Source organism: Henckelia pumila, chromosome 3 (genome assembly GCF_033568475.1).
Source record: "Henckelia pumila isolate YLH828 chromosome 3, ASM3356847v2, whole genome shotgun sequence".
Lineage (NCBI taxonomy): Eukaryota > Viridiplantae > Streptophyta > Magnoliopsida > Lamiales > Gesneriaceae > Henckelia > Henckelia pumila.
The window spans coordinates 41,832,736-41,962,432 of record NC_133122.1 but is presented as its reverse complement, the minus strand read 5'-3'; the positions used below and the strand labels follow the sequence as shown (position 1 = coordinate 41,962,432).

The 129,697-nt window shown below is 36.8% G+C and overlaps 9 protein-coding genes across 9 annotated transcripts; 4 read left to right on the top strand and 5 right to left on the bottom strand.

The window, feature by feature from the left end:
* Positions 1-6,232: 6,232 nt before the first annotated feature.
* On the bottom strand, positions 6,233-7,481 carry LOC140892654 (probable carboxylesterase 7). The gene has a single exon (XM_073301601.1). The coding sequence runs from the start codon at positions 7,299-7,301 to the stop codon at positions 6,387-6,389; it is 915 nt and encodes a 304-aa protein (XP_073157702.1). The 5' UTR covers positions 7,302-7,481; the 3' UTR covers positions 6,233-6,386.
* Positions 7,482-17,410: 9,929 nt separating this feature from the next.
* Positions 17,411-19,802, top strand: LOC140891175 (protein ALP1-like). Its single transcript, XM_073299522.1, has one exon. It carries the CDS (start codon positions 17,656-17,658, stop codon positions 18,997-18,999), a length of 1,344 nt encoding a protein of 447 aa, XP_073155623.1. The 5' UTR covers positions 17,411-17,655; the 3' UTR covers positions 19,000-19,802.
* A 1,160-nt stretch (positions 19,803-20,962) lies between these two features.
* On the bottom strand, positions 20,963-21,995 carry LOC140893579 (uncharacterized). The gene is made up of 2 exons (XM_073302659.1): positions 21,677-21,995; positions 20,963-21,300 (listed from the first exon to the last, which is right to left on the bottom strand). The coding sequence occupies exons 1-2, from the start codon at positions 21,975-21,977 to the stop codon at positions 21,041-21,043; spliced, it is 561 nt and encodes a 186-aa protein (XP_073158760.1). The 5' UTR covers positions 21,978-21,995; the 3' UTR covers positions 20,963-21,040.
* Positions 21,996-25,773: 3,778 nt separating this feature from the next.
* Positions 25,774-28,362, top strand: LOC140888560 (uncharacterized). The gene has a single exon (XM_073296252.1). It carries the CDS (start codon positions 25,774-25,776, stop codon positions 28,360-28,362), a length of 2,589 nt encoding a protein of 862 aa, XP_073152353.1.
* Positions 28,363-28,515: 153 nt separating this feature from the next.
* LOC140888559 (uncharacterized) lies at positions 28,516-29,390 on the top strand. Its single transcript, XM_073296251.1, has 2 exons — positions 28,516-28,607; positions 28,784-29,390. The coding sequence occupies exons 1-2, from the start codon at positions 28,516-28,518 to the stop codon at positions 29,388-29,390; spliced, it is 699 nt and encodes a 232-aa protein (XP_073152352.1).
* Positions 29,391-39,177: 9,787 nt separating this feature from the next.
* LOC140888557 (uncharacterized) lies at positions 39,178-40,287 on the top strand. Its single transcript, XM_073296249.1, has 2 exons — positions 39,178-39,501; positions 39,772-40,287. The coding sequence occupies exons 1-2, from the start codon at positions 39,178-39,180 to the stop codon at positions 40,285-40,287; spliced, it is 840 nt and encodes a 279-aa protein (XP_073152350.1).
* Positions 40,288-56,975: 16,688 nt separating this feature from the next.
* Positions 56,976-59,339, bottom strand: LOC140891123 (transcription factor HHO6-like). The gene is made up of 5 exons (XM_073299434.1): positions 58,958-59,339; positions 58,588-58,817; positions 57,917-58,244; positions 57,559-57,635; positions 56,976-57,474 (listed from the first exon to the last, which is right to left on the bottom strand). Exons 1-5 carry the CDS (start codon positions 59,181-59,183, stop codon positions 57,220-57,222), a joined length of 1,116 nt encoding a protein of 371 aa, XP_073155535.1. The 5' UTR covers positions 59,184-59,339; the 3' UTR covers positions 56,976-57,219.
* A 6,376-nt stretch (positions 59,340-65,715) lies between these two features.
* On the bottom strand, positions 65,716-66,748 carry LOC140888556 (kinesin-like protein KIN-12D; the record flags this gene model as incomplete). Its single annotated transcript, XM_073296248.1, has 4 exons — positions 65,716-66,051; positions 66,153-66,269; positions 66,429-66,494; positions 66,578-66,748. Coding segments are annotated over 4 exons (492 nt in total), but the record flags the coding sequence as incomplete, so codon positions are not given.
* On the bottom strand, positions 66,694-80,259 carry LOC140893563 (kinesin-like protein KIN-12D). Its single transcript, XM_073302646.1, has 34 exons — positions 80,029-80,259; positions 79,244-79,916; positions 78,973-79,128; positions 78,820-78,903; positions 78,053-78,172; positions 77,858-77,971; positions 77,681-77,773; positions 77,396-77,556; positions 77,229-77,303; positions 77,025-77,112; positions 76,883-76,941; positions 76,722-76,785; positions 76,560-76,625; positions 76,288-76,470; positions 75,708-75,812; positions 75,347-75,582; positions 75,187-75,256; positions 75,064-75,105; positions 74,910-74,954; positions 74,742-74,821; positions 74,564-74,645; positions 72,663-74,348; positions 72,118-72,573; positions 69,060-71,819; positions 68,862-68,969; positions 68,669-68,790; positions 68,482-68,569; positions 68,287-68,361; positions 67,952-68,194; positions 67,771-67,869; positions 67,480-67,554; positions 67,333-67,391; positions 67,148-67,259; positions 66,694-67,015 (listed from the first exon to the last, which is right to left on the bottom strand). The coding sequence occupies exons 2-34, from the start codon at positions 79,913-79,915 to the stop codon at positions 66,890-66,892; spliced, it is 8,604 nt and encodes a 2,867-aa protein (XP_073158747.1). The 5' UTR covers position 79,916; positions 80,029-80,259; the 3' UTR covers positions 66,694-66,889.
* Positions 80,260-129,697: the final 49,438 nt, after the last annotated feature.

Here is a 129,697-nt window from a genome sequence, read left to right as displayed (position 1 = left end):
ACAAATACTAGTGCATATGTTCCATTGATTTGAAAACAAATAAATATCACGAGCTTTAACAAATTGATGAAAAAATGTACATAATAAATCTTTATATTCAAAAGAGGATAATAACAATTTATATGTTGAATTTCAATAAGTTGGAAAATCTCGTGCAAATCGCTAAGGCTTCATACCATTTACTCTACAAAATTTTCCCCATTGCTTCATAACTTGAGGATGCGTCCATAAATAATGAATAGCGTTTCTAATTGGTTGAATATGTATGCCTAAACTTTTTAGTCCATCTTGAACACACAAATTTAAAATATGACATGTGCATCTAATATGAAAAAATTTGCCACCTAGTGATGGTTTACATATTTCAATAAGCTCACTAATACTAGAAGTATTTGCACTAGCATTATCAAAATACATTGAAAAAACTTTGGTAGTTAGACCATATTCTTCTAAAATAACAAATATAAGTTGCGAAATATTTTGTGTCGTGTGTGATTCGTTGAAACGTCTATATGCAAGCAACCTTTTTTGAATGTTACAATTATTATCAATCCAATGACATGTAATACTCATATATGAACAACTTTGCCAATGATCACTCCAAATATCGGAACACAAAAAAACTTTATTATTCAAACTATAAAATTCCTTAATTAATTCTTTCTTTTGATCAACGACTAACTTTTTCATTGTGCGTTTGAGACTATTTCTTGGAATACGTCTAATAGAAGGATTTGCACTTGTAGAAAGCCAATTTTCAAAAGATAATTTATCGCTAAAACTAAAAGAAAGTTGTTCAACCGCACAAAATTTAGCCGTTTCTTCTCTAAATCTAGCTTCGTTATATTTAAATAGTTGAGATTCATTACCCGATTGAGAAGAGAATGCCGGAATTTGAGTTTGACCACGATCAATACCAATTTCCACCGGATGATTTTTCTCGATATACCGCGTCAAAGTTCCATAACTACCTCCTTGTTTAAATTTGTAACATTTTGAACAATATTTGCATTTGACTTGCAAATCACCGGAGGGAAGCGTCACCTTATCGAAGTGTTTGGTGAAAATATCGGATGTCGGGCGAGGCACCGCTCGAGTTTGTCTTTGAGAGGCCGCCGGATCGTTCATACTTTCTTGACTTGCATGATGACGTGATGGTGGTGGTGGTTGTTCAACTTGTTGTCTTTGTTGCGCCTCTTGTCGAATTTCTTGAATTTCATCATCGGAATATTCAAGATCAAATCCACCGACATTGAATTGAGGATACTCGACCTAGGGTGGTATGATGCTCTTTTCCTTTCCTTTTCCTTTGTCACCCCTACGACATGATCCCTCTCCGGACATTTGTAATTGTATAAATATAAAAATAAATCAACAATTGACAATAAACCAATAATCGAAACTTGATATTTTTGATAATTCAAGAAATTAAAAGGAATTGATAATAGAGAGAATGCAAAGAGAATAGTGTAAACAAAATAAAAGGAGGTTGGGGGTATTTATTGAAACGCCTAATACTAATAAAATGCGGAAAAACTTTTTTTTTATTTAAATAATACTATACATATACGCCCATACATATATGTATATAAAAATAACATATATTTCTTAAATAACCTGAAAAATATTAAATAAATAAATAAATCCTTAAAATGTTTCTTGCATCAATTTAAAATGATAAACAATGCTGCTGAAAAATCTCATATGCGGAACAATAATAAAATAAAACATGTTTCAGAATTTCATCATAATAGACTAAATAACTGCGACGGTCACGGGGCCACTGCCATGCTCGCTCATACGTCCTCGCCACCGGTAGGAGCTACATCATACTCACCTGCACCATATAAGCGTAGTGAGCCTAGAGGCTCAACATGTCTAATCCTTTATAACAAGGGTTAAAATAATGCATCACGTAAATACTAATACATATACATGTATATGAGCATGCATGGAAACATTTTTCATAACATAAATGCTGAATCATAAATCTTATACATAACATAACTTTCTTCATCATACATAACATAATTGAGCATGTCATAAACATAAAAACTGTGTATGGTCATATCCATGAATGTGACTAATAACTGTGCCGACTGATCAGTCTAAAGAACCATCGTACGTGGCGGTAGATAAATCCACCTCTATGCTGGTAGTAAACTACCTCTGTGCCAGTGGTAAAACCACTTCTATGCCGGTAGTAGAACTACCTCTGTGTCAGTGGTAAAACCACTTCTATGCCGGTAGTAGAACTACCTCTGTGTCAGTGGTAAAACCACTTCTATGCTGTCACATCACTTCAATTTCCATAAAATATTTTTCATGCTCAAATCTTAATCATAAACACATCATAAAATATTTCATGTATGCATGCACTTAAAATGTGTCCGTAATATATATTTAATTAATTTTAATAATAAATATACTTTTACTTAAAATAGACTTCATGCATAAAAATAATTAAATATATATTCCGGACTTAGTTTATTTTTATGGGTTGGTCCAGACTGCTGGTCACTCACTCTAAGCCCATTAAACTTAAATAAAATCCAATAATCATATTTTAGCTCAAATAACTTAATTAAACTTAACTTGACCTAAATAAAATATTTAAGCCTAATTACTTAACTTAAGCCCAATAAAACTCTAGACTGGCCCAAAATCCACTGACTGGCCCAAAAATTCCTGTGGGCCTACGAGCCCATAAAAATCATTGGGCTAACTTAAAAATAATTTTGAAAGCCCAAATAAAATTATTTGGAAGCCCAAATAAAATTATTTGGAAGCCCAAATAATTTTATTTCTAATTAAATGGCCCAAAAACCCATTAAAACATTAAACATTTTAAAATTAAAATACTCGAGCCCGGCCCACCTAGCCCGGACCCGGACCTACCTGACCCGAACCTAGACCCTACTGACCCGACCCACTACCCTGACCCGACCCGGAACCACCCAGAACCCCCAACCCGATCCCCCCTCCTCTCCTTACCTTCGGCCGTGCGAGCAGCAGCTTTCCGGGGCTGCTGCCGCCGTGCTCCGGCCGTCCCCTGGCCGGAACACCACCACCTACCCCTAGCCCTCTTCAAGACGTTTCCAACAAGCTAAAAACCAGCCCAAACCGATCCCTAACGAAGGAGAACGAAGCAAAACCATCTATCCCTTAATCTGCTCGCGTCCTGCGCGCGACGCCGGACTTCCGACCGTTCGGCCGCCCAGCTCCGGCCACCACTGGCCAGAGCACAACTTGGATTACCTTCCCCTATGTCTTGTGGTTCTAACCCAACTGGAATCAGTCTAAAAAACGCCTTATGGACCGAGAACGACCCAATCTCCCAACATCGCTCAACCTGCGCACCCTAGGACCTGTTCTGAACCAGCTCCTCTCCTGGCCATGCATGGCTCGAACCACTGGACCCAGCTCGACCCTAGGCACCCTAGGACACCCCCTTGACCGAGCCACAACCTCTGGACCGAACCATGCAACAGAAACGTGAACCATGACATGAAACAATCAACAAACATGCATTAAAATCATACCTTCTTGCATAAATCAAAAAGCTCCTGATTAAAATCCGAAATAAAACAATCATTCATGATTAATAGCTTATATGGTGTTCAAACGAAAGAATAGACATGCCTTTGATTTTTAAAACGAAGCTAGACCGCGTGAACGACTCCGGGACGACGGACCTACGAAGAACTCGAATTTTTTCTTGAATAAATCGGCTATGGAGGCTGAAATCTGCTGTGGGGCGTGAAGAAGATGATGGAGAAAGGTTGGAGGCAGCTAAGGGAGTTGTCGGCTGATAAGGATTTGTGTAGGGTAGAAATTGATTTGTTTTGGTTTAAATAGAATAGATAATGATTTAAATAAATAATAAAAATCAACATAAAGATAATATACCAACAAAACTTTATTTAAAAGTCCTAATAATAATAATAATCTGATGTAAAAGCATAAATCCCGAAATTAAAATTAAGGGAATTTTTAAAAGTGATTAAAAGTCATTATCTTGGCTAATTTTGGATAAAAAGGACTCCTAAAATTATATAAAATCAAATACTAAAAATTTTGAGATAATAAGACTCAAAATAATATTTTAGGGCTCTAAAAAGGCTCATAAAATCATTTGGGTGGAAAGTTGTCATCTCGTCCGTCCACGGTTCCGTCTACGCGATCAAATATTTAAAATACTAAAAATCATAAAAATCACTAATTATGGGTTAAATGCTTAAAAAAATAAATTAAATCATGCATATAAATCACATAATAACACATAAATTCATTTAACCCTTATTTTAAAAATTAATTTCTCCTAATTATGCATGCGAATTTACGTATTAAAATTCCGGGTGTTACATTTATAGATAAAATCATAAAAAGTAGGTTTTTTTTTTTTTTTTTTATTAAAAAAATTAGCCGGTTGGCCCGGCGGGTCGACAACGGCCACAAGATCGTGGCCGTTGAATGATCCAACGACCACTTGCTAGTGGCCGTTGGATCTGGGCGCCGTGATGGGCGCCACGTGTCCAACCCGCCGGGTTGGACGGTTTCAACCCGGCGGGTCGGACCCGTTCAACTCGGCGGGTTGGACCCGCCGGGTTGCCGATTTTCCTAAGGGAAAATCGGGATCGGACCGCCTAGTGGCCGGTTCGGTCCCGGTTCCGGGTCAGGCCCATTGACCCGGTTAACCGGCCCGTTGACCACGGGCTGATTCCAGGCCCAACCCGGCCCTTGGCCAGGTCTACCCGGGACCCATACAAATTATCAAGGTTCGGCCCAATGAATGGCCAAGATTCTACTGGATGAAGTTCACTCGGTGGAGCATAGTGCTTGCCCGATCGAATCCTCTCCCAAAATTTTTTTTAAAACGAATATTTGGTTTTAATGTTATCAGTGAGGAATTATTCAATGTTTTAACTTTTATTGCATAATTATATAAAATAATAAAATATAAGCAGGTTTCTCTAAAGTTTTATTTAATTCTAATCCTTGATCCAATTTCTCATTTGGTTTTTTTTTTCGTGCGGGTTGCAAGACTTTTGTTTCAAAATTTACAATCAATAAATAAGTGATATATTTAACTCTTGGTTTTATTTTATGAACTTTAAGTTATATTTATGATATTTTAATATAGTGTTAAAATTTTGGTCTTCCGGAGAAAATTTTTAATTAATTGTGGCATTTGACTAGTGTAATATTTATTTAAATTAATGTCGCCCATATAAATAAATAAAACTCTTAAATATTATTTTCTGTCATGTCTACGTAATTATTTTTTATTTTTTCAATTTTCTATTTTTTAGGACATCACCATTTAAGATTAATGAAAAAATTATTCTTATTATAAAAACGGCGTAATAAAAAAAAGAAAAAAAGAAAAAGTCAACAATTAGCATCTCTATGCTATCTTTTTTAATTCTAAAGTTTTATACCGCTATTTATTTTCAATTAGTAAAGTTTTAATATTTGTTGTTTTTTTTTTTCAGAATTGATTGTTATATAATTAGTTATGGATGAAGTAAAGGAAACTTTTATCATTCTAGTTACTTCTATTTGTTTTTATATTACGTAATTTATTTTTAATGAATATTTTTAATTTTTATAAAAAAAAAATTGTGTTCAATTAAGATATGTCCTAGAATCATTATATATTTTAAAAATAAATATCAAATATATTGGTATTATTTTTTTAGTAAATATTGACATGCATCTAGCAGAAATTGGTGTTGCCAATTGAACGAGAAATTTATTTACATGTCGACAATGATAGTGATTGCTAAGTATTTTATTATATTTTATTTTGTATTTTGACATCATTATGGAGAAAAATAGATATTTTCAGGAATTTAATATTAAATAATTATCGGAAGCATGAATTTGGCAGTGTATTTTTCTATACCAAAAAATCTAGCATCCATTAGATTTGAGTGACAAATGTATTTTATTTCTAATGATGATGAAAATCTGCCCCTACTATCATTCTATATGCAACGGACAAACATATATGCGAATAGTCTGCAAATTATTTTAATTATATTAGTCGCATTGAGCAAATCTCAATGCAACAGACTTTGTGTTGAAATTTATCGATGATATAAGTTGTGTTTGAAAATTTTTTTAGAAAACACTTTTCAGATTTTTTTTCAAAAACGCTATCATAATCGGATTTGGTTATAATCGGATTCAAGATATCGAAATATAGGATAACCCATCCCATAATTCATGATGAAGTCGTTTGATTTAAGGGATAACATTATAGAACATAGAAAGGATATCTGCAAAACCCGTTTTTGCATATCCCCAAATGCGACTACTCTTGATAAAAATACATAACGTAAAATAACAGCAAACAAGAGGCGTGGATCCATTGAATTCTACTACTCCTTGTTCACGAACTCAACCACTCGTTTCATCAACAATGGAGCCTTCTCAGAATTCGGCTCCCGCAAATGGAACACATGCCCCTCTCCCTCTGTCTCGAAAAACTCGGCCACGCCATTCCACTCGCTGTTCTTCAACGCCTCGTGATACTTTACGCCCCTTTCCTTCAAGAAATCCTTCCCCGCAACGCAAACCAGCACCCTCTCGCACCGCAGATTCGACAGCAGCTTCTTATGGGCAGCCGGGTTCAGCCGTGAATCGTTTGCGCCAATCGTTTCCGGGCAGATGAAATTCCACAGGTGTTCCGTATTCCCGATCCCGAAATACGGGTGGACCAGAATCAGACCAGTGAATTCGATGCCCAATTCGGACTCTCCGCCCGCACGGACCACGATTTCGTGAGCTATGTTGGCACCGGCGCTGTCGCCCGCCAAGAAAACCCGTTTGAAATCGACGTAATCAGTGATCCAAGGGTCATCCCCTTGCCCGACGCGGGAGTGAGAATCGACCCATTTCGTAGCATCCCAACAATCGTCGTAGCAAGCCGGGATCGGGTGCTCCGGTGCCAGCCTGTATTCAACCGACACGACGACGGAACCAGACTCCGCAGCCAGGGAATTGACGTAGTTATGGTACTGCGAAGAGAAGGCGGACTCGATGGAGAAAGCGCCGCCGTGGACGTATATGATGAGGGGCAGTTTCTTGCCCGGAACTCCCGTCGGAGGGAGGTAAACCCGGGCTTTAACCCCGTTTCGCGGCGAAACAACGACGTCTTTGGACACGACGCCGGTGACCGGATGCTTGGACGGGGGAAGGAAATCGTGGTGCAAGAATCTTTCGATTCGGCCGGTGTTGTGAACACGGAAAAAGGGCGAGAAATCGTGGGCTATGAGGCCGGATTGGGGATCCATTGTGAGATGAAGCTGGTTCAGAGTTTACGAGTAAAGTGGAAAGAAAGATTTTATTTATATACTATATATATATTTTTGAAAGAAGTCATTCATGTAGTTTAAAATATTCAGTCAAGAGAAGCTATTACAGAATATATATTATATTTTTTTTTGAAATTATAATATATATTTACACTATGTATAAAGGAAGAGCATTTTAGTGGTTTTTTGGTATAGTTTTTCTCATAATTTAACCATTGGATTTGGATAGTTATGTAATTACGAAAATATAATTTTTACTATATTTTTTTGCTTTTTATAAATATTTATTGACAAACATTCCATTTTTTTATTTCATTATTATTATAATTATAATTATTATTTATATTTAATTAAAAATAGACAATAAATTAAAAAGTACGCACGATATTAATATATATTAAAAAAAACAGTGGTTGCCAAATTCCACCATTTTCATATTGTACTGTCACGTATACAAACAACAGTTAATTTTGATGGAGGCAAGCGGCAGGTGCATGCTTGTTATCTTAAAATACAAGGAAGGTGGTTGGGTCAGGAATTGCCACGTGTTATTTTCCATTCGTTCCTTTTTCTTTTTTTCTTTTTTCCAAAAAATGGGATTGGATTTATTACATCGAATAAGAATTTTGTTATATGACTAATCTCATATGGAGTTAGTGATGAATACAGAAAATAAAATTTTGTCTGAGGTGGAACCGAGAGTTATAGATCACATACGTCAAGCGGTTACGATTGAGTGAACATCACATGTTTAAATCAATTTTGGATCATTGGATTTAACATCAAGATACGATATCATGAAATATATTCTCGTTATTTTAATATTCATTTTTATTCGATTAATTGATGAAAACTTCTGCTGGAATACCGACAATTGCACCGATTGAGTGAACTCACATGTTCAAATCAATTTTGAATCATTGAATTTAACATCAAAATCGATATCATAAAATATATTATCAGTTATTCTAATATTCATTTTAATTCGATTAATTGATGAAAATTTTTTCTTGAATACCGACAAAGTGCAACAAATAGTAATTTATTATTAATAACAAAGAAGAAAGATGGAGATGTTTGTAGAATATATCATCATTATATATAGGTCATCCATGTCTCCTTTTGTTTTTAAATAAATGGATTCATATTTGTATATTATAAGAATAAAGAATTATATTATGGGCAAATTATTTTAAACTTCTCACTATCAAATTTTTCTTTAACTTAACTCTCTATCCAACTTTTTTTTATTTTCACTCTTTAGTGGTCCCCATGTTTGAATTAAAATATAATTAAAACTAATCCTTTGTACGTGGCTTTGTTATACCTATCGAACCAGTCCCGGCCATGCAAGACTATTAGTTACGCAAGGTTTTCAGCCGATATACTCCAGATTAGGGTTCAACATGCTTCCGTAAGATGAATTAAATTTAAATATCTCTTTGACCATAATGTCGTCGGGTCATACCTGCCGAATTTTACGAAGTGCTCCTCACACTCCAACCACGCAGTCACAACAGATGGTTTCTGCACAAGCTCCTTCAACGACACCCAACACAACCTTAATTCGTTTTCTACCTTAAGGCGTATGGTATATAAATTTAATTATAAAATATGAGCATGAAGAACGAGAGATTTAGGAAATTTATTCAGACATAATATTATTACATAAATCAACTTCTTTGAAGAGGAGAAGACAACTTGTTTAGCTACTCATAGTAGCCTTGTTCTTGAAATACATAAAAGAAAACTTAATACAATAGAAAGAAAAATATTACAACAATTTATTTGTAAGAAAACTGAAGGGAATGATCGATATCTTCAGCTTCCTCAAATGCCTATATTTATAGTTGTAGTTCCACTCGTTTCACCGAGAAACTTCAGGGAATCTCACAGCTGTCTTGTATTTCTTTATGCTATTATTGGTGGCATCTTTTACTAGTGGAGGAGGCAGCTGTCTGGAATTTTTTATGCCATTATTGATGGCATCTTTTACTAGTGGAGGAATCACATGCCTGCCACTTTCTTTTGGCTTTATTCTCCTCACATTCCTGCTTTATTGTTGTCGGGGCATCTTTTGCTTTTGAAGTAGGCCCCTGTGAAAAAGCATCTTCGGTGGTCCTTGTCCACCTTTGCTTGTCTCGAAAAAATCCTTTCGATCCGTTTGGGGTCTAAAGGTTTTTCCAAATTCTGGCTCCTTTTGATTTGGGCATTCTGGGCAGATATTCTCTGACCATCGTCCAATATGAGCCATGTTACAAAATTTTCGGCGAGTTTCTTTACTCCCCGGCAGCTTGCTGTTTCACAAAAGATTTCTCTTCTTTTCGAAGAGTTCTTCCGCAAATGCTGTAGTTTTTCCTGTCATTGTGTTCAACAGGAACGATCCATTCATATAATTCTGATAAAATTTGAATGGAAACTTGACTTTGTCCATCTCAGTAAGACAGACCCAAATACCCCATGCCCTTCTGGTTGAGATCTCATTTTCCCCGAAAGTGGACACCAAGGGTATTTATTCAGTTTTAGGATCCTTGATAAATTTATGACTGTTTATATCAGGTCTCCTCAGCTTAATGAAATGAAAGGGTTCGTGTGATCCTTTCACTGTTGGTTCTGGAGCTGCACTAAAAAAGTATAACTCAAGCACATCTCCTCTGGACAAATGATCATTATTTGTCCATGTTTCTTGGACTGCTTCCTGGATCCATTTTGGTAACCGTGATATCTCCGGGAAGCTTGGTGACGTTGTATAAACTGAGGCCAAAGCCCCAAATTCATACCAGAGTTTTACATCTTTAGGATTGACATTATTTTTTAGCCAACCCTTGGATATATTCCTGCAACATCAACCCTGCAAGTGTTCGGGTTGATTTCACTCCTTGTATTCAATTTCTCCCACCTTTGTTGATAAACCTGGAATGGAGAAATAATAGATGGATTAGTATCAATCTTAGATTTGCCCTTGTCAGTGTTGGGCCTAAGATTGATCTCTTCCTCTTTTACCCCAGAGGCGGAGGGTTGACTTGATGATTTATCCTCATCAATTGTTGCTTCATCCAGATCATCAAAGGCTGATGATAGATTAGCACTTGTTTTTTGAGTTTTGGATTCCTCAACATCTTGTTTCACAACCGGTGGTTGTATTTCTTGTTCTTGTAAAACCAATGGTTTTAGCATATCTTGTTTATGAGAAACCAATGGTTTTTCTACTTCACAATTGGCCCTTGAATAGCAGCCCATAGTTGTGTTTGAGCTTGCATACATCCTGTAATTCGATTAGATACTTTGATCCGATCAGCTTGTTGTAACCTGCCGGCCATTTCAGCATTAATGGCTAACTGGTTGAACTCGTTTTGAAGCAACCCAAGGTGTTCCCTGAGATGCCTCTGCATTATCATTATGGAATCCACGTCACTGCCTTCCATCTTTTGTTAAGAAATCTGCAAGAATATTTTCATGAGATTTAATAATAACAATATCAAAAATATAATTTTGACATAATGCTTGCCATCTTAATAACCTAGCTTTCTCAGGTTTAGATTCAATCTTATTTTTTAGGAAAGTTTTTACCTGGGTGTTATCAACCTTCAGAGTGAATTTTTTAGCAAGTAAAAATAATGGCCATTTTTCAAAAGCCCTTTTAACTACATAAAATTCCTTCTCGTTGATATGCCATCTAACGACCTCAGATTCTGAAAAAAGACCGCTACAGTATCTGCATGGTATTTCCCCATCTGGAGTGATTTTGTTAAGGACAGCTGCCCACAAATCGTCGCTGACATCCGTAAATAATACCAGATCATCTTCATCTACGGGTATAGCCATTTTTTGGAGATTCTTACATATCTCTTTTAATTGGTTTACCCATTTAGTATGGTCATCGGTCCATATAAACCTAGCATCCTTTTTTAACAAAGAACTGAACACCTTTCTGTACATTGCTAGATTGTTAATGAACATCCCTGCAAAATTAACTACTCTAAGAAAACTCTGGAGTTGTTTTATATCTTTGAGTTTATCTGGAAAATTCTTTACCTTTTCCACAATATGGGGTTGTAGAATTATTCCAGTTTCATCAATCTCAATACTGAGGAATTCAATTTTCCTCGTTGCTATGACTGCTTTCTTTTCAGATAAAACCAGTCCTTCTTGTTTACAAATTTTAGAGAAAATATCTAAATGTTTAACGTGTTCGTCTATATTTTTTTGATGCTATAAGAATATCATCAATATAAACAAACATAAAGTTGAAATAATATTTAAAAAGGTTATCCATCTTTTTTTGAAATATCTGAGGTGCATTAGCTAATCCCATAGGCATAACTTCCCAAATATAGTGTCCTTGTGGAGTAGAGAAGGCTGTGAATTTTTTACTTCTTCTTCCATTCGAATCTGGTAAAATCCAGACTTACAATCAAATTTTGAGAACACTCTAGCATTTCGTACACAGCTAATTAGGTGTTCTCTACTCGGTATGAAGTACCCATCAAACTCCAGGATTTTATTAATACCTTGGTAGTTAATAACTAGCATGGATTTTCCTCTTTTTATTTCACCATGATTTCTAACCAGAAAACCTGGGCTGCTATATGGTGAAACTCCTTCTTTGATTAAACCAAGGTCCAAATGTTCCTTGATAATCATTCTCATATCCCTTTGATCTGTTATGTTCATCGGAATAGGCTTATATCTGACGAATTCATACTTTTTGCCTTCCTTTAGAGTAAGACTGACTTTGAGTTGATTTCTATCCCACCATGCCAATGGATGCTCGTTGTAACTTTCTTTGAGCCTCTTTTTGACATCTTCAAGGGATACTTTATTCTCTAACTCTATATCTCTGTGATTTAGAGTTACCTTGAGAAGCTACATATCCTCTGTTTGGAGTTCTTGTTCTGTTGTTATTTTCAACATGGTTTCTTCAAACCTTCTTGGATCTTTCATTTTTGGGTGAAAAATTTGTCCTTTATCACCACGCTGGCTGCGAAATATTATCGGCAATTGTCGATAAAAAGCAACCTTGAGTCTTTGAACGATAATTTTATGCTCACAAATTGTAGTGAACATAAGTCTTCTTGACTCATTGTCTTGTGTGTACTTATTAAACATTTGTAAGAAGTTATTTCCTAACAGGATATCAGCTCCTGTATCATGGAAATAGATTGGTGGTGTTTTTACCTTGTACCAAGGTGTTTGACCTGCACCTCCCATAAGGATCTCTGCTTGTTTTATTCCTTTGCAAAGAATTAAAATTCTTCGAGAGAAATCTCGTCCAGCAATTTTTGGCAATTTATCTTCACATTCTTCAGGGAAGACTCCTTTTTTTGCTGTACAAATTCCTGCTCTCGAGTCAATATAAGCTGCAAAATACTCAGCCTTATATTGTTCATATAACATCCATATCAGAATGTATATAGAGAAAGGACTTGTTGTCATTTTTTAAAAGGATTACTAAATGGCCCTGCCATTTTTAACAGACTCTGTTGTAACTCAGTAATCCGATTAAGACTATTTACCTTTAGTTTCCCTAAGGCCTCAGAAGGTAGAGTATGGTTACTCCTTTCTACTTCTTTAATGCGTTCTAGTAAATCATGTTCATGACTTACTAATTTCAACTGTTGCTTCTTCCTCTGTCTATGAACAGAGTTTTCGAATCTGATTAAGGGATTGTCCCTTATCCAATTCTCTTGGTTTTCCATTTCGTAGAATTCTTATTGAATTCTCCAAGTCTTTTCTTTTGCCATGAACTCTATTCCTTTTTCAAGGCGTTTCCATGGTTTATGGTCCTCCAGAAATTCTAGACCAAAAATGAGTTGATCTATTTCTTTTCCTGGAATTCCCCAGATTTGAACTTCCAATTCTCCAATATTTATCACTCCTTGGTAAGTTCCTTTTTCCTGTTGTTCCAAATAGTAAATCGAGTTACAAGGGAACAAGTTCCGATGACTTGTAATTTCAAATACTATTTTCACTTCTTTTCATCCTTCTGGAGATCTAAGTTTTCCTATTATAGAAAACTCTTTTTCTTCTGGTGAAATTTCTTGAATAGGAGATTTGTCCCATCTCCTGCTTGTCATTCTGTCTCCTTGGAAAGATAACCTTCGGGGTTCTATTTTAAGGTCTCTGTATAGAACCGGTCTGTCTTGAATTTGAATGTCTGTTTCCTGAATTAAAGGAAACTCGATTCTTTCCGGATATATTGCTTGAGCAACTTTCCCAAATATCTCTGGAATTTCAATGAATTCATTTCTAATAAATAATTCAGAATGGCGAGTATTAGAAAGAGCATATGAAATTTGATACGTAATAGAATATGGCCTATTACCTTCCTTCATTAGTCTTTTTTCCTTGAAGTTTTGATGCAAAGTCAAGGCTCGACTAAAATCTCTATCAGCTAAATTGTAGGCTATTCTTGGATAAATAACTCCCACAATTTTTCCTGCATATAAATTTCCCGAGATAGTTTCTAGAACCGCATCTTGTATATTTCCCATTCTTTTATCGCATACTACGATATCTATGGGTGAATATATTCCCTCTTTAAAAGTAGCCTTGATCATAATCTGGATTGCTCCAATATGAATCCAAGACATTGTCTTTGCTACTTCTGCTTTTAATTTCTGTAATTCTTCTCGAATTTCTTCAAAGGAAATTAACTGCATTTCAATTTGATTACTGGTTAGTTCCATAGGGATCGCCATTTCCCTTCTGGATACTTTATAAATCAAATTATGTCTTCTTTGTCTTAGCCCTAGGTTTCCTAAGACTCTTTCAACTTGTCCTGCCGAAAATCCTTGGTACTTCTGTAATGTTGGATTTTCTCTCATAATCCTTTGGACCATATTATGAGATATCGTGGTTTGACTAAAGAACTCAGCCAAACTTTCATGTGTTTCATGGCGAAACACTTCCTCTTTAATCTGATTCTGATTCTGATTCATTTTCAGAAACTTCTCGACTAAACAATATCTCTTCTTCGTATATGCTTTCATCTGAGGGGATATCCTCATATTGATATACTTGGACTAGATCTTGAAAGAAGACCGCATCATCCATATCTGGTGTTGCTTCAAAGAGTTTAACTCTTTTTTTCTCGTTTTCTGGACAATTTGTAGATATATGTCCTCTTGCTCCACATGTCCAACAGTTGCAATCCTTGAAACTTTCACTTGCTCTTGTATGAGTTCTTCTGAAAGTTTTTCTTGATGGTGTTCTTCCCCTGCTTTGTGATGAGCCTGTTGCTGGGGATGTTCTTGTAGGTCCACTTCTTCTACCTGATCTATAAGATCTGGCCTTTTGTTTGGACCAAAATGTTCTTGGTTTCCAAGAACTTTTCATTCTTTTATTATAGGAATTATTTCTGAATTTCTTCCTTTTAAATCCCTGTGATCTGTTTCCAATGATCGTTGGAAGATCATTTTCTTTACAACACAAAGGTGTACGCTTATCTATACCCCTTATTTTCTTGTAGTTCTTCTGTAATGCTGCCATATGGCATCATTCTGCTAATTTTCCTTTCAAAAAGGAGGCACGTCTTGCCAATGTATCAAGATTGCCTGGAACATATTCTTTAATCAACATTTCTCTCCAGGGACATGACATTTTTGCAAAAAATAGCTGAATAGCTATATTTTCCTCGACTCCCGAATTCCATCTATATTTAACATAATGTATTCATCAACTAAGCAGATATCATGTAACTCGAGGCTATAAAGAGCTTGAGTATATCTTCTCTTTTTCTCTGTATCTTGATTATTGAAATAGTCTACCTCTATGAATTGTGCTTTAAATAGGGTGGCCATTCTTTCTCCAATCTCGCTGAGGGATTCTCGTGCTAAGATTGATTCCTTAGTTTCTGGCATAGTCATCTCCCATGCGATCTTAACAGATCCCATTAGACTCATTTGTAGAAGTTTAATGAATCCTTCTTTATTGAGATCTAATGTCCCTGCTGCTATTCTCATAGCTGACGTCCAATCATCTATAAGATCTTCTCTGTTTTTGAAGTCCAAAACATCAAGGTTTAACATAACCCCGTAAGGATGTATTGGATCTAAAACAGTTTTTCCGTAAGGAGTTTGATGGAGTGGGATTTTACTCCTTCTTGATCTGGTTCCTGCTGGATGTGAATTTTCTCCAACCTTGAACTCACTATGTGGTTCTTCTGTTTTAACCACATATCTTGGGGGATTCCCTATGGGTTGTTCACCCTCAGGGGAATTCATTTTTAGATCTACTACTTTGAGATTCGCAAAAGAATCCGCAAGATCTTGTAGATTCTCGAGATTTAATCTTTCTAAAGTAGTCATCAGATAGTGTTTTTCTCTGATACTGCTTTTATAAGATTAATCATCATTTCGTCATTGGTTAAAGGTTTTTGGACCATTTTGGTTTTACCTTTCTAATGTAACAAAGGTTCGGTACCAAATGAGAGTGGCAACCTTTCTTATGTATTTCCTTTTCTAGAACCCGAAGTGTGTTCTAGATTTATGATTTTATTTTGAAGATCTTTTAGGTTTCCAAGAATTTCTTCTTGTTTCTTAAGGATTTCTTCAATTTGCCGAGGTATTTCATACAGCTGATTGCTGTAATATTGTACCGTCTTTTGAATTTCTCTAAGATCTCCGGAGAGTTTAGAGGAATCTGGGGTAATCTCTAAAAATTGAGAGTTAGAAATCATTTTTCTTTATCTCTTCAAAATTAAGAGCATTAATCACAACCTGTTGTAAGTAATCTATTGTGAATAGATTAACTTGTTTATAGGATTTCATATGAATAAAATCCTCTTGATTCAAACTTTCGTTTGAAGTCATCTTTTTTTAAAAAAATCTTCTCCTCAACAAAGAAAAACATGAATTATCGAATAATATTATGTCTGAATAATTAACCTAAGGCTCTGATACCATTTTTACGGATAATTCTTTTGTACCATGAATAAGCACAAAATCTTCAGATTTTAGCATAAAGTCTTTAGATTTTAAGCATAAAAAAGCATAAATCCAGTACAAGAATTAAACAATTAAATATTCAAGTTTTGTGGTCCTAGAGAGCTATTGCAAAGAATCTTATGGTATGGAGTTAGGGCAAAGTCAAGTTTAGATTTGGGGATTTATCACCAATTTGCTCTTATATTATTGCCATAGATACTTCAACTTTGGAGGTCCGTTTAAATTAAACTTATTAAGAAACAGTTGCACTAATATAATGCCGATGGTCTTAGCTTGTTTCTACATTAATGTTTGTTTATTATTTCTTTTCAACAAGTGGGTAAACGGATCCTTGTTCCTCCAAAGTCCAAACTGTCTTCGGTGTTTTCCTAACGAACCCAACAAACGCACCAAAAAATAAAAATAAAAATAAAATAAAATAAAATAAAATAAATCAAGTTGGAATGTGATAAATATAAAAATAAATTTAATAAATTTGACATTTTAAATATGTTTCCTTAAAACAAATTATTTATTTATTCGGATGCAAGATTTGTCTTTTTCTTTAGTGTTTTTAATATTTTTAAAACAGGCAAAAAAAAAAGTCGTGGAAAATGGAAATCATATTTTTGGATTCTAGATAGTTTTTTTTAAACATTTCGTAAGATTGATTGATTATCAAGTTATCAAGAGTCGGGAAGTATTTTGCTTTTTTAAGTTGAATTTTTATAATCGTTTTGTTAAAATAAAAGTTGAGATGATTTTATGTCTGGATAAACAAACCAAAAAATAAAAAAAACATTTTCTGAACTTTATTTTGGTGTTTATGATTTTTTTTATTAATAAAGAAACACTCGAAAAACTTAAAAAATTTGGCTTCTAAAACAGCACTTTTTATCTTCCAGATTTGTAAACGGATTATAACTCAGAATTTTTAAATTATACAACAATTTGTGCACTATATTTTAATTGTTCTCGAGATAATTACTGCCACTCTATGACATTTAAAAAAATAAATGAATTTATGATGGCCTTAATTTTTATTTATTTATTTATTTTAAAAAAAACAAACATGATGGGCTTAATGTTTTTAATGGAAACTTATTCATTAAATTATGAGTATGGGTCTGAAATGGACATGAATCCTTGACAAGTGATGGGCTTAATGTCTCAGCTCCGACCCAAACTTGACCCACAGGCTCGTCTCGTTCATCGATAAACGCATCCCGCACCGACATTCTAACGTCGTCGTTTCATTGCCTTCCACGCGCCGCCGCCACGATATCTCCGCCTTGTGTTATCAGCGGCGAAGCATTCCCTAGGTTCATCCCCTCAATCATCTCTCTCTAGGGTTTACTAGTTTGTTTTTTTTCAATCCCCCAGAAATTAAATTAAGAGCTTCAGAAATGGATCAATCTTTCATGCTTATGCTATCAAATCTCCTCCACCTCCACAACTACCTGGACCCCTCCACGTCCCCTCTCTTCTCCGACACCGCCTTCTCCGCCGATGCTTCGTCTCCTTCCAGTCTCCTCTCCTCCACCTCCGCTGCCCCGCTCCTCTTCTTCACACTCGCCTCCGTCCTTTCCTACCTCGCTTCTCAAGCCCCTAAAAAATCCACATCCGTCGCCGCCGGTGCTAAAACCTCCTCTCCGTCTTCCTCGAAAGGCCCTTCAGAATTCTCCGTTGCGGCCTTCCGGGCTCTGTCCACCGAGCGTATTTGGGCTATGGAAGCCCCTCTTCGCGATGCCCAATGGCGGTCTCTGTACGGCCTTTCGTATCCCGTCTTCACCACCGTCGTGGATAAGCTCAAACCTTTCATCACCCAGTCGCAGCTCTCCCTCCCCTCCGATTACGCCGTTGCGATGGTACTCTCCCGCCTCTCCCATGGCTTAACTCTCAAAACCCTAGCTTCTCGTTATGGCCTTGAACCCTACCTGATTTCCAAAATCACCAATATGGTTACCCGCCTTTTAGCCACAAAGCTTTACCCTGAATTCATCAAGATCCCTGTTTCACGTCGCCGTTTAGTGGACACCATTCAAGGGTTTCAGGAGCTTACGTCTCTGCCCAACGTCTGTGGTGCCGTTGATTCAACTCCAATCAAGCTTCACAAGCTCAGTCCCGATGTCATTAATGGTTCTATGTACTTTTGCAAACATGGGTTTCCATCAGTTCTGCTGCAAGTCGTCTCAGACCATAAAAAAATATTTTGGGACGTTTGTGTGAAAGCACCCGGTGGGTATGATGATGCCACCCATTTTCGTGACAGTTTATTGTACAATAGGTTAATTTCCGAGGATGTTGTTTGGGACAAGGTAATTAATGTTAGGGGACAGCATGTAAGGCCGTATATTGTTGGGGACTGGTGTTTCCCTTTGCTGCCATTTTTGCTCACGCCATTTAGTTACAATAGAACGGGAACACCTGCACAGAATACATTTGATGAAGCTTTGATGAAAGGGAGAAAGGCAGTGGAAGAGGCAATTGGGTTGCTGAAAGGGAGGTGGAAGATTCTACAAGATTTGAATGTGGGATTAAATCATGCGCCTCAAACAATAGTTGCATGTTGCGTGTTGCACAATTTATGCCAGATTGCTAGGGAACCAGAACCTGAAGTGTGGCAGGATCCGGAAGAAAATGGGCAGGCTCCTCGAGTGTTGGAGAATGAAAAATCCTTGTACTACTATGGGGAGAGCTTGAGGCAGGCTTTGGCTGATGATCTGTATCAACGACTTCCATCGAGATGAGGAAATTAGACCAGAGGTGTATTGGCACTATTTAGTAAAAACGAGGCATGATTCACCTGATTATTGCCCCTTTCCTTTTGTTGGTAAGTGTATGTAGCTTGTGGTGATTGCGGCAATCTAAATTGATTTTAGAGTTGGAAATTGATATGAGAAGATTTGGAATTGAGAAGCTAACGCACATTACTTCTAGAGTTTGATCACTTTGATTGCTCAACTTAGTATTGTCATTCGACAGTTATGTCGTATGTGTAGCATAGGATAGTGACAATGTATGACCTTTTCGGTTGAAGTATCCTTTTCAATCTAATGAATTATGATAGATCTTCCTATTCTCAAGTTACCGAGTTTCTTGATCTTTATTCTTTAAGCTGGTCCATGCTCATGTCTCTAGTCGTTGAATCTTGTCTTGTATTTTCGAGTTAGAAGGATGAATTGTAATTTGTATGATATGTTTCTCGATCTAGTTGAGGAATTAGCTTTATACGTTACACCCATCGGTTTCTCCGGAAAACCTTGAGGTTGAATATCATATCCAGGCATCTAGGGCTCTGATGTTTGTACGAGTCCTTGATGAAACTTCGAGTTGAAGTGTAAACCCCTAATGATGGGTGTGACATCAGTTGTTACTTTTGAGTTGTTATCCAAAGACTGGAGTCTGTACTAGATATATTACTCCATTTGTAATTGTATGGCCTGTGTATATCTATCTTCTCCAGCATGCCCTTTGCCTCTCATAGTCATTGCGTCTCTGCTGTTAGTGGCTAAATTGGCAGGATTTCGGGTTTACAAATGCTATTGGGAATGTCGGTTTCTCAAGAATTGAGATTTGAGTGTAATTATTGGGAGAGTGATAATAAACATTTTTAGTGGCTCAGCGCAACAATCAAAATATTGTGCAAGGAATACTCCATGGTTTATATGGAGTTACATGTTATCACAAATTATAGTTTTTGAACATGGCATGCAATTTTGTTAGGAGCTTTTTCCAAAATATTCAAGAAACCGTATCTGGATGCATGGAGCGTAGAAGAAGCGTAGTTTTCGAAAACTTTTATCAAGTATTAAATGATAAATGATAATTATTATACTAATAAAAAGTAATAGCTTTTAAGTTTATCTCATTTTAAATCAATTCACTCGGATCAAATATGAATAAAAAGTATTACAAGCAAGTTGAAATTTTTAATTAATATAAAATACTTTAATGATATTAAATAATTCGTTTGGACAATTATTTATAAAATGTTTTAAAAGATATTTTCAGAATAAATATGAGTTTGATTATCTATAAAAGTGTTTTTACAATAGTAAAAATATTATGTTTTTTTTTTTGTTTTCTATTATTGTTTTCAATTCTAAAATATTAAAAACACATATCACTCTTTCTCTAACCGCTATAATTAAAGAATATTTTTTTAAAAAAAAATTCAAAAAAATTTTACAAAAAACTTTTCCAAACATATGCTACAAGTTTTTTTCATTTATAAAATATTATAAATATTTTTAAAGTAATTGTCCAAACGATCATAAATTATTGCCATATTATATTTATATATATATATAAATAAGATATAATTTAAAATGAAATAATAACAGTAAGAATTAGTTTTATTAGTGAAACTACCCGTACTTGTTCTTTTTTAATTTGAAAGGACCCAAGTTGCTCTAGGAAGTATAGGTTTTTCTGCACTTCACAGATCTTATAATTAAACATTTTTATAATAAAACATGTCGAGAAAATATGTTTTGAAATCAAGTAACGATAAAGTAAATATAAATTTCATTCTAAAAAAAAGAAGATAAATTTCAACCTCTTATCACTGTCAAGCAAATGGTAATAGTAATACAAGTTATACAACAAACTACCATTTTCTTTATAACAAAAATAAATCAAACATAATCATTTATTCAATTCAATAACATAAAAATACGAATAAGAAACAAACATTCAAACATAGGCAAACAAAAACGAACAATCAGTCAATCCAAGCAAATAATTCAATACATCAACATATATAAATTATTCTCAACAATCTTTGGTTCAATAATTCCGACGGATCGTAGGCCAGACCACGAACTTCATCATCCCGACGTTGCAATGGAACCCGTCACGTTCCCCGCACGTAAAATAGTATGGTTGCCACCTCTTGAGCACGAACTCGAACCCGTCCCCATCTCCCTGAGCCACATCTCCTATCTTCTTCGCCCTCCGGAGGTCACATTTCTGAAAACTCCAGAAGTTGGGTAACAAAGAGACGCTGTGAGGCAATGTGGTGCCATTTGGTGCATCATACTTGAACACTACGAACACAAACCAAATCATATGATCAGTTTTTTAACCATCAACAAGTACTTAATAGAAATGCAAAGCTAAATCATGGATATGTAAAATGATTTTTTTAGTTTTTTAGTTTTGGTCCATTAACTTTTCAAAGTTTAGTTTTGATATACTAATTTTTAATTTTCAGCTATTTTGGTTCAATTGCTGACGTGACAGCATGACATTCATTATTTTACGATGTCACATCATCATTTTTCGGTTTCATGTCAGCAATTAGTCCAAAATAACTTAAAACTAAAAGTTAGTGTATCAAAAGCAAACTTTGAAAGTTAATAAACAAAAAAAAAAAACAAGTTAATGGATTAAAAAAACTATTTTATCATAATGTATATATACCCAGTATGTCATTCAAGTAGAAAGGTCCATTCTTGATCGCCCATTCCGTGTAATTATACCCAAAATGCCAACTTTCAGAACCCCCAACCACTATTCTTCGGGAGGGAGGAGTGTTCATCGGTGGGCTCGGTTCGGAACCCTGACTAGTACTAGAATTCTTGTGCCAGTATCCCCAGTAGCCTTGATCAGTGCGGTTCCAATTCCATGCAGTGTCTGTCCAGTTCTTGTTAGCCACAGCAATCTCAAACATGGAAAGAGCCACAACAAGAACAATAAAGAACTCTCCACTTTTCAAAGCCATAGCTATAATCTTCCAATATATTTATATTATTGATATTTGGAGACGAGAGATTTTGTGTTTAAATCAACATTTGATTGAGGTATTTATAGTAGCAACAACGCTTGATAATACATGCATGGGAACATATTTTCGGGTGATGGGTTGGTAAAAAAGAATTTAGAATTAGAAACTAATGTGTGAAAATCGAAAAGTTTTTTTTTCTTGTTAATCTTGTTGCTAGACACGTTTTTTTTATTATTCTCTTAAAATCAGTCAAACATTATTTTTCATGACCATATATATCACCAAAAGTTTCTGTCAATAATTATTTAATTATCGTGTTGTTAAATTTCAATTTATCTCATACAATTAAACCGATTTAACATATAGGATAAAAAAAAAATTCTTTTTAAGACAATAACCTACGTCTTAATTCTTCACTACAATACCCGGAACTCATTTCCACCTCTAAAATTCACAATTTGAAAATGAATATTAATGATCATATGCTCATTCACTTTTTATTATTTGCCATTTCATGTTGTCGTCCGAACCTAAACATTGTTTAATGGAAACTAAGAGAAATAGGTCGATCGCTTCTGGTCTGGTGAGTCGGAGGCAAAAGATTAAACCAACTCAAAAAATATTTGATCCGTGATCGAAATTATTAAATTCAAACCAAACTCCAATATTATCGATCTCTAAATTAATTTTTTTCGATACTTTTCACATTGCTCTTCTAGCTTTTATACTAATTTAATATAATTATATATTAAATAAATATATTTCGAATAGCTCCCGAATATATTCGAATATTTCCAGGGCCGATCCTAAAGATTTTTAGGCATGAGTCGATCTTTTTTAAAAAGGGTCCTTAAATGACTTAATTAAGCATAACATGTGTTAACATTTTTTTAGTTCCATGTTAATCTTTTCAATATATATCCTTGAATTTTATGAACTCTTTAATTTATCTTTATTTTATGTAGGGGTATTTTCGTTATTTTTAGCTGAAAAGGGTGTGTATGCTACAAATCTAGAATCACAGAGGGTTATTAGCTTAAAAAAATTTCATAGGGGGTTATCAACAAACCCGAGATTTCACAAGGGTGATATATGCAATTTCCCAGTTTTTTTCTTTTTTGAAACCCCGACATGTACTTAGGAGGCATCTTAAACCTAACAATTTAACAATTCAATGAAAATTTTAATAAATAAATCACACAAAGAAATTATATACACTTCTTTTTCATTGAAAATTTAAAAAAAATAAATCATAATTTTCAACTCACATTAGATTTTCTAACCATCATTTATATCATGTGATTAGATAATTAATCAGAAGTTGAACTAAAATACCACATCTATTCTTCAATTTCCTTTGTGACAGTGTATTACCGAGAAAGAAAGAAAAGAAATTTTGTAATACCAAATCTTGCCAATGACTTCTTTTGGAATCTGAGTGACTATATAGTATATATGGACAATCAAATTCACAGTTTTCAATTATCATATAATTTTTTTTATGAAAAATATAATCATTGTTACCATAAAACTAATTCAAACATTTCATCAAGCAATTTACGTACAATAATTCAAACGTTTCATTCAAATAATTATACATTAATCCATTAAAATATCTCTATCTATAAATCTAGTTATGAAATAATCAAATAAACAAAAAAATTAGAAAAATATAAAGCACTAGAGAATTGAGAAAAAAAACCTTCGAAAGAAATCTAATCCCTCTCGTGAAATTTGAACATTTAATTTTTTTACCGAATCGCCGACTTCCGTTTAACTTTGGAAAAGGCTGGATAAATAAATTTTAATTGGGTTATAATAGTTCTCTTTATACTACTAGATTTTTTAAAAAAATTATGGGCCCCCAAATTTATTGGACCTGAGTCAATGGACTCTTTTGACTCACTAAAGGAACGGCCCTGAATATTTCGAGCCGAACTTGAACCTTGATTAACCAAATCCAAACCGTAAATATTAAAAACTTCAATCTCAAATATATGTTATCCGTCAACCGCTGAATTTAACTCGATCATGTTCGGATTGATTCGATTCATTTATACCACCAGTAGTAAGCATAAATTAAATTTGAAAATGCCCCTAAGGGGAGGTCAGGAGTTCGATTCTCCCTGTCTATATCTTTTTGGACTAGCCTGTTACACAAGATTTGCCTAGTGCGGTTTACCTGACTAACCTAGTTTGGAGACTATGCGTTAGTCCGGAGATTTACCCGGTGCACATCGAAAGTAGCGGCTGCAGGTTTCCACGTCACCAAAAAAAAAAAAAAATTTGAAAATACTCTTCACGCTTTTGAATTTTTCATTGGTGAATTTCATTGGTTATGATAATATAATTGCATTTATTATTGCTATTATACTGTCAATTTTATTATTGTATTCAAATTTGCTAAATTTTGTTTACAAAATGCAATAAATATACCCAATCACTAATTTTAAATATATGGTTTTGTGGAAAACATCAAAATTTGTTGATGGCTGGTGAATTCCTTAGTCTTCCACTAAGATCTTGGTGGTTTGATGCTTGTATATATTTGAAACTACAAATTCAGATGAAAACGCAAATCTTACAAATTTCTTCCCCCACACCGAACCTAGTTAGTTGTAAGTCCAAGTCCAACATATTATATTTAAATTGATTTATTTGGTGAATGAGTCAGACTTATGTTACATTATATTCTCTTGATAAAAAAAAATAAATAAATTCCAATTTAGCGGAAAGTTAATTAGTGGGGTTTTAAGGACATTTTGGCTAAGTCTCCCTGACCGACTTCAATTAACCTTAAAATCTTCAAACGCCGTTATTTATATAATATATATAAAATAATATAAAAAGAAATTATCTATTATTTAATATAATATAATATAAAATAAGATAAAAAGAAATTCTTCTATTGACTGTTGTGTTATTTGTATATCATTCACAAATTACACGATAGGATAGATTTATAGGGTATTTGGAAGAAGAATTCGAAATGATTTGATATGAGTTCATCTTAATGGCTCAATAAATTTATTATCGAGTAGATTTTGTCGAACAAACCAATGAATTTTGATGCTTTTAAAAAATATATGGGTCTAACCCGACCCGAGCCTAATGATCCATATTTTTGGAAATATACTTTGAGGCCCATCTAGTTTATTTTACGAAAAACCCAGTCTGAAATGACCCTGTTAGAAAATGAGATCATAAACAGAAATTCATAGGCCTGAGCCCTAACTGATACGGGCGGAACCCGACCCGAGCCCAGGAAGGGCCCAATATCTAGAACCTTCCACTACTATCGGGTACATGAAGATCCTTAACAGATAAGGAGAATATTTTATGAATTCAAGATTTGATACTATCTTTAAAATTGATGTTAGAGTTTTGCTTGGTTAGGACTCCTACCCGAGTAGAGTTCTACTATAACACATGTTCTACCTTGACAAGGTAATCTACCCCTCCAAGCCCCTATAAATACAGGTATGGTTCATGGTTTATTAATTCATCTCTCCTATTCACTTCCTGTTCACACACTCACGCACTCATATTCTTTTGTTCTTACTTTTTGTCAAGCTCTTTCACTTTCGAGCACTGACTTAGGCATCGGAGGGGTCACGTCGAAATCACCTTCGACGCCCCCTAACTCAGCTTTTGTCTGTGCAGTGCATGTGAGGCCCGACCTGACACACTTTGTGGAGGATTTAGAGATTCGCTCTATCATACCGAACCCGAAGGAAAAAATCGACATCATCAATTGGCGCCGTCTGTGGAAAATTGAAGAAACAGAGTTAAGATGGTTGACACGAATGGAGTAGATGCGCAGATGGAGCACCTGATTGCGGTCGCTGTTGAAAAGGCTATGGCTGCAAGGGCGGCCAATATCCCTCCTCCACCACCAGATCAGACCGCGCAATTAGAGGAGATCAAGAAGCTGAAAGAAGAGATGGAGCTCTTGAAGAAGAAACAGTCCGGATATCTAGCCACGCTAGTCCGGAATATTCCTTTATCTGCTGAGATACTTGAATCCGAAATCCCCAAAAACTTTAAATTTCCACATGTTGGGGAATATAATGGAAAAGGGGATCTGGAAGAACATCTATCTCGTTTTGAGAATGCTGCACTGCTGCACAAATATTCAGATCCAATCAAGTGCCGAGTTTTCCTCAATACTTTAGTAGGACCAACACAACAATGGTTCTACCTATTGCGTCCAGGGGATATCACGGAATTTAAAGATTTCAGCAAAGCCTTTCTACACCATTTTGCTAGTAGCAAAAAGCACCCCACAACTACTCTCAGTCTTTTTGCCATCAAACAGCAAGGTCAAGAAGATTTGCGAGTATATATTCGTCGATTTAGTGCCTTGGCCCTTGAAGTACCTACTGCCACCAATGATCTGCTCATCAGTGCTTTTACCCAAGGACTTACAACCGGGAATTTTCTTAAATCCCTGATCAAAAAACCACCGTCTACCTATGATAAATTGCTTGCTCGGGCCGAGAAATATGTGAATCTAGAGGAAGTACAAGTTTCCCGTTTGAATAGTGGGATGGACAGGCCACCGAGTCCGAAGAATACCCGGATCCCTAACACACCACGGAGGATGGGACCATCTCCCCGAACCGAACTGCTTGGGCAATTCACCTCTTTCACCCCTCTAAGGATGGGTAAAACTCAGGCCATGCGAATATGTGAAGAAAGGAGACTTCTACAGAGACCTCCATGGAGTGAGCAGGGGCCCCGTAGGCCAAAATCTGATAAGTACTGTGACTTTCATAATGAGTATGGGCACAATACTAATGATTGTCGTCAGCTAGAGCAAGAAATTGAGAGAATAATTCAACAGGAGCCAGGGATGAAGGATAGGTTGGCACGACAAAAAGAAGGATATTCCTCGAATAAGAGGAGTCACGAAGGTCCCGACCATTATGCTCCCAGACCCCGACCTGGGCCTCCGCAGGGAAATTTCCAGCGTTCGAACCAAAATCAGCCTGGGAATAACCAAGGACCACCCCATCCCACGAAAGGTGTCATCAACATGATATTTGGGGGACCGACCGATGGAGATTCCAATAGGGCAAGGAAGACAATTAGTCGGAAACTGAGCAACATGGAGATAGTCGACCAGTTGGTGAGGACAGGCCCGACCCTTTCCTTTGGCCCGGGTGATCTTAAGGGCTTGTCAGATACTACTCATAATGACGCACTGGTTATTCGAGCTCTAGTCACCAATTATGAGGTGGCTCGGATTTTTGTGAACTCCGGGAGCTCGGTCAATGTATTATTCCAGGAGACAATAAACCAGATGGATTTGGGAGAATATAAGGTAGAACCAGTGGTGACGTCATTGTTCAGGTTCACAGGTCATGCCATCCGACCTACTGGATTAATCAATTTGCCACTCACTTTGGGCAAAGACCATACTAGTAAAACACGGATTGTCAGCTTTATTATCGTAGATGCACCATCAGCATACAACGTTATCTTGGGAAGACCAGCCATGACTACATTCATGGCCGTGGCTTCAGCACTATATCAAAAGATCAAATTTCCTGTGGGTAATGAAGTTGGCGAGGTTCAAGGAGATCAAAAGATTTCTCGAAAGTGTTATGTAGAAGAAGTACAAATAAAACAAAAAGCAACCAAAGTTAATTATGATGATCGACCCGGGCCTAGAGATCGGGAACAAGTAAATTTATTGGAAGAAAACGCCCCTGTTACGGCTGAGAAAGAGTGTGAAGAGATCATGATCTGCCCCCCAACTGGGTCGGTTAGGGTCGCTCGGACGCTAGAACCTATTCTTAAAGAACAGTTAATACAGTGTCTGATGAAGAACAAATATGCCTTAGCATGGTCCGTATCCGACCTCTTGGGAGTACGAAGAGAGGTAATGGAGCATAAGCTAAATGTTATACGGGACTATTGCCCTATTATTCAGAAGAAACGACACTTCGGGCCTGAAAAAGATGCTATGATTCAGGAACATGTGGAGGAACGTTTGAAGGCTGGACACATTCAAGAGGTATACTTCCCAACCTGGTTGTCAAATGTGGTCCTGGTACCCAAGTCCTCGGGTAAGTGGCGCATGTGCGTAGACTTTCGTGATCTGAACAAGGCCTGCCCAAAGGATTGCTACTCTTTGCCCCGGATAGATCAGTTGGTGGATTCTACCTCGGGGCATGAGTTATTGTGTTTTTTGGACGCTTATCAAGGGTATCATCAAATTCCCCTAGCCAAGCAAGATCAGGATAAGGTGAGTTTTGTCACCTCTACAGGAACTTATTGTTACGTGGTCATGCCCTTTGGGCTCAAAAATGCTGGAGCCACTTATCAAAGATTAATGGACAAAGTTTTCAAACAACAGATAGGCAAAAACATCTAAGTATATATGGATGATATTCTAGTCAAAACCCGAACATCTACGCAATTAATTCCCGACCTGACCCAGACATTCCAAACGCTACGTGATTATCGATTAAAGTTAAATCCGAGCAAGTGTACATTTGGGGTTCAGACCGGGAAATTTCTAGGGTACATGGTTACCAGGAGAGGAATTGAAGCTAACCCGGAGAAAATTCAAGCTATTATCTCTATGGAATTGCCCAAAAACGTTCAGGAGGTGCAAAGGTTGTCGGGAATAATTGCTACCCTAGCTCGTTTCATATCAAGATCGGCAGACAGGAGTTTTTTGTTTTTCAAAGCACTCAGAAAAAATAAAAACTTCGAGTGGGATGAACAGAGTGAAAAATATTTTCAAGAACTGAAAACATATCTAAAAGAGCTACCGGTACTAAACAAACCAGTACAGGGGGAAGAGCTTTTGTGTATCTAGCTGTCACACCCCGAGCTGCTAGCTCGGTCTTAGTCAGGAAGGATGGGGTAAATCATCTACCTGTTTATTTTGTCAGTCATGCCTTGAAAGGAGCAGAACTTAACTACATGACACAGGAAAAGTTAGCTCTGGCTCTCGTTATTACAGCTCGAAAACTAAGGCCCTATTTCCTCTCTCACCCGATCACAGTTCTTACCAATAGCGCACTGGGAAAAATTGCGGCCAATCCAGATGTATCGGGAAGATTGATCAAGTGGATTACAGAATTAAGTGAATATGAAATAAAGTTTGAGCCCCGTACTGCCATTAAAGCTCAAGCCTTAGCTGATTTTTTGGCAGAGACTGTCCAGTTAGAACAAGAATACCATTGGAAGATATTTGTAGATGGATCATCTTGTCAAACAGGGAGCGGGGTCGGGATTGTGATATTATCGCCCTGGGGTGAGGAAACAAACATCTCAATAAGGTTGGACTTTCGAGCATCCAATAATGAAGCGGAATACGAGGCACTTCTACTCGGACTAAAGGCTGCTCGGAACCTTGGTGTCTCCCGAGCTACGGTTGTTGGAGAACGGTGATCAGATCAATCAGAATTGATACCCGGTGCAGCGGAAGTTTAAAATTTTATATGAAACGATTCCATAATGGGTATCAAAACTTTACGATTAAATTGTGTGTGTAAAAATTAAATAACAATTATAAATTTTTACCTCCAATCTCGAATCGAGATTATGGACACCAACAGATTACTCTGCTCTTGTTGTATATCCCAGGAACTGATGGACGAACTGTTCTTCAATCAGGTCCACGAACAGAGATTTAATCCCTCTGATAGACTGCACTAGAAAATCTATCAGAAGTTTCTACGAAGAGAATTAACGAATTTGATCCGTTAAACCAGACTGCAATTCAAAATTCACAGGCTGGATTTTCCCGAGCAGAGGGGAGGGGGGCGGCCACTTTTAGAGAGAAAACTAGGGTTTTCGAAAATTGTGAGCCTCTGTTGTGTAATTTCTGTACTGCAATAACTTATTTATAATGTGGGCTGCTAACAGCTTAGGGCCCATTAGTCATAAGTTCAAGTCTGGCAAGCAAAGCCCGCATGTTCAGAAATTAATATAAAATTCATCGTGACTCAGATTGATAAACCAATTTCACCAATGTTCGCAGAAACCATTTCTGCATCTTTTAGAGTCAAGATAAATTTTCTGAATCCGAATTCAGTGATTTCCAAAAATGCCCATCCCTATGTCATTTTAGGAAATCTTACTCCCTCTACTCTTAAATAAGAAGTCCCACTTCTTTGTTCATTAAATTTAACTCTTTAAATTTAACTATCTCAACGAGAATTAAAAATCCATTACTCTGTGTGACCCTCAATGGTTCAGGGATACAGCTAGCCGTGGGCTCACAACTCCTTGTGACTCGGAACAACAATTTCCGACTTGCCCATCGAATCATGGTAAGAGCGCCTAGCAACATCGCCCCATGATTTCCTAGGTATCACTGATAGTGCCTGCAAGAACCAATAGATTTTGGTTAGCGTACAGTACGGTCCCTTCATCAAAATATCCCGATCGAATCAACAACCATTGGTAAATCGAGAGTCGTTCGAGATTTGATAACTATGCAATGCATCTTGAAGATCAAATAGTGACATCGCATGTGCTACTAAGAAACCATTTCTTAAAACACATCATGTACTCTGGCCAGAGATTCGTCACACTAATATCTCCTCAGATTGCATAGGATATCCACACTCGCAAGTATGTGGTGAATCCTTGAAAACAAAGCATCGACTCCTATATGTGTCGTAACTGTACCCAATCCCGATACCTGATGACCCCAATAGAGTCGGTAAACGAGTCAAAGTACAGTACTAGCATATAGAGTCTCAATGATGTTTCAAGTAGTAAGGACTAATGATGTACAACCAAAACCGCGGACTTTATCCACTCGATAAGTGATAACCACTTGGAAAGTTCGGATAGGGTAGTTCGATCATTCATCGTATGAATATCCATTTGCATGCTTTGAACATCTCTATGTTCCATACCAATGAAACGTGGTACTTGGCATCGCAAATGCTAGTCTCAATCTCGAGCGATCCTTATCCTTATTAACGGACGGCTCAATCGACTAGGAACTGTTTAGAATATACAGTGACTATAAGATGTGTTTCATGATAGCCATCCCCATGTACTACCACATCTTACATACACTATAGTATATTCAAGGTCTTTATCAAAACAACAATAGTATATCACAATATAACAATATGAAGAAAGATAAAGTCATTGCCATTAATAAAAGTGTAAATTATATTAAACAAAAGATTGTTTATACAAAGAGTCATCAAAGCCCTTAGCCACAAGTTGGCTCACCGGGCACCCACTCTTTCAATCTCCCACTTGCCCTAAAGCCAACTAGTCATACTACGTAGACCCATTGCTTCGCGATGTTTGTCAAATAATGGTCCTGGCAAGGGCTTAGTATGTGGATCAGCGATATTGTCTGCAGAGGCCACTCTTTCGACAGTGATGTCTCCTCTTTCCACGATCTCCCGGATGATGTGGTATTTCCTCAGTACGTGTTTGGATCTTTGATGAGACCTTGGTTCCTTTGCCTGAGCAACGGCACCCGTGTTGTCACAGTACACCGGGACTGGACCAACAACTTCAGGAATGACGCCCAACTCTTGGACGAAATTCCTCATCCAAACGGCCTCTTTAGCAGCAGCTGATGCTGCAATGTATTCTGCCTCAGTGGTGAAATCCGCTGTGGTGTCCTGCTTGGAACTCTTCCAAGAGACAGCACCACCATTGAGCATGAACACAAATCCAGAGGTTGACTTCGAGTCATCCACGTCACTTTGGAAGCTAGAGTCGGTATAGCCTTCCAATTTTAGTTCTCTTCCTCCATATACCATGAACATATTCTTAGTCCTTCGTAAGTACTTAAGAATGTCCTTCACGGCTTTCCAATGCATTTGACCGGGATTAGCTTGATATCTGCTCGTGACACTCAGAGCAAATGCTACATCCGGTCTGGTAGATATCATCCCATACATGATACTACCTATGGCTGATGCATATGGTACATGTGTCATTTTCTCTATCTCTTCATCAGTCTTGGGACACATAAACTTGGATAGAGAAACTCCATGACACATAGGTAGATGTCCTCTTTTGGACCCATCCATTGAAAACCGTTTCAATATGGTGTCGATGTAGGTTGATTGAGTGAGTCCTATCATTCTCTTAGATCTATCTCTATAGATCTGTATCCCTAGAATATAGGATGCCTCACCCAAATCCTTCATCGAGAATCTACCTGATAACCATATCTTTGTTGACTGCAACATCCCTACGTCATTCCCAATGATTAGGATGTCATCAACATAAAGTACTAAGAATGTCACAGCATCCTTAACTACTTTCTTGTACACGCACGGTTCCTCAGGGTTCTTGATGAAACCAAAATCTTTTATTGTTTCATCAAATTTCTGGTTCCAACTTCTTGATGCTTGTTTGAGACCATAGATTGATCTCTGAAGCTTGCATACCTTATGCTCGCTTCTCATGGATGTGTATCCCTCAGGCTGCGTCATATAGATCTCTTCCTTAATGTTTCCATTAAGGAATGCAGTCTTCACATCCATTTGCCATATCTCATAGTCATACCAAGCAGCTATGGCAATAAGGATTCTTATGGACTTGAACATTGCAACTGGTGAAAAGGTTTCATCATAGTCAACTCCTTGTCTTTGAGTATAACCTTTCGCCACCAATCGCGCCTTGTAGGTCAATACCTTACCATCAGGCCCAAGCTTTCTCTTGTAGATCCATTTACACCCTATTGGAACAATTCCATCGGGAGGATCTACTAAAGACCAAACTTGGTTTGTATGCATCGAATCTATTTTCGACTGCATAGCTTCAAGCCATAAATTTGAATCCGCATCAGAAATTGCTTCCTTGAAGTTTTTTGGATCACATCCAACATCGGGTTCATCTTGATCCCCTTCAAGAAGAAGACCATATCGAATAGGAGGTCTAGAAGTCCTCTCGGATCTTCTAGGTATAGGCGTGTCCATCATTGGTTCCTGAGGTGTAGGATCATTATTTTGTATTTCGGATTCTTCTCGAATTTCTTCGAGTTCCATCATCTCGCCTTTCTTATCCAATAAGAACTCCTTCTCCAAGAAGGTGGCATTCCTTGAAATAAACACCTTTGTTTCAGCAGGATGATAGAAATAATATCCGATTGAATTCTTCGGATACCCTACAAAATAACATAAGGTGGATCGACTATCCAACTTATCTCCCACTGTCTGCTTCACGTAAGCAGGACATTCCCAAATCCTCAAGTACGAATACTTAGGAGCTTTGCCATTCCATAACTCGTATGGTGTTTTGTCCACTGCTTTGGTGTGGACGTTGTTCAACAACAACACTGCCGTTTCAAGCGCGTAGCCCCAAAACGAAGGTGGAAGCTCAGTGAAGCTCATCATGGATCGAACCATGTCCAACAAAGTTCGATTACGACGCTCCGATACACCATTCAGCTGTGGTGTCATAGGAGGAGTCCACTGAGAGAAAATCCCATTCTCTTTCAGATAGTCCAAAAACTCGGTACTTAAGTATTCTCCACCTCGATCCGATCGAAGTGCTTTAATACTTTTACCTAGCTTGTTTTCTACTTCAGCCTTGAATTCTTTGAACTTTTCAAATGCTTCAGACTTATATTTCATTAAATATAAATACCCATACCTAGAATAATCATCAGTAAAGATAATGAAGTAGGTGTGGCCATATTGAGTACCAATTCTAAATGGACCACAAACATCTGTATGGATCAAATCCAACAGATTTTGACTACGCTCAGGTTTCCCCTTAAAAAGAGATTTAGTCATTTTTCCTTTCAGGCAGGATTCACAAGTAGATAGAGAGTTAATATCAGACATATCAAACATGCCCTCTCCCACTAGCTTGTTCATCCTCCTTGAGGAAATATGACCTAGCCTAGCATGCCAAAGGTTTGTCGGGTTTTGACTATCGATTTTCCTTTTGTTCATTGTTACCGGTTTATCAACATAATTTATTGGAACGTCTTTTAATTTTAAGTTATATAGATCGTTTTCAAGTTGTCCATTTCCAATCAAACATTCATTCTTGTAAATATTGCAAATCTCATTCACAAAATTGCAAGAAAAACCATCTCTATCAAGCATAGAAACAAAAATAATGTTTTTAATCAAATCTGGAACAAATAAAACATCTCTCAAAAGTAACTTAAAATCGTTCTGCAAAATTAAATAAACATCTCCCACAGCTTTAGCTTCAACTTTGGAACCATTTCCGAGCCTCAGCTGGGTCTCACCCATTCTAAGCTTGCGACTTCTTGTCATCACCTGCAAATCATTGCAAATGTGAGATCCACATCCGGTATCCAATACCCAAGAAGTAGTATTAAGTGAAACATTTATTTCAATATAGAACATACCCTTCGCAGTTCGCAACTGCTCTAGATATTTCTTGCAGTTACGTTTCCAATGACCGGGTTTCTTGCAGTAATGGCAAACATCCTTGGAATTTTCCATGTTTGAAGTCGTTGTCTTGTTCTTCTTCTCGGGTCCGGTTTTCTTGGGTGGGGCAGAACGTTTCTTACCCTTTGTACTTGGCCCCTTCTTAGCAGAAGAAGAGGAGCCCACCAAGAAAGCCGGTTTATCCTTCTTTAAAGTGGATTCATATGTTACAAGCATATTGACCATCTTTTCAAGGGAGACCTCTATCTTGTTCATATTGAAATTCACCACAAATCCGTCAAACGAAGAAGGAAGAGATAGAAGTAATAAGTCCACGTTGAGTTCATGCTCCAACACCAAATCAAGCGTTACCAACTTCTGTATGAGCCAAATCACTCGTACCCCATGATCACGGACCGAAGTCCCTTCACGCATGCGACACGTCATTAGCTCTTTTACAGTAGCGAACCTTTCAGCTCTCGATTGAGCCCAAAAAAGTTCCTTGAGTTGTACGTGAATGTCAGCAGCATTCACGGTATCCTCAAATCGCCTCTGGAGTTCATCAGACATCGAGGCTTGCATATAGCATTTGGCCTTGATATCATGGTCCCACCATGTATCAAGTTTGGCCAACTCTTCCGGACTTACATCAGCTGGTGCTTCCTTCGGAGGAGATTTTTCTAACACGTAGAACATCTTCTCCGAGGTCAAGACAATCTTCAACTTACGGAACCATTCCGTATAGTTTGCGCCAGTCAATTTATTTTGTTCGAGGATAGAGAATAGTGGATTGCACGAATTCATTTTTATGAAATACTGAAAATAAACAGACAATTATCAGTGATTGTTTAATTAATTTACTAAGACATAAAATAGGTAAAATTTATTTTATGAATCTCACTCCCACTATTTTAACGATTTCACTACCCTCTAGTGAAAACGGGAAACTATTTTTCTTAGTGGGAACATGGAGTCCAATTGACAAACTATGGTCCCGAATAATATCAGCCAACCATAATTTTCAAAAGGTAGAGCCCAATTGCTTCCAAAGCAACCTCCACGTTTTTACCTCATGTCCAATAAGGGCCCAATAATATGACGCCGATTATTGTGACATGTCAAGATGACCCATCAATATTAAGTTGTGATGGACGGTCGCCATGTGGATCCCCCAATAATATGAGCCGATCCCATGGGAGTTCCACCCAACTTACAACATGTGTCGATCCAATGTACAGCTTTCCGACGAACGGGCCCCCTCCAATAATATGAGCCGGACCGTATCCGCGGGTAGCATCTCATACATTGATCGTTGATGGAAGGTAGGAACATTTAAACAATATTTAAATTTCCTTTATTTATCTTGATATCAATTTTAAATCATATTTAAAATGAGGGATTTTAATTTTGAAAATTTGTCTCATCATTTTAAAATTTGTATGCTTGCGGGATTCATACAATTTTGTCTAAAACATGCATACAACTATAATATCATATATTATATAGGATGATCGATTCCATTTCTAATCGACCCGTGGTTGCCAATCACGAGTCTAAGTCCAATCCTAGGTAATATGCAGGTATGCAATGCAATCCTATTACATTGAGCTTCCAATTTACATTTCTTCAGTCTTTATTGTCTGCTGGGCCCACCTCCGTCTTCAAATCTTCATCTCCCACTAAGTCTAATGTATTTACAATAAATAACCATGACAAGTAGGGGATACATTTCAAGGGGTGGGAACGGGCCATAAACCAGACCCACTTTTATTACATATGACAATTCATATTGGGCCATAAACCAGACCCATTAATAAATCCAACAACAATAAAAACAAATGTAAATTCCTAACATACACCTACAAAATTGGTCATGACAATCGATCATCCTTATCCAATAACATTTAATTCCAAATTAATTTATTGGATAACATGCAATGGCAATTTAAATTAAAAGGATAAAATCATATTCCATATATAAAATCTTATTTTACATACAAAATCATATTTTATCTTTTTATCAAATAAAATCATATTTTACATATAAAATCCAATTTTATACATAAAATCATATTTTACTCAATATTTCCACAAGATCATATCTTATCATCAATTGTACCAAAAATAATTAATTTCATAAAATCTGATTTAACGGATAAAATCTATAAATTTTCAAAAAATTCAAATTTATCCAAAAATCAATTTTAAAATTTTCGGACTCGAACAATTCGATCCGACGCCTCGTGGACCAATCAAAAACAATTTTCGATCGGACCAAAAATAGAATTTTAACATATTAAAATTTTAATTTTAAAATTAAAAATTAATTTTCGCGGGCCGCTTGGGACGCTCCCGGGCTGCCCGCGCCCCAAAAGGGGCTCGGGCCGGGCAGCGATCACGTCGCCGCCCATGGGCAGCGCCGTGCGCTGCCCGGGGCAGCGACCCTCGCTGCCCCCCGGGCACCAATCGCTGCCCCCCGGGCACCAATCGCTGCCCGTGTTTTGCCCGAAAAAAAAAAATTTTATTTTAAAAATTTATTTTGTTTCAAAAACCGAGGCTTAAAAATTTTTTGTACAATCGATTAATTTAATCGCTTGATCTGAGCAACCTGGCTCTGATACCACTGTTGGAGAACGGTGATCAGATCAATCAGAATTGATACCCGGTGCAGCGGAAGTTTAAAATTTTATATGGAACAATTCCATAATGGGTATCAAAACTTTACGATTAAATTGTGTGTGTAAAAATTAAATAACAATTATAAATTTTTACCTCCAATCTCGAATCGAGATTATGGACACCAACAGATTACTCTGCTCTTGTTGTATATCCCAGGAACTGATGGACGAACTGTTCTTCAATCAGGTCCACGAACAGAGATTTAATCCCTCTGATAGATTGCACTAGAAAATCTATCAGAAGTTTCTACGAAGAGAATTAACGAATTTGATCCGTTAAACCAGACTGCAATTCAAAATTCACAGGCTGGATTTTCCCGAGCAGAGGGGAGGGGGGCGGCCACTTTTAGAGAGAAAACTAGGGTTTTCGAAAATTGTGAGCCTCTGTTGTGTAATTTCTGTACTGCAATAACTTATTTATAATGTGGGCTGCTAACAGCTTAGGGCCCATTAGTCATAAGTTCAAGTCTGGCAAGCAAAGCCCGCATGTTCAGAAATTAATATAAAATTCATCGTGACTCAGATTGATAAACCAATTTCACCAATGTTCGCAGAAACCATTTCTGCATCTTTTAGAGTCAAGATAAATTTTTTGAATCAGAATTCAGTGATTTCCAAAAATGCCCATCCCTATGTCATTTTAGGAAATCTTACTCCCTCTACTCTTAAATAAGAAGTCTCACTTCTTTGTTCATTAAATTTAACTCTTTAAATTTAACCATCTCAATGGGGATTAAAAATCCATTACTCTGTGTTACCCTCAATGGTTCAGGGATACAGCTAGCCGTGGGCTCACAACTCCTTGTGACTCGGAACAACAATTTCCGACTTGCCCATCGAATCATGGTAAGAGCGCCTAGCAACATCGCCCCATGATTCCCTAGGTATCACTGATAGTGGCTGCAAGAACCAATAGATTTTGGTTAGCGTACAGTACGGTCCCTTCATCCAAATATCCCGATCGAATCAACAACCATTGGTAAATCGAGAGTCGTTCGAGATTCGATAACTATGCAATGCATCTTGAAGATCAAATAGTGACATCGCATGTGCTACTAAGAAACCATTTCTTAAAACACATCATGTACTCTGGCCAGAGATTCGTCACACTAATATCTCCTCATATTGCATAGGATATCCACACTCGCAAGTATGTGGTGAATCCTTGACAACAAAGCATCGACTCCTATATGTGTCGTAACTGTACCCAATCCCGACACCTGATGACCCCAATAGAGTCGGTAAACGAGTCAAAGTACAGTACTAGCATATAGAGTCTCAATGATGTTTCAAGTAGTAAGGACTAATGGTGTACAACCAAAACCGCGGACTTTATCCACTCGATAAGTGATAACCACTTGGAAAGTCCGGATAGGATAGTTCGATCATTCATCGTATGAATATCCATTTGCATGCTTTGAACATCTCTATGTTCCATACCAATGAAACGTGGTACTCGGCATCGCAAATGCTAGTCTCAATCTCGAGCGATCCTTATCCTTATTAACGGACGGCTCAATCGACTAGGAACTGTTTAGAATATACAGTGACTATAAGATGTGTTTCATGATAGTCATCCCCATGTACTACCACATCTTACATACACTATAGTATATTCAAGGTCTTTATCAAAACAACAATAGTATATCACAATATAACAATATGAAGAAAGATAAAGTCATTGCCATTAATAAAAGTGTAAATTATATTAAACAAAAGATTGTTTATACAAAGAGTCATCAAAGCCCTTAGCCACAAGTTGGCTCACCGGGCACCCACTCTTTCAACGGTATACTCCGACTCACAGTTAGCCATACAACAGAGCAAGGGAAAGTTTGAAACTAAGAATGAAAACATGATAAAATATGCTCAAGCATTGGATAAAGCCAAGGAAGATTTTACCGAACTCACCATGGAATTGATACCGAGGACTGAAAACACAAAATCCGATCACTTGGCTGGTCTCGCAAGTTCCATGGGTGAGCCACCCGAGCCCGGACTAAAGGGGAAAGAGCTGGTATCCCAACTTGAAAGTTTGGACGACATAATAGCAGACGTACTTGAAGGAGATTAGAGGTATGACATCCACAAATATCTGACTAAGGATGAGTTCCCGAATAGAAGGCTCGGAAAATTAAAAGAAGAGCCTTACGTTTTGCGATGGTTGACAAAATACTTTTCAAAAGGTCATTCTCTCAACCTCTTCTCAAGTGTCTTGGCTCGGATGAAGCTAATTATGTTTTGCAAGAGATTCATGAAGGCTGTTGTGGGAATCACTTGGGTAGCATAGCCCTAGCTCGGAAAGCTATTCTGGCCAGTTTTTTCTGGCCCTCTATGAAGAAGGATGCTTCCGTCCTGGTCAACACATGCTACAATTGCCAGAGGCATGCCAATTTACAGTGGAGGCCTGCAGAATTTATGAAGGCGGTAGTAGCCGCCTGTCCTTTCGATCAATGGGAAATGGATATTGTTGGACCGTTCCCAGTCAGTACGGGTTAGAGCAAATTTTTGTTGGTAGCAGTAGATTATTTTTCAAAATGGGTCGAGGCTGAGCCCTTGGCAAAAATCACGGAAAAGTAAGTGCTAAATTTCTTATGGAAAAATATAGTTTGCCGGTTCGGAATACCGCGCAGGCTCATATCAAACAATGAAAGAAAATTCTGTGGTTCTAAGGTCCAAGCCTGGTGCAAGCAGATGAAGATTGAACAAATTTACACATCTGTTGCCTATCCCCAAGGGAATGGGCAAGTGTAGGTTACTAACAGAACTATCGTGCAAACACTCAAGACCAGGCTAGATTCAGCTAAGGAAAAATGGGTGGATGAACTTCCGTCCGTGTTATGGTCTTATCGAACCACCACAAGGACCGGGACGAATGATACACCATACAATATGGTGTATGGGACTAAGGCAGTCCTTCCTGCCAAGATTGGACAGGAAAGCGCCCGAATAATAGCCTACGGTCCTGACAACAATAAATTAAGGGCCATGGATTTGGACCTGATTGAAGAAAACCGAGCTAGAGCAGCAGTTCGGTTAGCAGCATATCGCAAGAGAATGACCCGAGCCTATAATAAAAAAGTTCACCCCCGAGCCTTTCAAGAGGGAGACCTGGTCATGAGGAAAATCCAGCACCACGGGGAGAGAGGGAAACTGGATGCAAAATATGAAGGACCTTTCAAGGTGGTGGGGAAAGCAGGAATAGCTGCCTATTATCTGGAAGATGCACAAGGAAAACAAGGAAAACGACCGTGGAATGCTCAACACTAGAAGAAATATTATTCTTAGAGGCCCGGTCAGACTTGCTGCCCAATGGTAGTGAAGGGTTGTGAGTTATTTCATTACTTTTGTTTTTTTTTTTCAGTTGGGTAGTAGTAGTAGTTCATTTCTTTTTGTTATTTCCTTTACATATTTTGTTTTTTTGAAATAATTAATGAAATAATGACATATTTTGGTCGAACATTACAAAATCAAAGCCCAACCAGCTCGGCATATACCACGCCATTCGTGGTCAAATCAAAGCCCGACCAGTTCGGCACACACCACGCCATTCGTGGTCAAATCAAAGCCCGACCAGTTCGGCACCCACCACGCCATTCACGGTCAAATCAAAGCCCGAACAGCTCGGCATATACCACTAATTCGTGGTCAGAATCCAAGCCCGACCAGCTTGGCATATACCACGCCATTCGTGGTCAGAATCCAAGCCCAACCAGCTCGGCATATACCACACCATTCGTGGTCAGAATCCAAGCCCGACCAGCTCGGCATATACCACGCCATTCGTGGTCAGAATCCAAGCCCGACCAGCTCGGCATATACCATGCTATTCGTGGTCAGAATCCAAGCCCGACCAGCTCGGCATATATCACGCCATTCGTGGTCAAATTAAAGCCCGACCAGCTCGGCACTTACCACGCCATTCGTGGTCAAAATCAAAACCTGGTCAGTTCGGTACTCACCATGTATTATGTGATCAGATTTGATCTCACATTAATGGGGTGTCCTAAAAGATTCCAGCTCGGGCATTACTTTTATACTTAGCAAAAAATTGTTATAATTCCAGCTCGGGAATTTATGCAACACTTAACAAAATTTTGTCATAATTCCAGCTCGGGAATTTATTCAATACTTAGCAAAATTTTTAGAATTACAGCTCGGGAAGTTATTTAATACTTTGCAAAATTTTGTTAACATTTCAGCTCGAGAATTTATTCGGTATTTTGAAAAGTTTGCTCGGGAATCACTATTGTACTCGGCAAAATTTTGAACAATTAATACACCCAACACGGGTCATCCATTCATAATTAATGATACGAAACAGATTAAATATCAAAAAGAAGACCGCACAAGGTCTTAAAACGGAACTTGTTCGGGACATTGTTTTCGACATTAAAAGAAAAAAGGACTAAGGGGCGGCATCTTCCTTCTGCCCGGATTTTTCTCCCTCCGGCCCGGGCTCCTCTTGTTCAGTCTTCTCTTCCTCATCAGGTAGCTCATCCAAGGCCTTGGCAGAATCGAGGGAGGAGAACGGATGTTTGGCTTCAGAATAGCCCTCAGCCCGGATCTGAGCTAAACATCCCTTGAAGCCATCCTTGAAGAAGGCCACATTCTCTCAGCACAAAGGTCAGCAAAATCGGAGGAATTGATAAAATCTTCCCTCCTCTTTGACCATCCGACCTCGAACTCTTGGTCCTTGGCAGCCAGAGCAGCCTCGAGCTCAGTGATACGCTTCTTGGCCTCATGCCAACCGTCCTGTGCTGTTTCGATGTCCGACCTCATGTCATGTACTTCCTGATCGTGAGCGTCTTTTAGATCACGAATCTGCTTGGTCAATACGGTTATCCGCTTTACTAGAGCATCTTGGTTCAGAGAGTGGTCGGATCGGGCCTTGTAACATCTAGCAGTGACCTCTCCCGCCCAGACCATGGTCTACAAATGAAAATTCAAAATATTATCCAAAGGTAGGAGAATAAGAAAAAGTGCTAAAAGAAAATTACAAGAAATTACCTGCATGAAAGACAAGGCCAAGGCTTCCTCCGCCTCCATGTCCTGGACCGCCCGGACTATATCTAGGTCTTCAGTAGAGACCATATGTTGCAGAATATTCAAACTCCCGGTCTTGTCTGGACGGGCGAAGAAAGAAATGCCCGGGCTGTACGGATGATCAGGATCACCCCGCTCCATGTGCTCGTGAAGGGACCCGAGATCAATAAAAACTTTCTCCTTCCCCTTTCCATGAGGACATGTGCTGGCTTGGAAGTTGGGCTCTCGTTTACTCGGGGTTTCATCTTCCCGAACCTTCTTAGAAGACTTCTTGGACTGCTTATCAGGAATAAGCTGATCGGATTCCGTAGCGGATTCCGAGGAGGCCTCGGGTTTCTTACGTTTCAACCTCTTGGCTGCAGCTCGGAAATCGGCAGTCATTTCTGCTTGTCTTATTCTTTCGTCTAAAAAAAACAATAAATATGTCTGCTCAGGAAGGTAAAAGAATAATTTCTTAAAAAGATAAAGTATTCCTACCTAAATCACCCTGGACTTCTACTCCTTTTCTACAGAAGCCATATGTGCATAAGAGATCATCCTTGATCAAGCTCTCAATATTAAAGATTTTAACAGAAAGGGTGGCCAAGAAGTTGGTAAAATTGTGGCTGGGCTGAGCAGGGAGATGAGGAGAAATAAAATTCATAGCCCAGTTTGAACGGCATAGCCAGGGCTGCTCGAGCTCGGGTCGGACAAAGAAATATCTATTATTCCAACTTTTGTGGGAGCTTGGTTTCCCTTTTAGAAATTGGTATTCAGATCGGAGGGAAATGCAAAACCTACCCGGGGCGGTTTTCTTAATTTGAAGAAATTTGGTGAAGTTTCCTATGTCTAAGGGGACTCGGAAAAAACAGAATAAAACTTCTAAGGATAATATCGAGCTAAAGGAGTTAGGAGTAAGTTGGCTCGGACATATACAAAAATATTGACACAGGGCCAAAATGATGGTCGGGATGGGGAACCTCAGGCCCATTTTTACTTGATCTAGGCTAAAGCTCAAGTATCCTTCAGGAGGCTTATGAGCCCGGTCCCTGCGACGCGGGAGCAATAAATCATAAGTATCAGGCATGTCTGACTTGTCCCTAATGTTTGGGCCTATATCTGGACTAAGGTGGGAGGCTAGGATTTGGAACCAATGTTTGCCTTCCGATCTCAGTCGGGCCTCATCAGTCCTAAGGGTGTGAAGCCTTCGCATCTTGGCATCCCGAGTCTCGGCAGGACTCGGGTCGGCATCTGACCCCGAAGAGGTAGAATGCTCGGATGCTTCGTGAGGAAGAGGAGATTCGATAAAAGCAACTATTTCCCGGACAATATTTTTGTCCGGGAAAGACATCTTAATTTAATATTCAAAACAAAGAAACTTACAGAAGAATTTGGTTGGTCGGAAAGTATGAAAGAGAAGCTCGATAATTGACTGATCAGAAATGAAACGGGAATAGTAGCTCGGGTCGGGGTAGCTCACGGAATTTTGACAGAGTAACGCCCACGCTGTAAAAGTGAAAAATAAAGTTTTTTACCGCCCTATTTATAAGAGGATTGAATTGATCTTGATCGTCCGATGATAGCCTTGATCAGCGGTGCGGGGCGGGCCACGTCACCTAAGGAATCTCTTGGGAATCGTACAGTCGCGAGCTTAATTGAGATAATCAGAGTTTTCAGTATTTGAGGATCATTTTGATATTTCGCAGGGGGCTACTTTGCATCTTCGAAGAAATAAAGGACTGAAATGCAAAAGTTGGATTTATATATTATTATTAGATGCAAGTGGCCAATCCCATCATTTCATCCCCTCTCCTTCCTCTCCATTCAACGTACCAAACCCAGAAGCCATAGCCAAATCGATTTCTCAAGCTTTCTCTCCGCTCGATTCGCTCGATCCGACCGTTAGATTTCATTTCCGAGTTGAGATTCACGATCCCCACAATGAGGGCTCCGTTTAGACGTAAGTTTTTCGATCTCTTGAACTTCGATTTTGTTGAGTTGTCAGAATTTGATAATATTGGAGTATGTCGTTCTTGAGCTAGTATAGATCGTGTATTCGAAGTCGGTTTGGAAAAAGAGCGAAGTTTGGATTTTATATGATTTTAGAGGCATATTTTCGAAAATGGTGATTTTTGATTGAGGTTGGATTTGAGTTGTTTTGATGGATTGTTATGATGATTGAGTTATTGTGATGTTGTTGGATGATTTGAGTTTTTACGGATAGTCGATTTATAACCGTTATGCCGTCGAAATCGAGTTTGAGTTATCGATTTTGGTTCAGTTTGATTTGTATATCGAATTTGTTTAAGTTTGAACTCCGAGTTGATATCGAATCTGTGTCTCGATGTTTTGACAGTTGGTTAGAGATTGGATTTGGAGGACTTGGAGATCGGTTACCAATCGAAGAGTTGGAAGACGGTATAGATTGTTTGATTTATCGACTTTGAGTTTCGAATTGCTTAGAGTTTGAATCGAGTTGTCTCTTGTTTGACAGGATTGATTGAAGCTTCGAGAAAAAGGTAAAAAGTTGACATTGAAATGAATGGGAAAGAATACTCGAGATCGACTTATTCTCGAGTTCACGAAAATCACATACCGCTTGTTTATTTGCTTGCGTGAACTTGATTTAGTTATTAATGCACTTGCATTCATATTGAGCTGACTTTCGATTCGTTTTGAAATGAGACGTTTTAGAGAGCTATATTGAAGTGGCTTTGGATTTCGAGTTTTTCCAATTGCTAGAATACTTCTTATAGTTGCTCTGAAGTCTAGGGGATCGAGTTGATCGACTTCCACCCCGAAAGGGTGCGTCGGTGAGTTGTCGTGAAGACTTGACCCTGGGATCCCAACCGAGTACCGATCGATTTTATGATTATCTGACTTGATAATATTGACTTTTAAATCCATGCATTCATTCAACATCATTTTGATGTTATGATTTATGTTGACACATTTCGATTGAGGTGTTTATTTGATATTGAGTGCATGTCTCTTTTACTTAGAAATTATATTTTTAACCGGATTATTCCGGCTGTTGTCTTTGTTTTGTATGTGTAACTTGGCAACAGGAGGATCAGGAGCTGGACCGAGTCGTCCTGGTTAGCTTGGGGGTGAGATTGATAGAAGTGAGACTCCGGGTCGTAGGGTCGAGTCTATTTGGAATTGTATTAGTTTTGTTGAGTCGGTGGAACTCATTTATGAAACTCGACTGGTTATTGTATTTTGGGCAGAACCTAGATTTGGTATGTTCTAAATATTGATTTGTATTATGTTTGAACTTGGAATGTTTAGAATTGCCTTGTTGGTTGTTCGCAGGCTCCTCGACCCCTCTGCCCATTTTGCCTGCGCGCGGGCGAGGCAACACCTCGCGCGCGCGCAGGGAGTTTGAGAGGCTCGGGAGATTTTGCCCGCGCGCGCGCGAGCTCCATTCTCGTGCGGGCGCGAGTATCTCCGCGAGTCTCAGTTCGCGTAGCCTGCGCGCGCGCGAGGTGATGACCTCGCACGGGCGCGAGGCTTTTAAAAAAAAAAAACTTTTGATTCGTTTTCCGTGGCTTATTGTGTTCGATTATGATTAATTATTCGAGTTTAGAAGATTAGAAACGGGGTCTCACATTAAGTGGTATCAGAGAGATAAGATTCTTGAATTTGAACTAGAGTGAGCGGGGTAGATCGAGTCCGCATGAATTGAACTCTCGCATGTGATTGATTTATTTAAATGATTATTTTTAAATACGTGCGAGCATGCTTTATTGATTCTTGAGTTAATTGAAATACATGAGTTGTGATTTAATTTATAAAGCATGAATTATGTGATATATATATATCTGTCATTGTATATCGTTGAGATTAATGAGTACTCAGAGGAGAGTTTTGGACACCGAGGTTATGAGATTGAGAATAAGTCTGAGATATTGTGTCCTAACTCTTGGTATCAGATGGCACCGCGACGATCTTTGAGAAGGAATCAACCACCTTTGACTCCTCCTTCTACTGAGAATCCGCTGCCAGTTATTACTCCTCTGATTGATCAGGATAGTACAGGAGTGGATAAGTTTGATGCAACCGCGACCCCGATGGAGACTCTTCTGAAGAGATTCCGATCTTTTCGACCGCCTACTTTAACGGGTACCGAGAACTCCGTTGCTTGTGAAAGTTGGCTAGATGAAATGGATGAGCTCTTCGATTCCCTCGACTACACCGATGACCGCAGAATCAGGTTAGTCAGTCATCAGTTGCAGGGTGTTGCCAAGAATTGGTGGACCACGACCAAGAGAGCGAATGAGAACCGAGGCACCGCCATCACTTGGAGCTTGTTCAAGATTGAGTTCTTCAAGCGTTTCTTTCCTGTCCATTATCGAAAGGAAAAGGGTGCCGAATTTGCGAACCTGAAACAAGTGAACTTGAGCATTGAGGACTATGTGAGCAAATTTGACAGTCTCTTGAGGTTTGCACCTCACGTTGCAGATAACGAGGAAGCCAAGGCCGACCATTTCATCAATGGATTGAACCCTGAGATATTTACCTTGTTCAATACCGGAAGACCCAACAACTTCGCTGATGCTATGGATCAAGCAAAGGGAGCCGAAGCCGGATTCTTGATGCAGCGAGGTAATCAGGTAGCTCCTCAGCAGCAGCAGAGATCTTTTCAGGACCAGCCTGTTCAGTTTCAGTCTCAACAGGCTCAGTATCAGTACCAACCGTCTCAACAGTCGAATCAACCTCAGAGGTTTGAGGGAGGCAACAGTGGCAGAAACAGGCGAGATCAGTATCGGCCGAAGGGGAAGAATTTTAAGAAGTCTGGTAACAGTTCATCGAGTTCCAGTGGCTCTAGACAATTCAGTTCTGGACAGAAGTCTGTGTTTTCTGGAGCTTCATGCAGCAAGTGTGGAGGATGTCACCCGAGTGATCAGTGTCGAGGCGTGTTTGGTAGTTGCAACATCTGCCAGCAGCCGGGTCATTTTGCTAGAATCTGTCCTCAGCGAGGATCCGATAGAGCTCAGAGCGGCAGTTCTTCACGACCGCCAGCTCAGCCCGAGAGATCAACTTCTGCAGTCCATTCTTTTCCGCCTCAGCAACAGAATCGTCAGGGAGGTAATCAGAACCAGAACCAACTTCCACGACAGCAGGCGAGGGTGTTTGCCTTGATAGAGGATCAAGCCAATGCAGCTCCGAATGACGTGATAGCAGGTAACTGTTCGATTTTTGGTTATCCTGCGCTTGTTTTGATTGATACGGGTGCTTCCCACTGTTTCATCTCTGAAAGATTTGTTGTGATGCATGATTTAATTATTGAGCCTTTATCTGATGTTGTTTCTATTACTTCACATTTGGGTGGAGAGACTGTTTCGGTGAGATTGGTCCGTAACTGTGTGTTAGAATCCGAAGGGAATTCGATTGAGATTGACTGCATTGTTCTTGGATTATCTGATTTTAACTGTATCGTCGGGATTGATGCTTTGACCAAGTATAGGGCGACAGTAGATTGCTTTCAGAAAGTTGTTCGCTTCAGGCCTGAGATGGCAGATGATTGGAAGTTTTTCGATAAGGGTTCTCGATCCAAAATTCCTTTGATTTCGGTGTTAACCATGTCTCGTTTACTTCAGAAAGGAGCAGAGGGATTCTTGATTTATGCTTTGGATATTCAGAAGTTTAGCCTTGAGTTGTCCGAGATACCGGTGGTTAGCGAGTTTCCTGATGTTTTTCCAAACGAGATTCCTGGTTTACCGCCTATTCGAGACATCGAATTTAGCATTGAACTTGCGCCAGGTACTCAGCCCATTTCGAAAGCACCTTACCGTATGACTCCATTAGAATTGAAGGAATTGAAGGAACAATTATAAGATTTGATTGCCAAAGGATACATCCGACCTAGCGTATCGCCTTGGGGTGCACCAGTGCTTTTTGTGAGGAAGAAGGACGGTTCTATGCGACTTTGCATCGACTACCGCCAGTTGAACCAAGCGACGGTCAAGAACAAGTATCCTCTACCAAGAATCGACGATCTTTTTGATCAACTGCAAGGTTCTTCAGTGTATTCGAAGATAGATCTGAGATCAGGGTACCATCAGCTGAGAGTTCGTGACGAGGATGTGCCTAAGACAGCTTTTAGAACTAGATATGGGCATTTCGAATTTATAGTCATGCCTTTTGGTTTGACCAATGCTCCAGCAGTTTTTATGGACCCGATGAATCGCATCTTTCAGCGGTATCTAGATGAGTTCGTCATCATCTTCATCGACGACATTCTGATCTATTCTAAGAACCGTTCTGATCATGCCGAGCATTTGAGGATTGTGTTGCAGACTTTGCGAGCCGAACAGTTGTATGCTAAGCTATCGAAGTGCGAGTTTTGGTTGGACCGAGTGGTTTTCCTAGGTCACATTGTATCAGGAGATGGAATATCTGTGGACCCCAGTAATATCAAAGCAGTTATGAATTGGCAGAGACCGACATCAGTGCCAGAAATCCGAAGCTTCATGGGTTTAACGGGGTATTATCGCCGATTTATCGAGGAATTCTCTTCCATTGCAAAGCCGATTACTCAGTTGATCCAGAAGAATGCACCGTTTGTTTGGTCCGAACAGTGTGAGGCTAGTTTCATTGAGCTGAAGAAGAGATTGACCAGCGCTCCGATCTTGTCTATTCCATCAGGTACTGGAGGTTTCTCTGTGTACTGCGATGCTTCTCACCGTGGTCTTGGATGCATTCTCATGCAGAGGAATCACGTCATAGCTTATGCTTCGAGGCAGCTGAAGCCTCACGAGACTCGTTATCCGATCCATGATCTCGAGCTAGCTTCAATCGTGTTTGCTTTGAAGACTTGTCGCCATTACCTGTATGGCGAGTCGTTTGAGATATTTTCTGACCACAAGAGCCTGAAATACTTGTTTTCCCAGTCCGAGTTGAATATGAGACATAGGAGATGGATGGATTTGCTTAAGGACTTCGACTGCAAAATCAAGTATTATCCTGGAAAGTCGAATGCAGCTGCAGACGCTCTTAGTCGGAAGCTTTGTTCTTTGTCTCTTTCTACGATTGGTGTCTCTCGATTGATTGAAGATTGTTGTTCTTCTGGTTTGGAGTTTGAGACCGATGGGAGATCCATCAGAGTTTTTGCGATTCAAGCCGAGCCAGAGTTGTTTCAGTCGATTAGAGAGGCTCAGAGATCAGATCCGAGTATTCAGAGTTCGATAGAGAGAGTCCGATCAGGTCACCAGTCAGAGTTTCAGATCAGGGATGACATTTTGTTTGTGAATAGCCGTATTGTTGTGCCCGATGTTTCTGAGTTGAGACAGCGTATTCTACGAGAGGCGCATTGCAGTCGGTTCAGTGTTCATCCTGGAGGCCGGAAGATGTATAATGACTTGAAGACTCAGTTCTGGTGGAAACAGTTGAAAGGAGATGTCACGAGGTTTGTATCCCGTTGCCTGAATTGTCAATAGGTGAAAGCGGAGAGGAAGAAGCCCGGAGGATTATTGCACAGTTTGCCTGTCCCGGAATGGAAATGGGATCATATCTCAATGGATTTTGTCACGAAGCTACCATTTTCAGTCAGAGGTTGTGATGCGATTTGGGTTGTGATTGACCGGTTGACAAAATCTGCTTGCTTCATTCCTTACCGTATGACATACCGTCACGATCAGATGGCCGAGTTGTATGTCAAAGAGGTTGTGAGATTGCACGGCGTGCCGAAGTCGATAGTATCAGACAGAGATCCGAGATTCACTTCTCACTTTTGGCACAGTCTTCAGGAGGCTTTGGGTACTCGTTTGCACTTGAGCACAGCGTATCACCCTCAGACCGACGGTCACTCCGAGCGTACGATCCAGACTTTGGAGGATATGCTTCGAGCTGTAGTGCTGGATTTTGGATCAGGTTGGTAGGAGTCCTTGCCTCTAGTGGAGTTTTCGTACAATAACAGCTTCCAGGCGAGCATTGGAATGGCACCTTTTGAAGCTTTGTACGGGAAGAAGTGCACATCTCCGTTATTTTGGGATGAGATTCCAGAATCACCTGAGTTGGGTCCAGATATGATTCGTGATATGGCAGAGCAGGTGAAGTTGATCCGAGTCAGAATGAAGACAGCCCAAGATCGACAGGCCAAGTATGCGAATGTCAAACGTAGACCACTGTGTTTCGAGCAGGGAGACCGTGTGTTTCTGAAGATTTCTCCTTTCCGAGGCATTGTTATATTTGGGAAGAGAGGAAAATTGTCTCCGAGGTTCATTGGTCCGTATGAAATTCTGAAGAAGATAGGCGATATTGCCTATAGGATTGCTCTTCCTCCGTCTCTTTCAGGCATCCACGATGTGTTTCACGTTTCGATGCTTCGTAAGTACCATCCGGATCCGTCTCACGTTCTTCAGCCGGACGAGGCCGAACTTGATGAGACTCTGAGTTACTTCGAGCGACCGATTCAGATTCTTGACAGAAAAGAGAAGCAGCTCAGAAACAAGTCGATTCCGTTGGTGAAGATTCAGTGGAGTCGTCACGGAGTTGAAGAAGCGACTTGGGAGACCGAATCCGATATGAGGCAGCAATTTCCAGAGTTGTTCGATTGAGGTGAGTTCGTCTTCAGTATGGTTCTTTCTTGTTTTCAACCTGTGATCCATTAGATTTCGAGGACGAAATCGAATCTTAGAGGGGGAGAATTGTAATGCCCCGATTTTATTAAAATTGAGTTTAATTGAGATAATCAGAGTTTTCAGTATTTGAGGATCATTTTGATATTTCGCAGGGGGCTACTTTGCATCTTCGAAGAAATAAAGGACTAAAATGCAAAAGTTGGATTTATATATTATTATTAGATGCAAGTGGCCAATCCCATCATTTCATCCCCTCTCCTTCCTCTCCATTCAACGTACCAAACCCAGAGGCCATAACCAAATCGATTTCTCAAGCTTTCTCTCCGCTCGATTCGCTCGATCCGACCGTTAGATTTCATTTCCGAGTTGAGATTCACGATCCCCACAACGAGGGCTCCGTTTAGACGTAAGTTTTGCTTCGATCTCTTGAACTTTGATTTTGTTGAGTTGTCAGAATTTGATAATATTGGAGTATGTCGTTCTTGAGCTAGTATAGATCGTGTATTCGAAGTCGGTTTGGAAAAAGAGCGAAGTTTGGATTTTATATGATTTTAGAGACATATTTTTGAAAATGGTGATTTTTGATTGAGGTTGGATTTGAGTTGTTTTGATGGATTGTGATGATGATTGAGTTATTGTGATGTTGTTGGATGATTTGAGTTTTTTCGGATAGTCGATTTATAGCCGTTATGCCGTCGAAATCGAGTTTGAGTTATCGATTTTGGTTCAGTTTGATTTGTATATCGAATTTGTTTAAGTTTGAACTCCGAGTTGATATCGAATCCGTGTCTCGATGTTTTGACAGTTGGTTAGAGATTGGAATTGGAGGACTTGGAGATCGGTTACCAATCGAAGAGTTGGAAGACGGTATAGATTGTTTGATTTATCGACTTTGAGTTTCGAATTGTTTAGAGTTTGAATCGAGTTGTCTCTTGTTTGACGGGATTGATTGAAGCTTCGAGAAAAAGGTAAAAAATCGACATTGAAATGAATGAGAAAGAATACTCGAGATCGACTTATTCTCATGTTCCCGAAAATCACATACCGCTTATTTATTTGCTTGCGTGAACTTGATTTAGTTATTAATGCACTTGCATTCATATTGAGCCGACTTTCGATTCGTTTTGAAATGAGACGTTTTAGAGAGCTATATTAAAGTGGCTTTGGATTTCGAGTTTTTCCAATTGCCATAATACTTCTTATAGTTGCTCTGAAGTCTAGGGGATCGAGTTGATCGACTTCCACCCCGAAAGGATGCGTCGGTGAGTTGTCGTGAAGACTTGACCCTGGGATCCCAACCGAGTACCGATCGATTTTATGATTATCTGACTTGATAATCTTGACTTTTAAATCCATGCATTCATTCAATATTATTTCGATGTTATGATTTATGTTGACACATTTCGATTGAGGTGTTTATTTGATATTGAGTGCATGTCTCTTTTACTTAGAAATTATATTTCTAACCGGATTATTCCGGCTGTTGTCTTTGTTTTGTATGTGTAACTTGGCAATAGGAGGATCAGGAGCTGGACCGAGTCGTCCTGGTTAGCTTGGGGGTGAGATTGATAGAAGTGAGACTCCGGGTCGTAGGGTCGAGTCTATTTGGAATTGTATTAGTTTTGTTGAGTCGGTGAAACTCATTTATGAAACTCGACTGGTTATTGTATTTTGGGCAGAACCTAGATTTGGTATGTTCTAAATATTGATTTGTATTATGTTTGAACTTGGAATGTTTAAAATTGCCTTGTTGGTTGTTCGCAGGCTCCTCGACCCCTCTGCCCATTTTGCCTGCGCGCAGGCGAGGCAACACCTCGCGCGCTCAGGGAGTTTGAGAGGCTCGGGAGATTTTGCCCGCGCGCGCGCGAGCTCCCTTCTCGCGCGCGCGCGAGTATCTCCGCGAGTCTCTGTTCGCGTAGCCTGCGCGCGCGAGGCTTCTAAAAAAAAAAAAAAACTTTTGATTCGTTTTTCGCGGCTTATTGTGTTCGATTATGATTAATTATTCGAGTTTAGAAGATTAAAAACGGGATCTCACAGGACTCCTACCCGAGTAGAGTCCTACTCTAACACATGTTCTACCTTGACAAGATAACCTACCCCTCCAAGCCCCTATAAATACAGGTATGGTTCATGGTTTATTAATTCATCTCTCCTATTCACTTCCTGTTCACACACTCACGCACTCATATTATCTTGTTCTTACTTTTTGTCAAGCTCTTTCACTTTCGAGCACTGACTTAGGCATCGAAGAGGTCACGCCGAAATCACCTTCGGCGCCCCCTAACTCAGCTTTTGTCTGTGCAGTGCACGTGAGGCCCGACCCGACCCGCTTTGTGGAGGATTTGGAGATTCGCTCTATCAGATCGAATCCGAAGGAAAAAATCGACATCATCAAATTTGAAATCTCTAACTTCAAATTTATCCATTCAAATACAACTTGAGTGATGTAAAAAAAATGCTAATCACGTCCGTAAACCGGTTTGATAACTACTCGACAAATTATGCATCGTCGTATCGGTTATTTGCACATGGAATTAAAAAACATTCTGTTTGCCACACTTGATAAGGGTTGAGTACTTAAATTTCGTAAACTTTTAGCTACATATTTGCATTATCATTTGGAATCGCTCACTTGAAAATCGCACATTTGTGACAGTATTGATTCTTGAATCGTGTACTATATAATAGTACAATCCTTGACTATATGTGCAGTATAAATTTCTTGGACCATACTTTTGGGCTTTCACTTTTACTTTGAATGTATCAAAAGCCTGTGTACGTTTAGGCAGGCTCATATACCCATATTATATGAGAAGAAGTGAGAACAAACTTATCCAAAAAAAAAAAATGGTAAGGCGAAATGAATTGATTTTTTTTAAAAAAAAATTATTTATTTAAATTTTTTTTAGAAAAAACAATTCACCGATTTTTGTGCGGTCACCTCGAGAACAGCTTCTTTATTTTTTTTGGGGGAGCAAAATTTTTTTTATTCATGAATCCATTCTGTTATTAATTTAATTAGGATCATAATAAGCCGACCTGAATTATCATATATCTTCCAAAAAAACTATATATTTTTTTGGAATTTTTTTTTGGTACTATATGTTTGACTCTTTGCGATTTTACTCTTCTATATTAGCAACTTCATTTTAGTCCGCTATCTCTTTTTTTTGTTTTTTTGTAATTTTAGTTATTTTGCGACTTGACGCTGACACCAATACAATGCTGATGTGACGCTAATATATATAGTATCACATCAACATTATCGTGAAAAAAGATTAACATTGTCAAAAATAATTTTTTTTATAGGATTAAAACTGAATAGAATATCAAAATTTCAAAGTGAAAGAATTATGAGACCAAAAAATATAGTTTCATTATTATTTTTCTTTTTTCTTTTTAATTTTTTAATAAACAATCATTCTAAGATTTATAACATTAACAACAAATATGAAAGTGAACGTATTTTCCTTAACTATAAATATTCAATAACATATTTGGTATGTACATAAATAGCCTTTTTCCAACTAAAGAACTCTTCCAAGTTAAGAATCATATGTCGACTTCATAAATTTTAAAAAATTCCAAAGGACATTGAATAAGATCGAAAATTAAGTCTAATTGTGCATAATTTTTATTTCGTTCCATTAAAAATATAAGGTTTTCATTCTCCATTGTGAAAGCAGCCAAGGTTCAAATTTCCCGTCTCATATTGAAATTAAAAATACACACACACATATATGTGTATATGGATTGTTCCTTACATTGCTATATTAAGATACAAAACATGGAAATGATCAAGCTTATCTTAGGTATTTTTTAAACAAAGAATACATATAAATTAAAATTCTTTTCTATTGAATATAAGAATGCTCCAGCCAAGAGATCATAAGAACAATGAAAGAGCCTTTAAGCATAATGAAAAGCTAAAAATTTGTTGGTTTCCTCCTTTTTCACTCACTCTTTCACCTAACATTGTTTTGAAATCTTGGACATTATGGTGGGCTCAATCTCATCATATCTTTTGTCTTCAAGATTCTTTCTCCATTATTTTGTTTGTGAAAGGGATTGATTGTCAAGAATTTTGGATAGACTTTGCAACGATTGGAATTCTTTAAGTGCCGTATAATTTGGATAGTGCTACTTTTGCATATAAATATAAAAGTTTAAGTTTAAAATTTTAAAATATTTTTGACCTCTCAAGGTTCAACAAAGGTGCCCATTTTCTTATATAGAAAGGTCTCATGGTTGGTTGGGGAACATTATTAATGGAGAAGTCACTCGATTTGAAATAGATATATTAAATTTGTTCTTATTTTAGTAAAGGAGCGATTGGTTCCAAACTTGTAGAAGACTTAGAATAATTTTACGAAACTTATATTATCCAAATTTAAAATCTTGATGTCAAATAAAGTTTAAGTTATCGACACTAAATATTAATATTAAAAAATTAATGAGGTCGTAAAAAAAATTATCACGGAAAGGTTAAGTACTTAAATTTCCCGAAACTAATGAAAACATATTTTGTTTATCATACATATTGCGTAGAAAAGTTTATGTATTATCTTTTCCGGTTTTACATTTAATTCTTTAGTTCATTGAATGTTTTCAATTTCTTCAAGGCTCGAGGAATTTTATTCCAAAAAATGTTTTAATGTTAATTTACTTTAAAACTATTATGCAATTGATATAGAAAATTAATTAAATAATTATGGATTTATCCATATTGAATAAAGTTAATGACTTTAAACATTTGTGGGACATGGCTTTCTTTGTTTGAACTAGGAACAAATCAAGATTCTTTTTCTTTATCTCTACAAAAATTTTCATGTAGATTCCCTTAATCAATGGTGAATATATTTTTTTATCATTATTAATGTTTGATTCCCAAAACACTGCCTTTAGTCGCAAGATAAAAGATAGAGACAACATAGGTTAGTATTCATGATTCTCTTCAAAATATTGTCAATTGTTCCTATTAGCTAATAAATCGACTATTTAATGTTCTTTAGATGAATAAGTATTGTCAACTGTCGAAACCATTCTCACTCATTGATTAGTTAAATGTTTGATGAAGAGGTGAGTCAGGTGACAGTAATTGATTAAAAAATGATTAGCTTGGAGAGGATATATAGCAAATCTTGTCTCGTCTCACATAATTAATAATGCCAATTATTTTGGTGAAAAATTAAGGTTAATTAATGATTCTCCGTTTAAACAATCCATCACACTAAGTCCAACTCTTGAAAGTTTGGGTTTGGCAAGTTTATAATGGAGCTGAGCTCGAAGTTTATTTAACGAATATATTCATGACTCATGGACTTATTCGAATTTTTATCAAGCCTAAAAAACTTAATAAATATAAATTATAAATTTAAATATTCATTAAATTTATTAAAAACTACGTATATATTTTATATTTAGAGAAAAATATAATATTTTTTATTAAAATTTTTAATTTTATTCTAAGAATAGATTTTTATATATTTGTCATAAATAAAATATAAAATATATAAATAAAATATCAAAACTATTATTTTTTATCCATGAGCTGACTCATGAGCCTACTAACCATCATGTTCACGAGCTAACGAGCCGAATATCGTAAAACTCGAAATTAGTTCATTTATCTTAACAAACCTTATGAAATGAGCTCACAATTTCAAATCATCATAATTACTATTGAAAATGTTTAATTTGATATATAAAATTGATTTAAATTCATTTGAAAGTCCATTCACAAATCAAATATGCAGAAATTATCGAATTTGAAATCTCATCAATATTTGGTCTTGCCCTATCTTAGAAGGCACGCTAGGAATATAGGAGACGTACATGTTTTACTTTATTTCAAGTAATATATGTAATCATGTAAGGCACAAGAATTAAGCATCATCCAAAGAATCAAGTTCGAAAACAAATTTGAGTATAGAATGGGATTCTTCAGAAAACTTTAGCTTAGACCAAGTCTAGGTCTAATTGTGGTGTTTGGTAAAAGTAACTTTAGAAACATATATGTTTAAAAATATGATGTATGTTTGATTTATATTTTGTTATACAATACTTTACTATAACCTTAGATCATATATAATCACAATTTCATCTGAAACTATCAAATATATTTGAAATCCATAATTAAGTTGACATAACACACACTTATTATTAATATCATGGGGGAATACAATAAAACTTTGGCATGAACACTTCTAAAAATCATTATCATATTATCCTATAAAATCAACTTCTACATAATTAGAGATAAAATTCGAATTAAATTCTTTTTTCTTTTAGGAAAAAAAAAATGTACCAAGCACATGACATCGGACAAAAATGTAGCATATTTAGAGAGACAAAATGGAACCTTACGTCTTCATTCACACACAAGGCAACCCACCCAGACAAGTGATCGCTAAAGCAAGAGATACATCCTCGGTCCAAGAATTCACATTGGTCACGTAAACTTTTTTCCACTTCACAGGAGAAATGGGTCATCTTGCTCCAAAACATAACTAATCCCGCAAAAATTTCACCTAAGTCGGCCTCAAGATCGTCCTCTATATGTTTCGTATATTCAAGTTATTTATCACCATTTTTACATCATCACTCCTAAAGATAATTGGATCTCATTCTTCCAACTGCGACTTGACGATTTTCCATCGTCTTCTTCTTCCATGCTCTCACCTCCCGTCAAAGAAGTATGGCACTGAGGCGATCCGGATCGTGAGTTTCCATGTTTCGAAGATTCAAAGCATTGTTGATCTTGAGACAACATCCAAGAAGCTCCCAGAACGATAGGACGATTAGCGTTTGTCGAAGGTCCAAGTCTACTGGTGTGGATGCGATATTTCTATATATATCAAGATCAAATCAAGAAACATATTGGTTTTTCTTCCCATGAAGATAAAAGAAGAGTACACAAGATGAAACCTACTTGTAGATGACTCTTAACTTCATCATTGGAGAGACCGTCAACTCGCATAAGTTCCCTGATTTGTTTAGGAGTTGCAGCTGCAAAGCATAGAACAAAATCAGATGAGACACGTGCAAGAATCACTATCTTTTTCAAGTATATATGAACAAATTCAGAACATGGCTTCAATCACTCATCAATCTAGAGATGCAAGCATAACTCTAAAGAAGCAGAAATATAAACACAAACTACAAAAAGAGAAAGATCCAACCACAATTTTCATGAACGTCAAACACAAGACCTGAATGAGTGATAAAAACTAGAAACATATAAAGGGCATAACTTTGTTCAAAGAAATGAATAGGCATTCAATTTCGACCTTGAGCACCTCCAAGCTGCTTAAGGGCGTCGATAAAACGTCTGTGCAGCTCAGGTGACCAGCATCTCCTTCGCTTCCTAGTACTTTGCTGCGATTGCTGTCCACCCTCTGCGTAGACATTCGAACCTGATCTCTTGCGACTGGATTTTGAGCTAAAAGCACTCGAATTCATCTCTTCCAGGCGATTATTGGCCTCAGGTGTACCAAGAGAAAGCCCGGGAACCACAGTTGATTCGTCCTCATTTTCGTCCACCACCGGCAGCACTGGGAAATTAGTACACCTCTTAGATGGCCAGAGCTCCGTTCCTGCTATCCTGTTTTTACAACTCTGAAACAAATCATTCATCCCGGATTGATTAAACCTTTCTTCCACTCCATATATAGATCAAGAAATACCACACAAAGCCATAAATACACAGCCAAGAAGCCTTGTCATGAAACATGTATTGGTTATAATACCAAGTTCTGCAATCGGTTAATCAAGAAGATACCACAAAAAAGATATAAATCAAGCCAAGAAACATCTCTAGATGACATGTCCTCCAAAAAAACATCAACTTTTCCTCTTTATTAATCAAGAAATCACCCCCAAAATCCATAAATACAAGACCGAAAAAGCCTTTATCAGGAACAATCCCAGTAAATTACAACGTTTGCAATCTCTGTTGTACCTTTATATTGTCCGGATTTAAGTCATCAAGATGCTGTTTATCAGAGTTCCACAACTGCACAGAACTCATCCAATTTGTTTTATCTCTGCTTTTAATGTCCTTTCCTTCACTATTTTCAATTTTCTTTTCTTCTTCATCGGCGATTTTCTTGAATGTCATGAACTCTTCCAACACCGGCTTTACATTTGAGTTCCCGCACTGTGATAACACCTCTTTCATTGCCACAATCGCTGCAAAGTACGTATAATTACAAAGCACAAATATAAGAAATCAACGTTCAAGTACAAATTTTATTTAAAATCTCTTGAAATTAAAACCATCTAAACAATCCCATGTCATGATATCATCTACAACCCGAATGCTTGCTTACTAATTTCGAAGAGCAGCATGCAACGAGGGAGCTCGAGCTTGAAAGGATCGATCTTTCTCCTCTCATCTTCGAGCCCATCAACATAATGAGCAAGTTTCTCGATCCTTTCAGATGGGTTATAATGATTCTTCAAAAACTCGGAAATCGACTGCCGGATCGATGAACGCATCTCTGCCAATAGAAAACTGAAATCCAAGCTTATATCGGACGAAATCAGCGATCCCATTATCAGCTGGAGCTATATTTCTGGATCAAAATTTATTGGCTTCCAAGAAATAAAACGACGATGCGAGTTTCGAGATACGTGGAGTTTAAATGGAAGTGTAGAGAGAGAAAAAGCGAAGGAAATGGAACCGGAAGATTCTGTCAAACAACCTCGAGTCTTGACATAGACGAGGCGATAAGGAAGAAAGTATTTGTTTGCGTTTGCGTAAAATAAATATTGGAATCATTTCTCTTTCCACCCTCAACTGTTAGGTAATTTAATTTCAGTCCTTTGCATTTTGCATTCTCATGTTTAGGTCCTTTAATTTAATACTGTTACATATTCTATCCAACAGTTTATATTAATTAATTGGTTCATTCGCATTACATATATAAAATAATGACAACATTAAAATTTAAATGGAAATTCGAATTTATTAAAATATAAACCGGAAGGAAGAAATAATTATTTATATAATAATAATAATAATAATAATAATAATAATAATAATAATAAGAGAGAATGAGGGGATATATATAAAATATGTATCATAGATGTAGACCTGGCCACGGTTCGGGTCCGGTCCGGGTCCGGTCCGGGTCTGGGTTGGCATTTAGCCAACCCTTAACCGGCCCGCCAATGGCCGGTTCCGGTCCGAGTCGGTGAACCGGCGGTTCCGGTCCGGTTAACCGCCGGTTCAAGGTCCGGGCTAAACCGTGCCATTTTAAAAAAAAAAAAATTTTTGCAATGCCCCACCGCTGCCCAGCGCCGCCCTTTCGAATTAAATTCGAAGGGGCAGCGCCCCAGCGCTTCATTTTCAGCGCTACACCTTCGAATTTAATTCGAAGGGAGAGCGCCCCAGCGCTGCCAATGCAGTGCTGGGGCGCTGAACCTTCGAAATTTTATTTTTTTAAAATTTTTAAACAATTTTTTAATAAAACATATTTTTTAAATAATCTCAACCAAATATTTCATATCTTCATAATAAAAATCTATTACATTTATTAAATAAACAATATATTAGAATTTCAACATCTTAATATCTTATGACTTAATATTACAAATCTATTACATTTTATTCTATTTCACTCGTATTTTCTTCCGTCGTAGTTTCGGATGTTCCTTCAGTATCTTAGTCTTCTTCATCACTTTGAATATGTTGTGTTCGAGTAGCGGCTTTTGACCAATCATTGAGCAAACATTGGGCTTCCAAGTTTTTCGGCCTTAAGCTAGAACGTCTTTCGTCCAATGTATTTCCTCCAATACTAAATATTTGCTCCACTGCAACTGTTGAAACCGGACAAGCTAGAATTTCTTTTGCCATTATAGCCAAAATTGGATATATTTGTGTTTTTTGCGACCACCATCTCAAAATGTCAAAGTTTTCTTCGTCTGTATCACTAAAATCAAAAGTAGTGATAAAATAATTCTCAAGTTCCTGACTGGAACTTGAGGATCCTCGTGGACGTTTCGTCCGTTCCCTTAATAAAAGTTGTTCTTTAGTAAGTTTAGAAGAAACATTACTAGTTGCAGTGGATTATGTTTCATGTGAAACAATTTGTCCACCATATTTGATGTTATATTCATTATAAACATCAAGTAAATGAGTTTTAATATTAAACAAAATCAATGAGATAGAAGAAATCGTTTCCGCAATAGGCTCCAAAGATTCATAATATAATGTTAACATGTCGTTTAAGCCATCTAATTTAAGTCTAGGATCTAAAACAAAAGCACATAAAAAAATTTCAGGAATGAGCAAAAAATATTTTTTCCATTTTGCTTTCATGACGAGAATACATTGAGCTAAAGCAATATCATTAGAATTAACATGTTCATGAAAAATACAAGCAATGTTGCAACAATGTGTTAAAACTTAATGTGAAGTAGGGTAATAAACACCGGATAATTGGTCACTAGCATCATTAAAAACTTTTAAAATTTCACAAATACTAGTGCATATGTTCCATTGATTTGAAAATAAATAAATATCACGAGCTTGAACAAATTGATGAAAAAATTTACATAATAAATCTTTATATTCAAAAGAGGATAATAACAATTTATATGTTGAATTTCAACGAGTTGAAACATCTCGTGCAAACGGATTAGGCTTCATACCATTTACTCTACAAAATTTTCCCCATTGCTTCATAACTTGAGGATGCGTCCATAAATAATGAATAGCGTTCCTAATTGGTTGAATATGTATGCCTAAAATTTTTAGTCCATCTTGAACACACAAATTTAAAATATGACATGTGCATCTAATATGAAAAAATTTGCCACCTAGTGATGGTTTACATATTTCAATAAGCTCACTAATACTAGAATTATTTTCATTAGCATTATCAAAAGATATTGAAAAAACTTTGGTAGTTAGACCATATTCTTCTAAAATAACAAATATAAGTTGCGAAATATTTTGTGTCGTGTGTGATTCGTTGAAACATCTATATGCAAGCAACCTTTTTTGAATGTTTCAATTATTATCAATCCAATGACATGTAATACTCATATATGAACAACTTTGCCAATGATCACTCCAAATATCGGAACACAAAGAAACTTTATTATTCAAACTATAAAATTCCTTAATTAATTCTTTCTTTTGATCAACGACTAACTTTTTCATTGTGCGTTTGAGACTATTTCTTGGAATACGTCTAATAGAAGGATTTGCACTTGTAGAAAGCCAATTTTTAAAAGATAATTTATTGCTAAAACTAAAAGAAAGTTGTTCAATCGCACAAAATTTAGCCGTTTCTTCTCTAAATCTAGCTTCGTTATATTTAAATAGTTGAGATTCATTACCCGATTGAGAAGAGAATGCCGGAATTTGAGTTTGAGCACGATCAATCCCAATTTTCACCGGATGATTTTTCTCGATATGCTGCGTCAAAGTTCCATAACCACCTCCTTGTTTAAATTTGTAACATTTTGAACAATATTTGCATTTGGCTTGCAAATCACCGGAGGAAAGCGTCACCTTTTCGAAGTGTTTGGTGAAGATATCGGATGTCGGGCAAGGTACCGCTCGAGTTTGTCTTTGAGAGGCCGCCGGATCGTTCATACTTTCTTGACTTGCATGATGACGTGGTGGTGGTTGTTCAACTTGTTGTCTTTGTTGCGCCTCTTGTCGAATTTCTTGAATTTCATCATCGGAATATTCAAGATCAAATCCATCGACATTGAATTGAGGATACTCGACCTCAGATGGTATGATGCTCTTTTCGTTTTCTTTTCTTTTGTCACCCCTACGACTTGATCCCGCTTCGGACATTTGTAATTGTATAAATATGAAAATAAATCAACAATTGACAATAAACCAATAATCAAAACTTGATATTTTTGATAATTCAAGAAATTGAAATGAATTGAGAATAGAAAGAATGAAGAGTAAATTGTGTAAACAAAATGAAAGGGGGTTGGGGGGTATTTATAGATAAAGCATAAAAAATAGGGTTTTTTTTTTTTAAAAAAAAATAGCCGGCCGACCCGGCGGGTCGAGCGGGTCTACAACGGCCACAAGATCGTGGCCGTTGATCTCAACGGCCACGAAATCGTGGCCGTTGAATGATCCAACGGCCACTTGCTAGTGGCCGTTGGATCATGTGGCGCCCACGTGTCCAACCCGCCGGGTTGGACGGTTCCAACCCGACGGGTCGGACCCGTTCAACTCGGCGGGTTGGACCCGCCGGATTCCCGGTTTTCCTAAGGGAAAATCGGGACCGGACCGCCTAGTGGCCGGTTCGGTCCCGGTTCCGGGTCGGGCCCGTTGACCACGGGCCGGTTCCGAGCCCAACCCGGCCCTTGGCCAGGTCTACATAGATGAGATACACTTACACTCTCACCGTCTCGCTGTTTAGGTTGTATTTATTTTTTCACATGAACATCTCAAATATAAAAAAATTGGGTCCTTGTGCCCATGTGCTCGCATAGACTAAACCGTGTTTGAATTAAGAAGTCAAAAGAGAATTTTTTAAAAATATATATAAATGTTTTTATTGTTTCAAATGTGTTTGGATAAATTTGAAATGTTTTTTTTTTCTAATCATATTTGAAGTGCTTTTAAAAGTATTAAGTCAAAATAAATGTTTTTTTAAAGCTTATATTTAAACTTTTCAAATACTTTTTTTTTTAAAAAAAAACTAAACTTAAGAAAGTGATTTCATTTTTTTTATCCAAACACAAAATTATTAAAGTTTTTACTTTAAAAATTACATATTTTTATAAGTCAAACTTGAAAAAATCACTCTTTAAAGTAAAATACTTCAATATCAAAACTGGTCCTTAACTCCTTATTGTTCTCTTCCGAACTCTTTCACAATCTTTGTAAATAAATTAATTGATTGATATTAATAAAAATAAGATTAAATTTTTTGTGAGACGGTTTACAAGTTTTTTTATTTTGAAATTAGATTTTTAGTGGTTTACTGATTTCTTGTTTGTGCGATATTTGAATTATATTTATGCGCAGTTTAAAAATACAAATAATAGTTTTAGGAAATTATAGTAATACGTTCGGAATTTTATATACTTTTTTTTTTCAAAATAGTTTTAAGATTAGAAAGTAATACTGTAATACCAAGGCCACTGTAAATATAAAATATGTGGGACAGATTGTAAGAACATTTCAAAATTGTAAAGGACAGTTACCTTTTGAATAACAAGTATAATAATAATAAATAAATAAATATTATAAATAAAAGTATGTGTATATATAAGCGTCATGCGAAAGTTTTTCTTTCCTCTAAAAGTCAGTCAATTCACAATTTCACATGATGAAAATGGTTGCGAGATTCCTTCCAATCCAAATTCAACAATCTCATGGAAATTTGGTGCATAAAAAACTTCCTTTTGGTCAAATCAAGAAAGTGTCACACTAATAATTCCATGCTTGAAAACAAGATTATTTATTTTTTGAAGTTTCATGTATTGTGCTATGATGTCATTAATCTTTATTTTTGAAAAAAGTCAAACTTTCTCATACTTACAATAAAAAATTATAAAATTGGTATAAAAAGTAATACATTATTATGAGTAATTTAATTAGGAGATCCACCTCATTAAATTTATCCGTGATATCGTCTCACAAAAGTTTTTTTTTATTATTAGACCGATTCTTTTGGAAATTTTTTGTTTTTTAATAAAAAAATTAAGAAAAAGCAATCTATTTTAATTAATAACTTGCAATTTAATATATTTGAATTGAAAGAGCTAAATTTATATTAAATCAATTTATGAAAAAATAAAGATAAATATGTGACAAAATGATATATCGTTGGTGTTTGAATAGAATCATTTTATTTGGAGTTTGAGATTTTGTTCATGATCTGATAGACCAATGTATGGAATATTTTAGAATTACTACTATTAAAGAGTGATTGTTAAATATCTGCCAAAAATTTTCAAAGTTCAAGAAAATTTTGTGATATTTTAAAATTTAAAAATATTTATGAAAAATCAGTGGAAATTTTAAGAGAAAACCTATTGAAAATTTGGAATATTTCTCAAAATTTCTGACAAATTTCAGATTGTATAAATTCTCGCAAGAACTTTCTACAATATTAAGTGGAAATCGATTCGCCACATCCATTCATTCGCTCCCAAAGATTCTCTCCACTCTTCTATTTTTTTTGGCTTTCACATGCTGCGAAACCTCCACCACTCTTTTTAAAGTAGATTAGATATGCACTATACTATACTATAAACATAGACTATTTTTCGCATTATTTACTTTTCCACAACAATTTTTTAAAAATATTTATTTTCATCTATCATGGTAAATAGACAAAAACCCATGAGAGACGGTAGTTAATTTTGTGAAACGGATATATTATTTGGTTATTTATAAAAAAAATATTATTTTTTATGTCAAATATTACTTTTTATTGTAAATATAAATAGAAATGACATGTCTCGATGATAAAAATTTTTGAGATCATCTCACAAAAAAAAACCATACGTAAATATGGGTGGATAATTTTCCAAGATCACGCCCATCATCATTCCACGCCTTTGTTGTTGCCATCAATGCGCTGTTTGCCACCCAAAAATATAGCATGCTACTGGATTTTCTAGACCGAGGCCTTCATTAGTCGCACTTTAAATTTCATTGGAACCTACGTTAACGTTAGTACGTTACAATGTGAGTCACATAAAATTGGCTAAATCATTGAACGATCCTATGCTATATATTCAATTATCAAATTTTTGAATTTTTTTTTTACTAAAACATTATTTGACAAAATACTTGCGTGTTACAAATAGAAATTCAAATTGTTGGCCGTGACAAGACTTGATCTTGGCATTTTCTACGTAACATTTTGCCTAGATTCCTTGTGGATGTTGGGATATTGTGACCATGGATGATGTAAAGTAAGAATTTTTTAGATTCACGGAAATATAATCTCTGACAGAACTCTTTTGAAATTGAGCAAACATAGGCATCCCAATTGTTGGCTAGAAAACACTAAGTAATCGTTTGGGACACTTTCAAGGTCAAAATTCATATGGGTGTAAATTTGCAATTTGATTAATGGCTAAACTTTCTATATTTTCAAATTCATTTACATATTGATTGCTTTCTTGTGACTCAAATGAATGCACACAAGAGTGGGGAATTATAACTTCTTTGTTACACTGACATTTACAACTACTGACATGCTATTGTATCAAAGTGTTAGCTAAAAGCTAACCTTTTTTTTTTTTTTTCCTTTGATGAACACTAGAGCGCCGGCCGGAGGCTTCATCTCTCGAAAGCTGAAAGAAATGGAGTTTGAGCAACACGATTCCGGGCAAGGGAATTCTCTCCGGTCCTCAAATTCACAGGTGAAGCCTGTGTCTGGAGTTCAGACAATCTCATTCTTTCATCAACTATTCGATTCTACAAAGTCAGAAGATAAGCGATATTTAGTATATGCCCTCTAAAGAGCACATAAGGTTGCTGAGTTAATGATCAAAAGGTACTGTAGCCCAATAAATTACCTTGACTTTCAAATCTTCAAGTTCCATTTCAAGAGAAATTACCCGATTCTTTAGCTGCTCAAGTGCTTCTTCAGCCGCTGGGAGACTTACTTCAGTGGTAGTTGTTATTCCAGCAGCCTGTAGTATTTGTTTTATAGAGATATAGGAGAAAAAAGTTAAAAACATCATCTGTATCCTCCATGCATAGGGAGTTCCAATGAGGTGTTATGCTGTTTGAGTTTCAATTTGATAAAATGTGGCAACACTCTAATATATCAGAGAATAACATTATCTGACCTTTAATACAGTAGTACACAGGCCAAGTAACTTCTGAGCTAAATGCAATCTCTCCTCTTCCGTTTCCTGTTACAAGCAACATTGCCATTAGAATCAAGAATTCTCTCTCAGGCTTCCTCAGTTTGAAAAGCATTGCTCTATGGACTGACCTTCAACTTCTTGTCCAACAATTGCTCCTCATCAAAATTGATGTAGGGATTTCTCCCATTTGCCACACGGAATTGAGCTAGCTCTTCCTTGACACGGGAAAGAATAACTTCTGTTCTCCGCAGCTTCGTGCTAAGGTCTTCATTTTGAGTCTTCAGTAAATTGTTCTCTTCCTATGACATCATCAAAGTTTTTTCAGCAATCATTCGATTACAAATTAGTAAATGGAACTTAGCAGATGTCGATGAACACCACCTATTTATATATTCAATTTGAGCATTAGGAGGATACTGTTGCAAATAATTAATAAAACTTTACAAGTCTATTGCCTTAATTTTAGCGTGATGATGGATGCGTTGTTGGATATTCTGTTGACCACTCAACTTCTTGAGTTCTCCTTCAAGTTCCATCACTCGCTTCTTGTGATTGGAACTATCCACCTGACAGAAATTTCAATCATGAAGCAAAATGATAATACAAATATGAAATTCTTTAGTTGCATTTAAATAGAATTATTCGACAAGGAGTTTAATTAGTGGATTTCCATTAATTATTAGCGAAAGATATACAACCTTGAACATCTCATTTTCAGTCGTCAGCAATTGATCACGTTGCCGTAGTTTTTCTAAACTAACATGTGCAGCAACCAATTCAGCCTGTTTTCTCTCAATCTCGTCCAGCCATCTGAATTATAATTCTACACAAGATGAGCAACTTAGGCGGAAACAACCATCAACTTTATAACACAGTTCATTACCCATTCCTCTCTTTGATGAACTCGTTAATCTGACATTTCAGGTCAAAAACTTCTTGTTCCTACAAGGTAGCATCCACGAAGTTAGATAGTCAACATCCCATGTAGCATACCAATAACTGAAGCCAATCATGGAAAGAAAATGTATACCTTAACTTGAGCTTCAGCATTGTGGTTCTGAGTTCCGTTCACTAACGAGTGAAGTTGTTGATTGTCCATTAAATTCTATCAATGACAAATAAATTGGGAGTTAAAACAGTATTTTTCCTCTGAGATGCACAAAGGCTCTTGCATGCACAATGCAGATCCAAGTACATAAATCCATCAGCAGTCATCCATAAACTAAATGCTTCACAATTGTTCATGGCTTTCATTTAGTAATTTGTGATCCCTTTGCCTTGAAACAAGTTCAAACAATGTGGGGTTAGTCAGGAAACTTACAGCATAATTATTCATATTCAATTTCACACCCAATAAATCCCGAATCACATCATGAGTCATGCTTTCAGTAGAAGCCAATCTTGCCTTAAGCAGGAATATCTGCAGGAGAACATAACATGGAGAGGTATTTGGAATGAGAATATTCAATTCAGGGGTTCTAACATTCATTAGACAAAGCTACCTCTTTCTGTCTGCTTGAAGCCAGAGCCTCAAGCTCTTCGATTCGCTGTCTTTCAGCACAAAGCTCCTCATCTCTCTCAGACTTAATCTGTTGAGATAAGCCCAGTCCCATGCATTTGAAAGGAGATCCTGAACCTCGAGATTTGGAAGAATTTTTTTCCAGTTTGGTTGATGATGAATTTGCACCATGAGCGGAAGGGGCCTCGATTTTGACTTCTCCAACCATAGCTTCCAATGCCTTGAACTTTTGAGGATTCAGAGTCAAAGTCTTGTTATTGGAAGTTATAATTTTTTTAATTCTATAAATTCAACACAGTAAATAAGAATTTTCCCAACCTTTTGCTTGTATTCGCAAGCCTGTGCTTCTGCATGCAAGTTTAGCTCAGAAATATGAGCTTTACATTGAGAGATCTGTCCAAAAATATTAGGCAAAATAACATTCTGAGATTGCTAAGCAAAGTGTACAAGTAACCAAAATGATTATCAACAAAAAAAAGTAAAAAAGGACTATCCCAGGTAAAAATATTTCACCTTGTTGTCCTTCTCTGATATTTCTCTTTCAAGAATTTGTATGCGTTGAAGGGCTTCTCGGAGATTCTCCTCCTTTTCATCTAGACATCTGAATCAAGAACTTATAGTATTTACAGATGTTTATGGTGTATAGTTTGTATAGTTGCCATCTAAATCTGAGGCACAAAGAGGATAAATGCTATTAAACCTTTTTATGTCAGAATCATTGGCTTTAACAGTTTGCATTTGTTCTTTGACAACATAAAGCTCCAGTTCAAGTTCCTCTCTCTGGAGAAGTTGCCTCTCAGATTCTCCTTTGACTATGTCAACCTTATAATGAAATAAACAGGTCAATGTATGAATGAAAAATACAAGTTCATAATGAATTTTACTAGAGATACCTTCTGTTCGAGAACATTTATGGTAGATTCTAACTCTTCAATAGATCGCTCTAATAGTTTCACTTCCTCTTCCTTTTCCTCAGCAAGAAACTTTCGAGTTTCAGCAAGCTGGCATCAATCAAAACAAAGATACCAAAAGAATATTAACATCATGTGAAACCAATCACCAAACACATTTTCTTGTCTATTCAATATTACCTCTTGAGCTTCACTAGCAATTGCTCCACTTTCTTCAGCAAGAGCTCGTTCCCTCTCAAGCTCTTTGGTCAAAGCAAAAACTTTTCTATCCAGGTCATCCCTCTGACTAGTGGTTGTATCCAAATTTCTCTTCAACAACTCAGTTGCTTTACTCATTTGGGTGAGAGCAATTTCTATTTCAGTAATTTCTGTTTCTAAGCTCTCACTTTTAATCCTTGTTTCGGTTAATTCTTTCTCCAATAAGTCCTTTGCTTCTAAGGCATCTCGGATACCAGCTAAAAGCTCTGCATTTTGGCGAGATAGTGAAATCACAATCTCGTGTTCTTTTGCAGAATCTTGTTCGAGAACAGATATCATATCTGTCATTTCTTGTAGTCTTACTTTAAGCATCTGTCCTTCAACAACAGCTTCCTCCAGTTCAAGTGATTTTAATTCAAAATCTTTTCCCAGTGCACTTAATGAAGCCGTTAGTTCTTCATTTTCACTTTTATGATCTTTACTGTTGGATGCAGACTCCTGCAGCAGGCTCAAGTCAAACAATAGCCCCTTGAGCATATCATCCTTCCTTGAAATCTCCATTTGAACAGAGAAAAATTCAGAATCTAACTGTGCCGTGAGATTCTTCAGCGATTCCAATTGCTCCATAAATGGGTTTGCCTTTTCCACCTCTCTAACAATATTTTTAAACATATCATCTACTACCGCATATTTCTGGGTGATCAGGTTGAGTATTTTGCAGATCATTTCATCTTCATATTTCGTCAAATCATCAATTTGTTGACTTTTTGTGCTTAAAGCTTTGAGGTATACCTTCTCGTTAATCTCATGAACTCTGAGTTCATTTCTTAATGCAATATTTTCTTCTTTTAAAACATTGATGTCATCCAGTTTCATCTTCAAATCATGGATAGTCGAGCATAAATAATCTTTGATGACATGATGCGAAATCAGATGGTGTTGGGTTTCCTCACTTGCTAGAAGCAAATCTTCCTTCAACTCGGCCATGCAATTCTTCAACAGAAAATTGCAATCCCTTAGTCTGCAATTTTCAATATCAAGATCATTGTTGCCTTTCAGTAATGAATCAAACTCAACCCTTTTATCCTCCAAAGCCTGAAGAAGTACACAATATTTTGATTCCTGTTCTTTTAACAGACTCTGCAGTGTTTCATTTTCCTTCCCAAGGAAGCTGAGTTTACTAAGTTTTTCATCTTTAGTTTCCAGCTCAAGTTGGAGTCTGTTTGATTCGGTTTCCAGAAGACAGGTCTCAGCCTTCAACTTCTGGTTTTCTCGATACAATTCCGAGGCATGAATAGAAGATGTTTCAAGGGCTGTTTCCTTCATCTCAATGTTATCTAGTAAATTTTCATTCTCAGATTCAAGCTTGCGAACTTTGCAAGATAGAATTCTATTAGATTCAATCGCTTCATCATGTGAGGATATCAAGTCTTCATTGGAACGGGTAACCTCCTTTAATGACTGAACATCTTGATGAAGAACTTTATTTAAAGCATCCATCTGTGCGATTGTTGAAATTTTCTCGTCAAGAGCCAGCGACAATGCATTCTGCTTCATGGTTGCTTCTGCAACTTCAGTTTGCAGAAGAGCATGCTCGCTTTCGATTCCGAGCAATAGCAACTCACCAAATGCAGCATCCATGCTACAGAAAATTACATCCTTTTTGAAGTTTTCAAGGATTTCAAGAATGCTCCTATTTGTGTTCTCCTTATCAAGCTTTTGAATTGTCACCTGCTTTAACTCGGAAAATGAAATTAACGACTCAAACTCTTTTGCAAACAACTCCAACATGAAATTTTCTTCTTGGCATTCCAAAAGTTCATCTTTATGCTTCAATAATTTTTCTTGATCTATAATAGACAAAAACGTTTGTCTGTTACTGAGATCCACCTCCTTCGTCAATATTGCAAGTTCAGCTCCCATATCATTTGACCTTTTCAGCATCAGCTCCTCCTGAAACAGTAGATCATGTATCTTCTTCTCAAAAGAGGCAAGCTTCTGGGTAACGTCCCCCGATTCCTCTACTTTGCTTGAAATGCGATCAAAGCCTTTCTTAACATCTGCCAACAACTTCCCTTTGAGGATTCTGCACATTTCTAGCTCTTTTCTGGACCTTGAATTTTGCTCCCTTAGTTCAGATACAACGGATTTTGACTCACACAATCCATGGTGAAGAAAACCATTTTCTACATTCAGTCCATTAGCTGTTTCTAAGAGAATTCCCATGTGACACAGATGCAATACAGACACGGCACAATCCTTAACAAAAATATCCGACCAGACTTCCTCAAGCAATGACTTGATCAGTTTTGTTGATTCAAAAACTTGGGACTTAACAGTGTGAAAATCAAATGCTACAGGCATCCATTCTTCCATTGAATTGGTCTGAACCTGTAGAATCACATCCTCTAACTCTGACAACATCTGTTTCAAGCAGACGATATCCATCTCATACATTTTCTCCAGTGTCTCATAATCCTGATCTTTCAGATTACAGGACATTTTCAAACTTTGAACTTCATTAATGAGTAGATATCTCTCATTTGCTCTGCAATTTTCCTTCACTTTCAATTCCTGAGCATTAAGTTTCAACGCCTCATTTGCTATCATCAACTCATTTATCATTATGTCCGCTTCCTTCATGGTATCTTGAACCTCCTCAAATTTCTCAAGAACGCATGAAGCTTCAATAGTTTTCTGTGCAGCAACTAACTTAGCTTCATCAAGTTCATTCTCAAGCAACTGCAAAAAATAAGCGCCGGCAAAAATCAAAAGAGAGTAAGTCAACAATAGTAGTTTTAAATGGTAAATAATCATTTATATGTTTCTCTTTAATGGAGTGTTGGTTTTCACCTTCCCCTTACACATGTAGTAGTCATCATTCAGTTAACAGTGTAAGTGATTAAAAACAGTTAACTAATCATTGGAAGATGGTCAGTGTCTAAGTGCTGGAGACATGGAATTTTGCGAACAGTTTGGTCTAATAATAGAGTACATGGATTTTCTTCTTTTTTTTAAAAAAAAAAAAAAACCAACCAACCTCTCTTTGTTGGAACCAGGAAGTGCAAGAGTCTTGTAAGATCGCCTCCATGCTCACTAGCTTATTATTCAAAGAAGTAATGTTGAGTTCAAATTCACCTTCAAACTTATCCATAGCACTTTGAAGCAGAACTGCCTGATTTGTCAAAGACACCAAGCTTTTCCGTCTACTTTTCTCAGACAATGAAATCTCCTCTTTCTCATGACGCAGCATAGCCATCTCGGTTTCCACTTCTTGTAAGCTTTTGAGGGCAAATTCTATCTCTTTCTTAAGGAGAATAATAGTATCATCTCTGCTTTTTACACTCAAAGTACTTTTAGGCATCAAATTGCTGTGACCAGCTATGCCTGCCTCGACGATGGAAGCATTCATAGAATATGTTGATGTCTCAGTTCTGACAGCTTTTGTGTTGCATGAGTTCATGTCATTGATGTTTTGTACTGTTCCAGTACCTGTCTGCAACAAAAATAATCAAGTGAACCATATATCCACAGCATAAAAACACACTGAAAAGTCCAGGATTGAGTAAGAAATTATTGACATACCCGGGATTGACACTTATCCAAGGACGAAAAACAAATCGATTTTCCTGGGGAATTGTCCTTTTGAGGATCTCCTCTCTGCTTCACATACTCGTCCATGCAAAACTTCAATGTGGATACTCCAGAATTTAGCTCCTCAAGTTTTACCCTCGTTTCTAAAATTTTGCTTTCTTCAGTTTCTTCAAGCCTAACTTGAAGTTCCTTCAAAAGCTTCTCCTGCTCGGAATTAACTAAATTTTCCTCTGATGCATCTAGTTCCCTTTGCAGATGCTCATTCTGCTTCTGCACCTCATCAATTACTGAGGCCTGATTGTTGATAATGGCATAGTTTTGAGAGATAATTTCTTGAGTCTCCCTGAGATGCACGTCGTTGTAATTCAAAGAATCCTGATAGTTGGAATTCAATTCCCTCAGTCTGTTAACAATAACAAAAGCTGCTGTTGCACAAACTGATGTTGTTCTAAGTTGATGTTTTCCATGCATGATTATGTTCTCCAACTCTGAAATTCTGGATGCCTTAGCATTTAACTCAGATGCTAACAGTAGGATCTCTCTGTCCTTTTCACTACATTCCTGCAGGTGAGTCTCACTCATAAGCACAGCTGCCCCTCTCAAAGACCTTAGCATGCACTCCATATCATTTCTCCTATCTGTAGCATCCTTCAAGCATTGCATAATTTCTTTGATTACTAATTCTTTTTCGTTAACAAATTTTTTTATCCTCCCAAATTGTTCATAAATTCGATTTCCTTGTGTAGGTAATGAACCAGATATAAGATCAATTTGGTCAGATGCATCCTTGAGAGCGTCTTGCCCACCTGAAAGAACACATTCAATTTCACAGGTTACCAACTCCCATTCTTCTGTTAATTTTCTTAATCGATTTTCTCTATCTTCTAGCATTTCAGTTAAATGGCTGTTATCTTTGGCCTTCACATATAAATTGTCCTCCAAAATTTTCAACTCAGTTTGCAACAGCATCAACTTGTCTCTCGTCTCCATTTCTTTCATGTTACTATCTTGGACTTCCTGTTGCAGAAGAGAAAGTTCATTCTGCAAACAGACAATCACTTCGGCAGTCTCCGCCTCAACCTGCTTTCGGGCTTCTTCCATTTCTTCATCACTTGTTGATTGAAAGGGAAGATCACTTTGATACAATTGATTCAGTCTCTTAGCCTTCTCAAGAGAATCATGCATCTTCTTCAACTTTGCTTCTAAAAGAGAGCGTTCACTTTCTGATGAGAAGGCTCCAGGCTGCGTACCACCATGAGCATGATCTTTTAAAGAAGAGATTTCAAGCTCCTTTTCATGTAACAGTTGTTCATAGCGGTTGTTAGAGATTCTGAGATCATCTAACTCATTTATTGATAATATCTGCTGAGACTCAAGAGCTTCGATAACCAGCTTTGCTTTCTCAACCTCTTCCAGGGCATCTTTGTATTCTTTGGTCATGGATGCGATCATTTCTTTAGATAACAGAAGTTCTGCGCTCAAAGATTTTGCTATTTCCTCTGCTTCACTGCGATATGCCCTCTCTTCTTGTAAAATACTTTTCAAAATGTCCAACTCCAGTTGTAAATCCATGATGTCTTCCCCATGATTTACAAGACTCGTGTTTTTCATTTCCTCATCTTTCTGGGATGCCTTTATTGACTGATTACTGAAAGATGGAACTTCCACTATGGACTCCTACATAAAATAATCATATCAGTGTAACAACTTGAATTAAGTTTGTAAATGCTAAATAAGATTTAGCAGTCTAGAAGGTAAAATTCAATAATGAAGCGCATTATTCAGCGTAAACATTGCGGAGTAGACTAGGATTGATTAATAGACCTCAAACAATATTTTCACTTTCACCTCTTCAAAACTTGGTGAAATTAATGGAGTATAAGTAACTGTACCTTAATTACTTCTGCGCTGAAATCTTGCTCTTGAGTTGCAGATCCGACTGCGTTTAATGATGCATGTAACTTCTTGATTTCTCTGCATGAGAATAGCATGACAAACACTAACCACAAAGCTTCGGAAGTGGAAAAAATTAAGAGTTATTGAACCAGATAAAGCATAAATTTTTTTTACCCTCTCAGCTTTGCATTATTTTCTAGACAACGATCTAACTTTCTTTTGGTTTCCTCCAACTCACTATGAGTTCTCTCCAACTGCACACGGAAGTTGGTATTACAGTTCAGGGGAAAAAATTTGTAGGTTTGTAGCTTCAACTTAATTTAAGGAATATGACAAACCAACCTCCATATGACCCGCATCACTTCCACCGCTAGTGTTAGCAGCACCCTGCATCAAAATAGAGATAAGTATCATGTCTTATTAGAATTAGTAAAAACCTCGATATTTGCATTGCGGGTTTTGTTAAATCAGTGAGAGAAATTTTCTAAGTACTTACATTATGTTCCAAGTTTGCATTTTCTTGTATGAAGAGAGAAATCTGCCAAAAAAAATCTCACTGTCTAGGTTTTGAACGATTTGAAAATCAGAAGAAATGTTCCATGCCATCGAGTCTAGATACCTGATTTCGCAGTTTAGATATGTCATCCATCAACAATTCTCTCTCCCCTTCTCCATATAAGTCTTGAAACCTATATTTTCCAATTAAGAAGATTTTGAATTAACATCAAGCACTGAGAGAATGTAAAGAGTAATTAGTTGGACCTCGTCAACAAACCTACCGTCGGACTTGGTCTATCAACTTAATATTTTCATGAGCAAAACGGGTCACTTCGGGATTTTTATCAATTCTTTCTCGTAAAAGCTGAATATCTTCAGAGAGCGCAGCATTCTCCTTCAGCAAATAAGCATCCGCTGACATTAAGCCACTATTCAGGGACTCCATTCTTTGAATTTTATCTTCTCTAAATTTCAACATCATCTTTATGCACATGGTATCCTCCTCCCTTTGACTGACCTGAGAAGCAATGCCGTTGCCAATATTATTTGTACTCTATGAAACTGAACATATTGTAACCCCTATATTCATTTCTAGCAAAGCTTGAGGACCGTAAAATGGAAACAGAGAGGAAGACAGCACACCAGACGATTCAACTGCTCAATTTCTGCTTCAAGTTGTTTATTAGAAGTTTCAGCCATCTGTTCTCTCCGCAGTGCTCCAGCTAACGTGAACTCCATTGATTTTAACTGTGACATATATTTGAGGAGAAGTATACCGAAGAAAATGAAATGTCAAAAAAATTTGGGTTGAAGAATACAGAATAACGAACATACAGCAACAATGCATGCTCATTCCATGAAAGGTGCACATACAGGCAAGAAAACCAATGCTAATACAAGGAAAACTTGGATAGCTACCAAATCGAAACACTCAATAGATCAAGACACATGAAGTGAATCTCAATGATGAATGGAAAAGTATTGAGGACATTTTTCACGTGAGTTAGCAGTTCAATTCTATGGTTTAGCTCGTGCTAAGCCTTAAGCCCTTAAAATGTTATTGTTTAATGGCAAACAATTTGGCAGCATTACCAGCTAGCAAAGATACTTCCAGATTCAAAGACTAAGTCAAATATTTTCTACTCATTAATCAATTCAAAATTTTCATTTTAAAAGCAAATATTTTAATTAAAACAGTTCAATTTAAAGCAGCATGTGTCACCTGTTTACTTGACACTCTAAGACTGGCATTAGATTCACTTCCAACAACATTAGATGGGTGTTCTTGCTCAAGAGTCCACTGGTCATAGCTGTCCTTGTCTTCATTGTCGGTATCTCTATCTGCATTGGGCCCAAATGACAAGGATCGATTTATCTTTTCTCGTTTAAGGGCAGCAAGTTCCTCCTGCCAAAACCAAAAATTGCAAGTTTCGGCTTTAAAGTAGATGGCGAAAAATGCACTTGCTGCATAAACCATGCAAAACTATTTGTGACCTTCAACATTTGTATCTGATATTGCAGCGCACTAACATCTCCAGATGAATCTTCATTTACAATCGCCTGAATTATGAAAAAGTGTCCAACAAAAATGTAGGGATCTCATTAATGATTTGATAAAAATGATTTGTTTTTCACTCAGCATATAAAGAAACTTACATTGTTCTGGATCAGTTTTGCTCTCTGAGCAAACTTTAAAGTGTTCATTGTTTCAGCCGCACAGCTGTAGATGAGAGATTCGCAACTTATGGTGACCAATTAATACAACACTACAATCTAAATAGCTTATAAATACACCAATCGAAAAAAATATCGTGTACCAGATAGAAGGGCTGACATTAGCTATTATCATCGTTTTCGAGTTTCCGCCTAGAGAGTCCTATATTACATTGCCAATTTTCCAAATCAAAAACTATTTTTTTAGACAGTTTATAAAATAACAGCAAGTAATAAAAAATGCACCTGAAGGAGAAATGTCAATCTTGAATCTCTGTAAGGAACATGCCTTGGTCTACCATGAGCTACATCCACTAAGACCATAATTACATGGCTGAAAAACACATAAAATATTTGCTTGATATATAAATCAAACGGTGAGGGAAAAAAATGAAATCAGAGTTTAATTGAATGATAAATGCTTTGGAGCTACAAGTGAAGGCCATATACCCTAGAGTTGAGAGTGACTTGTTAATGCTTGCCGCTTCCTTGAGGCGTTTACCCTCAGCACCAGAAGATTTTTGCCTGTTATATGCCAAAATAATGTGAATAATGTAATTTCACAGTTTATGATCCTTTTCATGGTAGAACTATGATAAGCATGACAAATGTGATACCTTTCAGAACCAGCAAGGTCAACAAGGTTTAGCCGAGCAAAACGAAAGTTAGTAGTGGAATTTGTTTCCCACCTGCTCTCAATCACACATGTAAAAACACTATGCGAACGACTGCTTTCTCTGTTCATATTTGTTGCGGCAACTTTTCTATTTGAAGAACCCTAAAACAATTCCAAAAGTTAATCCACTGTGACATGCTATGAGAAGGCTGAATGAAAATGCACAAATGTACTGGAGAAGAATATATTCAAGGTTGGATATGAAAAAACCCATAAATTCAATCACCTGACACAAAAGCTGAAGAATGTCGCCCACAGTCGTAACTTCAAATTCTGACAGATTTTCAACATACACACCCTTTTTGATATCCTCTCGTAACTTATAGATAGAGATGAGAAATATGTGAAGACAAATTTCCAGCCATCGTAAATTATAATAGAGAGAATTACAAAGAAAATGTACCATTAAATTAGTGGACAAAGGATCAAGGAGATCAGTAATCTGTTCATTGTAAATTTCTAGAAAAGAACATTTGCAGTTGTACTTCAGTCTCTCATCTTTGCGAATTTCCTCCTCCTGAGAGAGAATTATGTCACAATCACAAAAATAACAGTGTTGAAAACAATTGATGAGTGAAAGAAAGAGTGACAATGTTACCGCTCTAATTCGCGCAAACAAGAATTCAAACACTCGAGGGGTCATTCCCCGATTTGTACTAGGTTTAACTTCCAGTTCTTCTGTATCTCCCAGCATTGTGTATGTCTTCCCACTACCCGTCTACATAATTAAAGTACATTACATGCGACATGATGCAGTTAAGAGCCAGAAACTGATATTTGTAAAAATAAATCTAGGGAGAGAAATGAATGAGAGCCAATTTTAACTTAGGTAAAACAGGCATAAAAGATTGTAATGGTCTCGTGGTATAGGTCAGTTTTCACTCATTAAAGGAACACCTATATTTTTCTTATCATTCCGAGCACAAAAAATTTAACCTAAAAAACTATACTCCATGAGCACATATTGATCAATGAATGAAGGCGAAGAAATCAGTTGTCTCTCCTTTCTAAAGTTAAAAATTAGAAAAGCCAGTGCAAAATGTTCATAACTAAAAAGTCAAGGAAATAAAGGAAAAGAATTTCACTCCATGCGCAAAATTCATAATTGATTAGTAAATACAGGCAAATAAATAAGATGTCTCTCGACTCTCTCCACTCTAGAGTTGAAAAAAAATAAAAAAGACAGCTTACAAATTTCATAATTTAAAAGCCGAAACGGTGAAAACATCATTCCACAATCATCGAAATGGAAGTCCGCATATTATAATCGTTACGGACATTCATACAGAAGGTTTGCACTTATGTAACTTTTCTTTACGGAGAACTACATGAGTACTACTGCATATACATGTATTTACACATTACCTGACCATATGCAAACATACAACTATTGTATCCAGACAAGCAATTCTCCACCATGGGCAAGCCAACCACCCGAAAAAGTGTTTCCTGAGACAACCAGGGCATTAATAACCCTCTATATCAAAATTCATTAGAGAATGAGGCATTTGCACAGACCTGGTCTACAGCTTCACATGCCACATGATCAAACGTGAATCGGGTCTCTGGTTGCCCAACCCAAGATATGCATTGTGCACTCTCCTGCTTCAAGCACCGCTCAAAACCATAACTACTTTTCTCCATGTTATTCAGAGGACGCACTCGTATCAAAACCTAAATTATTGAAATTAAAAGATTGGAAAGGAATATTCTGAAATTTAGAGTTCTACTGTAACTTTCAGAACAACTAAACGGAAATTTATCACGCGTTTCTCGATATGTAGCTTACCTGCACATTGTGCTCCATCCAGAATGATGGATCTTCCTTCAAGGCAAAATTAGGAACCACAACTGTATTAACAACACTAGATGAATTATAAGAACTCGGAATCCCTTTCGACATTGCACCGAAGTTAACCACTCGAGCACTTCCATATGGCTGAGGCCTAGAACTACTGGCTAAACAAAAGCCAGGATTTGGAGGCTTACTCACACTCTTAGTTGGAGTGCTTTGTGTTGAATTACATTCTGAATAACTTAAATTGGGCTTTGCTACTGTCCTTGTTGATCTAGGTGTATTGGTATTTGACACTACCCTTCCCTCTTCCTTTGAATCAATGGCGCTGGAACTCATATGAAACTCATTCTTCTGTGCCCAACCAAACCGAGTTTTTGACACTTGTCCTAGTTTTTCAGGAGTTCGAAGATTCATCAATGAATTGGGTTTCGGCTTAGTAGGGGTTCTGTCAAACTTATTGACTTTGATATTACTCAAGTACGGATCCAAATCACCTTTTACGGTCTGAGATTGTTCTTGAATCGAATTCAGAGGCGGTCTAGAGGGGTCTGCAGCAGTCTGAGGATTCAAAGAATCCATAGGATTAATGGGCACATTCTCAATTTCCTCCTCATCGAGATTCTTGCCCAAATTTCGGCGCAAGGATTTGAATTCCCTCAACATTCTGCTCAACCAACACTAAAATAAGAAGCCCGTAACAAATATCTATAAAGAAAGAACATGACTTGATTCAATGAAGTAAAAGAGAGGACTTTAATTTGAGCTATGATACTTACCTGACCGACGAAGTGAGGAAAAGAACACGGGCACCTCCAAAACTTGGAATTTTCTCGTTTTTGGTGAGTACCCACAGCCAATATCTTGAACCAGAATAATCTTGAGCAAGAATTGCGCAAAATCAAGACTTCTTACTGCTCGTCATCACTATTTCACCTGGGGGATTTGGGGGACTAGAACTGATCAAATCAAGGGGCCACCCAGAAACAGCATTGAGTGTTAAAAGATCCCAAATTGTGATTCCAAAAAGTCGGGTCAGCAAAATGGACGGCGGGGATGAGATCTGGGATTTCAAATAGGGTAGGAAATGGAATGGATCGCGCTGAGTGGGTTTGAATTTGGAAAGACAAAGCAAATTATTTAATTTCAAATTTGTAATTTATTATTATTAATAATAAATAAACGGCTATATTTTTAGGTTCCGTTGGGCTGCGGGCCGCATGGGCCCGCTTTTTGAATTTTAGAATTACAATAAATTAGTGAGTAGGATAAATCGATAAAGGTCAAAGAAATATTTATTCAGATGTTCGGATAAATTGAGTTTGATAAATCATATTGTAAATTATTTGTTCGAGTTTGATTATATTTATGGATGATTTTGTGTTTTTATAAAGTTACGAGTCTGTTCGTGATATTTATTATTATAATGCTACATGTACAACCAAATTTGTACAACAATTTTTACACCATAAAAAATTCAATACAAAATTTTAATTTATCAAATCTCACGATACATTGAATGATATCATATCAAAATCTCACGATATAATAGCAAAATATCACGACATAATTATTGTAAATATCGTTATACGATATATTGGTTATACCTCTAGCATTATTCTATTTATTATTGTATTATTTAAGTACGAGTTTATTTGATTAAAAAATAATCAGAGTTTACAAAGTAAGTAAACACAATTTACAATCTCTTGTATCTTATTTTAAATTAGTGTTCGTTGTGCGAGTTGTGTGTTTATTTAATCGATTTTTTTATAAATATTTTTGTTATAAAATGCATAAAATTAAATTACAAAAATTTAAATTATTATTATTTTTCATAAGTTTGTGTAAACAATTTATTAAAATTTATAATTTTTAAATACGCTAAATGTTAATTAAAGTAAACATGGGGTGTGTGGTACTTTAAAAAGTATATCATAATCTGCTTCCAAAAAAAAAAATGTATATCATAACCCGAAGGTTTTTTTCTTATTGTACTTAAATTTTATAATATGGTATAAATGTGTTTTTTTTTACGTAACATATAAATGTGTTCTGATAAGTGTCGTATAGAATAGTTTAGGCGACAACGTTTGACACTATCACCCACCGTTTCAATTTTTAGAAAATTAGAGACTTATGCGATGTCGGAAAATCGACCACCTAGGCAGCTAACAAACTCCCTATGTAGTTCACTTTTATTAAAAATAAATAAATTTAAAAATATTAATGATATTTTTTTTAAAAAAAAAATTGTTGAACAAACTTTTGAATATTTGTTTTATTGAAATCTATGCGCATTAATAAGCAGAGTCGAAATTTTTTTAATGAAAATGTAGAATATATTTACGCATATTTTGACTAATTTTAGATATTATATAAAAAATATTTTATGTATTGTTATAATTTATTAAAATATTTTTAAAAAATCACCTACACAGTTTAGACAGTCAATTAACGCTTTTAACCACCTATGATGCGTTTGTTTCCATGGCCCATGATTGTCGTTGGAATTATATTGCTACCAATATACCTTCATGAACCGCAAAACATCTCAGTTAGATTGGCTAAAAGAGTCTTAGGAATGTAACAAAATCTGGCTGAACAAACCATTCTATGTTCATGTCTAACGATCACGTCAACCGTGAAAAAATTCAAGGAGTAAAGAAAACCAAATATGTTGTATTTAAAAATCCAAGAATAGCATTCAAAGAGCTTAGCACACACAATATATGCGATCAGAAACAAAACAAGAATAATGCACAAAACAGAAGAACAACATGATTTACTTGGTTTGGATTGATTTCAATCCTACATCCAAGGTTCTGGGATCTTTCCCAAGTGAATTCACTATGAATCAAGAGTATCAATCGTTACAACCTTTCGAATTAGAACCACTACAATCTTGGCTAAAACAATGAAAGAAGAAACTTAGCCAATGAATCTGGAATCTGGAATCCAGAAGCAGCTCTCCGATCTTCTGCTCTTGTCTCTGATCAGAACAATGAGGAAGAAATGAGCTTTGATTCCTAAAATGTAGATCTCGAGTTTTCTCAGAAGGATACGATCCTCTTGCACTTTTCAGTCGATCTCTCTCTTTGTGTTGATTTGCTCGGGCTTCTGTTTAACAAACTTAACAGATTACTTAAACTAACTCCCCAATAGATCTTGGTCGTTGGATTGGGATTTATCCTCAAGACTAAATCCTAACCATCCAACACCAACTAATTGAAGTCAACACTAGTCTCCACAAATCTCCACCTTTGACTGAATTAGATGTTCATAGCAAATTCAACTTAGACCCCATTCCACATACTCCATATTACTCCAACATGTTGAGCATCCCTAATGCTCCTTTTAGTTTACCAACTGGAATAACTTTGGTTAACATGTCTGCCGGATTGTCAACGGTGTCAATCTTCTGAATGTTGACAGTACCTTCTGAGATTATATCTCTTACAAAATGTAGCCTAACATCAATGTGTTTGGTTCTTTCGTAAAACACCGAGTTCTTTGACAAATGTATTGCGCTTTGAGAATCACAAAAGATTGTAACAACCTTTTGTTCAAACCCCAACTCAGTAACAAAACCTTTAACCCATAGGCCTTCCTTAACAGTTTCTGTAAGAGATATATACTCTGCCTCGGTCGTGGATAAAGCCACCACATTCTGAAGATTAGATTTCCAGCTAATCACATTTCCACCGACTGTGAAAACATAGCCTGATACAGACCTTCTTTTATCAAGATCAGATGCATAATCTGAATCACAATACCCTACAACTTCACACATAACTGTTGGTTGCTTCGAATACTTGAGCTTTAGTTGTGAAGATCCTTTTAAGTATCTAAACAACCAGTTCACAGCTTGCCAATGATCACGACTTGGCTTGCTCATAAATCTACTAACAAGTCCTAGTCCATATGAAATATCAGGCCTTGTAGACACCATCATATACATAATGCTACCTACAGCATTGGAATATGGTATGTTCCTCATGTGAAGTGCTTCCTGCTCTTCTTGATCTTCATTCACAGCCCTTAGCTTGAAGTGAGCACCTACTGGAGTATTTACAGCCTTAGATTCTGCCATATTGAAAAGTTTTAAGACACTTTTGGTGTACTTCTCTTGAGATAGTGTGAGTTCACATTTCTTTTTGTTTCTGATGATTTCAATACCCAAAATTTGTCTAGCTGGTCCAAGATCTTTCATCTCAAATTGAGTGTTGAGAAGGTGTTTCAAATTTTGAATCTCTGATGAGTCCTTGCATGCTATGAGCATGTCATCAACATAGATCAAAAGATAGATGTATGACTTATTTGGTAACTTCTTGAAGTAAACCCAGCTATCAAACTTTGATCTAGTGAACTTTGGCAGCAACATAAAATCATCAAAACATCTATACCATTGTCTGGGAGATTGTTTCAAACCATAGATTGATCTCTGGAGAAGACATACTCTATTAGCTTGAGTACAAACTTCAAAACCTTCTGGCTGACACATGTAAATCTTCTCTTCTAGGTTTCCATGTAAGAAAGCCGTCTTAACATCAAGTTGTTCAAGTTCCAAATCTTGAATAGTTGTTATGGCTAGCAGAATTCTGATTGATGTGTGTTTGACAACGGGAGAAAATACTTCATGGTAGTCTACCCCTTCAATCTGTGAGAATCCTTTTGCTACTAATCTTGCTTTGTATCTTGGTTTTTCAACTCCTGGAACTCCTGGCTTTCTCTTAAATATCCACTTACAACCTATGATCTTCTTGTCCTTTGGTCTATCAACCAGCACCCATGTTTTGTTCTTCATTAGGGATGAGTATTCATCGTTCATTGCTATCTCCCATTGATTCCAATCTTTGCACTTCCTGGCTTCTAAATAAGAAGTTGGTTCCTTTAAATCCATTAGATCAGCCACATTTAGTGCAAAAGCTGTAAACTCAGTGGATGCAAATCTTGATGGCAGCTTGACTTCCCTTCTAACTCTATCTCTTGCAAGGACATAATCATTAAGGGGCTTATCCTGAGTTGGTTCATCAGATTCTCTGAGCCTAGCATCCATCTTATCATTACTTTGATTAGATGCTTGACTTTCATTATGATCAATGTCATAGAGGCCATCAAAAGTATGGCTAATAACTCCACCTCCATTGTTGTCATCGTCTGTTTTGAAACTCTGCACATCATTGCTTATAAAAGGATTCTGCTCAGCTTGATTAGAGCTGGCTGGCTTTTCAACAAGTAGGTTAGCTTTATAGAATTCAAGTTCATTAAAAATCACATCTCTGCTGATCACACATTTTTGATCATCAAGCAACCAGACCTTATATCCTTTTACACCCTGAGGATAACCAAGAAAAACACCTTTTTTTGGTCTAGGATTTAGTTTCCCTTGACTAGTATGAACAAATACAGTACATCCAAATATTCTAAGGTGTTTGTAACTTGGTTTTTGTTTGGACCATCTATGTTCAGGAATCATGAAATCAATAGCAGAGGATGGTGACCTATTTATCAAATAACAAGCTGTTGAAGTAGCTTCTGCCCAGAATTTTAAAGGTAGGCCACTCTCATTTAACATGCATCTCACTTTATCCATAATGGTTCTATTCATGCGTTCTGCCACACCGTTTTCTTGTGGTGTGTAAGTGCAAGTTCTATGCCTAGCAATACCATTCTTTGCACTGAAATCATCAAACTCATGATTACAAAACTCAAGACCATTATCGGTTCTCAATGTTTTTATTCTATTTCCTGATTGATTTTCAACTAGCACTTTCCATTCAACAAACTTACTGAAAGCTTCATTTTTTGTTCTTAGAAAATGAATCCACACTTTCCTGAAATGATCATCAATCAAGGAAAGGAAATATTAAGCTTTGGAAAGTGAGAAGGGTACCTTAGGAGATCCCCATAAGTCTGCATGAATGTAATCCAAGGGCTTTTGAGTGTTATGAGTTGTTGAGTTGAATTTGAGTCTGTGAGATTTTCCAAGTACACAATTTTCTCAGAATTCAAGATTACTGATATTTTCAGATTCCAGAAATCCTTGTTTGCTCAACTCTTGAAGACCCTTAAGACTCATATGCCCGAGTCTTTTATGCCAAAGGTGAGTATTGTCTTTGACAGAGGTAGATACATTTGCCTCTGCTGATAAGGTGGAACCTTGAAGTACATACAGGCCATGATTTAGAATTCCTTTCATTACAACCAATGACCCTTTTATTACCTTGAGTACACCAATCTGTGCTTTATAACTTAGGCCTTTTAGATCCAAGGTACCTAAGGAGATCAGATTCCTTTTGAGGTCAGGTATGTATCTCACTTCAGTTATTAACTTCACAGTTCCATCCCACATTTTAATTCTTATAGATCCTATGCCATGAATCTTACAAGATTCATTGTTTCCAAGCAGCACATGACCATCTTCAACTTGTCTAAGATCTGTAAACCATTCTTTTCTTGGAGTCATGTGGTAAGAGCAACCTGAATCAAGAATCCAATCCTCTAGTGTGTCTTCTGATGATATAGTTAACACTTCAGCTATCTCATATTCTTCCAGAATGTTTGCTGAATCAGTAATAGAGGTAGTTTCTTGTCCTTGATATTGCTTTCTGGAGAGACAAAACCTCCTGATATGTCCTTCCTTCTTGCAAGCCCAGAAAGTCCTTTTTGGTCTTGACTTTGATCTCGATCGAGGTCTCCACTTGCCATTGTTATCTTTTCTCTCTAAGGATCTGCCTCTGACACTTAGTCCTTCACCAGCTGGTTTCATAAGTTTGCCATTAGCTTTCAAATCCAGCTCCTTGGAGTAGGCTGCTCCTGTCACTTCTTCCAGAGTAAGTGTCTCTCTACCATATTTAAGAGTATCCCTTAGTTGGTCATATGATTTTGGCAAGGAATTGAGCAAGAAAATGGCCTGATCCTCATCATCAATCTGGACTTCCATGTTCTCCAGGTCTGACAGTAGCTTAGTGAATTCATCTATATTTTCATCTATTGTCTTGTGTTCATCCATTTTGTAGCTGTAGAACTTTTGCTTTAGATATATCCGATTTGGCAGGGTCTTTGTCATATACAGCTGTTCAAGCTTCAACCACATGTCAGCAGCCGATTTTTCCCTTACAACCTTTCTCAGGATTTGATCACTTAAACTGAGAACAATAGTATTCCTGGCCTTCTTCAATATCTCTGCCTTATTCTCCTTTGTATCCGGAATCTTAGATTCTCCCAGTAGTGCCTCATCTAAACCTAAGTTTCCAAGATGAGCAATCATCTTCTCCCTCCATAGATTGAAATCGTTCTTCCCGTCGAATTTCTCCACCTCAAATCTTGATGTGGGCATCGCTAAGGAGTGTCCTTGCACAGAAGACATTATGCCGTAGGGAAACACATACAAGAAAACCAAAGATAAAGAGAACGTGAGAATACGAATTGGATCAGTAACAGAAGAGAATGTCACACTACAGAACCCTACCAATTTTGGCCCCAAGATCTTGATCTTGAGGCTCTGATACCACTTGTTGTATTTAAAACTCCAAGAATAGCATTCAAAGAGCTTAGCACACACAATATATGCGATCAGAAACAAAACAAGAATAATGCACAAAACAGAAGAACAACATGATTTACTTGGTTCGGATTGATTTCAATCCTACATCCAAGGTTCTGGGATCTTTTCCAAGTGAATTCACTATGAATCAAGAGTATCAATCGTTACAACCCTTCGAATTAGAACCATTACAATCTTGGCTAAAACAATGAAAGAAGAAACTTAGCCAATGAATCTGGAATCCAGAAGCAGCTCTCCGGTCTTCTGCTCTTGTCTCTGATCAGAACAATGAGGAAGAAATGAGCTTTGATTCCTAAAATGTAGATCTCGAGTTTTCTCAGAAGGATACGATCCTCTTGCACTTTTCAGTCGATCTCTCTCTTTGTGTTGATTTGCTCGGGCTTCTGTTTAACAAACTTAACAGATTACTTAAACTAACTCCCCAATAGATCTTGACCGTTGGATTGGGATTTATCCTCAAGATTAAATCCTAACCATCCAACACCAACTAATTGAAGTCAACACTAGTCTCCACAAAATAATATATATTTGTTAGTATGTAACATATCATCAATTTGTATAAGTTATAACACAATCAAAATAAAATCCTAATGAAAGTACTAGAGTTTTAAGAAAAGTATTTTACTAGTTGAAGTTAATAACTAGAATCTTAAAAAATATAATAAAGACGTTGTTGTAATTATAAAAAGAAAACAAGAGATATATATTTTTTTTAGAAGAATACGATAACAATATATTTAAATCAACTTCTTAAGTCATTTAAATCAACAACTTTCTCGTATGTCGTGGAGCAAGAGATTTAGACAGCACACTCAGAAATTTTCTTTATTTTCTCATTCCGACTAGAGATTGAGGCAGCCAAATTAATGGTACCACACTTCCAAGTGGATTTCGCATTCCGACAGCCCCAGAAGACATGAAATAAAGACTAAGTAAGTATGGTATTATTTATATTATGTTAAATAAATTTACGAAAATTTGATTTTCAGTCCATTTTTGGGGAGATTCTATGCACTGCCCGGTCTGCCAGATCCAATGGTCCTGGGTTATTTTGCACATCGCATCATGGTGATGTGTCACGGCCCGAAACCGTTAGAATTAGATCACCCTCCGGGCACTGCCCCGGAAGGTGGCATAGAATTTTCCTCTTTCTGATGTTATTTTTCGTTACATAGTCTCTCATGCATATTTATTTATTTTACATCAATCAAATCATTGAATTTAAATTACTATATTATCCATTGTAAATGATATTATTTATATTTTATTTATTATTAAAAGAATAAAATGATAATTTATTATTTTTATATATAATTTAATCAATCAAATCAAATCAACTATAATCTATCAATCAAATCAAATATTACATTCACTATCATTTCTTATTTATTTTTTATTGCAATACATTACTTATCTATATATTATTTATCTCATCATCCGCACTAAACATAGCCTAAAGGGATTAATTCAAGAGTATACTCTTGTACGTGTTCCTCAAATCGAAATTTCGCAAACTCAATTTCGAAATATCCCTAATTTTTATCTCACATAGGCGAGCTCCAACGCCAAATAATAAACTCGAGCGAGTAGGGAATTTTTTTTTTTTAAAAAAAGTATAGTGAGTAGGGATTTTCCTACCCAAAGTCGGACCAAAATTAGATGACAATTTTGGTTATACAGTGGACCAATCAAAATAGAAACAAATATAACAAACTGAAAAAAATTTCCTAAAATTTATATTATCCCAATAGGAAGTTGATGCAGTATTATTTTTCTAAAATAGCATATCTAATTTTTTGTTAGCTATTTTTTTTTTAATAATTTAGCAAAATAGTCTTTAATTATATATATTAAATGAGCGGCTCCAATATATGTGTTTGTGTATAGTACGCAGCTCCGAAAAATCAAGTGATAACTCTGACATATGAAACCATATTGGACCTACATTAATCTTGTCGTAACACATTGCTCCGTTGAATCATTGCGTGTCTCAAAGTACCCGATATATATATATATATATATATATATATATATATAGATACACATGCATGTATGTCTATATAAGTCTACATGCAACACAGAGAAATGTATTCTCAACCCATAATTTCAGTTAATATTCACACCTTTAAATTTGGTATAATATTGCCTATGTTCCGGTCCTAGACATCATAACCGAATAATGACATTACTAAATTTTTATATTTGATCGAATACACTTTTCTTAACATTATCGTTAGAGGCGAAGCCAGGATCTTAGTTCAGTGTAGGCGACGATATAATATAATTAATAAAGTTTAAAAAAATAGTCACTGGTTAATCGACAATCAGAATAATGCGTCATGAGCTTTGAACACTAGAATATAAGATACACGCGTGACGCGACCAAAAACACCATTTAGGTTTTGTGATAACATTGAAAAAATGACGAAGAAAAACACATACAAAATCCGCAATCAAAATAAACTTTGAATTTTTTTATATACTCTATATTGAAAAAAAAAAAGAAACATGAATTGATTCTCGATCACGAAAAGTGCACAAATTTAAAAAAATAATTGAATGGTCGATGAACATTGAACGAAATTTAACAAAATGGACCTAAAATTTGGTGAAATTATGGATTTTGTAGATAATATGGATGATAAAAAAAAATATGTAATGTGATTTGAATGTGTTAATCAAAGCATGTCTTATTTGTGGCTCATGAGAAGAAAGCACTATACAAACATTATAGACTGTATATTTTGAGAATAATAACATATAAAAATTCAAAATTTGAACCTAAACTTGGGTGTAAAAATTATAAAAAGTAAAAAAAAAAGATACTATCTTTTTTAGTCCAATTAAATAAACCAGGGCCATAATAATAAGTAAAATTTATAAATATTTATACATACATATATATATATAATATGTTGGGCCCAGTGTGGGCAAAAGCCCACACTAATCATGAGCTACCTTCGCCCCTGATTATCGTAATTATCATTCTTATCCTCAACTACGTATCAGAATCTTTCAAAATTGTATATAACGACTAGTGCCGTCAATTTGGGTTCGACCCACCGGATTGGTCCGGCCGGCCACACAATTTAAGTGGGTTAAATTGAAATTTTTTCAACCCAACAAATGGTTGGCCTAGATGGGCAACCCGCCTAGGCCCGCGACCCGCGCGAGTTGGCCTGCCGCGGGCCTGAAAATTTAATAATTTATTTTTATTTTTATTGTTATATATATATTTTTTTAATAAAAATTGTGATTTTTTTTGTTTTAATTACTTTATATAAAATTTACACATATGAAATCAATAATTAAAATTTTCATTAATATGTTTTTATTAATATTTATTTATGAAATGATATTTATAATTAATTATAATATTTTTTTATTTTTTATTTTTGTTGTGGTCCAACCCGCGGGCCGGCCCGCCTAACCCGCAACCCACCTTAGGTTGGGTTGGTTTGAGGATTTCTAGCCCGCCAAGATGATGGGTCATCCCTGAAAGAGTGGGTACCCGGTTAGCCAACTTGTGGCTAAGGGCTTTTATGACTCTATGTAAAACAATCTTTTGTTTAATATAATTTACACTTTTATAATGGCATTGACTTTATCTTTCTTCATAATGTTATATTATGATATACTATTGTTGTTTTGATAAAGACCTTGAATATATTATAGTGTATGTAAGATGTGGTAGCACATGGAGATGGCCATCATGAAACATATCTTATAGTCACTGTATATTCTAAACAGTTCCTAGTCAATTGAGCCGTCCGCAAATAAGGATAAGGATCGCTCGAGATTGAGACTAGCATTTGCGATGCCGAGTACCACGTTTCATTGGTATGGAACATAGAGATGTTCAAAGCATGCAAATGGATATTCATATGATGAATGATCGAACTACACTATTCGGACTTTCCAAGTGGTTATCACTTATCGAGTGGATAAAGTCCGCGATTTTGGTTGTACACCATTAGTCCTTATTACTTGAAACATCATTGAGACTCTATATGCTAGTACTGTACTTTGACTCGTTTACCGACTCTATTGGGGTCATCAGGTGTCGGGATTGGGTACAGTTACGACACATATAGGAGTCGATGCTTTGTTGTCAAGGATTCACCACATACTTGCGAGTGTGGATATCCTATGCGATCTGAGGAGATATTAGTGTGACGAATCTCTGGCCAGAGTACATGATGTGTTTTAGGTTACGTGGTGTTCCTAGTAACACATGCAATGTCACTAATAGATCTCCAACATGTTATGCATAGTTATCGAATCTCGAACGACTCTCAATATACCAATGGTTGTTGATTCGATCGGGATATATGGATGAAGGGACCTTACTGTACGCTAACCAAAATCTACTGGTTCTTGTAGGCACTATCAGTAATACCTAGGGAATCATGGGGCGATGTTGCTAGGCGCTCTTACCATGATTCGATGGGTAAGTCGGAAATTGTTGTTCCGAGTCACAAGGAGTTGTGAGCCCACGGCTAGCTGTATTCCTGAACCATTGAGGGTTACACAAGTAATGGATTACTAAAACCCCGTAGAGATAGTTAAATTTAAAGAGTTAAATTTAATGAAAGAGAAGTTGGACTTCTTAACTAAAGGGAGTGGGATTTCTTAAAATGACATAGGGATGAGCATTTTTGGAAATCACTGAATTCGGATTCAGAAAAATTATCTTGACTCTAAAAGATGCAGAAATGGTTTCTGTGCACATTGGTAAAATCAGTTTATCAATCGGAGTCACGATAAATTTTATATTAATTTCTAGAACAACAGGCTTGGCTTGTTGGATTAAGTTATGGATTGTGGGCCCTAAAGAGTTAGAGTCCTAATTCAATTATAACTTAATCTAGTCTAGAAATTATCTATAAAAAGGACTGCAGTGTTCGAAAATTCCAAGCTTTCAGTCTAGCAATTTTCGAAAATCAGTCTATATTATTCAAGAGGTTTTTCGAAAATTCCTCTGTCCCTTTTGAGAAAATTCGGACTGTGATTTTTGTGAAAAATTATAATTCGAATTAACAGATCATATCTGAAGTCCGTTATCCCAATAGAAACTTACTTAATCATGTTTTACTTAATTTAAACATGATCACGTGATTAATTACTCATTTAATCACTAATCAGAATGAAAGAGTGGGTGCCCGGTGAGCCAACTTGTGGCTAAGGGCTTTTATGACTCTATGTATAAACAATCTTTTGTTTAATATAATTTACACTTTTATAATGGCATTTACTTTATCTTTTATCATATTATTATGTTGTGACATACTATAAGATGTTGAGATGAAGACCTTGAATATACTATAGTGTATGTAAGATGTGGTGGCACATGGGGATGACTATCATGAAACACATCTTATAGTCACTGTATATTCTAAACAGTTCCTAGTCGATTGAGCCGTCCGTTAATAAGGATAAGGATCGCTCAAGATTGAGACTAGCATTTGCGATACCGAGTACCACGTTTCATTGGTATGGAACATAGAGATGTTCAAAGCATGCAAATGTATATTCATACGATGAATGATCGAACTACCCTATCCGGACTTTCCAAGTGGTTATCACTTATCGAGTGGATAAAGTCCGCGGTTTTGGTTGTACACCATTAGTCCTTACTACTTGAAACATCATTGAGACTCTATATACTAGTACTGTACTTTGACTCGTTTACCGACTCTATTGGGGTCATCAGGTGTCGGAATTGGGTACAGTTACGACACATATAGGAGTCGATGCTTTGTTGTCAAGGATTCACCACATACTTGCTAGTGTGGATATCCTATGCAATCTGAGGAGATATTAGTGTGACGAATCTCTGGCCAGAGTACATGATGTGTTTTAAGAAATGGTTTCTTAGTAGCACATGCGATGTCACTATTTGATCTTCAAGATGCATTGCATAGTTATCGAATCTCGAACGACTCTCGATTTACCAATAGTTGTTGATTCGATCGGGATATATGGATGAAGGGACCGTACTGTACGCTAACCAAAATCTATTGGTTCTTGCAGGCACTATCAGTGATACCTAGGGAATCATGGGGCGATGTTGCTAGGCGCTCTTACCATGATTCGATGGCCAAGTCGAAAATTGTTGTTCCGAGTCACAAGGAGTTGTGAGCCCACGTCTAGCTGTATCCCTGAACCATTGAGGGTCACACAAGTAATGGATTTTTAATCCCCGTTGAGATAATTAAATTTAAAGAGTTAAATTTAGTGAATAAAGAAGTGGGACTTCTTATTTAAAAGTAGAGGGAGTAAGATTTCCTAAAATGACATAGTGATGGACATTTTTGGAAACCACTGAATTCGGATTCAGAAAATTTATCTTGACTCTAAAAGATGCAGAAATGGTTTCTGTGCACATTGGTGAAATTGGTTTATCAATCTGAGTCACGATGAATTTTATATTAATTTCTGAACATGCGAGCTTTGCTTGTCAGGCTTGAACTTATGACTAATGGGCCCTAAGCTGTTAGCAGCCCACATTATAAATAAGTTATTGCAGTACAGAAATTATACAACAGAGGTCATAATTTCGAAAACCTAGAGAGCCTCCTCTCTTGAGAATTCGGCCGCCCCCCTCCCCTACAGAGTTCGAAAATCCAGTCTGTGAATTTTTGAATTTGCAGACTGATTTAACAGATCATATCTGTTCTATCTCATCGTAGAAACTTCTGATAGACTTTCTAGTGCAGTCTATCAGAGGGATTAAACTTCTGTTCGTGGACCTGATTGAAGAATTGTTCGTCCATCAGTTCCTGGGATATACAACAAGAGAAGAGTTATCTGTTGGTGTCCATAATCTCGTTTCGAGATTCAAGGTAAAAATTTAATTGTTATTTAATTTTTACACGCACAATTTAATCGTAAAGTTTTGATACCCATGATATGGAATCGTTCCATATAAAATTTTAAAACTTCCGCTGTACCGGGTATCAATTCTGATTGATCTGAACACCGTTTTCCAACACAGAAATGCGGGTTACTACATTCTCCCCCACTTAAGAAATTTCGTCTTCGAAATTATAGTCAGAGGAAAAATACAGAATTCCACACGAATGTTCTTTATTACAACTGAACAACTATAAACTTGATACAAAAAAGTACAAAATCTCAAAATAACTCGGGGTGCTTGGCTAACATCCGGCTCTCCAACTCCCAAGTAGCTTCCTCTGTACCTCTGCGCTGCCACTGTACCATAACCAATGGCATGCGCTTGTTACGAAGTACCTTGTCCTTACTGTCAAGAGTCCGTAGGGATTTCTCTACATACGATAGATCTCGATCTACCTTTACCTCGGTCGAATGCAAAATATGCGACTCATCCGCCACACACTGCCTCAACAAGGACACGTGAAACACATCGTGGATCTCCGAAAGATCAGGTGGCAAGGCCAGACGATAAGCCATATCCCCAACCTTCTCAAGAATCTCGAAAGGACCAATAAATTTAGGTGTCAGCTTACCCTTGCGACCAAACCTCATCACCTTCCGGAAAGGTGACACACGCAAGAAAACATACTCTCCTACCTCAAAATGAAGTGGTCTGCGGTGAGTGTTCGCGTAGCTAGCCTGTCGATCCTGGGCTGCCTTAACCCTGTGTCGAATCAACTCTACTGCATCAATCATCTGCTGAATCATCTGAGGACCCTCAACCTGACACTCGCCAACCTCGTCCCAAAACAAAGGTATACGACAACGGCATCCATAAAGAGCCTCAAATGATGCCATGCCAATGCTGCGATGGAAACTATTGTTGTAAGAGAACTCCACCAAGGGTAAATGATCATGCCACGCTGGACCAAAATCCATCACCGCCGCGCAAAGCATATCTTCTAAAGTGCGAATAGTACGCTCCGACTGTCCGTCCATCTCTGGATGATAAGCCATACTCAAGCTCAAATTAGTACCAAGGGCTCGCTGGAAACTACCCCAAAATCTCGAGGTGAATCTCGGATCTCTATCGCTGACAATGCTCAATGGAATCCCATGCAATCGAACAATCTCTCGCACATATAATTGCGCCATCCTATCAAAGGTGTAATCGCGGTTATAGGAAAGAAAATGCGCTGACTTCGACAACCGATCTACGACAATCCAAATAGCATCACAATTCCTGGAAGACATAGGTAAGTGGGTGACAAAGTCCATCGTCACATGCTCCCACTTCCATTCAGGAATCTCTAAGCTGTGAAGTAACCCTCCGGGTCATCTAAACTCTGCCTTTACTTGTTGACACACAAGGCATCGGGATACAAATTGATAAACGCTGCGCTTCATCCCTTTCCACCAAAATCGAGTGCGAAGATCCTTATACATCTTCATGCTGCCTGGATGTACAGAAAATCAACTGCGGTGAGCTTGCGATAAGATCTCATCCCTCAAAGTAGAATCCTCGGGTACCACAACTCGACCAGAAAGACACAATAGACCATTTCCTTGCAGATGGAAACCAGAAGTATTAACACTCTCTGCCAGTCGGGCTAACTTCTGAGTCTTCAGATCAGAATTCTGAGCTTCCCGGATTTGTTTGTATAGCGCTGGCTCTGCAAGCACAGAAGAAACACGAATCCCTTGCTGTTCTTTCTTATGACGGAATGTGAATCCTAAAGAACAACACTCCTCCACTGCCTTCGAAACTGAACTGGTATGAAGGGAACTCACATAAATCTTGCGACTAAGCGCATCAGCAACGGGATTTGAAGAACCTGGATGGTACTTGATCTCACAATCGTAATCCTTCAACAGATCCATCCAACGACGCTGCCGCATGTTCAACTCAGCCTGAGTGAACATATACTTCAAACTCTTATGATTGGTGAAGATCTCAAATCGTTCTCCGTACAAATAGTGACGCCATATCTTAAGAGCAAAGACAATGGCTGCAAGCTCTAAATCATGTACGGGATAGTTCTCCTCGTGAATCTTTAACTGTCTGGAGGCATAAGCGATCACGTGGCCATTCTGAGTCAACACACACCCCAAACCCTGGAGAGAAGCATCGGTGAATACTACAAAACCACCTGATCCAGATGGTAAGGCAAGAACTGGAGCTGTCGTCAGATGACGTCTCAACTCACAAAAACTGTCTTCACAAGCATCAGACCAAACAAAAGAAATGTATTTCTTCGTCAACTGAGTCAAAGGCTTGGCTATCTGAGAGAAATTCTCCACAAAACGACGATAGTATCCTGCTAAACCAAGGAACTACGAATCTCAGAAGCTGTAGTCGGTCGTGACCAATTCAAAATAGCCTCTGTCTTGCTAGGATCAACAGATACGCCCTCCTGAGAAATGACATGACCAAGGAACACAACTCGATCAATCCAGAAGTCATACTTACTCAGTTTTGCGTACAACTGTCTCTCCCTCAAGACCTGCAGTACAGTATAGAGATGGTAGGCATGCTCATCCATGCTGCGAGAATATACCAAAATATCATCGATGAACACCACCACGAACTTATCCAGAAAGTCGTGGAAAACTCTGTTCATCAGATCCATAAAAATAGTTGGAGCATTCGTCAAACCAAACGGCATCACTAGAAACTCATAGTGTCCATACCGCGTACGAAATGCTGTCTTAGGAACATCCTCCTGTCGAACTCGCAACTGATGATACCCAGACCGAAGATCAATCTTCGAATAGACAGAATTACCCTGCAACTGATCAAAGAGATCATCTATCCGTGGAAGAGGATACTTATTCTTCACTGTCGCTTGATTCAATTGGCGGTAGTCGATACACAACCGCATTGAACCATCCTTCTTCTTGACAAACAGTACTGGGGCTCCCCATGGCGAAACACTAGGTCGAATATAACCCTTATCAAGAAGATCTTGCAATTGCTTCTGCAACTCTTTCATTTCTGACGGTGCCAATCGGTAAGGAGTTCTGGAAATCGGTGCAGTCCCTGGCACTAACTCAATGCCAAACTCAATCTCCCTTACTGGTGGCAAACCTGGAATCTCCTCCGAAAATACATCTGGAAAGTCACGAACCACTGGTATCTCTTGGATATCTGGCTCTCCTAAGGATGCGTCAATGGCGTAGATAAGGTAGCCTTCCCCGCCAGACTCTAACGCACGCCGGGCCTTCAAAGCTGAAACCACTGGCATCGGGGGTCGCGCTCCCTCACCATAGAAATACCACGACTCGTCATCCTCTGGACGAAACTGAACAAACCTCTGATAGCAATCCACTATCGCTCGGTAGGTAGTCAATAGATCTATCCCAATTATGCAATCGAAATCCTCCATTGCTAGAATCATTAGGTTAGCACTAAGCTGATGTCCCTTGAAATCCAAAACACAACCCACAACTAGACGCTTGGCTAAAACCTCGCTACCCATAGGAGTAGAAACCACTAATAACACGTCTAAAGGAATAAACGGCAATCTATACTTCTTAGCAAAACGTGCTGAAACAAAAGAATGCGATGCACCGGTATCAATTAAAACATATGCAGGAAAACCACATAAACTACAGATACCTGCAATCATCCAATCGCTGTCAGCCTCTGCCTGCTCTTGGTTAAGCGCAAAGACCTGACCCTGGGCACGTGGCCTCAAAGAAGAATGACCCCGAGAAGGAGTCTGAGTAGGCTGTCTCTGAGATTGCTGCGGATGCTGGCGCTGCTGCGAATACTGCTGCTGGAAAGGTGGCTGCTGGTACTGAGGTGGCTGAACAAATGCTTGAGAACCTCCAGAACCACTCGCTGCCCCAATCCGCATAGGACAATCTCTCTTCATGTGACTCTCCTGGCCACACTGGAAACATGCAGTGGTCGATCGACCACACTGCCCTGGCGGATGTCTGCGTCGGCACTGACGATAACGGTTCGGCCTTTGGCCACCAAAGTTATGCACTCCACCAGATCCAGAGGAAGAAGAAGAAGTACCTCCTGGCTTCTTGAAGGACTGTCCTCTCGGACCCAAAGGACTAGAGCTCGCTGGCCTGGAAGAAGAAGAATAAAGTCCCCTGTTCCTCCGAATACTGTCCTCGGCCTGGCGACAACGGTCCACCAAATCCTCGTAAGTCTCATCGCCGCCCACAGCAACCATTCGATGAATGTCAGGATTCAAAGCCTGAAGGAAATGGTCAAACTTCGCCATAGAACTATCAGCAATATGAGGACAAAAAGGTAGCAGATCAAAGAACTTCTGCTGATATTCCTCGATCGTCATCGTCCCCTGTCGCAAACTTAGCAACTCACTGGCTTTCGCCTGACGAAGAGCTGGAGGAAAATAAAATCTCTGATAAGCAGTACGGAAATCCATCCAAGTAGCTGCTATGAACGGTGTGGAAGTAGATCTCCACCACTTCCTCGCTCTGCCCTCAAGCATAAAGGCAAGAATCTTCATCCTATCCTCAGCCGTGCAACGGAACTCCTGAAAGCACTGCTCCATCCTCTCCATCCAATCCTCCGCCTCTTCAGCTGTCTCACCACCCGTCAAAGGCTTCGGGCTAACTTCTTTGAATCTACACATGCTCACTCGCCTGCGCTCCTCGGGTTGTCCCCGACGTCTACGATCTTCCGAATCGCCCCAACGACCGTTGTCTACGCTATCGTGACTTTCGTCGTAATCTGCCATCTGTTACATAAGAACAGATAATTACTTAATCCGCTTTACGATATTCCCAGTGCAATGCGTCGCTCTGATACCAAAAATGTAGTGACCCAACCCGGATCCACTAGCTAATCAGAGTTATAGTAAAAGTGCACGCAATAAAAGCTTAAAGCGTAAAGAGCGGATAATTAAAATACAACAAATCCAATCGGCAGAATACAACCGACGTTATCACAAGTGTATAAATACTGTTATAAAACCAAATCGAAGGTTTAGGGTAATTAAATCTCTACCCTCTACAACCTCGCACTCCCCAAAGGTCAATCCTGCCAAGAGCCGCCTGGACCGTCCAACCTCAAACCTGCCCCGCCACAAGGTACACGATACCCAAACACAGGGGCATGAGCTAGAACGCTCAATACGAAGCAATGATATAAATACAAATATGCGCACACAGATGATTTAAAACTCAAGTGAAAACACTTACTCATGGCGCCGAGAATATACAGTATCGGCTAGAGAGCTACTCCGCAGGGTACTCGTATATTCCATATCAGGGCTGAGCCAACCCCATCCTGACCCGAATCCAAAACAGGATACAAGCCTCATATGGAAACTGTCATACCTGACTCGAGTCCAAAATAAGATCATCGTTCCCTATGGAGACTGTCAATGACTCACATCTCTCCGGATGCAGTCACGCGTAAAATCATGTATGTGCTAAGGCGGTAAAACATGCTAAAACATGATAAAACATATAGCACATACTCATGCAACATATAAGCAAATATATCATGCCGGCTATCTCGGTCAGTACTTACGTACCTCTAACACCGCTGGTCAAACCTAGCTCCACTGACCTAGACTTCAAGCCTACTAGTCCCGTCTACTGCTACTACAATGCAAATATCCATGCATCAACAATTAAGCTCTAAAAGCCTTAATTAAGCTATTGCATACTCCTAAATATTTTTAGGATGCCAAAGCTATACCTGCGTCCGTCGTTAGCCCTTTGCTGACGATAGCCTCAAAACTAGGCCAAAGCTCCGCGATGACGTCTAGATCACTAAGCCACTTCCGGATTCCCCGTAGGACGCCAAGATCTCCCTAGATCTGAGTTAGAAGGCTTAGGAATCAGAGAGAAGAGAGGAATTGGTGCACTCCAAATGAACCCTCGACCCCCATATTTATAGACAGCGTTCGGAGCCTCCGAACCTGGTTCGGAACGTCCGATCACGATCGGAACTTCCGATCGCCCCTTCGGAGCTTCCGATCGCCCGATATTACGTCAGCCATGATGTCACCTTGCTGACATAACCAATGACGTGTACACTGAGTCCGATCGGAGCTTCCGATCTTGCCGACGGAGCTTCCAATCTCGATCGGAGCCTCCGATCCTGGCACGGAGCTTCCGATCCACTTCGGATCGTCTGAACTCCTCATCGGACTGTCCGGTCCTGCTGAACCAATTCAACTAGTTTGAGTGCTCTGAATCCATTTCCCAAGTTCGTTATTCCAACAGGAACTTACTTAATCATGTTTTACTTAATCTAAACATGATCACATGATTAATTACTCAATTAATCACTAATCAGAAATGCGGGTTACTACACTGAGTCTCCCCTCTCCCGACACGAATCCATAAGGAGTAACCCCTCACGATGGAAACTTTCATGACTCACATCATACCAAATGCAGTCTATCGTAAAAACATGCATGTGTAAAGCCGTAAAATATGGTAAAACACATAGCACATACTAATGGAACATATAAGCATATATATCATACCGGCTATCTCGGTCAGCACTTACGTACCTCTAACACTGCAGGCAAATCCTAGCACCACTGGTCTAGATCTCACGCTTACAAGTAAAAACTATGGCGTCTACAATGCAAATACTCATGCATTAGTAAATAAGCTCTAAAAGCCTTAATTAATTTATTCTATACTCCTAAATATTTTTAGGAAGCCAAAGTTATACCTGCGTCCGTCGTCAGCCATTTGCTGTCTCTTGCCTCAAAACTAGGCCACAGCTCCGGTGTGACGCCGGGATCGATATGCCAGTTTTGGATTCCCAAAAGGACGCCTAGAATTTCCTAAATCTAAGTTAGAAGACTAAGAAATCAAGAGAAGAGAGGAGTTTGGTGCACCTAAAAATGAATCTCGGCTCCTCTATTTATAGACAGAGAACGGAACATCTGTTCGGGGTTCGTTGCGTTCGTTCTCGAATGTTGCGTTCGTTCCGCGATCGTTGCGTCCGGTTGTCATATCACGTTCGTAAGCAATGACATCATCTTGCTGACGTCACGGGTGACATCAGCTGACCAGAACGTTGCGTCCGTTCCACGAATGTTGCTCATGTTCTTGGTCACCTTTCCGGCCATTTTCGATCATTCTGAGTCCATTTCTGAAATACGTTACTCTATTTGAAATTTTTTTAATCATGTTTTACTTAATCTAAACATGATCACTTGATTAATTACCAATTAATCATTAATTTCGGATATGGGTCACTACATTATCCCCCCTTAAAAGATTTCGTCCTCGAAATGTAGGGTAAAACCTTGAGAACGTATTAAAAATCCCAACTGGTTCAAACCATTGTCAAATCACTACGTATGTCCAACCATCCACTGGTTCCTCAACCATACTCGGTGCAGAACACTTATAGTTAGGAGACACTCATCATAATGATGCTCTTGCCACAGTATCACTCGAATTTCTTCTCAAAATAATTTGATCGACACAAGGTTATACTTCAACGGAACTGCCTCTCATGATTCCCTGACTGGTTCATTCCCCCCATGATCCCCTGAAGCAACGACAAGCTTCTAAAGCATTAAGGAACTCTGACCACCAAGTCTAGTACTAATAACAGTTCATGTCCCTCAGTATAACTCATCAATGTGCCCTGATGAAAGCTATCATCGCTTGACAATCATATCATAAGGTCTTCTCTTAACCATTGGTCTGTGAAGCCACGCATACACAACAATGGAAATCATCGTACCTCCGATGAACTACATCATCTCAACGATAGGATACTTGCTCATGAATCTCGATCAATAGGCTAGTTAAATCTTCCTACAAGATTTAGTTAACCTTGGACATCTTTATAACGGTCATACATACTTGCAATCACTATACCACATCAAGACTAAGGCAAGCTCCCACCCAAAATGCTCTACTGGGACATTCCACAGTTTACAGACATATGGAAATGCTTCCTATCCTTTCTTGAAAATCAACAGTTAATTGCACTTTGATACAAATCGTTACAGAGCCTATGATGATACCATAATTGCTCGTCCCAACCTCACAAGTTTGAACATAATGATCCTGGAAACTAAATCCCAATGGATTAACAACAGTCAGTTCGCTCCCTTGCTGAACGCATCAGCATTAACACTGAGAGAACTAAACCACTAGTCCCCTAGTAACTCCTGGAGACACTTGTCGCTTGAAGTAACTTGTCACACAAAACACATCCGTCCATTGCCAAAACGCAATGTTCTCGACAAACAATCCTTACGGATGTAGCTTGCTGACTGGAAAGAACGAATTTGATTCGTCACGACCTTGTGAAGTCTTCAATCCCAAAGGCAAACCTTGTTGGCTACTAGGTCGATCATCGAATATCTCAGTCATTTCAGAGACATCGCGCATCACTCGCTGGAAAACTAGTGACACAACTTGCTAGATCTTAAGAACTATATCCTAGAAAATGTCACATATCAAGATCAGACAACTGATGTCTCTTTGTTAATGTCCATTAGCTTCCAACACTCGTCGGTTTCAACATAACGGTTCAATAAAAGAACACTCCGTCGAAATGTTCTGTTGACACCCTTGATATCGTTGTTAGTGGGAAAATCTCACACGAAGCAAAAACCTTGATCTCGTTTGTTACTCATCCGAGTATACGATTGTTATCACTAAGCAATTGCTTAGATTAATCTTGGATTATTCTTAGAAAGAATGCACAATCCTTGGGAAATCACAAACTCCCTTGCTTGTCTCTACTGTCAAGTTATCGCCTAACTTGATCATTTCAAGTCCAATTATAATAGTACCCGATTACAACAATCCTAAATTATTCATCTCTGGAAACCCTAGAGACTATTAAATTACCCCCAAATCGCTGATTGCTCTGAGATCGTATCAAGTGCAAATCCCCTTAAGCACTACACGACAAAATACTATCCCAAATATTTCTTAATTGCTATACCCTGATCATCACTGATCGGCTTCAACTAATCGACCCCTTCGATTCTACTTTGGCTCACAATTAGCTCAACATTGAAACTCAAATCAGTCTACCATTGATCATCAAAACCTATGTGGCTCGATCAATACTCTTGACTCGGCTGCCACAAGTCTACTATTCCCAACACTTGAAATGCCAAAATCGCTCTGGTTTCAACGCACCTACGCTTGATAGATAGACAATAGCTCTTAGTAGTCTATCGGCACAATCTCACACCTTACTACCGACAGCTGCCTCGTACATTGGACTTAATGGCCCTAACTCTGATAGAGTTAGCCAATAGCCACTAGTGGTCATTAGCACAATTCTCGTTCCACCTTAGCACTACTAATCGATGTCTTGTTCACCCAAGACAAATATCAAGGCAAACTAAGCTCATGAAATGCTCGTGATCTATCAACCTAGATCATTCACATCCCATGAAAAATCCTACGCTCGACCTCTGAAAACATCAGACGGTGCTTAGCGCTATCACTGAACTCACTAACCTACCTTACCTCGTTCATTAAAAATGAACGCCAAGGCTCGTCGAGTCCAAAAATATTTATAACTAATGAGTCCCAAAGATTCCCACAATCTTCGGACACGCTCCTGATTATATCCCTTGCTAAGACTGCGTAACGATTCAAGACTGAGGTAGCCCACCACGATGTCCACTTGGAATCACCATCAAGTGTACACTGGCATAAGTCACGCTTTCCTCATATCTCAAATAGTCATGTACAATCCTTAGTATCTGATATAATCCATTACTGAGGAATTCAATCATCATGAAACAATTCTCCTATTCGAGTCGAAGTCTCGAAACAGCATCCCGTTCAGGATATTTGGATATCTCCTGTCACAAGGAAATCCTAATCATAACCCCGATGACATTCCCTATCCATCGCTGGTAGAAATCCGTCTACCTATTAGATCGACCCATCTAGCAGTACCTCATAGGTCAAAACCTATCTGCTCATAGTGCACACTTGTCAAAGAAATCCCTTCAAGACTGGTTCTCACAACAGACCACTCAAACTAATATATCTGGCACACCAGATGATATCTAACAATTGATATCAAACCTAATATCTAATTCAAGGTCATACCTCGTCGTGACTGTTATTAAAACTCTAGACTTAGTAGTATTCCCACCGCCATCCTAAAGCACGAAGTCTTCCAGGCAACCTCTGAAGTACAAAGACTTCCAGAGTAACACTGGAATAGGGTCGCGCCTCATCACTTCTAGTCATGGTCATAGTCTACAACTCTCGGCATATACTGGACCCGGTCTCCGATGAAATTCCATCATCAAAATTCTCAACCTACGAAGGTCGGACAACCTAATGTTCTAAGGAAACAACCTAGAACAAAGCTCAATGTTCTAAATCGAACAATATTCCCATGTCTCTAGATGAGTCCACTCATCGCTGGCACTATCTTAGCCCACTGATTAACCATAAGTCAATAGTTACTACTGGCTTACTCATAACCCATGAGTTACAATAGTTGAACACAATCAACTAGAACCATGTCAATCTTAGCAAAATCATGCAATCATTCACGAATTGCTGAAATAATAATATACATATCGTTACTTCAAGTTATGTACAATTTCTTTATTATAATCCATGTAATACATACAATATTCAAAATACAATGAAAATGTACATCCAATGACTTGAAATGATACAACATTATGATGATTCATTACAACTGAAATAATGTTTACTACAACAATACAATATTTAAAATCATCGTACTAGTCTTCATTTCTTGACCATGAAGCTTTTAATAGACACAAGCATCAATGCAAGCATACTCCTGCCCAAATCTCTCGGTATCTCGTCCTGCCAAGACTCCCGAAAAAATTACTCGAGCTCGCTAACCAGTTATGCTCTGCATCAGTGCCTGTCAGTCGCCCTCTTATGCTCACGATCTATCGTCAGCGTTCTTCTTGCATCTATATCATGTTTTTGAACATGAAGTTTTCCGTGTGCCTACCGAACGCATCGATACAAGCATACCGGCAAAACCATTTTTTGCATGAGGTTAATGACCTTACACTCAAACCCATTCATGCCTTAGCCACTTGAGGCATTTCCTGGTGAAGGTCTATCTGACAATCTCACCAACTACAACTGGAGAATCTTCAGAGTAGTGTCATCATGGTAAGGACGTTACAGACGCAAGTGTCAAGTGTGTCCCAAACAATCCTCTGGCATTCGGTACTCGATCCAAAGCTAGGATCCATATAAGTAGAAGTCGCGAAAACTCGAACACGATCCATCGCTCCTGTCCGCACCTGCTGGAATTCCATAAGCCAAATCTTTAAAATTCCTGCCGATGATGATAGTCTTCGGGCAACCTAATCGCCTCATCACTGTCTCTTTAAAAGTCTCATCAATCCTACAAGGATAACCCAAAAGTCTCATTACTATTTTCCCAAGCCTCTTTGCATGCCGCTTTGATACCAATAAATGTAGCGACCCAACTCGAATCCACTACCTAATAAGAGTTTAGAGCATAATTAAGCATGCAATAAATACTTAAAGCGTAAATACAACAAATCCAATCGGCAGAATATAACTGAAGATAACAAAAGTGTATAAATACTCTTATACAACCAAATCGATAGTCTTAGAGTTCCATGCTTACCGCTAAACTCTCACTACAAAAAGTAATGAACTCAACTCTGCTGCGAGTCACCTGGACTGTCCAGACTTAAACCTGCCCCGCCACAAGGTACCCAAAATACCAAACACAGGGGCGTGAGCGACAACACTCAATACAAAATCAATGATATATAAACTAATATGCATCAAACAATGAATTTTAAAATACTGGTTAAAACAGTCTACTCAGGGCGCCATGAATATATAGTACCGTGCTAAGAGAGCGAATCCGCGGGATACTCGTATATTTTCCTATCAACTATAGCGTCAAAACCCATCGTCGTGGCCGCTCTTAGTGATAGCAAAACCAGGGGCTGAGTCTCCCCTCTTCCGACACGAATCCATAAGGAGTAACCCCTCACCGATGGAAACTTTCATGACTCACATCATACCAGATGCAATCTACCGTAAAAACATGCATGTGATAAAGCCGTAAAACATGGTAAAACACATATCACATACTCATGCAACATATAAGCATATATATCATGCCGGCTATCTCGATCAATACTTACGTACCTCTAACACTGCAGGAAAATCCTAGCACCATTGGTCTAGATTTCACGCCTACAAGTCCACACTATGGCGTCTACAATGAAAATCCCCATGCATTATTAAATAAGCTCTAAAGCCTTAATTAAGCTATTATATACTTCTAAATATTTTTAAAAAGCCAAAGATACACATGCGTCCGTCGTCATCTCTTTGTTGTCGCTTGCCTCAAAACTAGGCCACAACTTCGCTACGACGTCGGGATTGCTATGCCACTTCTGGATTCTCAAAAGGACGCCTAGAATTCTCTAGATCTAATTTAGAATGCTAAGGAATTAAGAGAAGAGAGGATTTTGGTGCACCTAGAAATGAATCTCGGCTCCTCTATTTATAGACAGAGAACGAAATATCCGTTCGGGGTTCGTTGCGTCCGTTCCATGAACGTTGCTTCCGTTCTTGGTCACCCTTCGGGCCATTTCCGATCATTTTGAATCCATTTATGAAATCCGTTACTCCATTGGAAATTTTTTCATGTTTTACTTAATCTAAACATGATCCCTTGATTAATTACCAATTAATCATTAATTCCAGATATGGGTCACTACACAAATTTATTTATCCACACTTATGCTATGTCCTGCTTCCACATTCCAGTTTCAATCTGTGAGGATATAAAAAAGAAATGTGTGAACTTTTGGTGGGACTTGGAGAATGGAAAAAAGAAACTTCACTGGAAATCTTGGAAGTCTCTTTGTAAGCCGAGATGTATGGGAGGGATAGGCTTTTGTCATCTCCAGTCTTTTAACAAAGCTCTGCTAGAGAAACAAGTATGGCGCATTATTGGTAAACCAGACTCTTTTGTGGCACGTGTGTTGAAAGAAAGATATTTTAAATACAAAGATATTATTGATGCTTCCCTAAGTAACGACCATCATTCATCTGGCAATCACTTATGTGGAGTCATTCTATTTTGAGCAAGGGAATGTACTGGTGAGTTGGAAATGGTGCAAGGATTAAAATATTTGGGGATCGTTGGGTGGCCGGCATCCAAGCTCCGCTGACTGATAGGACAAGGCAAGAAGATTTTGGCACGATTAACTCACTAATCTTAAAGGGCAGATGGAATGGGCCGATGGTGAAGTTTCTCTTTGCTCCACATATTGCAGACAAAATTATGTCCATTTCGCTCGACTTTGTTCAACAACCAGACTGCATAGATTGGTCAATTGATGCAAAAGGCAAATACTTGGTACGAGATGGATATCGGGCGAAAATCGATCTCTATGAACCTCCAAGCAGCTCGCTCTGAAAATCACTCTAACAAATGGTGGAAATATATCTGGAACATATCAATTCCACCAAAAATCCGAGTATTTTGGTGGAGAGTTCTACACAACATCATTCCTTCGCCCTCAAATCTTGTGGCACACCATGTACCTTTGAATGATATTTCCCCACTTTGTCATTCTGCCCGAGACTCTACCTGTCATGCATTGTTTTAGTGTCCGAAGATAAAAACTAGGTGATCAAACGAGAATGCATACGACTCGTGCGCCTTTGGTTGTTCGGTATGAGTTTGAAAGAAAATTTTAAAGAATTTTAGATCATAGAGTGCTGGGTCAAAGCAAAAAGAATCACAAAGTTGATTACTTAGTCTAGTGAGTGGACGATTCGAAGGAGGATGCTGTTTAGATCTAGAATGTGAATCTTTGGCGGTTTGAAGATGAAATTGCGAAGTATGAAAATGCTAGGACCGAGCTGGTGGTTTCGACGAGGACGTCGAGTTCTTCTAGTGGTGGTGGTTTGTTAGCCTTGAAGTTGGCTCGAGTTCATGGCACGAATTCAGATGTTATGATTCTAATTGTTGATGCATAACACTTAGTTTTGTTGATGCTTAACATAGGCATACTTGGGGCACATTGCGGGGATGTGTTTGATGCATAAAAGTGTTGGCAACATTGAGTTTATTTGGGTGGACTAAGCTTATTTCGAGTTGGACTACTTGTGGACATGAAGGGGGCGTTTGCTGACTTTGAGGGGGCAGTTGGACACTTGGAAGACAACCCAAAAAATGACATTCATACAAAGATGCATGCATGTGGCAGTTGCACTTGGCCTCTTACTGTTGTGACACCCGTCCAAGGCAATTACTTGAGTAGTTGTTGTCATTTCTGCATGTATTTCGAGTTATATGGTCATGAGTTGCACAAGGCTGATACACACGATTTTTAAGCCTTTTTGTGTGCAAGTCATTGGCATATTGTTTTCTTATATTGTGAACTATTGTGTTAGTGCAAGATTGAACAGATTTGTCTATAATTGCTTGTGCCTTTTATATTGTTCTTGCATGCTTGGATATTTGTGTGAGTTATATACAAAAAATATAATCAAACACAAAAGTGCAAAACAGGAGAGAGGGATAGGCTTGAGTGCGTGCAAGTCTACCCGCACAAGGGTGAAAAAAGTGTGCAATATTCTGCTACATCACATAGCCTCTGTGACATCTAGTGTTTTGATTATATTTTACAATATTCTACTATGTTATAAACAAGAAATAACTTGAATTTTTAAAGTAATAATAATTTTTGACAATGCTAAGAAATAAGAACAAGTAATTCTTTTCATTAAACTCATATATTTATAGATAGTTTTTTATTATATTTTAGCATACTCTACTATGATATTAAAAAAGAAATAACTTGAATTTTTAAAGTAATAATAAATAATAATTTTTGATAATGTTAAAGAAATAGGGACAAAGAAGTCTTTTCACAATTAAAATCATATATGTAATGGTCTGGGTGCGTCACATCTTTCTCGGGGGCCCGCAACCATTTTTGCTACTCATGACCTTCTCCCCACCTGGCTAGGGGAGTTTTTGCCCTCTCCAGAGATCGAACTTTGTACCTTCAGGCTTAAGTACAAAGTATTTTCATAATTAAACTCACATATTTATATATGTATAGTTTTTTTAATTATATTTTAGCATACTCTACTATGCTATAAAAAAGAAATAACTTGAATTTTTAATATAATAATAAATAATAATTTTGGATACTGTTAAAGAAATATGGACAAAAGAAGTCTTGTCACAATTAAAATCATATATGTATTGATAAAATAAAATAGAAGAAGAAGAATAGATAGATAGATATGCTACAAACAAGGAATAACTTAAAAACCAAATTGCATGAGTATGAGAAATAAATGTAAGAATTAAAGTATTTTAATCAAACTATGCAAAATGGCACCAACATCCCAATAAATTTTTTAACAATGCTAAAGAAATATGAACAAGCAAGTCTTTTCACAATTAAACTCACATATTTATATATGTAATAAAATATTTTATCATACTCGACTATGTTATAAAGAAGAAATAACTTGAATTTTTAAAGTAATAATAAATAATAATTTTTGATAATGTTAAAGAAATAAGGACAAAGAAGTTTTGTCACAATTAAAATCATATATGTATAGATAAAATTAAATAAGACAGATAGATATGCTACAAACAAAGAATAAACCAAATTGCAAGAGTAGGAGAAATAAATGTAAGAATTAAAAGTATCTTAATCAAACTATGCAAAATGACACCAATATCCTAATAGATTTTTCAACAATGCTAAAAAAATAGGGACAAACAAGTCTTTAATTTTCACAATTGAACTCACATATTTATATATGTAATAAAATACTAATAATGTAATAGAGTAATAGATAGATGTAATGGATAAAAGATAGTAGATAGATAATGACTTCACAAGTTTACTAAGAGCCCGTTTGGAAAAGTAGACATTTTGGAAAAAGTACTTATAGATAATGACTTCACAAGTTTACTAAGAGCCCGTTTGGGAACAGTAGACATTTTGGAAAAAGCATTTATTTTTTTAAAAAAATGTTTTTCTTAAAATGTTATGTGTTTGGTTACAATAGACATTTTAAAAAAAAACACTTATTTAAGTCCAAATAAGTGCTTTTTAAAAGCCAAAAATTTTGGCTTTTTGGCTTCTGCTTATGTTTTAATTTAAAGAAGCATTTTTTTAACATTTACTCAAACACTAAAACTGCTTTTGCTTTTTTTAATAAAAACACTTTAAAAAACTGAACGTATTTAAGTGCTTTTTTAAGCCGGTAATTTTTATTTCCAAACGAGCTCTAATAAATCTTAAAACCAATCCCTTAACCAGTTAAACCCAACGAATCATCATATCTCTCAATATGACAAATAATAGGTGCAACTTTAAAATATTAAATATGGCGTACCTTTCTCTATATATATTTTTAAAAAAGTTATTAACTTATAATATTAAACTTAATAGTGTCATATTTTAATTTTTCAATTGACTCCAAAAGAGCAAAAAGTTTAGCAAAAAGGAAAAAAGAAAAATTAAAAACTTGGAAATTAATTTATAGAGAAAAGCTGCAATAAAATGTCAACCAAACAATGGAGAATCTCTTAATTTCCTTAGTTTACCATCCAACATAATGATAATATATATCTGGTTTCCCCTCATTAAGCATACCCTGTTTCAATTTTTTCAACACAATCTCCGGAGGCCTAATACCCTTATCCAACATTTCTTGAGATATTCACACGCCTCGCCCACCCTTTTTTGGTCGCACAATTAAACCATTAATCAAAGCCAAAAACATATGAATCCCCGGAATCAACTCATCTGATCCCAAACTTTCAATGCCATATCCATTTGGCCCCCCGTTGCATAACATCCTGACCATGATCTCGTGCGTCCTTAAATTCGGTTCAAGTTCAACTATTAGAAAAAATTTCCTGCTACATTATATGCTACACAGTTATGATGTTGACATGTGTCCATTAATTTATTTGATTGCTCCATTATATTTCTCCATTATATCACGTGGGTTTGAAAGTGGAGATGTATCTTCTTCTCTCTCTTACATTAGCAAATAAATTTGGAAGACAAAATTTTAGTCTTTTCTTATATGATCTTAAGCTCATTCAAGTTATAATTAATTTCCATGTAAAAAAAAGTTAAGAATTTAAATATTTTGTAACTATTTAAATAAATATTTCGACATGTTTAGTTATCTATATATATTATATCTAGCTAATAGTTGAGCTACTTGTAGCTGTAGGGATGACAAGTCGTGCTCCTTATAGAGAGATGAAACCAACATTTTTGTTTACAAAATTATCGTTATATATTAAATAAATATGTAAATTCGATTCTATTTGTACATATTGTCCATATATACATGTTTCTCACTTAAAAATTATATATAAGATAAATAACTTTTAAATTACATTACTTTAGAAATTAAAAAAAAATCATAATTAAACTAATTAATGAAAAATAAAAATATATTATTTATATGTATATTATATTAAGTTATACACATGTGCGAGATTACACTAGTTTTACTAATAATTAAAGTAACTGGTATTAATAATTTATTATTTACTAAAATTGTTTTCTTTGTTTTTTTGTCAATGACTTGCGCGCATTGACATAAATTGACTTAATTTCTTCCTCAATTTGTTCTCTTAGCGAGCTACTCAAGTATATAATTCTGTTGGAAACTGTTAGGAATCAATCCGAAATTTGGTTATCGATAATTCACCACGCAAACAAACTCACAGATAAGAACAATAATCCCAGAACAGATGAAACCAACACACACACAGATCAATCTCTAATACTCACGCGAAAGCAATAAACACAAGTATTTACGTGGTTCGGTAAAGATTTGCCTACATTCACGGAAGAGCAACACAACACTTTTATTGATCACCAACAGAAACAATTCAAGCTCAAGAACAGAGCTTATTACAGAGATGGACTCAGACAAACTATCAAGCTAGATACAGACACGATTCAAGCTATTGATTCTTGAATCTTTCTGTCACAATCTACGCTTAGTTTTCTTCTCCGAAATCTCTCCTTCTTCTCTCTCAATATATTTTGAAGTATTTTTATTTTTTGTTATTCTCGTTGCGGTCAGCTTCCATCTGTATTTATAGAGATTTAAACCGACTTTCATCTTGGGCTTTTAGGTCAACATCAACTTACGGCCCAATTACAAAGTCAACATGGTTCATCTGATAAGTCTTCATTCATCAGTCTGATCTGCCCTCATATTTCGATCTGCATCGATCTGCCTGCAAGCATATAGCTTCTCGGACACTTCATCTGACTTCTAACCAAGTCACAATACTCGAGCAATCTATCTGCATGAACTCATCCGAAGACTCATCAGACCATCACTTCGATCTGATCCCAATATTTGATCTGTACCATGAATTCATCTGAACATTGAACTCATCTGATCTGTACTATTTGATCCGATCTCTTCTCTATTCTCATTCGATCTGATAGAAGCATACTTCAACAAACTCCACCTTGATTCTTTCAGGTTGAATGCTGATCTCCATCCTAGCCACCTTGGCTAATTTCCAATAACCGCATTAACTAAGTCCAAACATTTCTTGAACTTAGCATACGGCAGTGACTTAGTCATAGCATCTGCAGGGTTTTCTTCTGACGCTATCTCTACAAGGACCACATCTCCTTTTTCAATTACATCTCTGACGAAATGCATCTTTACATCTATATGTTTCGATCGTTCATGATAGACTTGGTGTTTCGTCAAGTGTATTGCACTTTGGTTGTCACAGTGCACCATAACTTGATCTTGTTTTACACCCAACTCTGCTATCATTCCTTTTAACCGCAATCCTTCTTTTATGGCCTCCGTAACAGCTATGAACTCTGCCTCAGTGGTAGAAAGGGCAACCACTGACTGTAGATTTGACTTCCAGGTGATCGCTGTGCCATAAAAGGTGAACACATAACCAGTCAACGACTTTCTCGTGTCTAAATTCCCAGCAAAATCTGAATCCACATATCCAACTACCGGATCAATCTCATCTTGTTGTTTCTCAAACTTCAACCCCAACCCAGTAGTATTTATGAGATATCGGAGAATCCACTTAAGAGCTTCCCAATGATATGTTCCCGGATTAGCCATAAATCTTGACACAACACTGAGTGTGTATGCCAGATCAGGCCTACTACACACCATTCCATATATGAGACTTCCCACTCCACTAGCATATGGAATACCAGCCATCTTCATCTTGTTTTCCTCACTTTCAGGTGACTGATTCGCAGATAGCTTCAAATGCTGTCCCAGAGGGGTCAAGATAGATTTTGCTTGATTCATGTTATACCTCAGAACAACCTTCTTCAAATAGTTCTTCTGACTCAGATGAATCTCCTGTCTTTTTCTGTTTCTCACTATATCCATGCCCAGAATTCTCTTCGCTTCACCCAGATCTTTCATCTTAAACTCTGTGTTGAGCTGTTGTTTCAAGGATGATATCTATGTCCTACTTTTACTTGCAATCAATATATCATCAACGTAAATCAGTAGGTACAAGATAACCTGCCCATCATCCTTCTTCAGATAGACACATCTATCATATTGGCTTCTCACAAAACCAATACCAATCATGAACTCATCAAACCTCTTGTTCCACTGCCTCGGACTCTGTTTTAGCCCATACAATGATTTTCTCAGTAAGCAGACCTTGTTCTGGATTTTCTGTTGTATGAAGCCCTTTGGTTGTTCCATATAAATGGTTTCTTCCAGGTCACCGTGTAGAAACGCAGTTTTGACATCCATCTGCTCAAGCTCCAAATCGAGCTGGTTCACCAGTGCTAACATAATCCGGATGGAACAATGTTTGACCACTGGTGAATAGACTTCATTAAAATCTATCCCTTCTACCTGACCAAAACCCTTTGCAACCAATCTTGCTTTATACTTGATCTGATCTGTACCAGGATTTCCTTCCTTCTGTTTGTAGATCCACTTGCATCTCAATGTCTTCTGATGCTTCGGTCTGTCTACTAGCTTCCAGGTTTGATTCTTCTCAAGTGAGTTCATCTCTTCATTCATAGCTTCAATCCACTTGTTTTTCTGTTTACTCGCCATAGCTTCATCATATGTATTTGGCTCCGAATACTCTACCTCCTCCGCTACTGTAAATGCATACCAAGCCAGATCAGCTTCACCAAACCTCTTTGAGCTCTAATCTCCCTTCTGGTTCTGTCCCTTGCAAGATTATAGGTACTTAAATCATCTGTTGGATCAATCGCTGTCACATCCTCATATTGCATCTTTTCTGACTCTTTATCTGGCACAGAAGACTCCACCTCAATCGGTAGTTTATCACTCACACTGATCTGACTGTCCTTTCCATCTGCATTCATTTTATATCCAAGTTTGGATTCATCAAACTTCACATCCCTGGTGTTGAAGCACTTTGAACCTCTTGACTCCAGGTTCCAAACTTTATAACCCTTCACACCATCCGGATACCCAATGAATATACATCTGACTGCCCTTGCTTCCAACTTGTCCTGTTTCAGATGAGCATATGCAAGACATCCGAATACCCTCAAGTTTGAGTAGTCTGCAGGTGTTCCACTCCACTTCTCCATTGGTGTCTTGAAACCAATCGCACTAGATGGACACCTATTGACCAAATAGCACGCAGTAGATAATGCTTCTCCCCAGAAGGACTTAGGTAGAGAAGCATTGATCAGCATACATCTGACCCTTTCCAAAAGAGTTATGTTCATTCTCTCTGCCAGACCATTTTGCTATGGTGTTCCTGCCACTGTTCTGTGTTTGGTAATGCCTTTCTCCTTACATAACTTCACGAACTTATCTGATAAGTATTCCAGCCCATTATCTGTTCTCAGGTGTTTTACTCTCCGATCACTTTTGTTCTCAATCGCCAGCAGCCATTCTCTGAACTTGTCATAAGCTTCATCCTTAGTCTTTAAGATGAATATCCATACTCTCCTCGAGTAATCATCTATCAAAGACATGAAGTATCTGCCTCGACCATGAGTTTCTGTCCGAGAAGGACCCCATAGATCTGAATGAATGTAGGCCAATGGTTGCTCAGTTGTGTGACTTCCTTGATCAAACGATACTCTTTTTGATTTCCCAAGAGCACAAATATCACACAACTCAAGTGATTCGATCTTATCTCCACCTAACAGACCTTGTTTAGGCAGCTCATGTAATCCCTTCTCACTTACATGTCCAAGCCTCAGATGCCATAGCTTGGTTCTGTCTTGCTGTTCCTGAATACTTGCTGTACTTCCAATAATCATTTCACCTTGTAGTACATACAGGAGGTTCCTCTTGACAGCCTTCATAACAACCAGAGATCCTTTTGTCACTGAGATACTTCCTGCTCTTGATTTGAATGAGTATCCTTGAGCATCAAGAGTTCCCAGTGATATCAAGTTTCTCTTCAACTCGGGCACATACCTCACCTTGGTGAGTACTCTGTCAATCTCATCATGCATCCGTATTCTTATATTTCCAGAGCCCTTTATCCTGCATGATTGATTATTCCCCAACAGTACCATGCCCTGATCTGCTTCCACCAATTTTTCAAACCAAGATCTTATTGGACACATGTGAAAGGAGCATCCTGAATCCAGTATCCATTCGTGGTTCTGATCACCTTTAGAAACCACCAATACTTCTGCCAAGTCATTCCATCTGAAGCTATGGCCAGAGTACCATCTTCTTTGGGTTTATCCTGCTGCTTCCCTTTCCTTTCCGGACAATCTCTTCGCAGATGTTCAACCTTCTGACAAGCATAGCACTTCATATTACCCAAATTTCTGTTCAGGTATCTTCCTTGACTCTTCGATCTGGACTTTGGCCTGTATTTCCCACTGGATATCCTTTTATCACTTCTGCCCCTCGCCGTAAGACCTTCTCCATGTGATTCAGTGTTTGTGTTCGATTTTCTCTGAAGTTCCTTGGATTGAATAGCAGACATAACTTCTTCCAATGTTATCGTCTATTCTCTTCCATATAGCAAAGCATCTCTGAAATTTTCATATGCTTTTGGAAGAGCATTCAGATGTATCAAAGCCCGATCTTCATCCTCAAGCTTTACTTCAATATTCTCCAAGTCATCCAATATCTTGGTGAATTCTTCGATCTGGTCTTCAAGGTTCTTCTCATCCTTAATCACAAAGGAATACAACCTCTGTTTCATGTACAGACGGTTAGCCAGGGATTTCGTCATGTATAAATTTTCGAGTTTAAGCCACACAACCGCTGCAGATTCTTCTCTGGCCACCTCCCGAAGAGGTCTATCTCCCAGGCAGAGAATAATTGCACTGTGTGCTTTCTCGAGCAATTCATCCTTGTTCTTTATCTCATCGGACATCTCTTCCTTCTTCTTAAGAGCCTCCACCAATCCTTGTTGTATCAGGATTGCCCGCATCTTAATTCTCCAGAGAGAGAAATCGTTCTTGCCCGTGAACTTCTCAATATCAAACTTCATTGATCCCACCATCTTTGCTTGGTTTCCCACAGACGGCGCCACTTGTTAGGAATCAATCCGAAATTTGGTTATCGATAATTCACCACGCAAACAAACTCACAGATAAGAACAATAATCCCAAAACAGATGAAACCAACACACACACAGATCAATCTCTAATACTCACGCGAAAGCAATAAACAACGCAAGTATTTACGTGGTTCGGCAAAGATTTGCCTACGTCCACGGGAGAGCAACACAACACTTTTATTGATCACCAACAGAAACAATCCAAGCTCAAGAACAGAGCTTATTACAGAGATGGACTCAGACAAACTATCAAGCTAGATACAGACACGATTCAAGCTATTGATTCTTGAATCTTTCCGTCATAATCTACGCTTAGTTTTCTTTTCCGAAATCTCTCCTTCTTCTCTCTCAATATATTCTGAAGTATTTTTATTTTCTGTTATTCTCGTTGCGGCCAGCTTCCATCTGTATTTATAGAGATTTAAACCGACTTTCATCTTGGACTTTTAGGTCAACATCAACTTACGGCCCAATTACAAAGTCAACATGGTTCATCCGATAAGTCTTCATTCATCAGTCTGATCTGCCCTCGTATTTCGATCTGCATCGATCTGCCTGCAAGCATATAGCTTCTCGAACACTTCATCTGACTTCTAACCAAGTCACAATACTCGAGCAATCTATCTGCATGAACTCATCCGAAGACTCATCTGACCATCACTTCGATCTGATCCCAATATTTGATCTGTACCATGAATTCATCTGAACATTGAACTCATCTGATCTGCACTATTTGATCTGATCTCTTCTCTATTCTCATTCGATCTGATAGAAGCATACTTCAACAGAAACATATATGGACAACAAAGAAACAAAAATATTATTTTTAAGACAAGCTCCACGTGATCGATTTGGTAATACACATGTACTGATCGAATTGAACAATATATTGTGCTTTTTATTGGGGAAAAAAAATCTATGTTATGGTAATATCAAAAACCCGAAATATGGTAATACAAGACAATTTTACTAGCTCCAACATACTTGACTACTCTTCAATTTATCATAATTATCAGATTGGAGCCGAGGTAATTGACGGAGCATTTGATTCTGGTTACTTATAAATGACTGTCATTGTCAATAGAACGGTTTTTTTTAGCGACCCTCTTCCTTGATATATATTTTAGTATCTAAAAGCAAACTTTGTTATAAAAATTCTTGAACTTGGCCGATGTCCCAGCATGCGGAACCATACTCGTGGCATTTTTCCATGGGAAAATTAAACCTTTATTATAGTTTTCTACGCGAAAGTTGTTGACACCAAGTCCTTCGAAGGAGCCCTGTCGAGGAGATCGTCCCCCGAAAATCTAGGCTTTCAAACTAGCTAGAACATGGTCTCTTTCTTTTGATTTGTCGAGAGTTTGTGATATGAAATATGAGGTGTGATTTTATAAATTTAATTTAAAATTCAAGCTAGAGATTTTTTTTTTTTAGGAAAACTAAAATTAGAGTTGCAGCTTTACTTGATCACAAGTTGATTTGTGGTACATCTAATACTTTGAAATAGTTGCGCAAACTGTTGGATCTATCAGTAATCTTGACAAAACGAATCAACCATATATTTTCTTAAAACTAGTCACATAGAAATTAGGAATATGCATTAATTAAAGAAATAAAAACGGTAAATTTATCAAAAATCCCTCTGCCAACATCTGAATTAAGATTCAGTACCTACATAAAATTCTTTTGAAATCAGTATCTGACAATAAAATAAACTTAGTTTTAACTCCCTAGAAAGAGAAATTTATATTTTTACACCTTTTTATTTAAATAAATATATAATTTTATCCACAAAAAATACAGGTGTTTTCTCCCTCAAAAATATAATTTTTAAAAAATGTTGTTTCTCGATTATCATGAAATAGGAGTAAATACTTATTTTGACATACAAAGTACCTATTTTGGGGTTTCGGATACTTGATTTGACACTTTGAATACTCCAAATGTATAAGAAAATACTGAAAATCTCAGCAGGGGTGTCAAAAAGTAACGCGACCCGCCAACCCGACAAGACCCAATCCAAAAAAAAAAAATCAGATTCGGGTTCGGGTATTTTGGGTTTGGGTTGGGTGGGTTCGGGTTAGTATCGGGTTATACAGGTTCGGGTCGGTTCTAATCGGGTTGACGGGTTGATTCGAATTTTTTTTTTTACTTTTTTTTAAAAATTTTACCTATATTTTTATATACTGTATATTTAAACAAAATTTATTGTATATTTATATTATAAATTTTCATCATTTACTATTTATTTTGTATATATATTTTTATTTTTTTAAACAATTATTTATTTGATTTAGTGAATATACTTTAAATTTTATACAATTAGACCTTCAAATTTAAATAATATATAAGAGGGATTTTGTTATTATGTGTTTAAATTAAAAAAATTATATTTTTATTATTTTTTTTAAATTTTTATTCAATTAAAAAAAATTAAAAAAAATCAAAAATCAGGTTAAGAGAGTTTGGAATGAGCAATTTTTTAAATTTTTTTGTCAACTCGACCCGAACTCGACCGGCCAATCAGAATTGACACCCCTAAATCCGAGCGATCACCATAATTCAGTCATTATTCGGTTATCATGGAAAATGCATTGAGTTGACTCTTTCATGTCATTTAAATTTTTTTTAAAAAAAACACAGTTCATCGCTCATCATGGAATAAAGTAAATACTTAAATCTAGATACTGGATCTTCGATTGATCACCATAAATTCAGTCACTGTTGTTTTTTTCATGAAAAATTCATAACGATGAATTTTTCATATCATTTATTTTTTTTAAAAAAAACATAGTTCTCAATTAATCATGGAATAAGAGTAACTACTTATTTTGACCTACAAAATATCTATTTTAAAATTTCAGATACTTGATTTGGCTATTTGAATACACCAGATGTGTTAAAAAATAATGGATCTTCTAGCGATCACTATAAATTCATTCATTGTTGTGTTTTTCATGAAAAATGTATTGAGATGACTTTTTTATGTCATTTAATTTTAATTAAAACGTAGTTAATCACTCGTCGTGGAATAAAATTAAGTACTTATTATGAGTTACAAAGTACCAATTAATTTTGGGTTTCTTATACTTGATTTGTCTATTTGAATACTCAAAATTTTTAATAAAATATTGGATCTTCGAGCGATAACCATATATTTAATCATTGTTGGTATTTTCATGAAAAATGAATTAGGATGACTCTTTCATATCATTTAATTTTAAAAAAATAGTTCATCATTCAGCATGAAATAAGAGTAAATACTTAATTTTACCTACAAAGTACCTATTTTTGGGTTTCAGATACTTGATTTAAATATTTGAATATTACAAATATGTAAGAAATATTGAATTTTCGAGCGATCACCATAAATTCAGTAATTGTTGTTCTTTTCATGGAAAATGAATTAGGATGACTCTTTCATATCATTTAATTTTAAAAAAATAGTTCATCATTCAGCATGAAATAAGAGTAAATACTTAATTTTACCTACAAAGTACCTATTTTTGGGTTTCAGATACTTGATTTAAATATTTGAATATTACAAATATGTAAGAAATATTGAATTTTCGAGCGATCACCATAAATTCAGTAATTGTTGTTCTTTTCATGGAAAATGCATTATGATGACTTTTCCATGTCATTAAATTTTTAAAAAAACATAAGTCTTCACTGATCATAGAGTAAGAGTAAGTGTTTATTTTGAATAATTGAGCATTATTAGACAATACTCAAGTATTATTGAAAGCAATTTTGTATCATCTTGTTATTGGCAAATGTTGTCACTTCAACCACTAAATGTATATTTTTTAGAACACCAAATAATTGAATTGAGTAAATACTTAATTTAACCTACAAAATACCTAAATTGATATATCAAATAACTAATTTGGTATATTTGATACACATATTTTGTTTTAAAATACATTTGATATTCGAGTGGTCACCATAAACGAAGTCCTTCTAGAGTTTCCATTGAAGATGCATTGTGATGAAGTATTCATGTAATTTAATACAAAAAAAAAAAAAAAGAAACATGTTTTCCACTATCAAATTAAATAAGAGTAAATGCTAAATTTAACCTAAAAGTATCTAATTGCGATGCAAGATACCTGATTTAACTCATCTGATACCCATGTTTTGTTATAAAATATATTTGTATTATATTTTATAATATTCATTCATAATACTTATTGTTATTATGATCATACAATAATATAATTATTTTGATATTATACTTATTAGTATTCATCACAATATTATTGATATTCTTCCATTATATAATTTGTGTTGTGCACTCGAAGATCCAGTATTTTACTACAAATTATGAGTGTCTATGAGACCAAAGCAAGTATTTTACAACTTAAATTAGGTATTTTATTGGTGAAAAAAAGTATTTAAAAATTAAATGATTTTTTTTGAAAAATAAAATAATGACATGAATAAGTCATGTAAATTTGGCATAATAGATTATTAATATTGATGGTAACTGGAGTTTATAATAAACCAAAAACAAGTTTATATCATATGATAGTTACCCTAAACCCTAAATTCTAACCCTAAAACCAATAACCTAAACCCTAAACCTTATGAGTATTTGGAAATATAAATTTTTTTAACAAAAAGTTAAATGACATGAATAAGTCATGTAAATGCATCCTCCATTGAAATGAAAGAAAGTTGATAAATTTGTGTTGAACACTTGAAGATCCAGTATTTTACTACAAATAATGAGTATCTATGAGACCAAATCAAGTATTTTACAATTGAAATTAAGTATTTTGTTGATGAAAAAATTACTTTAAAAATAAATGATTTTTTTTTTGAAAAACAAAATAATGACATGAATAAGTCATGTAAATTAAGTGTAATAAATGATTGATATTGGTGGTCGCTCGAGTTTATAATAAACAAAACACGAGATTATATATCATATGATAGTTACCCTAAACCCTAAACTCTAACCCCTAAAACCAATAACCTAAACCCTAAACTTTATGAGTATTTGGAAATATAAATTTTTTTTAACAAAAATTTAAATGACATGAATAAGTCACATAAATGCAATCTCCATGTAAATATCAAGACATGGTGAATTTGTGTTGTTCACTCGAATATTCAATATTTTGATAGAAATTATAAGTATCGAAGAAACCAACTCAAGCATTTGAAATCTAAAATTAGGTATTTTGATAGTAAAAATAAGTACTTAAAAATATTAAATAATTTGTTGAAATGGTTTATTTTATTTTTTAAAAAAATAAAGGGAAAATTGCTATTTTAGTCTTGTATGTTTGTCACTTTGCGATTTCAGTCCTTTATATTTTTAGATTTCAGGTCTAGTCCGCTATCTTTATTTTTTTGGCAATTTTAATTCTTTTTCCGACGTGGCGCTGATGTGGCACAAATTCAGTGCTGATGTGGAGCTGACGTGTACAGTGCCACGTAAGCATTTTTGAATAAAAAGGACCGAAATTGCCAAAAATCAGAACATGCAGGACTAAAACTGAAATGTGAAAACATAGAGGACCAAAATCGCAAAGTGACAAATATATAGGACTAAATTTGAAATTTTCCCAAAAATAAATGACATAAATAAGTCACGTAAATTCAATCCATGAAAATATCAAGACTTGATGAATTTGTCTTGTTCACTTGAAGATCCAGTATTTTGGTAGAAATTATGAGTATTGAAGAGACCAAATCAAGTATTTGAAAACTGAACTTAGGTATTTTGATAGTAAAAATAATTAAGTACTTAAAAAATATTAATAATTTGTTTGAAAATGGTTTTTTAAAAATGTAAATAACTTGAATAAGTCATGTATATACAATATCCATGGAAATATCAGGACTTGATGAATTTGTGTTGTTCACTCGGAGATCCGGTATTTTGTTAAAAATTATGAGTATCGAACAGACCAAATCAAGTATTTAAAAATTAAAATTATATATTGTGATAGTAAAAATAAGTACTTAAAAAATATTAAATAATTTTTTTGGAAATGAAAAAAACACTAAATCTGATATCCATATTTTGTTTGAAAATACACTAAATAATTTGTTTGGAAATGAAAAAATACGTTTGATGTTCAAGTGGTTGGGCCTAACATGTTTTTAACCCGAACCCAAAATACGCCAACCCGAACCTGATCTTTTTCGTGTTGGACCGCGTCAGGTTGACAGGCCGTGTCCATATTTGACACCCATATTCCATTAGTGAGGAATTATTTTTTTTAAAAAAAAATTTAATGACGTGAAAATGTCATCCCAATGTATTTTTCACGAAAAGACGAACAATTATTGAATTTATAATGATCGCTCGAATATCCAGTATTTTATTACATATTTGAGGTATTCAAAGTGTCAAATCAAGTATTTAGAACCCAAAAATACGTAGTTTGTAGGTCAAAATAAGTATTTACTCTTAATCCATGATAATTGAGAAACAATGTTTTTTAAAAAAATTATATTTCAAAAGGAGATGAAACATGTATTTTTTTGTGAATAAAATTATATATTTATTTAAATAAAAATGAAAAAAATATAAATTTATTTTTGTAGGGAGTTAATACTAAATCAATGGCATTGTCAGGTACTGAATCTTAAAAAATTCTGGCTAGGTACTGAATCATAAGTTCAACGTGTGCAGAGGGATTTTTTTCAAATTTACCCAAATAAAAATCAATAAATACTTTCTGTAAAATATTTTGTATAGTTTAGAGTATTGATTTCATAATTCAAATTTGGAAACGAGATCTTTCACGTTTGCATATCTTGCCATTAATATCAAATTGAGATCTATAATTAAGGCATGTAATTATATCATAATTTTAATATCAAACGGTGTATATATAAAAATAAAGGATAAAAAGAAATTAAAAGCTAAGACAAACAACGCGACATATCTCGGTTTAGGTATGAAGAAGAGAAGTAATTAATATTGATGCCCATTCCGATCATTGTTGTAGCTAGTCAAGGAAATTAATTATTTTTATGTTGCGTATTTCTGGTTTTGTGTTCACAGTATACTTTCGACGACGCAGAACGGGATGCCGAACGATATCGATTGTAAGAATTTTTTTTAAAAATCAATTTCAACCTAAAGATGAAGTTTTAATTTTAATATGGCGTTCACTTGTATTTGTTTCTTGCTATTTAATGTCTTTTACTCGTTTCAGGGAGTGAAGTTTTGCTAAAGACCAATATAATTTGCGGGATAAGCATTATAGTTCTTGACTTACTTATGTTGGTATTTTAAATATTGTTTGTTTGTTTTTCCTTCCATTATATCATTCTTGCAAAAGAATTATTTAAAAATATAATCACTGGTTAGTTTTTTTTCATAGGGACACTCTTGCAGATACTGATATCAGGTTTGTGATTATTTTGTCGATGTTTCAATATACATATTTTTAGTGTTTCTCAATATCACTAAAATGATAATATGTTGGGACTTTAAATCTTTTGGAATCTATGTTATGAAGTGATACTTGGGGAGAATACCTCAAAAAATTTATTAAGAAAAAAAAATCATAAATCACTTATTTTTATAATTTAAAAACATTGTGATGTTTGATCAATAAGTTGAAGGACCTATATATATATAGGTGAGGTGATTGTTAATTAATATCTAATTAGGAACGTGCATGCACTTTTACATTCTATTATGACATTTTAATGTCTTTCACTATTTTGCTTGCTACTATTTTTATCCTTTTTGGTCTAATTAAAATTACTCTATATAATTTGTAAAATAATAAAATAAAATAAAAACTCATCGATATTAAAATTATTGTTTCAGTGAACACAAGAACGAGAAATCTATCAAGTCTGAAAATGTAAGTTTTCGAAAATCTTTATTTTTATTTGGGAAAATTTCTTTTTTGGTCGTATATGTTTGTCACTTTGCGATTTCAGTCCTTTATATTTTTAGATTTCAGTTTTAGTACGCTATCTTTATTTTTTTGGCAATTTTAGTCATTTTTCTGATGTGGCACCAATTCAGTGCTGATGTGGAGCTGACGTGTACAGTGTCACGTAAGCATTTTCGAATAAAAAGGACCAAAATTGCCAAAAATCAAAACATGCAGGACTAAAACTGAAATGTGAAAACATAGAGAACCAAAATCGCAAAATAACAAACATATAGGACTAAATTTGCAATTTTCCCTTTTTATTTTGATTTAATTAAGTTTATGCATTTACTTATGAGTTCGAATACAAACATTTGATCTCACATATCATATACATACATATACTCATTGTAAATTTTGTTTTTCCTACTTGTGGATGTTTTAGGAAATAAATATAGAGACTCCTGCTGATGAGGAGCCTAGCTGGATGAAAGATTTCTTCTGAATAGGCATGAAGTTTATGCTCAAGGAAATCACTAGACATGAATATTTATTTTGGGTGACAATTCAAGTTTATATATATATATATATATATATATATATATATATAATGTGATACGTATAATCTGTGACAAGTTAATTAGAAGTGGTATCTTTCTTGTGATTTGTCCGCTTTTATGTCAATGATATTTGAGAGTTTATGAAATAAAATGAGTGAGATTTTATAAATTTAATATAAGCGTACGTTAATAATAAAAGGTAGACTGAACAAAGCAGCTTTTCTTGGTCACATGTTGATTTGTGGTGCATCTAATATCTTGAAACAATGTTATTAGTTTTGTTTATTCTTGATTTGATCAAAAGCTTAATATAAATGTATGTAGCATCTACTAAATTTTGTGCATAGATTGGCAAGCAATTTTGTGGGCAGAAACGAAAAATCCCTCTTGAAAAATCTCAAACCACCACCAAATCACCGTTGCTGCAGTAGTATCTATTTATTCAAGAACCCCATCCAAAAATATACATGCCCGATGTTTCCAAGACAGCACCTTCCTCTTAAATATTTTTATTGGCTTTGTACATGTTGATTGTGTTAGTATCTCAATGTAATTCTCTTTACCCGAACAAGCAACACAAAGATCAATCCAAAGAATTCCCAGATCAATTGAAGTGATTTCACAATCAAGAAGATTATCCATCAACCAGCTCTGTCGGCCTTTGCACCAAGCACCAGGCGTTGCTCGGTTGCGTCCACACATAAGGATCGATCTTTCTATCAATCATGTCTAGCACTGGCTGATCTATTTCGAACTGTCTAGCAAAATCAGCCCCACTTTTAGCCATTTCATCATAATCCGAAGTGTTGAGGTAATGGGGTTCCATCTTAGGAGGATCATCCCAAACAAAATACCTCAAGTCGGCATTCACAGTCTTGTTTTTGAACTCGGCTGAATTGCAGATGACAGAATGGAAATAGACCTCTTGGGACAAGACAATATTATTATCGTACATTAGAATGGTTCGTGGAAGATAATCCCAACCGAAAACAAAATATTCGAGGAAGGATCGACTCAAGACAACCCATGGAGAACCTGGAAAGTCATGTTGAAGAATGGTTATGAGAGGTTCATATGTACTTCGAGAGTTACACTCTTTTAACTGGAGAGTGGTGTTTTGCATTTCTTTTAACTGAACTTTTTATAATCAGCGAAAATGTGAGCTAGAGGATTCACGGGGGAGTTTCGTGGGTATTTGGCATTCTTTTATTTTGAAGAAATTTGTATTAGAACTTTGTTACCGTAGACATAGTGGCCATCACAATTCAGATATTCGGCAGCTGGAATGGAAATTTCAATGTAATACTGACACAAATCTAAAGTAGAAGTCTTTCAAAATCCCTGGGAATGTAAATGTATTTTGTAACTTTGCTGAAGATTAATCTAAGCTAAAACATGGAGCAGAGCCAAACTGAAGTGGGCGAGAACATAGATGGGAAATTTGGGTTTAGCTTATTACCGCCAGACAACACAATGGAGAGCAGCAAGCTTCTCAAAAGGAAAGAAAAGGTAACAGAATCAAAAAAAAAAAGAGAATGATCAGCAAGCCGCGAGTCATCACAGGCAACCAATTCAAATCGACAACAAACTAAGCTAACACAAGAAATGGCTAAGATTCATGAGACTCAGAGTCACTTTATCTTTAGATATTATAGTATCAGCAACATACAAGTTTGCAAGTAAATGATTACGTTGAGCACAACTGCACAAGGTACAAGCAAGTCAGCTTGTTCCTCAGCAGCAAGAGTAAATCTTAATTGTAGCAATGAAGGAATCACACATTAGAAAGGACTTCAAAAAGAACCGCTAAATGTAAGAAGCCAAATGATGGAAGAAAACGACGGCTGTTTCATTTCCTAAAGTCATCATAATGGCAAACAACGTTGTATGCCACATTCATTCACACAAATTTCGTTTCGGAAAAGGTTTTCTTCATTCAATACATCCTCTAAAGTGGATCTCGTACCAGATGGGCCAATGACTGAATGGAAACTCTGTTATTTTACATAGTTTGTACATCTATCTCTTCACGAGATAAGTATTGTCAAGAAGATTATGCAGATTATATTTAAAATTAAACAACAGGTTGTGAACAACTTTCAGGAGACTCAAATTTCGCCTTAAGGATAATGTGAGATGGATGTGTGGCCCTAATAAATTGAATTTTAGAAATCAACAATCAATAAACACGTGAAATTCAAATCAACAGTAGAATACGATTCACATGTGAAATCAACAGTAAAAATTCAAATCAACAGTAGAATACGATTCACATGTGAAATCAACAGTAGAAATCAAATCAATAGTAGCCTACGATTCACATTTATTCACATTTACTCGTGTATATATATATACGTATAGTATAGTATAGTATAGTATATATATCTTTTATCACTTTTTACCATTCTCTGCTTCCACCACCACCTCTGCATCCAGATGCTCCACTATCTTTTTCAGGTACTTCGCTTGAAGCGAAAGCACCTCGATCTGCCGTTTGCTAAGTTCGATTTGAAGCTGTCGATCGGCCGCCGCCGCCTCTTCAGACCTCTTCATCAACACTTTTCGGTCGTATGCAGTCCAAATGGAGGCAGCTACCTTCCACATATCAAGCATGTAAGGTTTGAATTGGGAGTAGATGGGGTTGGCTTTGGAGAAGATGGACATTTTGCAGAAACGTTGTAAGAGAAAAATGAAGTAATGAATTCTATCGTCGGAATCTATTTATTTGCGCGCGTTTCCCCAAAAATGTTTTAAAAACTTGTATTAGTTACCCTCCACGGTAATTAATTAATATTACTGTTCATTCCGATCATAGGTGTAGTCAAGGAAATTAATTAATATTTCTATGTTGTGATTTGTTGATTGTGTTCATAGTTATGTATTTTATGCTTGAGAATGGATTATTTTGTTTGTTAAAACACAAAATCCATCGCACGCTTTTTAATTTTCTACTTATCAAATTATAATTATCTCTGTCAAATGGTAGTTTCAATTTTCACAAAGTATGCATTATTATTAGTAGTATTATATATGGCTGTGTACAAAATGGAGATATCGAGCTCGATCTTCAATTCATGCTTTTGTACTCGAGTTAACGAAAGTTAGTGAGTCATTATATTTGTAAAAAAAATTGACACACATGAAGTTAACTTAGGTTGACTTCATCAGCAGAATTGACCAAGTGTAATTCGGAAGTTCTAAACAAGATAGCGAATTAAATAGATGAAATACAATTTGAGGGAAAACATATTGAAATAGATTTGAGGAATATTACTGATCTACAGTCTACAAAAAATTATTAGTGTTTAAAAATATTTGGAAATATGTATTTGTATAATATTCTAATTTTTTAAGAAACAAAAACTTACTCACTTGATAAATATTTTATAAAATATTCAAGATAATCTGTAATTTATATTTTTATTTTATTTTTTTAGTAATAAATTAACCGAATTACTAAATAATTAGATTTTGATTTTTTCATTATCATTTATAATTTATTTTTAGTGTTTTTATATTTAATATCGTAGGTAATTTTTGTTATTTTATTCTTTAGGCATAACGTGTTTTATTATAAAAATCTCATATTCAAGTTATTAATTTTGAAATTTTAGTCAAAAAAATTGTTTATCAACCGAAAAATTGATTTTATTTCGATGCGGTAAGTTTGATTTTTGAGAGAAATTTGGTTAAATTTGATTATCCTAAAAACTATTTAGTTATATCGGATTTAGTTCATTCGATTTAGTAGAATGTTTACCCACGATCTTTTAAAATTTAATGCATGGTAAAGATATTACAAGTACATTGTATGTTAAAATTGATCAATGGGGCTCTTTCGGCGATTTTGTTGTGTCTAAGAAACATAAATTCAATCGTATGAACAACATAAAAAAAAAAAAAGGAAAAACAAATTTCAAACTCAACTCAGCTACGAATCTGGCCCAACTTGGCATTAGTAATAGACTAGGTATGCTCGGACATCATAGATAAACTAACCCACTAAATATCTTCGATGTTCGAAGAATTAATGGCTAGATCCAACGCTATACACTTTTGGATGATACAATTCCTTTTTTTTTTTTTTTGTAATTATAATAAAATAATAATAACAATAACAATAACGTCAATTGCATACTTTGTGAAAATTAAAACTACTATTTGGCTGTGTAAACAATTAATAACTATCTTTCGATGCATGGAAAATTAAACAACACATGGTAGTCGGGTGGATGAATGATTAATGTTTTAACACAAAAAAAATCCGTGTTCTAGTGATTTTCTCATCAGCAAAAGTTTCTATTTTATTTTCTAGCTAGCTAAATCATATATACACAAGAAGGACAGCGATCAAAAAATTACAATGAATATGTACATGTGATAATCATATCTTTGTAGTCTAACTCCTCACATAAGTAAAATGAATAAACTTAAATATCTTAAATCAAAACTAAAAATAAAGGCCTTACATTCTTAGACTTCATAGTATTGTGCAAATAATATCGAGTAAACTTAAGCCAAGAAGATATAAAACGAGTAGCTAGAAAAATAATGAAAAAAATTAAAATGTCATCACAAAAGGCAAAAGCGCATGCATGCTCATAATCGGAAATCAACAATCACCTCACCTCATACATGTTTAAATTTATTAATCAGACATCACGACTATATTAGTAAACTCTTAAAAATAGACAAAAAATCATGTGAAAAGGTCTTACGGGTTGCTTTTGTAAGACGAGTTTTTTATTTGGGTTATCTATTGAAAATTATTATATTTTATGTCAAAAGTATTACTTATTATTATAAATAGGGGTAGAGTACTAGAGTTCACTCGTTTCATCAATGAAACCGTGTCTCATCAATGAGATCGTCTAAAAATGAGTGATTAAGATTTTTTTCCCTAACAAATTATAAAGAAAACACTCCCTAAAGATCACTTCACATACAATAGATCCCAAAAGATTTAAAGTCCCAACATATTATAATTTTAGTTATAATAATTGAGAAGCACTA

Coding starts and splice junctions, on each gene's coding strand:
- LOC140888559 (XM_073296251.1), top strand. CDS start 28,516: ATGGTTACCAGGAGAGGAATTGAAGCTAACCCGGAGAAAATTCAAGCT. Junction 28,608..28,783: donor AACGTTCAGGAGGTGCAAAG/GTTGTCGGGAAT, acceptor TAAACAAACCAG/TACAGGGGGAAGAGCTTTTG.
- LOC140891123 (XM_073299434.1), bottom strand. CDS start 59,183: ATGGGATCGCTGATTTCGTCCGATATAAGCTTGGATTTCAGTTTTCTA. Junction 58,818..58,957: donor CATGCTGCTCTTCGAAATTA/GTAAGCAAGCAT, acceptor CGTACTTTGCAG/CGATTGTGGCAATGAAAGAG. Junction 58,245..58,587: donor TAAATCCGGACAATATAAAG/GTACAACAGAGA, acceptor GATTTGTTTCAG/AGTTGTAAAAACAGGATAGC.
- LOC140888557 (XM_073296249.1), top strand. CDS start 39,178: ATGGTTGACAAAATACTTTTCAAAAGGTCATTCTCTCAACCTCTTCTC. Junction 39,502..39,771: donor ATATTGTTGGACCGTTCCCA/GTCAGTACGGGT, acceptor GGGCAAGTGTAG/GTTACTAACAGAACTATCGT.
- LOC140891175 (XM_073299522.1), top strand. CDS start 17,656: ATGGATCAATCTTTCATGCTTATGCTATCAAATCTCCTCCACCTCCAC.
- LOC140893579 (XM_073302659.1), bottom strand. CDS start 21,977: ATGGCTTTGAAAAGTGGAGAGTTCTTTATTGTTCTTGTTGTGGCTCTT. Junction 21,301..21,676: donor CTACTTGAATGACATACTGG/GTATATATACAT, acceptor TTGTGTTCGTAG/TGTTCAAGTATGATGCACCA.
- LOC140892654 (XM_073301601.1), bottom strand. CDS start 7,301: ATGGATCCCCAATCCGGCCTCATAGCCCACGATTTCTCGCCCTTTTTC.
- LOC140888560 (XM_073296252.1), top strand. CDS start 25,774: ATGGTTGACACGAATGGAGTAGATGCGCAGATGGAGCACCTGATTGCG.
- LOC140893563 (XM_073302646.1), bottom strand. CDS start 79,915: ATGTTGAGGGAATTCAAATCCTTGCGCCGAAATTTGGGCAAGAATCTC. Junction 77,972..78,052: donor TGTTTGCGCGAATTAGAGCG/GTAACATTGTCA, acceptor ATTCTCTCTCAG/GAGGAGGAAATTCGCAAAGA. Junction 74,349..74,563: donor TCAGCGCAGAAGTAATTAAG/GTACAGTTACTT, acceptor TATTTTATGTAG/GAGTCCATAGTGGAAGTTCC.